Source organism: Gastrolobium bilobum, unplaced genomic scaffold (genome assembly GCF_033153095.1).
Source record: "Gastrolobium bilobum isolate Gb01-03AN ecotype WA unplaced genomic scaffold, APGP_CSIRO_Gbil_v1 utg24368, whole genome shotgun sequence".
Classification (NCBI taxonomy): Eukaryota; Viridiplantae; Streptophyta; class Magnoliopsida; order Fabales; family Fabaceae; genus Gastrolobium; species Gastrolobium bilobum.
The window spans coordinates 1-101,486 of NW_026895904.1; the positions used below are offsets into that span (position 1 = coordinate 1).

Genomic DNA, 101,486 nt, shown 5'->3' on the forward strand with positions numbered 1-101,486 from the left:
CTAAAGATATAGTAGATGCATCATCTGGAGGAGCTCTCTTGGACAAGACTTACACTGAAGCATATGAGATCCTAGAGAAGATGGCATACAACAATTACCAATGGCCAACAGAGAGGTCAATTGCACAGAATGAAGCTGTAGGATTGCTGGAGCTCGATGTTATATTTCATTAGCAGCACATATATCCTCTCTGAATAAGTCAATAGAGACTCTCAATCTTACTGCTGATGCTATAGCACAACAAGCACATTCAATTTATAATGCTGTAACATGTGTTTTCTGTAATGGCCCACATGTTTATGATGATTGTCCCCAAAACCCTCAATCTCTCTGTTTTGTAGGAAATTATAACATGAATAATCCATATTCAAACACCTACAACCCAGATTGGTGGAATCATCCAAATTGCTCCTATTTTGAAGGGCAACAGCAAGGGTCAGTGTATGCTACAGCACTGCAAGATCACAGACCACCATTCCAGCAGCAGCAACAGCAACAGCATTACCAACAGCCTGGACAGCAAGCTGACAACTCTGATGCGCTGGAGAGTATGCTGAAGGACTTTATGGCAAGAAGTGATGCTCTTATCCAAGATCAAACTGCATTAATCAAGAACTTGGAGACTCAAATGGGTCAGTTGGTGGAAGCTGTGAGAGATATATCTTATGAATCACTGCCCAACAACATTGAAGATCCAAGAAGCATTGGATATGAGCAAATCAAAACTGTAGCATTAAAGAATGAGAAGGCAGTAGATAGACCAGAGGCCATAGAGAACTACCACAATCTGAAGGAGGAAGCTGAAATTCGGAAGGAAGGAGGCAAGGTTGTTGTGGAAGATGAATTAAAAGAACAACATGTTGCACCTGAAGTTGCTATCACAGAACAGAATGCTACAGCAAAGCAACAGCACTGTCAGCAAGTCAACAGGACAAATAGACCACCATCTCCCTTCCCTCAAAGACTTCAGAAGCAACAAGATGATGTGCCATAGAATAGCACCTTATGTGATATTGAGGCTAATGCGAATTTGATGCCCATGAATCTACTATAAAAGATGGGAATAAATAGCATAAGGTCTACAAAGATGACTTTGCAAGTGCCTAGTCAAGTCATGAAAATATCAGTTGATGTTGTTGAAAATGTGATGATAGGCAACTCTGCACCCCAATAGATTTTGCGGTCCTTGACATGAAGAAGGACCCAATTATTTCTCAATATCTTGAAGAGTCATGCCTTGATACCCCAAAGGTTGTGGAAGATATGTGGAAGAATGAGATGATTCTTGAAATAGATGGAGACCAAGATAAGGACAATCCCAAGGTCAAGATGAAGGAGGAGGCTACATGCGAGAAAATTTTGACCAAGGATTCAAAGTTGTTCTTCTTCCTGTTTCAAGCCACCTTGATTATCAATCAAAGTCAGGCTGAAGACTATAAAACAAGCGCTTTTGGGAGGCAGCCCAAATCAATTAGGAAGTTTCTATACTTTTCTTTAGTTTTATTGCATTTAAATTTCTGAATTTCAATTTTTAGATTAGGATAAATGAGCAAACAGATTCTACACTCATTATTTTTGTTGATGTAGCTGCAATTTATGGGCAATTAAGGTTCCACTGCTGCAGCATTGCTACAACACTGCTACGTCATCGCCGCGGCAGACGGAATAAGGTGCTGAGGGGAAGAAAGTCAAGTTTAATTCCTGAATGAAATACTGAAAGCACTCAACAAAAAGCTGAGTTTGGAGTCCCCCAAAGCATTTTTGCAAGAACCCTGTTCAAGAAATTGAGTTTGGAGTCCCAACAACAAAAGGACTCACCATTCTAAAAATTCAATGATAAACCAAGTTGTCTTGTTCCTTTCTTGTCTATATCTTTTTGTACCTACTGGAGAATGTTAGTAAGGAATCTGTATGCTACGTAGGTTTAAATTTTTGTTTTATTTTAGTTTGTTTCTATTTCAAAAAAAAGAAGTTAGGCAAAACATAAAAGGAAAATAAGGGACTTAAGAAGCAAACTCAGTATTGATGCTGAGTTAAGAATGCTAAAGGACTTAGCATAGCATTGATGAAGTATTGTTGTATCACTGTCTATTATGTTATGATATGTATTGTTACAGGATTGCTACAGCACTGGGTAAGCATGAAAGTCAGTGGTTTAAAGCCAAAGTCTAAATGAAAACCCAAGTCAGACTTGAAAAGCAGAACCAACTCAGGGTGAAAGGCCAATGGATGAACCATTCAAGCACAAGGATCAATTCAAGGGAAGAGAAATTAAGGAATGAATAGCGGAAGAGGGTTTAGGGTTCAACAATTTGTTAAGTTTGAATCCCATCACATGAAACAGATTTGAGGGCTATAAGGGTGAAAGAAGCCAAGTTACAAAGTGTCAATGCACAAAGAATTCTTCCACAAGAAAATAGAGTCAAACAAAAAAGAAAAGAGGGGAAAACCTAAAAAATAGACTAAGTGCAAAAGCACTAGAAAAAAAAAGGAAGGCAAAGCTAAAAATGCAAGGTGGACACTCGTTCCTTCAAATCTTGTGCACACGGATGTGGATTCAATCCTGACAGAGCATGAATCAAGCAACTAGACCTGATGGTTTTTAGTTTAAAGTTCCAAGATGGATCAACCTGAGAAGCAAGCTCCTAACACACACACACACTGAATCATCCAAAAGCTATGAATCCCTGGGAAGATGAAGCCAACAAGGAATACTGAAGTTGAAGTAAGGATGATGGCTGAAGATCAACAATCAACTGCACAATGTTATAGCAATGCTGCTGTAATATGGAAAATCTCAACAAAAGTCTTTGATACAGGAGTTACTGAGTTAATGAATGTTAAGTCTGAGGAGTGTTTTGTTGCTCGAGGACGAGCAACGTTTTGAATTTGGAGTGTGATAACTCTCCAAAAGAGAGTTATATTTTGGCTTAATTGTGATGTTTTGGTGCTATGATTACATATAATTCTCTTGATTTTATATGATTAATGCATGAATTCTATGATTTCATGATTTAATTGAGAATTATGTTAATTATGTGTATTTGGATATAAATTGACGTATTGGAAACATTTAAATGCATTTGTTATTTTACTGCAGGTCAATGTTGTAGCATTGGAAAGCAGTGCAGATGAGGTCAGCAATGCATCATCACCAGCAAGCTATGGATCCAAGCCCAATTAGTTAGAAGAAGTTTATGAACGTATAATCAAAGTCCTGAGCTGGCTACGCGCTTTAAAACATTCAAAGGATCACCATTAAAGCTTAATTAAATCAGTGATTACATTTCCAAATTCAGACCTGAAACACGAAATGGAAAGAATCTGATGAGATATGCAGTAGCATTATGCGCTGTCCCTGATCAGCGCTGCAGCAAATAAGGAAAGAATCTCCAATCAGCGCTATAGCAAAACACAGTTATACCTTCAATCAGCGCTGCAGCAAATAAGGAAAGAATCTCCAATAAGCGCTGTAGCAAAACACAGTTGTATCTTCAATCAGCGCTGTAGCAAATAAGGAAAGAATCTTCAATCAAGCGCTGCAGCAATAAGGAAAGAATGCTCTGTCAGCATTACAGCAAAACAGAGTGTCATCCTTATCCACTCACACGACAGATTTGAATGAAGATTTACATGTACCTGAAGAGTTGTTGGAGGCCCAGAATATCAAGTATATAAAGGAACGAACCCTACACACAGAAAAGGAGGCTAGGAACGCTACACATGCTTTAGACATTCAATCAGATCCTAGAGAAAGAAAGTGGGGGAAACACTTAGAGAGAATTTGAGGGTTCGTTGAGAGAGATCCAAGGAATCAAAGGTTGAGGCTAGGGTTTGGTAAAGAGATCATCAAATCCGGTGGATCCCTGCACTATTCCGGCGGCTGAAGCAAGGTTGATGGTGGTGGAGCCTACGGTAGCTGCGGGAGCACTGCCACAGCAACGTCCCTGTTTTCTTTACTTTAGTTTAATGGAATCTTATTCTTTCTTTGTTGTTTCTTCCCACCCAAGTATGGGCTAAATTGTTATGATTGGGTGATAGAGTACCCTTATTGTGATGTAATCAGTTTGCCTAAACTTTGCTATATGATTGTCCTTTTAGTTGTTTAATAAAGTGTTTACTTTGTCTTTATTCTTGTTGACTTATCGAGAGAGAGCTGCAAGATAATTAGGGTTTGGGCTATAGAGATATAGGTGAACTCAGACAGTTATTAAGCATTATAGTTTAACTAATTTAATTAGTTAATTGTGGGTAGAGAGATCATTCACACCACAAAATCAAATGGAACTTGCACTTAATGATTCATAACTATGTTGGCCATAGAGATGTGGGACTTAGTATACATGTAGAGTTGGTGAGAGCCCTTGCATGCATTAGTGTTCTGGTTACTGAATGGATAATTGTTGTAGCATGGTTACTACATTCTGGTGAAGTTGCAATAATGGGGAAATTGATCCCAATCTATCTTTAATACTTGGGAAACCTATTTTATTACTGCATTCTTTTAGTTAATTATTAGTTTTATTATTTAATTAGTCATTAACCTCTTCCAAATTATCTTTGTTACCTTGATTGCTTCACATTGATCACAACTTTATAGTTTTCTTCGTGGGAACGATATATGGACTCACACATCCACTTTATTACTTGTTGACACGTGCACTTGCGTAATGTGTGATTGATAAAGGGGTACACAATTGCACAATACTGGTACACACTTGGAATCTTGATTTCTTGAGCTTCAACTTAACTTGATGCCTTCCTTTGGTTCCAAATGCCATAATATGTGTCAAAACCCTTGTAAATCAGTATTACGACAACATGTTAGCAAGATATTCAATTACTGTAACTTTACGGCATAAAACCCTAATTTCCATACAATTCATAACATATATCAATCATAATTAAGCCTAAAAACATGGTAAACCAAGGGTCTATCACACACTCCCTGGGAAAAATTCTCAGGAGGTCACCCATCCCTGAATTGCTCCAAGTCAAGCACGCTTAACTGTGGAGTTCTTCCGATCTGGGCTACCGAAAAGTAAATGCATCTTGTTAGTATAGGTAGTACCAATTAATTCTTATAAGCTATCCTCAGTTGTGCTGTCCTATACCAACACAATCTCTGGAATCCCTCTCTTTCTGGTGTTATTCGATTCATTCATGTACCCCTCCCGCTGATAGTACGCTAGCTCTTCCACTAACCATACATTCAATTGTACATTAGCTCTTCCACTAACCATACAATTGTCAGCACTCGGGATGTTACAATGACCAATGTAATAATGGTATGTATAGGATAATTGTGATATCCCAATTTCACCAAATATGAATCTTACTTGTAAAGAGAATTAATGTCAATTAACGATTACATTATTCACTTAGTAATTATTTATTTATACATTGCCATTTATTGGTAGGTAATCTAATTTTCTGTCCATGAACTAATTGCTTAATTAGATTATTATTATTTTTGTTAAGAGAGAAATTTTACCCACTCATTTTATTCTTCCCATCCTCATTTTTGTGCATCTCTTACTACACTCATAAGTCTTTCTATTTGTACTCTTCGCCTGAGACCCTCCTTTCCCCCCTCACTATTATCTCCAACTCAAATCCTTTTCCCTTTGCATGCAACCGCACCAAGTAATAGCACTTTCCTTAAGTCCCTTGGTCAAGCACTTCCTCTCTATGATCGAAGTCCTCCAAACCATCATCATCACCAAATTGTTTCAGGCAATGTAGTCAAAATTGAGTTTCTACGTAGAAACGGAAGGAGATGGTAGAAACGTAAAACGTAAAAATGAGATGAAACGTAAAGTTTTACTACTTAAGATCAAGATACAAAATTATATATATATATATATATATATATATATATATATATATATATATGCATGTTAAAAAAATCACATAACTCACAACTCAAAATTTAATAAATAACTACATATGTAAAAGATATAAGTCACATAACTATATAAGACATAAGTTCAAAAACATTAAAAGAGAAAATTGAATTTTAAAAAAATGGAAAATAGGTTTTTTTTTTAAAAATTGATTTAAGTAAAAACGGTAAAAAAACATAAAAACTTGCGTTTATACCGTTTTTACGTTTTTACCCGTTTCTACTTATGTTTTAACACGTTTTTATATTGCTTTTCTACCGTTTCTACGTTTTTACATTTTTAGACTAGTTTTTGACATCAATGGTTTTAGGTATTAGTTGACTAAAGCGTTAGGAGAACCACACTGAAGCCAATATAGATCAAAAGGTCTTGCATGTGTGAATTAGACATTTCATGAAGCCAGAGACTCATCATAAACTGACATTATAAGGAGTCTTTTATTAGTGTAAGCCTTAAGAATCTATTTTCCACTCTTTATATTTCCTATCTTCCTACCTTAATCAGAATCTTCTTAGGTTGTTATATTCTCTTTTATGAGGGATAGGGATAGATTGCATGTCATTTTTATTGGGCATAGATAAATAGCCATGCATGATAATCTAACGCTTTGTTTCATGTTTACTGTTACCATGTAGCGATCCTAGTTTAGCTTGGGACTATTCTGGTATGTTGATTTAACACCGCCTAGAAGATGTTCGATCTAAGTATCATGAGAAGATTGAAAAGAGTGTGGAAACCGAATCTAATTGTCTAATAGCTTTGAGAGGTGTTCTGTATTCGTGTTAAGTCATAAGCTTGAAGATGGTTGGCCTAAATAATGGGAGAGTAGGTACTTTTTTCCGGCTTTAGAAGAGAACACTACAATTGATCTTGTAATCATGAAAGACTGGGAACGATTAAGAGTATAAGAAGAATTGGAAGCCGATTAGATTATCCCCTTTATCTCTTTGTCTTGTGTCTGGAGCATCTAGCTCATCGTTTTACTTTGTTCGTGGAAAAGAAGAATTGGAAGCCGATTATTGTTAAAAAGGGGGCTCCCCCAGTCTCATTTATTTTTTGCAGATGATTTGCTGCTTTTTGCTGAGGCCAGTATGTGATGGATTTATTTTGTGCATCCTCAGGCCAGCGGGTTAATCATGATAAGACTAGTGTCTTCTTTTCTCGGAATGTTTGCCTTACCAAAGCTACAGATTTGAGCAGTCAGTTGGGTTATTATTTGACTACCGATCTTGGTAGATATATTGGAATCCCTCTTCATCATAAGAGGGTTGGGAGGGCAACTTTCTCTTACATTTTGGACCGTTTTCACACTCGTTTAAATTCTTGGAGTCACACTTCCATATCTCTTACAGGTAGAGTCACTCTCTCTAAAGCGATTCTCCAAGCTATTCATACCTATCCAATGCTTTGTGTTCTGCCCCGTTACGTGTAACAACCTGTTGTACACCGGTATTGTTAACATTGATTATGATATTAAGCGCAGTTACAATCACAGCAATTCAGTTATAAAAAAGCGAGTAAACTTTTTCCTTTTTATTACACGACCATTTAAGACAATAATAAAGCGTAATAAATAAAAGTTGTGTAACATCCCGCATAATTAGGAAGTTAATTAAATTTCAATTAGGAATATGAATGCATGTCTTGAATTCGAATTCCATATATAATTAGGGTAGGATTAATTTAATTACAACATACTAGAATCATTGTTACTACTTAGTAGATTTCATGAACTGGTTATTGGTTTCTGTAAGAATCTAGGAAGTAGAACAGCTTTGAACGCATAATTATGGGCCTTATTGGTTGGTCTAGAGGTAGCTTGGAGTAAAGATTTCAGAAATATGTGGATAGAAGGAGATTCTCAAATGGCTCAACAGCTGGAATGTTACTATTTCTCATATCCATCGTGAAGGGAATGCAGTGGCCGATTGGCTAGCCGCTTATGCTAGTAACTTCTCTTGGAATGTTCAGCTATTAGATCTTCCTTCTCAAGAGTGCATGCATCGGTTACAGAGTGACTTCATGGGAACTCACTGGCCTAGGCTTTGTGCTTAGTTTATTTTGTTTCTTTTTGTCTTTGTTTTTTTTTCATTTGGTGTCCAAAAAAAATAAAATTGAAATATAAGACACTAGAATAAATATTATGGCTAAGAATTGAAAGTGTCACATGCATGTGTTCTAGGTGCAAGTGGCGACATCAAGGAAATTACAAAGGGGAAGTAAATTGGTAACTGAATTTCCAGCACCCAATGTAACTGAAATATTAGTTGCATTCGAAAGATAAGGTCTTTACCTAGCATGTATTAAAATATTTCAATTTTTAGAGTCACCTATGATTAACCGTTCACCAATTAAGTTTGTAGGAATTTTAGTGATTTCACTCACGTTTTTGGTCATAGAAAGCCTACTTTAAAAATTCATAAGTTGCTCCACAGACCTCCGATTTGAGTGATTCCAAATCTTCCTGAAAGCTTTGTTCTCTAGTTACTGCCTATTAATTTTCAAACCAATCGGAGCACACACGAGTTCTTACGACAAACAAGAGTACATGGCCCTGTCTATTGTTGTTTTCTAACAACATAAATGAGAGAGAGTTATAACTAGGACTCTAGGTACTCAAATGATACTTTTCTCACATGTTAGGCTGCATATTATTTTATAATACTAAACGGACCTTTAGGGACTATATTAAATGGCAATAATGCCAGAAAGGTGAGATTTGCATATGTTTAAGGTTTCCGATTGTAAGCGATCTGCACTATATATTTTATATTTGAACTGTAGATGCTTTTTATTCTCTAATTAAAGACTCAAATACGATTAATAGTAAAACTCTTTGATGCATACAAGGGTTGTTACAATAATCTATGCAGTGATTTTCTAGGAAATATCAATTAGGTATGTATGACTTGTATAAATATTTTGAGATGCGATGATGTGAGTATTAAGAAATGTATGAATATGCATAAGTGAAGTACCTAGAATTCACATGTTTAACTTAATGAGTAGGTAATGAAAGAATTAGGAATGATTGTATGAAATGTATAAAATAAGTAATGGAGTGCTAAGAATGGCCAAATATGACAAGTGTGCATGTAATTTGATAATATAAATATCAAGACTTGTATGTTTTAAAAGGGAGGCATTAAGCTTAAGGACGTCTTATCGTAAGATAAGGTTCATGAAATATATAAATAATCATATATGGAAATTGAAAATAAGATAATTGGAAGAACAAGTAATATAGAGCGCAACTAACTTATTGTGCAAGTAATTATTATAAATTCTTCTTCTGATGATCGATTCAACCTTAGGAAAAAGTTTATTCACGTTTTTACATGCAAGTAATTATTCACGTTTATTCATGTTGGGCAAGTTGAAAGAAAATGGCCTTGAAGGTCGTAGGCATGTGAGGATGAAAACAAAATTTTCAAAGCGGAATTACACATACCATATCAAGAAACATGCTTTAGGACATGGATGTTACCTTGTTTTCTTTCCAAAACTTGAAGATGATCAAGGTGAGGCTTGAAGATACAAGCCCTCTAATGTTGATCCACACCACCCTTTGTCAAGACGGAAGAACTCTTCTTCAAGGCCACCAACGAACACCAAGGGAGGCAAGCTAGGCGTTCCTAATGGAGAGGTAGGAGGCAAGGTTTCAAGGTGTTTAGTTGAGTGAATTTTCAGCAAGAAAAACACAAAAGTGGCGCATGGAATTACCTTAGAAAGTGCTAGGTAATTTTCAAAACTCTCTTAAGAAAAATCTCACAAATGGATGACCAAAGGAGATGAGAGAATGAGTGAATAAAAATCTGATTTCTTCACTCAAAAATAAGCCCTATGTAGCGCACACTAGGAGAGGAATGAGTGGAGTTGTTGCAAATCAAATCTTGCCAACAACCTCCTATCATATCCTCATGATATCAAGTGCATATCTCAACAAAAATCTGACTTAACAACCATTATATGGCCAGCCATATGGTGCGCCCCATTCAGCCTCAAAACAGTCCAGATATGTTGAGCAGTTGCATTCAAACTTGAACCAACTCACTCACTTATTCTCTCAACAAACCAAATCTGATTGGAGCTCATTTGGTTGATCCTATGACCATCACAAGACCCCAAAATCAGCGCCCCAAATCAGCCTTGGATGATGCTCAAAGATCTCCTCTTGATACTTGGGATTTGTTCTAACAAGATCTTACCTTATCCTTTTGTTATGAAACAACTTTTCATAGCCAATTCAAATTCAAATTCAAACGTTCAAACATTCAAATTCTAAATTTAAATTCTAAATTCAATATTCAAATTTCAAAATTCAAAATTCAAATTTCAAAATTCAAATTCAAAATTCAAAATTCAAAATTCAAAATTCAAAATTCGAATTTCAAATTTCAAATTCAAAATCGAAATTTCAAAATTCAAATTTCAAATTCAAAATTCAAAATTTAAATATTTGATAATTAATTTAATGCTAACAACCATTATTAGGCCCAATACCTTTAATGCTATATTATCATGACAATAAGGTGTTAGTGTGTGACCCATTAGGCCCAACATACTGACATAAATGGGCTTGGGCCCAACAAGCCCACAATACATCTAATGACAACACAGAGCACTAGCAATGCTTTGTTGCCCTAGAGCTAGTTAGGTTAATGACATAATCATCCTATTACACATATTTGGTTGCCGTATGTATTTCCTTTCGTCTCGGTTACCTTCCTCATTAAACCTAGGGTAAGGAAACGTATCAACCCTTGCAGTTTAGGGTAAGCTTTATTCGAAATAGGGAATCTTCAATTTACTGACTCTAACGGCAGATCATCTCATGACCTCTTTTACTATGCATATAATCCCGAGTCCTTGTAAATGTCATCTCGATTTCTGCGGTTTACAGATAACCTAATCTCTCACAGAGATTTGACGAATTCCTTCAGCTTATCACCCTAGCCTTGTGCTCTTTCAGGACAAGCCCAACAGTGTACCTATGAGTCTCCATATTTCAGGCAGACCAGGTATACAGTCAAAGCGTGCCTTCTAGAATACAGTCTAAGTAATAACTTCTGGTCTAAGGAAAGACATACCCAAATATAAAGAGACTACTCTAATGATACTCTCCGTGAGATTTCCTCATAAAGTCTCTTTGTGGGTCTGTTCAGTACGAGTTATACCCTTATAGGTCCACCCACGACTTTAGCTAAGATATCTCCATATCTGTAGCAGATGAGGTCTTTACCTTGTATCCAAATACAAGTAGATAAGTCGTGCTAGTCTTACCCGAGATCACTAATCCCCATTCTCAGTGTCTCTAGACTAGGAACATAGAATTAGGAATAAACGTGCGGTATCCTTGAATCCTCATAATCGTGATCTCATCACAGATACTCAAGAAATACCTGTTCTATTCCAAGGGGTTTATCCAGTTTATTCATAATATATTAACAATAATATCGAGACAAAATATGAAACAGGATAAATAGTGCTTATTATTTATTTGCGACAATATAAAAAGGTCCACATATGTCCTAATCTAATCAAAAGATTGTCTCTAGGACATCCATATACTAACACAAGTAATATTGATTTGATTAATTAGCTGCGCTTAGTACCATTCTGATGTTAACAAATCGGGTCGACACGAGGTATTACAGAAACATATTCTAATATGTCTGTGTAATAGGTTCTATTTCACTTTATATGTGCTTCCCTTACAACAAGGGACTAAATAATAACTTAAAAAAATAAAATAAAACGACAATTTATCAAATAAGAGGGAGAAAATGGGCTTTTTGACCTTTTTGCCGCTCATTAAATTAAAAATTTATTACTTTGCCCTCATCAAAAAATTATACATCAATTTGTCTCTGTTTCACCAAAATCCCATTTAACCGATTACAATATCTATGTAATCTATTAATTGATGTAATTAATTACACCAGTATACGATAATTGATTATATCAGTGAACAGAGCCTTATAATTTTGTTTCAACAATTTTTTTTGGATTAAACGAGTTTTTAAAGTCATATACTCATAATATTGGACTTGAGGAGGGATTTGGTGGTATCATAAGACTTAATGTGGCACTAAACTTGCTGAAAAATTTCAAAAAGTCATAACTTTGGCTTTGGATGCCCAAATCAAGTATTTTTTTTATTCCACATTTTTTTGAGACGAACTCAAAATTATTTTTCAAAAAATGTTTCTTTGTGTCCCATTTAGTATATTTTATCTTTGAGATGATATTATTTAATTTTTATTCTTATTTTTACTTTCCAATATTAAAAAAATTATTTTAGCGTGTGGATTTTAAAAAATTAAGTGGAATAAAAAAATTAGCAGCAAAAAATTATGACCTTTTAGAATAAATTTAAATGATGTAATCAATTAACACTCAAACAGAAAGAAACAGATTGATGATAAGTTTTAGGGCATGTTTGGTGTGACGTTTAAGGCTTGATAGTATAAGCTTATACTATACGTTATGACATTTTCAGTTGTTTGGTGTGACCATCGTATAGTATAAGCTTATACAGCAGAATTTTTTAATGTATCAAAATGATGTATAACTTAATCCGGCCTAAGGGGGAGGGATAAGGCTGATAAAAAATTAGTTTTTAACATCGTTGACCAGTGCAATTCTCAAAAATTAATATATTATTAATATTAAAATAAAAATTAATATATTGATTTAAAATATTGAATATTTTTATTTTTATAAAAATTAATTTATGTTTTGAACACACTAATCAATAAATTTTTATAAAAATTAACATCATATGACATTTTTTGAAGAATTATATAAATTCTTTATTAAAAGATATTTTTATTAAAAATATTTATTTTTATACTATATAGTATTATACAGTGCATCACCAAAAACTAGATAATATTATCTTATATTAGGGGTGACAATTTGGGTTGACCCGCCCCGCCCCGCTACCAATCCGCCAAAAACGGGGCGGGCGCAGGTTGACCCGCCAAAAAATATGGGTTGAAAAAATGAACCCACCCCGTTTTATGGTGGGTTGGCTGGTCAACCCACCAATCCGCCAATTAAAAAAAATTAATTAAAATTCAAAAATAAATTATATATTATGAATTTTTCTAATATTATTTTATTTTATTTCACACTTCTCTTTATTTTTTTAGTCTCAATCTTAAATGTATATTAATATTTGTCAAACATTCTTTAGGAATTTATATATAGATAACATTTGTCATAAATAAAATTGTTATTCTTTATTTTTTTCTAGGAAGTACTAAGATAAAAAAATTTTTGAATATCACAAAAATTTAAGGACTAATGAAATACTACCTAATTGTTAAAAAAAAAAAAATTATAACCTGGCGGGTCAACCCGCTCCGCGGCGAGTTGAACCTGTTTTGACCCATTTCTAGGCGGGGCGGGTTGAAGTGAGTTGGTGGGTTGAAAATCTCAACCCAACTTACCCTGTTTTGGCGGGTTGACTCGCAAGGTTCAACCCATATTGTCACCCCTATCTTCTATAATATATTATTTTATATAATACCAGTAGTATTAAAATTCAATGAGCTGAATCATGAATCAGCTTCTATGCTATGCAACCAAACATTCACTTAGTAAAAGATCGAACTTTTAAATAGCATAAAAATGGGGCACATGGGTTAAAAAAGCCGAGAAAATGAGCCACAGCTCCTTCCCAAAGCACAGAAGCTGCATTTGGGAGTGAAGTAAACCAATGGCGACGGTAGCGGAATCATTGGAATCTGAGGTACCCCCGGCACCTGGCAACAACTCCACAATCAGCAATCCTCAAACCCTAGATGAAACAACGCCGTTTATTGATTACGTTGTTGGGCAAGCCCTGCTCTACCAGAAAGCCTTCGACGATGCCGTCGAATCTGCAATTGACGCTTCAAAATCCCGTTTTTCTCAAATTCGTTCGATTTCTTCCGCTCATTTCCATCACACCTTGGTAAAGTCTCGTTTTCTTTTTCTGTCTGTTTCACGAGAAATTTTTCAAAAAAGTAAATAACTAGGAAAGAGAATACAATGAACGAACCATTTAGACATTTGATTTGCCATGATCTAATTCAATTACATCACGCATTCTGTTGGTTTGTTCTATTATTTCTTCAAGAAGTGTTAAACACTTTCTTCCAATAATTGAAACGGGTTGAAGCTTTTTTGTCCGTTTTGACGGGGCGTCCTATGTGCATTGTCAAGCTAACTAATGAAACTGTTATCCTTTTTTATTTCTGTTGAGTGTAGCATTCTTTGGATGATCTTAAGTCTCAGTACAATTCTTACGAGGATCATTTGTTTGGAAAGATCAAAGGTTTGTATTTTGTGGTTTATTTTCTGGAGACAGGATCCTCGTTTTCCAATTTATTAAGTTTCTAATGTTTAGATTTTTATGTATAATTTTCCATTGCAGAGGGTGTACTTGTTGCAGCTTCACATCCTGTGATTGCATGTGGGGCCACTGCTGCCTTGGGGCTTTTGGTATTTAAAAGTAAGATTATATGCTTATTTTTTTAAAATGGAATATGATTTGTTTTAATGTTTAAAACTTTAAGTGTTGCATTTGGTATATCATTCTTCGAGTGGAATGTATTGTTGTATACACATAGTTATCAATAGCATCGCTATTGTGGTGTAGCGTAGCGGCCCCCTCCTGCAATTGTGAAACTTCTACTCTACCATTTTGTATAGCCACCACAATAGCGTTCAAATAGTGGGAAATAGCGGGCTATAGTGTTACTCCTTCGAGGGTAGGATAAAAACCCCTCTCTGCTCCAGTGTTTGCATTGTCCTTGCATAAATTTTAGGGCCAAAATCCAAGTTTCACCGCCTTTAATCTTATATGTTACCGTTACAACCATTTTCTCACAAAACCCTATTGAGCTATCTCGCATTTGGTAACTCACTGCACACTCTCTCTGTCTCTCGCCTACTCTCTCTTTTGTCTGTTTTGGAAATTCCACCATCGTAGAAGGTTTTCCGGGCATTGCTCCATCTTGGTTCCGCAATAACACCTCGGTTTACACTTTGTTCCACTGTTACAACCACTGCCTTTGTTCAGTTACATTGTTACCCTATTTCGGCCACGGCCTCTATTCAGTACTTCAATTTGCACTTTCTCACTCTGTTCTGTTCAATTTGCAATTTTGCTGTTATTAACGTTTGATTATTAATTATGTCTTCATTTATATGTGTAGTATAATTTAGTGTAACATTTATATAGACTTCATTGTAGTGGCTATACCTCTACATGCTATCCAAGATTGGTAACTATGTGTAAAAGATATTATATATGTATTTTGTTACTGAATCTCATTTTCATTGAATGGCCATAGTTGAGTTTATGCAGATCGTTGATTTTACGTAGTGGCCTATCCGTAAATCTTCGTTTCTTTGTTGAATGCAGTAAACTGCTGATAGTATATATGTAACATATTTTACTGCTACTTATGTTATCAGAGGCAATGTTATTGATCTTGTTCTATATGTTCAATTCATTATTAATTAACAGATTCTTCACATTTGGTTAACTTGTAGGGCCTCGTCGGATCTTGTACTACAACACTTTGCGTTTTTTTGTTAGTGAAGAGGTGAGTAATAACCTAATTATATCTGTCGACTTAAAAATATGTATCATGAACTAAGTTAATTTAATCATGAACTGTATATGTATCAGAAAAGAATATGTTCAAGATATCTCATTTTATACTTTGTTAGAAGCAATGTCTCATATGAATAAATGCTGGTTAGTATAAGTTCAAAATTTGTTGTGTGAGCTCGTGTTATGGAGGCAGCCATAAAATGTCACACAATCCGGAAAACAAGAAGGAAAGAGGATAGAGATAATAGAATGAACATAATTTGATTGCACTTTTCATAATTGGAGACCATGCAGCTTTTTTTCCTTTTTATGCAGAAATAGTAGAGAACTAAGAACTTTGATTTGCTAATGCACAACCTTACAAAATATACTATGAATATTAATCTCTTGATTGAACTGAATATGGTGCAAACATCCTATGAGTTCTTACTTGTAATACAGATGAATCTTATAAATTTCTGCCTTTCATTATATGGAGACCATACAGATTTTTTCCTTTTTATGTGAGACCTTAAAATTTTGATTTGCAAATGTACAACCTAGCATAATATTACTATAAATATTAATCTCTTGATGAAAGTAATATGGTTCATTCATCTTATGTCTTGGGACTTGTAATATGGATGAATGTTATTGAACTATTGGGTACACCATTAGTTCAATAAGTATTTATGCTTGATACTGATATACTTTCAGAGCCCCCGTTCTAGGAGACTCTGCGTTTGTAAATTTTAGCTTGTCTTCATCATAGCCTTGTAGCGGCCACCTTCATTACAGCCGACCACTTCTTATTTTGCACCTTCATTGTGCTTGAGATAGTGCCTTCATCTCCCTTGTGCTGCTGGCCACCACTGCTATATCTCTATCCAGTGAATCCACCAGTCGATCTGCAGTTCCCTTGGTTGTCCATTCCCTAAACACCACTCATTACACATTAGATTCATGCACCACTATTGCCACCACTGTCATTCCCAAACAGCTTGTCGTGACCCTTTCTCTCTAGATTGGCCCTTGGTTAGTTCATTTAGACCTAGAGCGCAAATCTTGGTTATGCTAATTGTCTACTAGAGACCCTAGATCCAGGCCCATTTCTTCCCATTATTGACCTAACTCGGCCTAATACGTTCTCTCTTTCCTCCACCCTTTGTTCTAGCATCATCATCATCTAAGCAAGGTCGTTGGGGAAGTGCAACCTGATTTCAGTCCGGATCATGCCCAATAAGAATGCCGCCTGCATCATTCCCTCATTTGCTTGTCTAAGGGGAACAGATAACACTTTGAATTGCTCTCTGTATTCCGTCATGGTTCCAGTTTGCCTTAAGCTCATCAAGGCTTCAAATGGATTTCTAAAAGACGAAATGTGGAACCTCTGAAGAATCATCGTTCGAAAGACTTCCAATCAATTTTTGGATTTCTGGGCTCCCACCACTGGAACCAATTGAAAGCCTTGCCTTCCAGACATATAGCCGCTGTCTCAAATTCCTCCTCTGCAGGGATTCTATTCCTCCTGAAATATCGCTCTGCCCGGATATGAAATATGGTACTTCAACTCTCCTCATTCTTTCTTCTTCTCGTTCATTCAACATTGTACATGTGACTCTGTCCCTTTTGTCATCCCCATGGTAGCTAAAATCTAGATTTAAAACGTAAAATCGGGATTTTAACGATTTTTTTTTTTGCCAAATCGATTTGGATTACACGTAAAATCGTTTTTCAACTAAAATCGCTAAAATCGTCTTCTTAAAACGTAAAATCGTAAAATCTCTACGTTTTTAAAACACTGACCGATTTTAAAGCAGCAAATTGTTTGTTTCTGAAATCTCAATCTGTCCTTTTTTTCCTCCCTAAAGTTAGCTAATTTGTTCGACAGCAAACAGAGCCTTCTTCAAAACTCAGTTTCGCTCCATATCTGGTTGAAACCACAACCTCATCTTCAACGATTTCAAGCTGTCATTGGTTTGCCAGTGATTCAAGCTGCCATTTTCATCGTAACTAAGCTGATTTTCCCGAGCTGCCATTTTCGCTACCACTAAGCTGATTTTCTCTCACCGAAACTGTTCGTCAGAGCTAGTTTCTTCGAAGCCCCAACCCGATTTGGCGCTATTCACCCAGATTTGCATTTCTGTTCGCCGATTAGTCACACATCGTTTTTCTAATAATTTTTGGTTGAAATCTGTTTTTGTAGAGTGTGGAAATATGGGACCCTATCAGTAGTTTAAATTATATTATTGTATTCAATCCACCGACTCCAATCCTATCACCACTAACTCTGTTTTGTTAACGCTATTTAGCACACGAGGGACGTAGCTTTCTAGCAGTCAAAATGGGTTCCACATGGTATTGTAACCATGGAAAGCTATTTCTTCATATTTGATTTGGTGCAGTTGACATTGTTTTTAATTTTTTTTTTTTAATTTTCCTTACATTTCCACTTTTATGCACCATGCCTATAATTTTTATTTGTTATGCAAAATAAGTAAGTATAATATCTTGGTGTTTTGTTGGATTGAACCTTCTAGTGTTCAGTATGTTACATATTAACATTAGTTGGTGGATATAAATTTTGATTGCTCAAAATTTTATGAATGAGTTTCTAACGTTCTGCTTTCCTTTGAGACAAATGTAGTGATCAAGCTTTTTTTAAAATAATTTTCAATGTTTCTTAATATATATATATATATATATATATATATATATATAAAATTTTTAAGTGTAGGTAAAATCTACGTTTTGTATTACGATTTTACGTTTTACGATTTTTCATTCCCCTTCCGATTTTAGGTAAAATCCCGATTTTAACTACCTTGGTCATCCCCATGCTGTCCATTGTGGTTACCCGTGCTTGATCCTGAATCTCTTTGGCCCACTTGGCCAATGAATTCCAAAATCATCTCTCGCAGTTGACATACAAATTCTTCTACACCCCCTAATCTGTTCTCTAGACATTCTGTACGCAACTCAACACTTTCTAATTTGTTTTCCAATACTCGTCTAGACCATAAGCTCCTAGGAAACTAGAAAGCTTTGATACCAAATTGATGGCACTAATTTTTTAATTCGAAAAAAAAAAAAAAAAAACTAAAGACAATCAAAATCCAACAAGAATGGTACTTCACATCTGGTGTATATTTCCAGAGACAATATTACCAATCAATACAAGGTTCTTAACATAAAATACTCAACGAAATTAAGACACAAATGACAGAACTAGCACGTAAACCTCACTCCCTGAGTCTCCTTACACCCATTTGTTGAGAATCCCCATTCCTAACGTCTATTCTCAATATTCACAGAATGCATGCCTTTTTCCCTCAACTTCCACACGTTATATCCACTCCCCTCTTCACGTATTCCAAAACACCTTCTCTCTTTATAGCTTGCTAAGTCTCATCTTTTCTAACAACTCCCCTCCTTCTCACAGAATTGCCTTACTGATGTTAGTAGCTTTATTCCCTTGTTGGGCCTTCCTTTTACCTTGGCAGACTTTCCTAAAAGGTTCCAAGGGCCAATCATCAACCCACCTCTAGTGCTCATACTATAACCATAGCTGATGGATCTCATATGTTAGTTGTGAGTTCTGGTAAGATTCAACTCTAAACCTTCTTATGCCTGAAAAATTTGCTTTATATGCACAAACTCCACCAATTTTATTTCCACTCATAGAATTTTTCGAGACATTCTTTTCTACGTAATGTCATTTAGGATCTCACCACACTGAGGACAATTGGAGTTGCTAAGGAACAAGGCGGGTTGTACTATCTCCTCTATTGGAATACTAAAGGTGGTACCAATAAGCGGTTGTTGATGTGTGGTCATAAGTGCACTAATGAATCTTTTACCATTATGATTTGGTTGCAAAAAAAGCATCTGTAACATCTTCCTTTTGATATTCTTAGAACTATGTTGTTGTCTTATATTTTTGTGTGCGTTTCTGGAGTTGTTTTAGTGTGACGTTTCATGTTTGAGTTTGCAAAATACAACCATGTATGTTTTTTGCCAAACTTAATAAAAAAGGTTGAATCATTTGGTCTTGTGATGCCTGGCCGCTTGTAGGATCAATGATTGTTCCCACAAACTAACATTAGACTTCTCAGCGGGCTTTGTCCTCACCCACACACTTCTTGAGAAACTTTTCAGGAGGTCATCCATCTCAACATTGCTCCAAGTCAAGCATGCTTAACTATGGAGTTCTTAAGTTATGAGCTACCGAAAAGTAGATTCATCTTGTTAGTATAGGTAGTACTATTAATTCCTTTAAGTTATCCTCAACTGCACAATCTTATACGTGCACAGTCTCTGAATCCCTCTCGTTCGGGTGTTGATTCGATTCTTTCATGTACCCCTCCCACTAGAAGCCTACCAAGAGCATTTTTCATTGTGACAACCCCTCCTACCTTAGCGAGATGGACTCCAGACAATGGGCATTATCTGGACTGGTGGTACAACCCGACTCACGTGCCGAAGGAATATCTACCCTTTGCCTTCGTCAGCGCTCAGGATATTACATACCCACCAGCTTCTGCCTGATTCGTCCTCGAACCACACCGTATTAGGAGAAAGGCTTTGCTCTGATGCTACTTGTAATGCCTGACCGCTTGTAGGATCAATGACTGAACCTACAAACCAACACTAGACTTCTCAGCGTGCTTTGTCCTCACTCACCTACTTCCTGAGAAACTTCCCTAGAGGTCAATTATCCCATAATTGCTCTGTCAGTTTTTAAATCCTTGTTTTTACTTTCTATTTTTAATCACACAAACCCCTCTTTTACTTCTTGTTTTTAATTGGTCGATTAAGATCCTTGCAAATATCTTGAGATACGATTCAGGTTTCCCACTTTATTACAAATATTTATTTTTACAAACCTGATTAATTTGAGTGAGTTCGACAGCTCACGTCACATAACCACTCAATTTTTCGTTCTGAATCCATTTTCAGGATTGGTTTTCCCATTTGAGACCTTCTATACAGCTCAACTTGAGGGGGAGTGTTGTTATCCAGCACTATTAAAGTCAACATAATCAACCTAGTTGTCTGCCACTTTCTCATGCACTTCTCTAGGAAGCTATATTCAGCCTAGCTGTCAGATTTTGCATTTATTATTGTGTTAGTTGTTAGTTGGCAGATTAGCTGTTATAGACTTATAGTATTTAAGACTCTTCTTGTATAAATATTCTGGTGTAGAACTAAATATGTGCAATGAAAAATACAGCCTTTTTGTGTGTGCTATCTCTCTCTTTTTCTTAAGTTCTTATTTTAAGATTTCTTCAGTATAGGTAGTACCTATTAATTCCTTTAAGCTATCCTCAACTGTACAATCTCATATCTGCACAGCCTCTGGATCCCTCTTGTTCGGGTATTGATTCGTTTCATTCATGTACCCCTCCTGTTGGAAGCCTTCCAGGAGCCTTTTTTACTGTCACAACCCCTCCCACCTTAGCAGGCTGGACTCCTGGGCTTTATTTGAATTGGTGGTATAGCTTGGTCCACGTGCCAAAGGAATATCTACCCCATGCCCTCGTCAGCGCTCGGGATGTTACAAGTCTCATCACTATGATGTTTAAGGACTTGCAAAAATGACTTATGTCTGTGATGCTAAATGACTTGTATCATATATTGATGGTTATACTCGGGTAACGTGATTTTTTTTTTAATTTTTAATTTTTTTAAATACAAGTCTTACTTGCCATAACTTTTAATCCAATTCCCTCACATAGTTTAGATAGATTTTTGGGAAAATTTCAAAGATTGTGTTATGATAATGGTATTGAATTCGTCAACCAACGACTCACAATTTGTTAACGACAAAGGGCTTATTCATGAGTTCACATGTGTTGACAATCCTTAGTAGAATGGTGTCGTATAATGAATTTTTGATCTCTTTGAAGTCAATATAGGGTTATAGACATTTGTTCCCAACTTTTGGTGAAGTTGTTTTAACTTCTTGTATCCTTGGCAATGTAAGTCCGATGCCACATCAAATGATTTTGTTTTTTCCATCTGTTCCTATGATGTAGAGCCTTCTATATTGAGTTTTTGTGTGTGTTGCCTTTGTTCATGTTCATAAATAGCACTGCATCAAACTATCCTCCAATTGTTCAATTCGTGATTGACTATGCCCTTGATAAGAAGTGATACAATGCTATCATTCATTGAAGTTACCTTTCATGAAGATAAGTCCTTGTCTCATCCTCAAGAGGGGAGCATTCTTGAAGTTGTCTCCTAAGTCCTTTTAGTACAAGTCTCATTTTCCTTTGCTTGAGTCAGTCCTTGAATTAGCTCCAGGATCTATTTCTACTTGGCATAATGCAAAGTAACTAGCAACTTTACCTAGTACCTCACTGGAACATCTATAGTCAATCAATTAAAGGCTCGGTATACCAAAATTGGTGTATTAGAGGAGAAGAAATCCCAAACTAATCCAATAACAACTGCTTTTTGAACCTACAGTAAGTATTGAAGATACTAGTCCCTCAGTCTGTGAGCCTAATACTCTAAATGGTCCTTTGAGTGATTGTGACACAACCCCCTCCAGTAATAGTAATATTACTGTTAGAATATTAGATATGATATGATTAGATTTGATTAGATATGATTGGATTCTGTCTTATCCGTAAATAGTCTGACTGTATTCTGACTGTATTAGGATTAGGTTTGGATTAGGTTTGGGCCTTACACTTAAGCCCATTAGGGTCTCTATATATTGTAACTCCTTGACACAGATCAATACACAACATATTATTCTTCTATTATTTTATATTCAAGTTGGTATCAGAGCTCTTTCGTTCTGGGAACCCTCGCTTCCGCTTAGAAACCTTGTTTTTTGCTTTAAAACCTAAGCCCACTGCTTAGGAGTCCTCTTTCTTGCCGTGCGTCCTTCCGGCAAGCCTTCTAGGGCTGTAAACAGCCTCTGAGTGATTTTTCCAAACGTGTCAGCACCTCCGACGGCCACCAGAACCACCGCCCGCCGTCAGAATCACTGTTCAGGCAACCGGAGACTTTTTCCGGCGACTTTTCCGACCAAACTTCACGCGATCAGGACCCTCTCTTCCCGGCGACCAGGTCTGTGGTGGTCCGGTCAGCAACGCATTTCCCACGCGCCGTCACACGCCACCTGTCTTCTTTGCGCTTGGGCTTCACGCGCCACCTTCTGCCGGCGCGTGAGCACTATTCCGGCGGCTTTTTCCGGCCGGTCTTGGACAGAGAAGCTCGCCTTCTCCTCCTCTTTCTGGATCTGTGATTGTTTCTCTGTGGGTCTGACCTTAGACGCGTGGTTCTTCTTGATTGGATATCGTTTGCCTTCGTTTACGGCTTTTATATTTTATCTTTAAATGGCAGCAGCATCTCCTGATCTCTCGGAGGTTAACTCTCCTTCTATTGTTGCAAATATAGCTCAGTCAGACAATGCATCATTTGGTTCAGGTTCAGACTATGCTGCACTCCAAACCCCTCTCAGGAAGGCTTCTCCTCATTCTCAGCCTTATACTGGTAATCCTGTTGCTTGTGTTTCTCATTCTACATCACTTGGCACTTGGATATTTGACTCCGGTGCTACCGATCATCTCTGTGGTAATAAGGAACTCTTTACATCTCTTACTTATTCTGATCATTTACCGTCTTTTACCCTTGCGGATGGAACCAAAGCCCCAGTTCGTGGGATTGGACAAGCTCGTCCGACCTCTACCTTGGCCCTGACATCTGTCTATTACATTCCTGGCATCCCTTATAACTTAATTTCTATTAGTAAGTTGATGCACTCCCTCACTTGCACCATTACTTTCTCTAACCATTCTGTTTCTGTGCAGGATCCGGGTACGGGGAAAATGATTGGAGTGGGTCGTGAGTCACGAGGGCTTTATTATCTGGATGTGCCTCGTCCTTCAGTAGCATGCTCTCTCACAGAATCTCCACAACTTATCCACAGTCGCCTTGGTCATCCAAGTCTTTCAAAGTTGCAGAAAATGGTTCCTCTTTTGTCCGGTCTTCAGTCTTTAGATTGTGTGTCATGTCAACAAGGGAAGCATACACGCTCCTCTTTTGCCAGTCGAGTCAATAAACGAGCTGATGCCCCTTTCTCTCTTGTTCATTCAGATATTTGGGGTCCAAGTCGTACCTTGTCTGTCTTAGGTTTTCGGTATTTCGTTACCTTTATTGATGATTTTTCCCGTTGCACTTGGACCTATTTAATGAAAAATCGTTCCGAGCTATTTTCCATTTATAAAAAGTTTTCTACTGAGATCCATACTCAATTTGGTGTTTCTATTCGTATTCTACGTAGTGATAATGCTAAGGAATATGTTTCTATTGATTTTTCTAATTTCTTGGCCACACAAGGTACTTTACATCAAACTACTTGTCCTCACACTCCACAACAAAATGGGGTGGCTGAACGTAAAAACAGACATCTCATTGAAACTGCCCGTACCCTTCTTATTCATATGCAGGTTCCCCTTCACTTCTGGGCAGATGCTGTACTCATCTCTTGTTTTCTCATCAATCGCATGCCTTCATCTGTGCTCCACAATGACATTCCTCATAATCTATTGCTTCCAGATGTTCCTCTTTATCCTCTAACTCCCCATGTCTTTGGTTGTACTTGTTTTGTTCATGATCTCACTCCTGGTAAGGATAAGTTAACATCCAAAGCCTTTCAGTGTATCTTTCTTGGTTATTCTCGTCTTCAAAAGGGTTATCGTTGTTATTCTCCCGACCTTAAGCGTTACTTAGTTTCCGCTGATGTCACTTTTCTTGATCAACAACCCTTTAATTCTATCCCATCTCAGATGTCACAGGTTGATCATGTCCTTCCTGTCCCTTTTCTTGACTTGTCTTTGCCAGCTGCAGGTGCTTCTATTCCAGATGAGCAACCTATTGCTTCTATACCTGAGGACCGTCCACTTCTCACCTATCAGCGTCGCAAAACTGTGCCTCCTGTCGACTCGACTCTTGCTGACTCATCGCCCACTGCTGTTGCTTCTTCCCCTCCGGATCCTTCATCAGAGACTCTTCCCATTGCTCAAAGAAAAGGTACACGTACTACTCGTAACCCTTATCCTCTTTATACCTTTTTGAGTTATGACCGTCTTTCTTCACCTCATTTCACCTTTGTTTCTAGTCTTTCTTCTATTTCTATTCCTAAGACCACAGGTGAAGCACTTTCCCATCCAGGGTGGCGTCAAGCAATGCTTGATGAGATGACTGCACTTCATTCCAATGGCACTTGGGACCTTGTTTCTGCTCCTCCAGAGAAGTCTATAGTTGGTTGTCGCTGGGTTTTTACTGTGAAAGTTGGACCTGATGGCCATATTGATCGTCTCAAGGCACGTTTAGTTGCCAAGGGTTTTACTCAAATCTTTGGCCTTGATTATAGCGATACATTTTCTCCGGTCGCTAAGATGGCGTCAGTCCGCCTCTTTCTTGCCCTTGCTGCTGTTCGTCACTGGCCACTCCTTCAACTTGACATCAAAAATGCCTTTCTTCATGGTGATTTACAAGAAGAAGTTTACATGGAGCAACCACCTGGTTTTGTTGCTCAGGGGGAGTCTGGAAAGGTGTGTCGTCTTCGGAAATCCTTATATGGTCTCAAGCAGTCTCCTCGAGCATGGTTCAGTCGTTTCAGTTCTGCTGTTCAGGCGTTTGGCTTAATCCGCAGTAAAGTTGACCATTCTGTGTTTTATAGGATTACATCTCCTGATAAGTGTATCTATTTGTTAGTCTATGTTGACGACATCATTCTCACCGGAAGTGATCAAGACGGAATTCGTCAGTTAAAACAGCATTTGTTTAGTACATTTCAAACAAAGGACCTTGGGAAGCTGCGTTACTTCTTGGGAATTGAGGTGGCGCAATCAAGACAGGGCATTTCTATCTGTCAAAGGAAATATGCCTTGGATATCCTAGAAGAAACTGGTATGTTGGGGAGTAAACCAGTTGATACACCTATGGATCCTAATGTCAAGTTATTACCCGGACAGGGGGAGCCGTTATCTGATCCTGGACGTTATCGGAGGCTAATTGGGAAGCTCAATTATCTTACTGTGACTAGGCCAGATATTTCTTTCGCTGTCAGTACGGCCAGTCAGTTCCTTGATTCCCCTTGTGATTCACATTGGGATGCTGCTGTGAGGATCCTCCGATACATCAAAGGAGCACCAGGAAAAGGTTTGTTGTATTCGGATCAGGGAAATACAGAAATTTGTGGTTACTCAGATGCCGATTGGGCAGGATCACCCTCGGACAGACGCTCTACTTCTGGTTATTGTGTCTTCTTTGGAGGAAACTTAATCTCATGGAAAAGCAAGAAACAACCTGTTGTTTCCCGTTCTAGTGCAGAAGCTGAGTATCGTGCAATGGCAAATACTACCTGTGAGTTGATCTGGTTAAAACAGTTGATTCAGGAGCTTCATCTTTGTGAACAGAAACAACCCATGACACTCATCTGTGATAATCAAGCTGCACTACATATATCCTCTAATCCTGTTTTTCATGAGAGGACCAAACATATAGAGATTGATTGTCACTTCATTCGGGAAAAGATTCAGTCAGGAGAAATCAAGACAGCTTTTGTCAACTCATCTAATCAACTAGCAGATGTTTTCACCAAAGCTCTTAGAGGTCCTCGGGTTGAATACATTTGTAACAAGCTTGGTGCTCATAATATATACGCACCAGCTTGAGGGGGAGTGTTAGAATATTAGATATGATATGATTAGATTTGATTAGATATGATTGGATTCTGTCTTATCCGTAAATAGTCTGACTGTATTCTGACTGTATTAGGATTAGGTTTGGATTAGGTTTGGGCCTTACACTTAAGCCCATTAGGGTCTCTATATATTGTAACTCCTTGACACAGATCAATACACAACATATTATTCTTCTATTATTTTATATTCAAGTATTACAAAAAAATAACAATGAATTCTCTAGTATCCTTGACATAGATGTATCCTACTCCAAACGAGATACTTTTATCTCTCAAAGTATGTCATTGATCTCCTCAAGGAAAATAGAAAACTTGGATGCGTGGCTACTGATGTGTCTATTGAGCAAAATCACAAAATGGGAAATGAAGAAGAAAGTCCCAAGGTTGATAAAGGAATGTATCGGAGGTTAGCTGGAGATTGATATATTTAGCTCATATCAGACTAGATTTAGCATATGTAGTTAGTGTTGTTAGTTAGTTCATGTACGACTTGAGGGAGAGATACTAGCATGTTGTGGACAAAAAGGTGAGGATTGTTATTCCAAAAAGGTGGAAACTTGTCCTTATGTTTATATCCACGCTAATAGTGCATGATCCCTTACTCACCAAAGATCATCCTCTGATTATTGTATATTCCTTCTTGGAATTTGGTAACATGGTGGAGTAATAAACTAAATGTGGTAGGTCAATGAAGTGTAGAGGGATAATTTCAATCTATGGTTCAAGGGGTATGTGAATTGGTTTGTGTGTAAGTCATACTAGATGACCTAAAAGTGAAATATAAAAGACATTAATAGAAAGCCTATGAATGTTTATTCTGGAATGCACCTGAGAGGAATAAATGTTACTGCTGACTCAGCCAAAGAATAGCATTGGAGGGAATATTCTAGGAAGGAATGTGGAGGGCAATTCAGTTAGTAGAGAGAGACAATAGGCTAGCTGAGGAAGTTAGTTAAGGGATATGAGGGAGAAAAAGGTGTGTAGAGGCAGGAATGGATTTGGACTTGGGATTGGGAGAGCTCAACACCTCTCTAATGTTGTGTAGTTTACCATACTGTAGTAGTCTTCCTTCAATATATAGAAAATCCAGATTCCAATCTGGGCCAAACTTCCTCGAGTCTTCTTTATTTTTCCATTAATTGATCTAGTTCTGTCAGACCTATAAAGTTATTTTGTGATATTAAATATGCCATTTCCATACTACTTTATATATCTCTTTAAGAGTTCCATTAGCTTATATGGTGACACTAACAGATTTTCCACCGAGAATATTCAAGCCCACATGAACAGGTTGCAATGTTAGATATCCACTTACCAGTTTGAGGGGAAAGTGTTGGAAATATAAGTGGTATAATTGTGTAATTATTGTAGGTTTATTTCTCTCTTTATCAGATAAATTACGTTATAAGAACCTTGGAAGAACCTCACCCTAAAGCTAGCTTGTAATCTTGGAGAACCTAAAGTCCATATAAACACCACGCCAGAACGTTATGTTTCCAATGTGGGACATTGTTACAAACCAAATCTAATACTCCAATATTAAAGGAAACAAAAAGCAATTGGAAATCTTATTTAAATGAAAAGCGACTTGGAAACAATCCAGAGAGTTAAAATGGGTATGAAAGATTACAAAGTACTGAATTAACAACAAAAATAATGAACAAGATGAAGATAGAGTCAAAAGAGTTAGAGAGCTTCTGATCTCTCCTAGAAGCCTAAGTCCCAAATTCCTAAGATGCCTCTCCTTTTCCTTGCTTTCCTCGTTTCAATCTGTTGCTCTAACCGTTTTTCTATAACAAACTTCCCCTCTATCACTAATGAGTCAGCAACTGACTCAACATAAGGGAAGTTAAGGGATTTTAATTCCCTGAAACTCTACCTATGATACACTTTTAGGTTATAAGAGGTGTTGTATCAGACTCCAAGTCCCATATTTTGCAATTCGATCTTAAAATCCCACAACGCTCTGCAGCCCAGCACCCTCGCAGCCTGGCTTTGCGCTAGTTTTTTACTAGCCCTGGGCGTGCACTGCAATGGCAGTGTAACCATTCGCGCCACTCAATTGCAATTGAAAGACATGGTGAAAGGTTTTGATACCCGAGGTAGTCAGAGTTGAGATCTTACCTAAGATCGAAAAGGGGTGGCAAGATCATAAATCACGGCATCGACACGAATCGTAAAGATCTTACCTTCTTAATTTTAACTATAAAAAATAATTTAATTAAAGTTAATTCTCCTCTATTTTTTTTAATATTTTCAATTGGTTTAATGTCTTTCTAAAGCTTCTCAAGTTTGTATAAGGCCCAGGTTTTATAGATTCTATTTGTATCTTCAGTTTCAAAGTCCACGGCCTAATATTGAAGTGGGTTCTTCTAAATTATTTTGGGCCATTGACTTTGAAACTGAAGATACAAAAAGAATTTATAAAACCAGATCATAAATCACGGCATCGACACGAATCGTAAAGATCTTACCTTCTTAATTTTAATTATAAAAAATAATTTAATTAAAGTTAATTCTCCTCTATTTTTTTTTTTAATATTTTCAATTGGTTTAATGTCTTTCTAAAGCTTCTCAAGTTTGTATAAGGCCCAGGTTTTATAGATTCTATTTGTATCTTCAGTTTCAAAGTCCACGGCCTAGGTTTTATAAATTCTTTCTGTATCTTCAGTTTCAAAGTCAATGGCCCAAAATGATATAGAAGAACCCACTTCAATATTAGGCTTGCCCATTTGCTGCCCCTGAACATCAAATAGCCCTAAGTCACTTTTGCTAAACAGTTTCAATGCTGCCATTTCATCTTCAATGCCACTTCATCTTCTCTGGCCCATAGTTTCTGCATCATTTGAAGTTTCTGCTATGTTTTCTCGCTTTTGACTTATACATGTGGGTGAATTTTTTCAATACTTTATCTTTTTCATTCACATAACCCATTTTTTGTGGACTTTTTTCCGCATCGTTAATGCTTGATCCCACCATTTCAGCGATCTTCCCCGATGATCCCAAGCGATCCCGCTTTCTTCGATCTAGCAACTGTTTTGGATTGATCACGGATGAGAAGATTGCAAAATCTGATGATCCTTCGATTTGGAACGCGATTTTGACCATGTTGATAACAATTGATACGGACTTTGGGAAAACCTCGTCCCAAAAGCTAGCTTGTAAGGTAGGAGAGTCCAAAATTCATATAAAACCCCACACTATAGTATTATGCTTTCGATATGGGACTCCAAGTCCCATACCTTTCAACTAGATTGTAACATTATGATAGGACAATTTATTGGAAATATATGTGACAAATTATAGGTTTGATTGTTTCTCTAGAATCAACTTCCTATTTGGAAAGTAACTCCTTACATTAGTCTATGTTCTGTAAACCTTTGTACATGAATAATCAAGTAATAATATTCAGAATACTTCATATTTCAACTTGTACATTAATGCACCTGTCATTGTGTGATGTTCTTACTCATTAGTCTGTACACAAAATGTTAAAGCATACAATGCTAAATCACTAGACATGTGTACTAAACTGGACATCACTAGGCAATTACTAAATCTATGCTTGGATATTAAATTGGTCTTTGCATGTCTTTCTTTCATTATGTAGCTGCTGTTGAAGTTTACGCCGTCTTGTTTATTTTCACATATGTTTGAAGTGCATGCGAAGATGCATAATAATTACCTGGAGCTTTGGCATTTGTTTTTGGATGCAGTCTTTGATTTCCAGAGCCAGCGGTGAAGTGAAAGAGTTGCGGAAATCTATTGATCTTCTAAAGGTTGAAGGTGAAAAGTTGGAGGTGAAAATATATATAATCTTCTATTGAAGTAGTTTTTTATTTTATTTTATTTTTTGTCATATTTAATTTTCAGTTATTTCATGCATTAAGAGTTTCTATGGTATAGGTGAAAAACAATAGAATAAAATGTTTAGCACTTGAGATTTTTGGAGAAGAAAGAATGGTTAAAAGATATCAACAATACTAAAACACCATTAGCTAAGGGCTGGTGGGAAAGCAAAAGAAAAACCTTGTTTACAGACTAGTCGGATAATCCTGATTCAAAACCTGCATCCAGTTTGCCAAATCGGGTCAGGTCATGTTGGGCTTAAATTTTGTTGGCTCAGCCCACACATCTTGTAGAGTCCCATCTTGAAAGTTGGCTGATACATTATATTAGGTTTTGGTAGAAGAAACATGGAATTTCTAAAGCATAAGAAATATCATCTAGCAAATCAAAAAGATATTTTATTGTAAAATGGGGACTATCTTGAGATGGGATGCATTATATAGATCATCGATCAATAGGTAAACCAGCCTAGTAATAGCAATCACTCGAAAAGAATTATCAGGTCTAGTAACAGCATGGTAGTTGTAACACACCAGCCTAAAAATAATAGCCCAAGCATATCAGTTTATTCATCTACTGTTCATTTTTTACATCTTTTATATTTTTAGTTTGTTAGTGTTCTGTTGTAATCACCTAGACTATATATAAGTAAGGTGTTGTGGAAAAAAAGATATCAAGAAGAAAATTACCAACTCTCTCTCTTTCCAATTTCTCTCTGGATTCTTCTTTCTACCTTCCCTCTCTATTATCTTACCTTTCTCTTCTATTTTCCTCTCTCTTTCCATAACTTCTGAGAACGTGTTGTTACAATGGTGCTTTCATTCCCGAATTCGCCCTCCCTCCGTGCTCGTTCTATGCATATTTCATACGCTCAACATCACTTTCCACAAACGATTTTGGATCTCCAACCTCACATCCAAACCAGCCAAGCTCCCATCAACCTAGATGTTAACGACATAAAAGCCATTCTCCTAGCTTCACTTGTTCGCCATATGGCTGACTTCACATCTAAGTTGAATTGCATGACTATCCAGCTTCGTGAGTTTCACGAGCAACAAAGTCAACAACGTCTGCAGTGGCACTTGTTGGACAAGACGACTACAATTGTTGAAACAAAAATGGCATCAGAATCTAATTGGAATTGGAATCCGAATTAGAATTCGAATTGAAATTAGATTCTGACTTCCAGATCTCAGATGTCGCAAACCACCCTCATCTCTTGCAGGTTCCTTTAACCCCTGTGTACGGTGCTGTTGCTCCAAGCATTGAGATTTTCGATGTTAATCGCCAATCATGGTCACCGTTTCTGGTTTCGTTTGATCTACCACTACGACCTCTACACTTATTTTCATCGAATTTCGTCGGTGCGTGGACCCCTCCTCATCTGTTTGGAGGAGTCTCAGCATCTTTCACACTAACGTCCGGGTTTGGAGGTTTCTCTAGTAGCTCAAATTCAGTTGTGGTCCCCTATACACCGATTGCTAAACCACCCTTGCCTAAGCTGCCAGATTCAACTTGTGCAATGGCTACACCACCATTCTCCACCAACTAGACCGTTGTGCGTTTGTACGCATATTTGAGGAAACCAAGCCTTGCTCCTCTGTCATTTACCTTCTATGTTATGTTTTCTGCTTGTGGTGCAATTCGCGACCCTAATTTGGGTGCCCAGGTTCATGTCCAACCATTAGTTAGTGATTTTTCTTCTGAGTTGTTGCATTATGCGTGCAAGGTGTTCGAGGGAATAACCACTACTCCAAGCTTCAATGTTGTTTCTTCTTTAACCAATAGTGGGTGTGGTTTCTCAAAGTCAGAGAAATTTGTGCATTCTAGAGCTACCATGCCCTCAAGTGAAGACATTGATGGTGAAGAAGGGGCAACTCTTCTAGTAGCAAAACAACACAAGCAATCTTTGAAACACCATTTAGATAGCATAGATGTTGAGCCAAAAAAATCTGTGGTTGATTTTATAGTGAGGGACTTGACAAGAATTCAGAACCTTCATGGAAGGATCATAACAAAGACGAACCAAAAAACCATTTCAAGGCTGAAGAAAGCGCAGGAGCAATCAAAGAAGCCCTATAAACCAGTGGTTGCCCCACCAGAAAATTTTGCCGGCTATTATTCAAGTCAACTTGTGGAAACCTTAAAGTCAGGTGTCAGTCTTGGCTTCGATGAGTACTTCAAGGATGTGTTTGTTAACACCTAAACATTTTTCTCTGATACTTGTTACTGGTAGTGATCTTAACTGGATTCAACGTGTTCCTTTTGATGCTTGTTTTGATCAAAATGGACCATATTATGATCCTAAAGAATCTAGTTTGTAAAGAACATTTTCAACTCAAAACCTTAAGGTGTTGGATGGGGGTCTTTTTAATGATTTATATTATTATCTAACATACACCCTCAAGTAAGAGCCCTTTGGGCTTGAAACGCGGATATTGCATAGGCCCAATTTTTCTTTTTTGGTTTTACCTTATGCTTATTTAATTCCACAAGCGCGGCCCGGGGGGGGGGGGGGAGGATCGAACTTGTGACTTTATGGTCAAGGAAGCTCTGATACCATATAAAGAACCATTTCAACCTAAAACCTTAAGGTGTTGGATGAAAGTCTTTTTAATGATTAATATTATTCTCTAACATAGTTCTTTCAAGAATATAAGTTCTCATGCTCCTCGGTGTCAATTGGTTTCATCCCCAGATCCTCCTTGTCCTTGCAAGAGTGAGAATCAAAGTTATCCATACTTCTATTGTATGGTGATAATTCCAATACAACTGGGGATTTTGCTGTTGAAACTTTCACAGTTAATCTTACAACACCTACTTGGAAGCCTGAGTGGAGACTTGTTGAGAATGTTATGTTTGGTTATGGTCTTTGGAATAGAGGTCTATTTCATGGGCTGCTGGATTGTTTGGCGGAGGGAGAGGGCCATTGTCATTTGCTTCTCAGCTTCAATCTCTTTATGATCATTCTTTTTCCTGTTGTCTTATGGATAGGAATAGTGATTCAAGTGTTAGGAGCAAGTTGATATTTGGTCAATACTAGGAGCTTCTCAGCCATCCCAATTTGAATTTTACTTCTTTTGTTGGTGGGAAAGAGAACCCTGTTGATACATTTTACTATGTCCAAATAAAATCTATAATGGTTGGAGATGAGGTTCTGATGCTTGGAATTGTAGCTACTAATGTTGTTTATCCATGGCAAGCAACTACATTTGGGCTGTCATGTATCTTCATATTTGATCCCGGTATAGTCATATGTCAACCTTGAGAACGAGGTTGTTTTGAAGGGTGGTGGAATGTAACACACCAGCCAAAAATAATAGCCCAAGCATATCAATTTATTAATCTAATGTTCATTTGTTACATCTTTTATATTTTTAGTTTGTTAGTATTCTGTTGTAACCACCTAGACTATATATATAAGTAAGGTGTCGTGGAAAAAAGATATCAAGAAGAAAATTACCAACTCTCTCTCTTTCCAATTTCTCTCTGGATTCTTCTTTCTACCTTCCCTCTTTATTATCTTACTTTTCTCTTCTATTTTCCTCTCTTTTCTCATAACTTCTGAGAACATGTTGTTATAGTAGTTTACTTTCCCAACTAGGCTTCAATATTGTTGGGATCTAGGGTCAGTTTGGATGGATTTTTTTAAAAAAAAAAAAAAAAAAGACTTTTTATGTCTATTTCATGTTTGGATGGGCTTTTAAAAAAAGACTTTCTAAAAGTTAAAGCTATTTTATGTTTGGATGAAATACCTAAAAAGTACTTTCAAATAAAAAATTTGTTTGGATGTTAAAATTAATAGGCACTTTTTATATATAAAATTACTAAAAGGATATGGTGGGAGTGGTTGGAGTGAGGTTGGGGTAAAATTGGATTTTAAAAAAAATATTTAATGTTTGACTTATGCTCTTTTTAGAAGCAAGACATCCCGACTTAAAAAAACTAAACATCATTTTAATCTTTTTTTTTTTTTAACTTTTTGTTTTTCTAAAAAAATGCTATCCAAATGCATAAAATTACTTGAAAGGACTTTTTTTTTAATAAAAAAAACAGCTTTTCTAGAAAAAAAAGCCTATCCTAATGCCAACCTAGATATGGCTCTACTTGATCTAATAATAATTTGATATTTGGATCCATAGGATTGTTAGGATTGTTAACAAGTTTATATTTCAACATATTGGACTCCTCCATATATCCATAGCATACTTCCATTGTGAAATAGCAATACCACTTTTGGACCGAGCTACCTCTATACCGACGACGTATTTGAGTTTATCCAAGTCCTTAGTTTGAAAGTGATTAAATAGGTGGTCCTTCATTTGATATATTTTCTCATGCTCATTACCTCTAATCACTATAGATCCACATAAATTACCATATAAACACATTGGCTAGATGAAGCATATTCATAAAAGATTAGGTAATTAGCTATACTCTATGTCATACCATAGGCCTCATGAACTGTGCTTAACTTTTCAAATCAAGCTTGTGGATTCTATTTTAACCCACAAAGTGATTGTAGTAATTTGCAAACCAGTCCTGACTACCAAGAGCACAAACTAGTATATTCCTTCTTGAAGATAACCATGTAGAAAGTCATTTTAATGTCTAACTGATATGAAAGCTAATGACCAATCGTTACCATAGTTAAAAACAATCAAATTGAAGCAGTTTTAGCCACGGGAGAAAAAACATCATAATTATCAAGACCACAAGTCTAAATATATCCCTTAGCAAGATGTGTGTAACAGCCCGTTACGTACCGGTAATGTTATCATTGCATATGGTATTAAGCGCAGTTACAATCATAGTAATTGAGTTAATTAAATTACGGGTAAACTTTTTCTTATATTACATCCTTATCTTTAAACATTAAACATTTCCGTAATCAATTAAAAACAACACCGTAATTGTAAATGCAAAACTCACAGAAGCATAAAACTTATTTATTATAATCCCTCCAAGCAATACCATTAACTTTAGGTTATAAAATGACTCATTTTCGAAATTTGCACAGTAGGAATCGATTCCCAACAGCAAGGAATCGATTCCCAGCAGCTACAGTAACAGATAGTAGCTATATTTTGGCTCCCCTGTTTTTAGGAATCGATTCCCAGCCTTCGCAGTGGCTGATTTCTACGTCCTCTGTTTCAGGGAATCGATTCCCACACTGAAGGGAATCAATTCCCTACTGTGAAATCACATTTTTGATAGCTTTTTGACTTCAAGAGGGATCCATTATTTCACTCCTAACACTTTAATACTTAATATAACACATGTACCATTACTAATGTATGCTCTAGGCCCTTCCATCATGCATAATCTAATATCAATATATCATTTACATCATTCACCATTTGTTTTGCCATTTACACATCATATGGCTTATTTACAACATTAAATCTCTAAGTGCCTCAAAACATAATGTGTGGCCATGGACAAGTCCTATGCTCACCAAAATGTCAAAGAAAACAATAGGCATAAATATACATCAACTTCATAGACTTAGAATCTAGTCATGAACACCACAAAAGCATAAAAATCTCAACATGCAATATGTTCATGATTTAAGTCCAAAATGCTAAATGTAATGTTATGTGCATCAAATATACTCCTCCAAAATGCCATGCTCTCCATATGCACATCATGCTCAAATCCTCCACTAAGCGGGTCTCTTGCCCGATGGTCCTCCATGCTCACTATAACCTGAAATGATGTCCCCAAACGCGGGGTGAGATATACAAATATATCTCAGTAAACCTAGGGTACTAGAGGATCACTCCACCCCATGGTTCACTCAATGTGCATACAATGATCATCATATAAAATGCATAATATACAAAATCACATCACACTGGGCTCACATGCAAGAACATCCATACAAGGATTCCGTTCAAGGACTCCATCATATAACTCCCGGGAAGCTTCCTGGTGCCTCTCCCATGGATGAGACGACCCTATGGCAAAACCCAACTGGAATTCCTCATGAGCCCTATCCAACGGAAGTCCCACGTTTGGATCATCCTGGTGTCGCTCCCAGAGTCGGCCCCACGGCAAAACCCGATCGGAATCCCCCTAAGGGATATCTCCGGCGGAAGTCCAATCCACACACTTCTACTGGCCAGAGATCACAGATATGTCACACAACATGCTCCAAGCATGTCACACAATCAAGCAATAATGCATGAACATACAATTCATACAACGTCAAAGAGCACAAAATCCAAACTACGACCTTCCACTAGGTGTGGCGGAACACACAAGGGATAAAACCTAAGTACCAAGAGTTTACCTCAACTCCGCAAATATTGCTCTTCCACGTAAGCTCCAAGCTTAATCCGTTTCTATTGCGTCTGTGAGAGGCAACCTAAATGATCAAACAACAATGGCCATAAACCAATTGCAAACAATCAATCAACTTCACAAGAATTATTACCAATTACAACCGCTTAGGCCTAATGGCCCCATCTCATCTAATTCAACTACCTTAACTCTTTTAGTCATCAAACTAACTCACCAATCCACTATTCTATGCATCAAAGCATCAACCATTAATCGTACAACATTTTTCACCTCATTTTTTTCCGTAAATTCCCTTATAGGTCGAATTACACATGGACTCATGCTCCAAGGTTTTTAATCCAATTCAACACTTACACATCTCATACAAACCTATTATTAACTCATACCAATGCTCCACAACTCAATTATTCAATCCTATCATCGTACCAATTCACAAAGTATTGAAATCTCATCACAAAATTTCCTAAGTTACAATTTCCAAATCACAATAATTTTTATTGCATCAATCATCATCATTTATCATTCTAAGCATTTAATTGTAAAAGAGAGATACCATTTAATGCTCCTAACTACCATAACTCAACACACATAACCAAAAACCCTCATCCTTTTTATAATCTCTATTAAAACTCAAAGAGAGTGTGAAAACTTACCACCAATAGCTTCCTAGGATCCAAGGGGATAGTCTCCAACTAATGAATCAACACAAAAGGTCCCAAAATTTCCCAAAAATCCTTCAAAATTCGTGGCTGACTTTGGGGTATATCTCATCACACAATGATCCTCACAAGGTGCACTCTACATGAAAGTCACTCACAATCTCAAAGGGAACAACTTTGTAGTTTGGAGTTTCTCTCAAAAATGGCTAGAAAAAAGAGTTGGAAATCAAAAGCTTCAATGCCCTTAACAATGGAGAACGCTCACAGGAGGAAGAAGAGAGGAGGAGAGAGAAAAGTGAGTTAAGTCACTTTAGTAGGTCCCACACATCACTTAACTCGCTTAAATCACCCAATTTAACCCATAAATTCATAACCTACATATTTTTCTCGTTCACGTTATATTTTTACTCCATAGAAATGCTGATCATATTTTCACGCTTATCGGTACAATTATACAGCAGTATTTTACAATGGTAAAATCACTATTCATCAAATTTTCCGAAACTTGCTAATCCACTCGATTTTTCGTTTTAAATCCATTTCCGGCATTATTTTTACCATGAGACCTTCTACTCATTTTTCTTGTCTTGGGTTACGTGTTTAGTAAATTATCATTTTGCCCTTTTTACGTATTTTGGCCCTACTTTCAGGATCTTCACTAATGCTACCCCTTTAATCCACAGTTTCACATATAATTATACATTTAGAAATACGAGGTGTTATAATGTGCTTTAAGGCGATCGGTTTTACCATCCAGGCTAATCTGATCTGCATACACCTATCGATAGTCGACAATAATTTTGCTTGGAGGAAGAGGAACCAGCTCCTACATGCCACATTGCCACTCTACTCTTGGGCAAGCATCTTATCAATCATGGCTTGTCTCTATCTTCGACGAGAAAGCATCTCACTAGTGTGGATCTAGGAATCTGGACAAAAGACAAGGAAGACAAAAAAACACTATATGATGGTACCTGGGGATTGGTAGTGGATTGAGTACCTTTCTGAAGAGCAATAGGAAGGTCATCAATAGACTCAGTAGACTCTGGTAGGTTCGTAGTAGGGGAAGCTATTGGAGTAGAACATGATTCACTACGATCCTCTTCTTCCTTAGTCCCATGAGTAACTGTGATAGAACTGCGTTAGTAATTAAGAAATCAAAGGAACAAAGGGATCTTGGATTTCTTTCTGGATTTTCTGTATTTTACTGAACTGAATTGCAATAAAACACCAAATGAAATGACATTACAAAGGAAAGACAGATTACAACCTAGCTCTCGCAAATTACATAAAAGATAAAGAAGAAAAGAAGATAGATTCAACACAATTAGAGAGGTGTTGATCTTTCCCAACCAAAAGTCCCAATTTGCAGACGTGCCTCTCTATCCCCTTCTTTCTCCATTTAACAAAAACCTCCTCAACTAACTCCTTCCACATCAACCTCTACTCTTTCTCCTCTAACAAACTTGGATGAGTCAGCAACCTCATGACCCTATGATCCTCTAAAACACTTCCTAGCATAAACCTTGATAGGAAGTGTATCAATACGCCCCCCTTCTCCTCCAAAAAAATAATTCACTTTGTCTCCAAGGTAGAGTCCACTAGCAAAGGTCCCTCCCCCAGGATCCCACTGCTTGAGTTGTTGGGATCCACATATGCGACGAACATGATAATTTACCCTGGGATCCCATTACTGTTGAGCTTCCCACCTAGCAGATTGTCTTAACTTGTGATTTAATTCAACTGCTTTATCTTTCCAATCAAACTAATACAATTATAAAACAACGACGACATCTACTTCTCCCTTCACATGGCCAAGAAGCAAAACATGTTTCCTAATCCCCAATAAATTTCCTCAATATACTCTGTTGGCTTTCTGACATGTTTCCCAACTGAAGCCTCATTATGAATCTTTGAAATATGACATGCCAAATTGACCGTCCTATTGACCAAGGTGGACCGTGATTACGAAAAATACCCAAAATTAACAAACAAACCATTGAATAAAGTTCTTTAGTCACGTGGACAATTCTCCACTTTTCATCCCAATAGCTATTAGGTAACACAATGGAATTTTTGGAGAATCAAATTCAGATAGAAGGGTCACAAATTTGGTAAACATCGATTTACTTTGGCTACGAGACCCTTTAGCTTCATAAGCATGCCTTAGCAATACAATGGTCTATACCTCTGGATTAAACTTCTCAAAGCTATTGACCATGGCAGCCAATTTCATCCTCCTTGAAGTCTGGAAATTTTCTAAAATTAAAGCTATAAGAATGACCATTCTCTTGGCATAAAAGGCCATCGAACTCCTCAAGTGGCTGTTTTTCATTAACTACCATGCGCTTCCTTCCCTTTGGGTTTTCAAACTCCTCATCAACTGCGTTGTTATCTGTAACAACAATAATCGTGTGCTTCTCTTCAATCTCCATCTTCTCATGTTCATCTATAATTTCTAGCTTCTCCAACATCGAATGTTTTTGCGTATCAGATTTTGGCTCCTAAAAGTCTGATTTCATATCTTCATCTTCCAAGCATATCTCTAGTTGGTATCATTATAGAAATGCCCTAAAAAATGTCCCCCAATTCACATTTGGATCGATTCAATTCCAACATTTGTACCAACTAAACGCATGTCTTTTAAGCCCCTTCATCGCCTCTATCATCTCATCTTCAAGAATTTTTTCTGCCTAGAAATATTTTTCCAGATAGATTAGCCATCCCAAAGCTTCTTCATCTTCTCCATAGAACTTTGGGACTTCTCTTCTAGGGCTTAGGCGATCCTTCATTTGTTGCAGAGCTTGGTCCAGGCGCAACAATTTTTTTTAAGATCATCTTTTAGATTCTCCCTTCTTAGCATGACCATGGTTCATAGAGCTTTCAGATCGGAAGCTCTGATACCAATTGATAGAATTGGATTAGTAATTAAGAAATCACACAAAGGAACTGTGCCGGATGGCCCAAACACTGGTACAACCCAGCTGGCCAGGCCCAATCCTCAGCCCCAACCCTGACGTGGAGTCTCGCGCCCTCCAACCTTGCAGCATGTCCAAGGGACACACCAAAATGCCCCACCCCGGGACGCTAACCACCAAAGGCGCCAGCCACAGGCACCATAAAGGGAAAACTACCCTCTGCCCAGTGCTGACATCGCCAGACGCAGAAGGCGCAGCGCTGCCCAAAAGGCAGCGCCAAACACGCCCAACACTGCTATCATGGGAGTACATCCAATTGAATCTGAAATATATTGTATATTCAAGTGTGTATAACTGTACAAGGAGGCTCTCTATTTATAGAGACTAAAAGACCTAATGGGCCAAGCCCACAATCTAGACTATTCTAATAATAATAAATTAATATTATTTCTAACACTCCTCCTCAAGCTGGTGCGTATATATCAAAAGCTCCCAGCTTGTTACAAATATGATCTATTCGGGGACCTCTAAGAGCTTTAGTGAATACATCCGCAAGTTGATCATTGGAATTGACAAATGCTGTCTCGATCTCCCCTGACTGGATCTTTTCTCTAACAAAATGACAGTCAATTTCTATATGCTTGGTCCTTTCATGAAAGACTGGGTTGGAGGATATATGCAAAGCGGCTTGGTTGTCACAAATGAGCTTCATAGGCCTTTGTTCACAGAGATGGAGTTCCTTAAGCAATTGTCTCAGCCAGATGAGCTCACTGGTTGCATTTGCCATTGCCCGATATTCTGCCTCCGCACTGGATCTGGCGACCACAGTTTGCTTCTTACTCTTCCAAGAGATCAAATTTCCTCCGAAGAGAACACAATACCTTTAGGTGGATCGTCTATCTGAAGGAGAACCTGCCCAGTCAGCATCTGAATAACTAGAGATCTCTGAACTCCCTTTATTTGTATATAATAAACCTCTTACTGGCGCTTTTTTAATATATCGGAGAATTCTAATAACTGCATCCCAATGCGAGTCACAGGGAGAATCAAGAAATTGACTTGCAACACTCACTGCGAAGGAGATATCTGGCCTTGTCACAGTAAGATAATTCAATTTTCCAACTAGTCGGCGGTAGCGACTAGGATCTGGCAGTGGCTCCCCCTGTCCTGGTAATAACTTAACATTGGGGTCCATAGGTGTATCAATGGGTTTACAGCCTAACATGCCAGTCTCATCTAGGATATCCAGTGCATACTTCCTCTGTCAGATGGAAATGCCCCGCCTAGACTGTGCAACTTCGATCCCCAAGAAATATCGATGTCTGCCAAGATCTTTGGTCTGAAATTGATTGAATAAATGCTCTTTCAACTGCTCAATCCCGGTCTGATCACTGCCTGTAATGATAATGTCATCAACATAGACCAGGAGATAAACGCACTGGCCAGAAGAGCTATGCCGGTAAAAGACAGAATGATCGGCTTTGCTTCTGATTAAGCCAAAGGATTCAACAACTAAACTAAAGCGGCTAAACCAGGCCCGAGGAGATTGCTTCAGGCCATATAAAAGCGAGCTTTAAGGCGATCAACAGTGCCATCAGGACCAACTTTAACTGTGAACACCCATCGACAACCAACAACAGACTTCCCGGGAGGAGCACGAACAAGATCCCAAGTGCCATTGGAGTGAAGTGCCTGCATTTCATCAAGCATCGCCTGGCGCCACCCTGGATGAGATAGTGCTTCACCTGTGGTTTTAGGGATGGAAACATAAGAGAGACTAGAAACAAAAGTAAAATGTTGTGAAGAAAGTCTGTCATAACTCAAGAAAGAATAAAGGGGATGAGGATTTCGCATGGCTATACCTTTTCAACTACCTCACCAAGCTGGTTTCCCTTTCCACGGCTACGCCTTGCAGCCCCATAACATAGCCGTTCCACAACCTCTGGCATCTTGTCCGAATCCCAATCAACAACCTTATGGCGCTCAACAAGCTTTCCACCAAGCCCCAGCCCTCTCATACTCCGTGGAAGCCCCGCAAATACCTCGACCACAACAAGATCAACATATCGGAATAACGCTTGCCTGCTCAAACGTCAGGGCGTAACAAGCCTTTGACCGACAGCTTGCGACTAACTCCCATACCCCTCGGTTTCAAGGGTCCCTCTAACATCGCCACATATGTTGGCAATACGGATCCTTTCGAGTGGATCCAAAAATTCGAAGCAGCAATGACACTTCACGGTGAAACGGATCTACTCATGTGCAGAACTTTCCCAACACTGTTGGGAGGGAGAGCTCTGACTTGGTACACCACCCTACCAACAGGCAGCATCGCATCCTGGGACGATTTAGCAAGCAAGTTCCAGTCCCATTTTGCGACTAGTCGCCCCGTGCCAAAATCCGTGCACGCCCTTGAGAAGGTCCGACAGCTTTCTGGCGAGTCCCTCAGGTCCTTCCTAGACTGTTTTGATAAAGAGGCCTTACAAGTGCAAGGCCTAGATCCAAAGGTACAGGTACACATACTCTTGTCAGGCTGTCGACAAGGAGAATTTGCTTACGAACTCGCACGACACGAGATTACTGACTTGGAAGAAGTCAAGAAAAAAGCGCAAGAATTTATGAGAATTGAAGAATACAAAGGGAGTCGAGCTGGTGACTTCCACGATCAAGAAAAGGCGGTCAACAAGGGAAAGAACCACACTGATGAAAGTAGGAAAGGATACCAAGCATCCACTCGCTCCACCCGTCCCTCGGGGCGAGACACATCAGAACGACGGTCGCACAGTGTCTTACAAACCGACTACAAAGAAGATCCCAAAAATAGCAATCGGTCCCAACAGCCAAGCAAGGAGGCCACAACATACTGCAAATTTCATCGCAGTAATGGCCACAGCACGGAGGAATGCAGGCGCCTCAAGGATGAGATTGAGGAACTCACCAAAGGCGGTACGCAGAAGCGCGGAGCATATAGCGCCCGCTCTTCCAGATCGGGGGGGCGATACCGTGACCGAAGCAAGTCGCCAGAGAGAAGGAGAACCAATCAATCCAGCACTCGGTCCCGCCAAGGACGAGACAACAGAGAAGACTCACCTCAAAGAACCAGAACACAAGCGAGGCCAAGCCGCGGAGGAAGGCGCGTGGAAGAAGAGGACTCCGCTGCCATCAAACATGGAGTAATTAACATGATCTCTGGTGGTTTGAGCGGCGGGGGCGAAACATCCAACGCCAGAAAGAAGCATTTAAAACAATGCCTGGCGGTTGCAGGAAAGGTGATCAGCAAAGGAAAAGGCGACTCCGGTCCAGCCAGACGCAACATAGTTTGGGATAGCAACGAGTTGGGCGACGTCCTCCCAGGACATGATGACCCGCTTGTCATCCAAGCAATAATCGCCAATTATGGCGTTAACCGTGTATTTGTTGATCACGCAGCTCTGCCGACATTTTATTCTTACCCTGTTTCAAAGCGCTGGGATTCACGATTAATGATTTAACTCTTGTCGCAGGTGAACTTTCAGGTTTTAATGCTACCACCACCAAGCCTTTGGGAGTAATAAACTTGCGTCTCTCCCTTGGAACACCGCCAACATCACGGTCTGCAGACATCCAATTCCTAGTACTGGACACACCATCCGCTTACAACGCCATCCTAGGCAGAAGAATGTTCGCCGCCTTTGTGGCGAGCGTCTCGCATGCCCACCTGGCAATGAAGTTCATAGCCAGAGACAATAACATCGTCACCGTGCGAGGAGATCAAATTGTCGCCCGAAGTTGTTACAACATTTATTTAAGGCCGACGACAAAGGTTACCTTCAAGGGAGAAGGGACACTCCAGCAGAAGGTGGCCTCCCCAGGTGAAGGAAGTCCTAGCGTGAGGGGGAAAGAACACAGCCAATGCTTCCTAGTAGATTTTGACGCTAGGGATGACCCTAGAGTGGAGCACGCCAGGCCCACGCCAGATGGAGCATTGGAACATGTGGTGCTGGGTGAGACAGATCATCAGACAACAATCGGGGCAACCATCGACCCAGAGGTCAAAGTCAAGCTGATCCAGCTGTTAAAAGAAAATAAAGATTTATTCGCCTGGAAACCATCTGATATGCCAGGTATTGACCCGACCGAACGTATGCTGCCACCGTTTGTCGGTGGATCCTAAAGCAAAACCAGTTTCACAAAAAAAAAGAAAGTTTGGTCTCGATCGCCAGAAGGTCATCGATGAAGAGATCAAGAGACTCCATGACGCCGGGTTCATCAGGGAAATCAAGTACACAACTTGGTTATCCAATCCGGTGTTAGTAAAGAAACCCAATGGTGCGTGGAGAATGTGCGTTGACTACACTGATCTCAACAAGGTCTGCCCCAAGGACGCCTATCCTTTCCCGAGCATTGACCAGCTGGTCGACAACGCCTCAGGTTTCCAAATGTTGTCCTTCATGGACGCATTCGGGATATAACCAAATCCCGTTACTGGAGGAAGAAAAAAACGGCGTTCATCACCCAGAACGCCAACTATTGTTATACGATGATGCCTTTTGGATTAAAAAATGCGGGCGCCACGTATCAAAGGATGTGAATGAAGTGTTCAAAGATCTGATCGGCAACTGCATAGAAGTTTACATTGATGACATGATCGCTAAATCCAAAACGCCAGACCAGCACTTAGCAGACCTCCAAGGTGTCTTCGAGAGACTGAGAAAGTTTAACATGCCCCTCAACCCCAACAAGTGGGCTTTTGGGGTTCCCGCGGGAAAGTTCCTAGGCTTCATGCTTAGTAGCGAGGCATAGAAGTGAACCCAGACAAGTGCAAGGTAGTAATCGAAATGCGAAGCCCACAAACAATCAAAGAAGTCCAACAACTGACCGGAAGGTTAGTAGCTCTCACTCGTTTTCTGGCAAACTCAGCACACAAATCCCTCCCCCTTTTTAGTTTGCTAAAAAAGGGGACCACCTTTCGGTGGTCAGAAGAATGTGAGAACGCCTTTCAGGAATTCAAAAGGGCTCTCTCATGCCCGCCAGTACTTGCCAAACCAGATCACGGAGAGATGTTGTATTTGTACCTCGCCGTAGGAACAGAGGCAGTCAGCGCAGCTCTCGTCAAAGAATCACATGAAGGACAATAGCATGTCTATTTTATTAGCAAAGTTTTACAAGGCGCTGAGCTTCGGTACCAACAGGTTGAAAATGTGGCATTAACACTCATATTTGCTGCAAGACGGTTAAGGCCATATTTCCAGTGTCATCCAATCACTGTCAGAACTAATCAGCCAATCCGCCAAATTTTGCATAAGCCAGATCTAGCTGGAAGAATGATGTCCTGGGCGATAGAACTGTCGGAGTACCAGATCGCCTACGAACCAAGAACTGCCATTAAGGCACAAGCTTTGACAGACTTCATCGCTGAAATGACGCAAAGCCCTCCCCTTGAGAATCATGCAATAGAAACACCTTCATCTGGAATCTGGAAATTATATGTTGACGACTCTTCAAACGCCAAAGGATCGGGCGCTGGGATGATAGTTGAAAACCCAGACGGCGTAGCGCTCGAACACTCTTTGTCTTTTGACTTCAACGCCACAAATAACCAAGCAGAATACGAAGCCATGATAGCCGGTCTGCTCCAAGCAAAAGAAATGGGCGCCAGACGTCTCAAAGTCTTGACTGACACCCAGCTGGTAACCTTTCAAATCTCAGGCGATTACCAAACCAAAGGACCGCTAATGTGCAGGTACCTAGAAAAGGTCAAAGAATTAATTGGAAGTTTTGAAGCCGTTGAAGTGGAGCATATAAGACGAGCTGAAAATACCCGGGCAGATATCCTCGCCAAATTGGCGAGCACCAAAAGCCCAGGAAACAACCGATCAGTAATCCAGCATAACATCCAATTCTCTCTTAGCAAATGTGCATTTTTTTTCATTTGCAACAAATTGATGCTGCCTCCGAACATCCAGCACCACCTGCAGATGTTCCCCATGCTGCTCCTCACTGTGACTATAGATTAGGATGTCGTCGAAAAAGACCAAGACGAACTTCCTCAAGAAGGGTTTGAAAACTGTGTTCATCAGAGACTGAAAGGTAGAGGTGCATTCCGCAACCCAAAAGGCATCACGAGATATTCGTAATGTCCTTCGTGAGTGCGAAAAGCAGTCTTTTCAATGTCATCTACTCTCATACGGATCTGGTTCTAACCAGATTTCAAGTCTAACTTGGAGAAAATTCCAGCCCCCTTCAGCTGATCCAAAAGTTCATCGATCGCCGGAAGAGGAAATTTGTCGGGAATAGTGACCTTGTTCAAAGCCCTGTAGTCGACACAAAAACTATTAGATAAGTAGTGGTTTACTTTCTGCTATTGTACACATGCATGTATCTGATCCTCATCTCCCTTTCTGTTTTAGCTTTCTGTTATACGGTTTGTTTGTTAGAACTGACTCACTTGCTGAGTCAGCATTCTCACACTCTATATATTAATAGAGTGTAGCATTTTGTAAAGTGTGCTCTTCATATTAAAGATTCAGATCCAAATACTCTCTCTCTCTCTCTCTCTCATCAATGGTGTCTCTCAAGAATTCTATTATGGTATTAGAGCTCTCATCTTGAGGGCCTGATCCATCATCGTTCTTCACTATGTCTTCCGCATCCAACTCTGAAGATAGTGCTACAGCTGGTAACAGTGCTCCAGCATCCTTGAAGTCGAACAGAGAAGCAACGTCAATGGAAAATCGTGCTCCTCTTCTCTTCAATCATCAAGTTACAGTGAAGCTTACAGATGACAATTATCTACTCTGGAATCAGATAGTTGAACCGATTATAACATCGCATCAACTTCATCGTCACCTTGTGAATCCAAAAATTCCTATTCAATATGAGTCTGAAGAAGATCGTTTGAATGAGATTCAGAATCCAGCGTATATTCAATGGCTCACACAAGACTCTATGCTTTTATCTTGGCTCTTGTCCACTATCTCTGAATCTGTTTTGAACGAGATACTAGGAGTACAGTATGCTCACGAAGCTTGGGATAAGATCCACAAGCTTTTTCATGGAGTCATGAAGTCCAGATCTCGTCATTTACGTTCAGAACTCAGATCTATAAAGAAAGGAACTAGAACTGCCAAAGAGTACTTGTCTCGCATCAAAAGCCTCTGTGATTCTCTCAAAGCCATAGGAAATCCAGTTACAAACGAAGATAGAACTGATTACATACTGGAAGGACTTCCAGTTGAATACAACGCGTTTGTGACTATTGTTCATGGAAAAGAAAATCCCTATTCGATTGAAGATCTAGCCATTGAGTTAATGACGCATGAACAGATGTTGTTAAAGCAGAATGAGTCTCTTCTTGATTCAGTCACTATGAATGTTGCTCAAAAACAGAGTAACACGTCTGGTTCTACTCCTCTGTTTGCCCCTGTTTTTGCAACTCAGGAACAGAGCACTGGTCAGACCTCTGTACAGAGGGAAGGTGATGATTCTCTTCGTTCTAATGTTTCATATAGAGGACGAGGACGCTATAATAGCAGAGCTAACAGAGGTAGAGGGCGTGGAAGCAGACAAAACGTGTATTGTCAGTTGTGTCACAAGTATGGTCATGACGTGAAGAGTTGCTGGCATCGTTTTGATGAAGACTTTGTGCCCACTCTTCCTTCTCCAGAAACTCCATCAAATGGACCATACTTTGCTCAGAGACAGCCTCTACAGACTCAACAAAGGTCGTATCAGTATGTTAGGCCTTCTCCTCAGGTTATGATTGCTGCACAACCTGGTTTGCTTCCAACTCCGTCTTCTGCTCCAGCTCTTGAGTGGTTCCCAGATTCAGGTGCCTCTCATCATGTGACTTCGAGTCCTCTGAACTTACTACAGAGCCAACAATTGAGTGGTTCAGATCAGGTCATCATTGGTAATGGGCAAGGTTTGGCTATTCAAGCTGTTGGTTCCACAAAATTTATTTCACCTTATGATTCTCACAGATGCTTACATCTCAAAAATCTATTACTTGTTCCCTCTATCATGAAAAATCTTATGAGTGTTAGTCAATTTGCTAAAGATAACCCTGTCTATTTTGAGTTTCATCCAAGTGTTTGCTTTGTAAAATCGCAGGACACTCATGACATTCTTCTTCGTGGAGTACTTGGCAATGATGGTCTTTATCGTTTTTCAGACATTTCCCTTGCTTTGAGTCAAGCTCATTCTCTCAAGTCTTCTTCCAGTCCTTCAACTGAAAGCTTTAACCACTGTACTTTTGTTGAAAGTGATAATAAAGTTGTTGATCAGCCTTGTAGTGTTAGTCAAGCAAGTCCTTCAATTGTTAATACAGATAATTTTCCTCACTGTAATTTTGTTGAGAGTGAGAATCGAGCTGTTGATCAGCCTTACACTGTTAGTCAAACTTGTGTACCTTCAAATTCTACATACTCCCTATGGCACTGTCGTTTGGGGCACCCCAATCATGTAACCTTGACAAAAGTGCTTAACTCTTGTAATATTTCAATTTCTAATAAAAATGTTAGTGATTTTTGCTCTTCATGCTGTATTGGAAAAACACACAGGCTTCCTTCCTCCTCATCACAAACTGTGTATGACACCTTTTGCTCTTGTCTATAGTGACTTATGGGGACCAGCTCCTTTTAAATCTACCTTGGGATACACTTACTATATTTCTTTTGTAGATGCTCACACCAGATACACTTGGATTTATCTGTTAAAACAAAAATCTGATGCTCTTTCCATTTTCAAACAGTTTCATTCCTTGATAACAACTCAGTTTCAACTTCCCATTAAAGCCTTACAAACTGATTGGGGTGGGGAATTTAGACCTTTCGCTGATTATCTCAAACACCATGGCATCATTCACAGACTTGCTTGCCCTCACACCCATCATCAAAATGGTGTTGTAGAGCGCAAACATCGTCATATTGTTGAACTAGGTTTAACCTTGTTGTCTCATGCCTCCCTACCATTATCCTTGGGGGATTATGCCTTTCTTTCAGCTGTGTTTGTTATCAATAGGCTTCCAACAGCATCCTTAAATTTTGCTGTTCCTTATACCAAGCTGTATCATCATAATCCAGATTATCAGTTTCTTAAAGTGTTTGGATGTGCTTGTTTTCCATTTCTTAGACCTTATAATCGTCATAAACTTGAGTTTCGTTCACAAGAGTGTGTATTCCTGGGTTATTCCACAAGTCATAAAGGATATGTTTGTTTAAATAAAGATGGCCGAACCTATATTTCAAAGGATGTTCTTTTCAATGAATATAGGTTTCCTTATGCTCTTTGGACTAACACTACAGCTGATCCTTCCCCTACTATTCCAGTTTCTGCTCAAATACCTTTAATGTCTCCATTGATGTCAGAGTCTTTTTCTTCACCAGTTTCTTCTTCCCAGCAATCTCCCCAGCCATCTTCTAAGTCCAGTTCACCTATTTCTTCTTCTCCCTGTACAGCTTCTGTATCATCATTGCCATCCTCTGTTCCTGCGTCACATAGTAGTGTTCCTGCAACTCCAATGCAGTCCTCTAATTCCTCTTCTACAGCATCTAACCCACTGTCATTATCTCCTACTTCTGAGTCTTCTCCCTCCTCAGGTTCTGAGTATTTTCCCTCTTCTTCTCTAAGGGAATCCTCTCCTCCTCATTCTATTATGACTAGATCCAAATCTCTAGCCAGATCTACTGCTCTTATTGCTTATACAGAACCTTCTACTGTGAAGCAAGCTTTAGCCAGTCCACATTGGGTTGATGCCATGAAGGCTGAATACAATGCACTTATGAATAACAATACATGGACTCTTGTTTCTTTGCCCTCTAACAGGAAGTCAAATTGTTGCAAGTGGGTCTTTAAAGTTAAAGAAAATCCTGATGGCACAGTGAACAAGTATAAGGCAAGGTTAGTGGCAAAGGGGTTTCATCAACAAGAAGGTTTTGACTACAATGAAACCTTCTCACCAGTTGTCAAACCTGTTACCATTCGGATCATGCTTACTCTTGCACTTACTCACTCTTGGTCACTTAGGCAACTTGATATCAATAATGCCTTCCTCAATGGTGATTTGCTAGAGGATGTGTACATAAGTCAGCCCCCTGGTTTTGAGAATTCAGATAAGAACCTTGTGTGCAAGCTCAACAAGGCTTTGTATGGGCTTAAGCAGGCCCCTAGAGCATGGTTTGATAAATTGAAAGGTGTTTTGATGCTGTTTGGCTTCAAGTCCAGCTGCTGTGACCCTTCCTTATTCATCTCCAAGACTTCATCTCGCTGCACTTATATCCTTGTGTATGTGGATGACATAATAGTCACTGGTACTGATGCTGCCTACATTCAATTTTTGATTACTCAGCTTCATTCTCAATTTGCTCTCAAAGACCTTGGCACCTTGGATTTCTTTCTTGGAATTGAAGTAAAGCCTCATGGTTCTGGTGGTTTGATTCTGTCACAAGGCAAATACATTCGAGATTTACTTACTCGAGCTGCCATGTTTGATGCAAAAGGCATCTCCTCTCCCATGCCCACTAGCTGTAAGCTCACCCGTTTTGGCTCTAATTATTTCTCTGATCCTCATCTCTACAGGTCGGTTGTGGGTGCACTTCAATATGCCACCATAACCCGTCCAGAAATCAGCTATGCAGTCAATAAGGTCTGCCAATTCATGGGGCAGCCACTAGATGATCATTGGAAAATAGTTAAAAGAATTCTCAGATATTTAAAAGGAACTGTTACATATGGTCTTGTGCTTCAAAGGGCTGTTCCTCAACATCCTCTCTCTATTACAGCATTTTGTGATGCTGACTGGGCTAGTGACCCTGATGATAGGAGGTCTACATCTGGTGCTGCTCTCTTCTTGGGTCCTAACCTCATTTCTTGGTGGTCCAAGAAACAAACCTGCTCAACAACTGAAGCTGAGTATCGAAGTTTAGCTCTTACTTGTGCTGAAATTTTGTGGGTTCAATCCCTCCTTCGTGAGTTACAGGTTCCCTATGTTACTCCACGCATTTTCTGTGATAACTTGAGCACTGTTGCCCTCTCTCATAATCCTGTTTTACATGCTCGAACTAAGCATATGGAATTGGATATCTTCTTTGTTCGAGAACGTGTGCTTGCTCATGAGCTTGTTGTCTCGCACATTCCAGCTTCAGATCAACTGGCAGATACTCTGACTAAGGCTCTTTCCCCTGGACGTTTTGCTGAGTTAAGAACCAAACTCAGGGTTCTTGATTCCCTGCCTCAAGATCCCTGAGTTTGCGGGGGTGTATTAGATAAGTAGTGGTTTACTTTCTGCTATTGTACACATGCATGTATCTGATCCTCATCTCCCTTTCTGTTTTAGCTTTCTGTTATACGGTTTGTTTGTTAGAACTGACTCACTTGCTGAGTCAGCATTCTCACACTCTATATATTAATAGAGTGTAGCATTTTGTAAAGTGTGCTCTTCATAATAAAGATTCAGATCCAAATACTCTCTCTCTCTCTCTCATCAATGGTGTCTCTCAAGAATTCTATTAAACGCCAACTCCCATCTTTTTTTTTTGACCAGTATCAAAGGGCTAGAGTAAGGACTGCAACTGGGTCTAATCATACCCGCTCCCAACATATCCTGCACAAACTTCTTGATCTCCTCTTTCTGGTAGTAAGGATATCGGTATGGCCGTATATTTGGGATGGTGGCATCAGGTTTTAACAGTATCTTGTGATCACAGTCTAGCGGCGGTGGCAACCCCTTTGGCGGTTGGAAGACATCTCTGTATTGCTGAAGTAGCTCTGCGACCAATGGAACCTCCTCTTGAGAGTCAAGTAACTCCATCGCACAATACCCCAACTCCACATAATACCCTTCTGCCCCCTTTTTCCAGGAACGTGACATCCCTTTATAAGAAATATTGCTGCACGAAAGACTCGGATCTCCTTGGAGGGTGACTACCTTCCCTTCCCATGGAATTCTGAGAATCCGTTCTCTAAAATTTGCCTGAATATTCCCCAATTCTTCCAACCACGAATAGCCAAGAACCAAATCAACATCATTCAGATGAACACATAATAGTCTTGGGTGACTGACAAACCTGGTAGCACCAGCTTAACCTCCCTGCATACCCCCTTTCCTTGTAGCTGAGTACCATCGCCATCTCCTACTCTGAAAGATTTGGAACCGCCGAATGGAAGCCCCAACCGATCCACGGTGTTGTCTCCGATGAAGTTGTTAGAGGCACCCGTGTCGATGAGAACCACCACTTCCTGGTCGTTCACCTTACCCCATAGCTTCAAAGAGCGATTGTAAGTCAACCCCACCACGCTCTGTACATTGAGTTGGAGCACCTCCTCTGGTACCCCGTCTCCGTCACACCTCCTCACGTCCTCTTCTGAAGGCTCAACCTCGTCTTCATTCAATAGCAGGACCCATAGATGAGGGTTAGGGCACACATGCCCTGGACCAAAGGGTCCATCGCATCGAAAACACAAATTCCGCCTCCGATGATCTGCTACCTCTTCCGGCGACAAACGACGAAAGCGGTTCGCGCTGCTCCCCTCCGTACCGGCGACCGCCGCCCCTCCTGTTTGGGTGGTTCCCCCTGTGTCTGACGTTCCTCCCCCATTTCGATTAGGGTTCGATGGACTGTGACTGGCTACGGATGCTTGTGACATGGAGTTAGTGGCAGTATTATTTTGGGCTGAAGTAGTTGGCCCATACGTCCCTCCCTTGGATCCATTGGCCCCTCCTTTGTTAAACAGCGCAGCCCTTCCCCAATTATTAGTATGACTATTGGGCCCTTGACCTCCACGACCCATCCCCACATAGTTTCTCCCCAACACTGCATCACGATCCTCAACCCGTTGAGCCATGACCATCATCCCTCCCAAATCATCTGGTGAATGTAAGCGGATCTCAGCTCTAATCTCCGGTTTCAATCCGGTTAGAAATGCCGCTTGCATCATCTCTTCGTCAACTTGTCTTAATGGGGCGGACAAGACTTCAAACTGTTTGCGAAACTCCGCCACCGTGCCGGATTGTTTCAATTCCATTAGTGCTTCATACGGATTACCAGATGGTGAAATATGGAAACGTTGCAGCACCGTCATCCAGTCCGTCAGTGGGTGCCTTGGTTCCCACCATTGGAACCAACTAAGAGCTTCCTTCTCCAAACAAATGGAAGCCGTCTCTACTTGCTCTTCAGGTGGAATCCGATTAACGCGAAAATAGCGCTCCGCACGAAAAATCCAGCCGTACGGGTCCTCCCCAGAGAAATAGGGAACCTCAACCCTACGCATTCGCTCCTCGTTCCGTCCAATCGGTTCTCTCCCATAGTTGCCATAAGGACCCCCTGTTTCTAGTCCTCCGCTTCCTCTCCCCATTTCTCTTCCTCCGTTATCCACCCGATTTAAGAATTCGGTGAACGCCTCCCTCATCAGACGCACCTCGTTTCTAACCTCTCCCAAATGTTCCTCTACTCTTCCCGTTCTTTGTTCAACTTCTTCTACTCGATTCTCCATCGTCATCCTTACCATTCAGCTCTCCCAACGATCGTAAGAGCTTTGATACCAATTTGTTGGGACCAGTGTATCAACAGAGATCAATTACAATTAAAATGGTAGATATCAATATCAGATTTAACAACAGAATCAACTTATAGAATTGGAATTAACGGTGAGGACAATGCCACTCAAACCAGTAAAACAGAATCAACAATTACAATGACTACTACACCTTATATGAGTAAATTAACCCCTTCACTCAGCTATCCGATTGAAGGACTATCCCTTATTCATTATGCAGCCACTGAGACCTCATGCTCAGTGCCACTGCTCCTACTACCACTCTCCATATTCTCGATACCTTTTTCCTTCCTTCCTAACTAACTTATATCACCCCAAATCCCCTCTTTCCATCACCACATTTTCCTCTCCATGTGCAGCCTTCCACGTGTCCAAAGTATTAACCAACTTCCAGCTGTCATAAGCTTTCCTCCTCAAACCTTACAGTCTACCTTGCGTCTAGGAACTCTGTCAATCCTCTTGAGAGCAGCTGCTGGCCCATCCTCATTCTGTCTCTCAACATAAGACACCATAATGTCCCTCAAAGGTCTATCAGGTCCACCATTTGCTTCCGAAGGCCCATTAACAACAAGCCCATTTTGATAAGGTTCAGAAAGAGATCCATCAGAGAACAGTTCAAAACGATTCTTCTTTAAGAAAACAAAGGTGCAACGAGAGTAATCAATCATCAATTGTCACAAAATATATGAATCCTAAACAAGATTTGCCAAAATGATTGTGAATAAGGTCAAGGGAATATGTCATGGTACATGCCACTGGGTAACTGGGCACAACAAGATGGTAAAGTCTGCGTAACTCATTACAAACTCCAATTGTCCTTCTCGTACCCGTATCTTGCACAAAAATAGATTTTTAGTTAAAGATAACAAAACAATTAAGAGAACGAATGAGTTGACTAATTGATATTAAATTAAAGGACCAGCCAGGGACATAAAGAATCAAGATTAAAGGTAAAGAAGAACACAATTATGCTTGTCAAATGCTGCGAACAACTATCTTGGAACCATCCGTAAGGGTAACTGCAGTTAATTGGCCAAATATGTAAGAGATGTGAGAAGATCCTTATTACCATAGAGATGAGTAGAAGGACCAGGGCAAATTATCCACGATCCAAGAGATGGTTGAGAGGTGCAAGCATAGGATTACTAGTTCATGACGAGGCATTAAGGTGTAGAAGGTCTTCATAATCTGCACTCGGAATAGTCACAGTCATGGTGGTCAAAATCACATTCCAGATCTTAGGATCGTACAATTTGGCAATTGTCTTATTCAATCCAAAATGGTTGCTAGATCGGAAGATAGTGGGATAGCTTAGGATTGCCAGGGAAGATCACTGAAACAGTGAGATCACATGTACAATCCGGAAAAAAAACCCACCCAAAATGGGTTATGTGAATGAAAAAGATGAAGTATTGAAAAAATCCATCCACATGTATAAGTCGAGGGAGAAAACATAACAGAAACTTCGAATAATGCAAAAGTTATATGGCTGAAGAAAATGAAGTGGCAGCGTTTAAACTGCTTAGCAAAAGTGACTTAGGGTTATTTGATGTTATGGGGCAGCAAATGGGCAAGCCCAATTTCGAATTGGGTTCTCTTAAAATTATTTTGGGACATGGACTTTGAAACTGAAGATACAAATAGAATTTATAAAACTTGTGTCGTGGACTTTGATATTGAAGATACAAATAGAATTTATAAAACATGGGCCTCATAGATGCCTGAGAAGCTTTAGAACGACATTAACCAAGTTGAAAATATAAAAATGAAAAAATTAGAGGAGAAATTACTTCAATTAAAATTAAGAAGGTAAGATCTTTACGATCCGTGTTGATCCCACGATTTATGATCTTGCCACCCTTTCCGATCTTAGGTAAGATCTCGATTTTGACTACCTTGGTCACAATAAGAGCTGAGGATGCTAGCTCCTTGTGAGTAAGATCAACAGTGGTAGGCTTGCGATATTTTTCCCTAACATATTCCTCCAAAAATCCCAATTTATGACAAAAGAACATCGAGGTTTGTTACCAACACGACTACGGTTACTAGGGTTGCGTGGCTGTGATAGCTTGTCGCTAAGACGCTCGACTAGGAATTAGGGTTTTCTTGCAACATAAGCTCTAGTAGCAACTTGAAATTGAGGAATTGTGTGTCAAGTACGACCCACAAGAGGTTATATTTATAATAATAAGGTATATTGATTTGGAACCTATTTAAATGATGTGGAACTAACTAACACAACTATGTACTTCCTAATAGGTCGCAAGAGCGGCATGATAGAGAGGATGAGTGGGACTTTAGAACGAAAGGTTTCCGAACTAAATTGGTTTTGAAAAGGGGGTACAAGTGGTGGGAGTGTCACGATCCTATGATTCCAACTGCTTTAACCATAACGAATTCCAAAGTGCGAACGGGTGAGACTGAAAAAATGGTAAGATTGCGCGAACTCACATGGAAGATCACGATTTTTATTACCTTGGTAAGGTTGAGCTTAGTTCTTAAGATATATAGGAAGTATCGAACTCAAAATTGAAATAATGACCATGTTGTTGAGCCTTGTAGAAATTTAGGTGAACAACTTTTCAATTTCTCTTCTTGAAATCAATACGGTGAAAGTGGGTAATAAGGCCTGTGTGGTGAATAAGCTATCATGTGGCATGCATTATCTTAATAAAAATTAGGTAATTTTATATTTTTTATGTAGTTTTATTAGTTTTACTAAATAGTAGATTTCACATGAAATTGCTTTTTTGGTGATTATGGATTGTAAATTTTAATTGTATTCATCAACGTTAATATTATTTTTAATTATTTTTAATTTTATTGTAATTGATATTTTATTTAGTTTGATGTAGTTGAAATAGATGTCTAGGACTCACTAGTAACCCATTGACATGATATATCAGCTGAATCAATGACCAATCCAAGTTTTATAACTATGCTTTGAAGCAAATTTTGATACATGTAAAGATTATTTTAGAGTTTGGCTTTTCTCTAACTTGTTTTCCCATTGGATTGACCTATTACAACTTTGAGATAACCCATGCAGTTTGATTGCTATTCTAGTATTCATGGTATTTTGTTCTACTATTGTTTTCAGAAGAGTGCATTACATGCAGAAGAGCAATTCTTACATGGAAGGACAAAACTTAGGTTTGCAACTTACAGATGTAGCGCTGTAACATTGATTTTGTATTTATGCACTGATATCAGTTATTTATCAATATTTATAATTTTATTATAGACAAGCAGGAAAGCAGATCCGAAGTGTGATTCAGTCAGCATATAAAATTGAAAAACGGGCAGGAGGTATACAAAATATATATTATTTTTAATAAGAAAAAGATGTTGCCAGCCAATGAAATAAGCTGGTGATGGTACCTCATGTTTTGGTGATTTGGCTTGTTTTTGGTACGTTAGGCTTGAAAGATATCCTTGGAGAACTCCCTAAAAGAGAAGCATCTCATTTCCGGTCACAGGTAATTATTCTGTTGGCACGAATCCATCTCTCATTGCATATGTTGAGCTGAAAGTTTTTAAGAGGTAACCAATGAAATGGCATCGTGAAAAATGTAAATTTCATTTTTGTTTAGTAGTCATGACATGGAATAGGGGGTAGCTGTAATAAATATTAATTTAATACATATTTAATAGATCCAGCCTAGGCTTTAGCCCAATCAGGGGACTGAGTCGTAGCTATTCAGCTTGAATGTGTGAAGAATAAAATTGTGAATAGCAATGATTGTTTACATGGAATGAATGAGTAAGTCTAGTAAGAACATATTAATTTGTTTGGGAACAAATTGAGAGAGGAATTAAAATATAAGAAAATAAATTAAATTAGAATGATATAATATAACTTTCCACTTGTTTGGAAGGATGTGGTTTTCCATTGTTTGGGAACAATGAAAATTGAAAGAAAATAATTTGTAGTAAAATTACAAATCCAATAGCCTAGATGGACTTCATTACTTTGAGAGACTTGAAAGGTGAAAACAGAAAAATATTATTGATTCTCAAGTGAACATATACAAAGGGGTACAATATATATTGGGAGACTGATCTAATAAGTTTAAGAAGTAATAGAGCCAAATCGTAAAAATAAAGAAACACTCATTTGGCTAATAAAAGAAAAAAATAATTACAAATATTTTTCATATATAAACACTCCCCCTCAAGTTGAGGAATAGATATTTATTATTCTCAGCTTGCTAGTAGGTTCTTGAAATCTGTTGGTAAGAAGTTCCTTGCTCAAGATATCAGCTAATTGATGACCGAAAGGAATATATGAAGTAGTGATCAATTTTTATTTTCTCTTTAATAAAGTGGCAACAATCTCAATATGTTTTGTTCTGTCTTGATGGATATGATTGTGTGCTATAAAAATAATTGACTTAATATCATAAAGTAACTTCATAGGTCCTTCACATCTCATTTTTAGATCAACTAGAATGATTTTCAGTCATAATAATTCACAATTATCTTGGGTCTTGGCTTTATGTTGTCATTGCACTCAACTTAGCAACCACATTTTGCTTTTTACTCCTTCATTTTACTAAGTTTCCACAAAGAAACTTACAATAGCTTGAGGTAGACCGTCGATCAGTCACGGACCCAACATAATTGCATTGGAATAAACATCTAATGATAGGTTTGCCCACTTCAGATTAATAATCCTTTGGCTGATTTAAGGGAGAATATTGTTCATTGTATGCGGGTGTTTTTCCCTAGGGTTTAACGTGAACTAACCAACAAGTTAACCACATAAGCTAGACCAGCTCTAGTATAAGCCAAATATATTAATCTTCCCACCAGTCGTTGATATTATCCTCTATCAATCGGAGGACTCTTTTCTTTGCTTCCGAGTTTGTGATTAATGTCAATTGGTTTATTGGAAGGTTTACATTGTTTTCCTCCTTCCATAAGGAGACCAAGGACATTCTTTTGCTTTCAGATAATGATCTTGATAGCGTAACATTGCTGTAGCAAAAAGGGGAATAAAAACTACATCAACTACTAGATTATTGTTCTACAGGGAAAGTTATAAGAATTTAAGGTTCAAGAAGTAGATTCAATTGTACAAAGAATGAAAAATTGGAACAATTCATCAAACAACTTTTGAAACATTAAATGTTGTAAGGTAAAATGCAATGAATATAAATTATTTTTGGTTATCGAGAATAGAAGAAAGAAATAATGTAGTTAAGCTGAACACACAAAACACTGTAAAAGAAGTAAAATGATGGTGAGAAACTAGTTGGAGATTACTTTACCTAGGTCGATGCTATAACATCTCTAAGCTCTAACACTACACAACAACAATGATCTATTACTCCAGTTTTAATGCTATAAACTCATATTCCTTTGAAACTTAATGTGATTGTGTCACCAACAACGGGCCACGTAGCACATATGCACAACTGTATGTAAGAAAGAAAGGGAACAAAAGTAGAGGATCCCAAACCATAACTAACTTTGATGAGTTAGCAAAAGAGGTGGAAGGCAATTTTGTTGAAGGGGGCACGCATGATGCAAGGCAAGGGGTGGTTATTAGGCGAGAGTGAGAGAAGGAGGAGGGCATTGGAGAATCTGAGTATTTAGGACTTGGAAAATTGGGAGGGAACCAGAGCCTCTCCTAAAAGCTCTGGGTTGTAGCTTGCTTACTGTTACGTTTCAATTTCAGCATTTATTTTAATCATCAGTAGTTGTTGATTTGTAAACTCGGAGAAAACGATTGAAATACTTGTTCAAAGTTAATACAGAGGTAATTTTTATCTGTTCTTTGTCTTGTGTTTTTTTATCTGTTACAATTGGTATCAGAGCTCTGATCTGGGAGCTCTGTGGATGGTGCTGACGCGCGGTATGAAAGCTCGATATGAAGAACTGATTGGGAGAGTAAGGAGGACGGAGGAAAATCAGGTGGGGATTCTTAGGAGGATGGATGAAGTGTTGCCAAATTACCGAAATGAAAACACTGATGAAGATGGACGAAGAAGAAACAAAGGGACAAATGGCGGGGGTTCGCAGGGATTTGATGGTGAAATGGATGGAAATTCGAGACGAAATCGACGAGGGGAAACATATAGGCGTAGATTGGATCTACCCATCTTTGATGGGGGAGATGCGTATGGTTGGCTGAACAAAGTGGAGCGTTATTTCCTAATCAACGGGGTACGGGACGAAGAGAAAGTAGCGGCTGTATTGGTGGTCTTAGAAGGCGAGGCACTAAACTGGTTCCAGTAATGGGAGATCAACACTGGTAATCCCACTTGGGAATACTTTCGGACTGAGCTCCTCTGTCGCTTCCAACCGGAAGTGGTGGATAACCCTCTACGATCTCTGCTCACTCTAAGGAAAATTGGACCAGTAACGGAGTTCCGAAAAGAATTCAAAAGGGTAGTTAGCCCCCTGCGCTACGAGGATGAGAAATTACTGAGAGGAGTGTGGCTTAACGGATTGTGACAACGTGCGAGAAGAGCTGCTGATGCACCCTACGATCCGATTGAGTGAGATGATGAAGATGTCGAAGAAAATCGAACGGCGTAATCAGGCATGGGTGATGGAGGGGATGAAGAAAACGGTAGTTAGGTTGGGCTTAAGTTCAGCTGCTTCGAACTGGGCCCATAATCATCGTTCCATTAATACGAACGCAATGGGAAATAGAATGAACCAAATGGGTTCGGGCCTGACTAATAACTCCAAGCCCAATACGGGGGATGGGGCCAAAATACCCAGTAGTGGATAAAGTAACACTAATTTCCCAACTTCGCAGAACACAAATAAAAACACGAACGTGGAGAGCCAAGCGAGTGTGGTTGGAGGCGGTGACAACAGTTGGTTGCCCCAAGCAGAGCTGCAAGAACGTTCGGGACTGGGCCTATGCTTCAAGTGCAACGAGAAGTGGGATCCCAAACATCATTGTCAAGTCAGACAACTCAGGTTGATTATCGTCGATGACGAAGAGAAACCTGAAGAGAAGCAGGCCGCAGATCCAGTAAACGCAGAAGAGGAAGCTGACGATGGCTCAGAGGACTAGGGAAAGTCAGGGCGAACTTCAAGGAGATGAAGTTGAAGTATGATTAGGAAGGGAGGGAGTTCATCATTTCTGGAGATGCTTCCCTGTCCAGAACGATGGTCTCCTATAAAACAATAGTGAAAGTATTGCAACAATAAGTTGAAGGGTTTTTAGTGGAGCTGAGGAAAACACATCAGTCAGGTCAGATTCAGGGGTGGAAGGAGTTGGAGATGTTGCTAGAAGAATTTGAGGACCTCTTTCAAGCGCCAATGGGACTACCACCAGAAAGGAGTTGTGACCATGCTATTACGCTCAAACCAGGTAGCGAAATTCAAATAATCGACCATACAGGTACCCCTTCTACCAAAAGACTGAAATAGAGAAATTAGTAGGGGAGTTGCTAAGTCAGGGTATGATTAGGCGTAGCATTAGTCCTTATGCCAGTCCAGTGATTCTAGTAAAAAAAAAGATGGGAGTTGGAGGGTGTGTGTAGACTATCGGGCACTAAACAAATACACTGTTCCTAACAAGTTTCCCTTGTCGCTGATTTATGAACTATTGGCAGAATTGGGTGGGTTTGTAGTATTTTCCAAAATAGATTTGAAATCTGGGTACCACTAGATTCGAATGAAAAAAGATGAGCCCAAAACGGCCTTCAAAACCCATGAAGGCCATTATGAGTATTTGGTGTTGCCATTTGGTCTCGTCAATGCTCCAACAACCTTCCAAGCATTGATGAATGATGTGTTGCGCCCATTTTTGAGGAAATTTGTGCTAGTTTTTCTTGATGATGTGTTGATTTACAGCAAAGATAAACAAGAGCATGTGGAGCAGTTACGAAAAGTTTTTGAGGTAATGAGACAAAACCAATTGGTGCTGAATAGGAAGAAATGTGAATTTGGCCAGACTCAAATAGAATATTTAGGTCACATTATTTCTGGAAATGGAGTGATGGCAGATCCTTCCAAGGTTCAAGCTATGCTGAATTGGCCTTCCCCAACCCGACTTAAGGAGCTTAGGGGATTTTTGGGTCTCACGGGATATTATTGGAAATTCGTAAAGGATTATGGTAAGATTGCCAAACCACTAACGAAATTGCTTAAGAAAGACAAATTTAAATGGGGGGAGGAAGCACAGGTGGCATTTAATCATCTTAAGAGATTAATGGCTGAAGTTCCAGTTCTGGCATTACCTGATTTCTCAAAGGAATTTACAGTGTGCATGGATGCGTCCGGAAAAGGAATAGGGGCTGTTCTAATGCAAGGTGACAGACCAGTGGCATTCATCAGTCAAGGGTTCTCTCAAAGAGCTATGGGTAAGTCAGTCTATGAGAAGGAACTTATGGCAATAGTATTTGCTATACAAAAGTGGCCGCAATACCTGATGGGAAGACACTTTCTAGTCAAAACTGATAAAAAAAGTTTGAAGTTTTAGTCATAACAGTCAATGTTATCTAAGGAACAACAGAAATGGACTTCCAAATTATTGGAGTTTGATTTTGACATCGAGTACCAACCTGGACTTCCAAATTATTGGGGTTTGATTTTGTCATCGTGTACCAACCTGGAAGGGGAAATACTTCATAGGAGGGAGGTAGAGTTCAAGGAAGGTGACATGGTTTATCTGAAAATCCAACCTTACAGACTCAAGTCTTTGGCTCGCAAAATCAATGAAAAACTCAGTCCAAGGTACTATGGGCCCTATAAAGTCATAGCACGTATTGGTGGGTCAACTTGATGAGTGGGATTGCAAACTGTACCAGAGGACATCCTGCAATTCCGACAGAATGTTAGGGGACAACTTGAGGTCTTGGTCAAATGGAAATCTCTTCCCTCTTTCGAAAATTCATGGGAAGAATTTTTCCATCTCAATGAACAGTTTCCGGATTTCCACCTTGAAGACAAGGTGGTCAAATTGGGGGGAGTATTGTCACCAACAACGGGCCACGTAGCAAATATGGACAGGTGTATGCAAGAAAGAAAGGGAACAAAAGTAGAGGATCCCAAACCATAACTAACTTTGATGAGTCAGCAAAAAAGGTGGAAGGAAATTCTGTTGAAAGGGGCACGCATGATGCAAGGCAAGGGGCGGTTATTAGCATAGTAGTTAATTGCGCCGCAAGCCGCGCCGTATGGGCGTTGCGGTGCCTCTCCGCAAGAAACCACGCCGCGCCGCACTTGAACGCAATAGCGGCCATTGCGATCGCATTTGCGGCCAAATTGCTGTCATAAAGCAAAATGTCAATTTTGTCCTAAATTTAAATGTGTAATAGAAAAATTTAAGGGTTTTTTAGTCTATCCGCGTCTCTCTTTGTCACTTATGCTATCTCTGTCTTTAAAAATGTTTTTTTTTTGTCATTATTTCTGTCATATATCTATTCAGCAACCGCAGCCCACTATAGCGTTTTTCGGAGTTAGCTACGACATGCCGCAATCTGCATTTGATAACTATGGTTATTAGGCGAGAGTGAGAGAAGGAGGGGGCATTGGAGAATCTGAGTACTTGGGAAATTGGGAGGGAACCAGAGCCTCTCCTAAAAGCTCTGGGTTGTAGCTTGCTTACTGTTACTTTTCAATTTCAGCATTTATTTTAATCATCAGTAGTTGTTGATTTGTGTACACTGGGAAAACGATTGAAATACTTGATCAAAGTTAATACAGAGGTCATTTTTATCTGTTCTTTGTCTTGTGTTTGTTTTTCTGTTATAGATTGCTAAGAATTCTACCTTACACATTCTTGTGTAAGATCTAATTCCAGAAATCCTTTGTTCAATGCTCAAAAACCTTAAAGTGAGTGTGTGCTGCAACTCATTCTTGATATTATTGAAGGATAAATATAAAAATAAGAATTATCCACATACTGTCCAGATCCAGAAGATATGTTTTCCAACAAACTATTCTTAAAATAAAGATATACAATATCAATTGTAAGTATCAAGCATTAAACTCAGAAATGGACAAATTTCTCATTGCTATATCAATTGAAAAACGGAGATTTATAAGTTTGGGAACTTTTCTTCTCCAACTATAAAAGTGCTTAATTCATGCTATGAAACATGTCAAAGTTCAAAACAACAAAATCAGAATTGAAAAATATTGCATAAGATGGTGATCCTAATTACAAGAACTAAAGAAAGATGTTCACAAATATGAAAAGAAAATGGAACATAAAAGAAAAAGAAGAAATTAAGAGAATTCTGGAAAATGGGTTTTATGATGTACTTTCTCTCTTTAGGGCATCTTTCCCTTTGGGATTTCCTCTATTTATAGATCTGAAATCAGCACTCACTTTTTTGCTTTTCTTTCTTTCTTAATCCAAAGGAAGAAAACACTTCTTTTTCATCTTAATCCAATGGGTTTCCTTGCAACAACTCAAATCAGCCTTAAACAAGGGAGGAGAGATTTTTCTAGTTTTGTTGAGTGTGTGTAGTGTCTATCTTTTAGTCAAGAGTGTAATCCCGTGACTTTGGTTGTATTTCAGTGACATTCTAGTAGGATCTCTATGTTAAATTCCTGTTCTAACTCGCCATTGAGGAAGACATTCTTAACATCAAATTGGTTCAAGTCCTAATCAATGTGAGTAGAAAGAAACAATAGGACTCTCACGGTGTTTATTTTGGCAATGGATGCAAATATCAATGCCATAAGTCTTAGTGTATCCCTTGGCTTCTAGTAAAGTCTTATACTTGTCAAGAGTATCGTGAAAATTATATTTCAGAGCATAAACCCATCTGCTCCCCATTGCTTTCTTTACGCTTGGCCTATAAAAAACTTCCCATATTTTATTTTTCTCCAAGGCATTCTGATAAGACTGGATTAGATTTTACGGTAAAATAAAGGAAAAACAAAGGAATTTGGCCCAAAAGAAGATTTGGGTTTTCTGATTATATTGAAAAAGAAAGACAAATTACAGAGTCCAAATATGAAAGGCAATGAAATTACAAAGAAGAAAAGAAAATGATAGTTTAACACATTAGAGAGGAGTTGATTCTCTCCCAATCTGGTTTCCCAACCCAAGTCCCATTTTCCAATTCCCCCTATGCTCAAGCCACTCTACTCTTTTTATTCCCTCTAACAGACTTGCCACCTCAGTATCCTTTAACAAACTAAACCTTCTGGAATATTCCCTCTAACAACATTTTCCTTCTCTAATAATCCCCTACAACCTTTCCTAGCATACATCTTCACCAACATCCTATCAATACTCCTCCCCAAAACACTCACCTTGCCCTCAAGGTGAGGTTTAACCCCCAAGAACCATCCACCGGGGTCACATTGCTTGAATTGTAGAGATCCACATATGCTCAAAGTAAGATGTTGTCCACCAGGATCCCATATTTGTCCATCTTGAATGGCCTGGCCTTCCATGATATACAACTTAGTTTGGGCCAATTCTGCCATGAGTTCCCATTTCCTCTCATGCTTCGTTACCGTTTATTGCTGCCAATGCTTCACACGGTTGTAGCATACCAACTTTTCGGTCCGGGTTGAATTCGGCGGTTCTGGTTATGGTGGCGGTTGGATCACCTCCTCCGACGGTTGGATCACCTCTGGTACCCCCTGATTCTCATCTCCCCCACCTTCTTCTTCATCGACTAACAGCAAGTTCAGCGGGGCAACCTTACAACGATGATTAGAGTTCCATTGCTCTTCGCATTTGAAACATGACCCCTTGTTCATTTGATCTTGAAGCTCAGCTTGCGTTAATCTCCTTCCTTCTGATTTTGGATTCGAATTCTCTGCACGCTCGTTCAATGGCGTGTTCACTGAAGGGTTGTTTATGTTCCCCCGCGTGTGACTCACCATACACGTGTCAATCGCTGGCTGTAATGGGTTGTTTCTTGAGTCACCAGCGGAGTTATTCCACTTAAATGGGCTCATGTGACTTGCACTTGCAGATAAGAATGAACTTTGATTGGGCTGCAAAGAACGACCCAATCCATCCCACCCACCATTGGGCCCAGTCCCAAATCCAACACTGACCCACTATGCGTTCTTCTTCTCCAACTTCATTGTCTTTCTTACCTCGCGCTCTTCCTCGTCTCGCCCAACGCTGACCCAAGCCTCATTCTGCCTCCAACCAGAATCCAAGGGTTCTTGCCTTCCCCTCCATGAACATGCATGTCGTCGACTCCTCTCGCGACAATCCTGAATAAGCTGCTCGATCTCTGTTAGTCTCTCTATTATGTTCTGCGGAATTGTTCATCAGCATTCACCTCATATCTCTGGTATCGTTCCTCCAAAGCTTCAAATCGAGCTTCCATGGCGCGCAACAACCGTTTCAAAGCACCCTAAATCGCAGTGCTCTGATACCAATTGATAAGACTAGATCACATTTTACAGTAAAATAAAGGAAAAATGGAGGATTTGGCCCATAAGAAGATCTGGATTTTATGAATATATTGAAAAAGAAAGACTAACTATAGAGTCCAAATGTGAAAGGCAATGAAATTACAAAGAAGAAAAGAAAATAATAGTTCAACACATTAGAGAGGTGTTGATTCTCTCCCAATCTGGTTTGCCAGCCGAGGTCCCATTTTCCAATTCCCTCCCTATGCTCAAGCCACTCTACCCCTTTTATTCCCTCTTAACAAACTTTCCACCTCAGCATCCTCTAACAAACTATACCTTCTGGAATATTCCCTCTAACAACATTTTTCTTCTCCAATAATCCCTTACAACCTTTCCTAGCATACATCTTCAATAATGGGCCGGATCCCATTTTCCTTGAAGAAGGTGCTTGCTTAGGTTGTGCAGCAGGTGTTGCTTGTGGAGTAGGATGTGCCTTTTGAGCTTCAGCTCGAGATTGAAATTGCTGTTGTACCTGCGGATCAGCATAGATGGAAACAGGAGCAAAGGTGAGACTGTGAGGAAAAATAGGCATAACAGGAAAATTAACAAAAGTGTTTTTAAAGAAATCATTCATCAATATGTCCCTTTCAGCCATATAGGTGTAAAACCTCACTTGATCAGTTAAGATCCCAAAAAATTGCTCATAATATTTTTTTAAAAACAAATCAGTGTTTTCATGATCTTCCCTCAACTCCTTCATCATTGTATACATCCATGTAAGGTCATTGTGCAGGCACCCCGGATGAGCATAGTTTAATTTGGGGCTGGCCATACAATCCTCTTCATCAAAAGGTGATGAAGGAGGTGTAGATTCAGAAAATTTAGTAGAAGGGCCTTCACCTGAGGCTCTCTTTTTGTCTCTTTTTTTACTGCTCACAGGTTCTTCTTTAAGAGCAGATTTACCTTTCTTGGACAAGTTAGGGGTGGATTGAGGTGCATCATGCAAAACCTCTTTAACAGATTCCTTTCCAGGAATTGTTATAATCCCTTTTTTGAGTTTAGTGATACAAATGAGGTTTATCATCTCTTTGATACTGAAAAATTTATCCGAAGGGTTGTCAACCACACCCTTGGATTTACACAAACCAGAAATGAAACTAGGGAACCACAACTTCCCTTTTTTGTATGAGGCACAATTGCCAATTCTTTTTTGGATGAGAAGGGCAGCATCTACTCTCTTTCTAGTCAGTAGACACCACAACAAAATTGCCCTATCTTTTGTAACTAAATGTACATGGGTGGTGGGTAGAAGTCTTGCTCTTATGACGTGATACCATACTTGAGCTTTTTCCACCAAATATTTCTTATGGATGGTGTTGGTATCTTTGTTGACTTCCCATTGTGTCCCTGGGACAGCAATGGTGAGCAAGACCTCTTGCAAAAAGGTAGGGTCAGATTGCTTTTTTAGAACATGATATTCATCTTTGGGCTTTGATGGGAGAGAATAAAATTCTCTCACTGCTTTTGGCCCATATGATATCTTGACCCCCCTACAAACCAATTCAGTTTGCTTTTTGCTAGTAACCTCAGCATAAAATTCCTGAATAACAGTGACATTGGCCACTTGCTGAGGGTGCAAATAAAATTTTTCCCGGTGTTGGGATTTCACCACGTGATATACATAGGGGGGATAAGAGTTGTGACCCTCAAATCCCTTGTCAGGAATTGGTTCCCTATTTTTCATGATCTCTTCAAACCTCTTAAGAATGTGTTCAGAGGTGAAGGAGGTGATTGAATGACTCTCAGGGTCATTTGTGGAGTGTTTGATACCGGGTTCAGATGATCCCCCACTCCTCAAATTTTTTCTAACCATAATTGCTGACAAAACTCTAAAATTAAAACAAAAATTAACAAAGAGCAAAGACTAAATAGAAATTAAAAGAAAAGGAGTAGATAACACCAGTAGTGCAGTCTTAAAAACCCCCAAACTTAGGCCTGAATAGTTGCAGAAAAAACACCTGACAAAACATTACAAAAAAAAAAAAAAAAAAAATTTGTTAGAAACAAAAATAATAAACTGAAATATTAACCGTGAATAAAATTAACAGTGTTCTATTTTTTTTTTTTCGTGTGGGCAATATCCCAGCAGCCACACCTTTTTTTATTTTTTAACCAAAACAGCAACAAAAATATATACAAAAACAAAATTGTAACCAAGCTTAATTTTTAAAGTCTCAAGCTAGACTTTTGTTTGTGTTTAATTGGTGAGAGGGTCAGTAAGAGATATAGAAATCTGAGCTTTCTCAATTCCCTCCCCCAAATAATGTTTTAGTCTCTGACCATTAACAGTGAATTTGGTGCCATCTTTGTCATTTGAAATATCTACTGTACCATGTAAATGAACTTTTGTTACCTTAAATGGACCAGACCATCTAGATTTCAACTTTCCAGGGAAAAATTTTAATCTAGAATTTAAAAGTAGGACCTGTTGTCCTACTGCAAACTTCCTATTTAAGATTTGCTTATCATGCCATCTCTTCATTTGTTCTTTATATAACTTGGCATTTTCATAGGCCTTTAATCTAAATTCATCCATTTCATTAAGTTGGAGAAGCCTATTTTCTCCTGAAGCAGTGGCATGAACATTCAGTTGTGTGGTAGCCCAATATGCCTTATACTCAAGCTCTAACGGTAGGTGGCAATTTTTACCAAAAATCAGCTTGTATGGAGAGCAACCTAAAGGTGTTCTATAAGCTGTCCTATAGGCCCACAAGGAATCATCTAATTTAAGGGACCAATCCTTCCTTGAAGGATTTATAACTTTTTCTAGAATCCTTTTAACTTCTCTATTTGTAACTTCTACTTGCCCTGGTTTGTGGGTAGTAGGCAGTAGCCACTTTATGCTTAACCCCATATTTAGCCAAAAGGGCGTCAAACTGCCTATTAACAAAATGTTTACCCCCATCACTAATTATGGCTCTAGGAGTCCCAAATCGTGTAAAAATATTCTTTTTCAAGAATTTAATCACCACCTTTGAATCATTGGAGGGTAAGGCAGCAGCTTCCACCCATTTGGAAACATAATCTGCAGCAACCAATATATATTGGTTCCCAAAGGAGGGTGGAAATGGGCCCATAAAATCTATGCCCCATACATCAAAGAGTTCAATTTCCAAAATTGGTTTCAAAGGCATTTCTTGCCTTCGAGACACATTACCAGTCCTTTGACACCTATCACACCTATGGACATATATATTGGCATCCTTGAACAAGGTAGGCCAATAAAAGCCAGATTGCAGCACCTTTGTTGCTGTCCTCATACCACCAAAATGACCACCATATGGTGAGTCATGACCCTGCTGTAAAATTGGCTCTTTTTCTTCCTCTAACACACATCTCCTAATGATCTGGTCAACACATTTTTTAAACATGTATGGCTCATCCCACAAATAAAACCTGCTCTCATTTACCAACTTTTTCCTTTGTTGGTAACTCAACTCCTTAGGAAGTACCCCACTAACTAAGTAGTTAGCTAAGTCAGCATACCATGGGGTTGTGTTAGTGGCAACTAAAAATAGTTGCTCATCAGGGAAGGTTTCTCTAATGACTTGCTCAACTTCCTTTTTATCTTGCTGCCCTTCATTAAGCCTAGACAAGGGATCAGCCACTTGATTTTCGGTTCTTTTCCTATCCTTAATCTCCATATCAAACTCTTGAAGGAGAAGAACCCATCTAATTAACCTAGGCTTTGAATCTTTCTTCTCCACCAAATATTTAATGGCTGAATGGTCAGTATACACAATGACCTTGGTGCCTACCAAATAGGATCTAAATTTGTCAAAGGCAAACACCACAGCCAACAGTTCCTTTTCAGTCACTGTGTAATTTAATTGGGCTCCATTTAAGGTTCGACTGACATAGTAAATAGAGTGAAAAACTCTATTTTTTCTTTGTCCTAACACAGCCCCTATTGTCTAATCACTTGCATCACACATTAACTCAAATGGCAGTGACCAGTCATGGGCTATTATTATGGGAGCAGAAATCAACTTTTGTTTCAGCTCCTCAAAGGCTTTATGACAAGCCTCATCAAAATGGAAAGGGGTGTTGATTTCAAGCAAATGACTAAGAGGCTTAGAAGTTTTTGAAAAATCTTTTATAAACCTCCTAAAAAAACCAGCATGTCCAAGGAAGGATCTAATTCCTTTTATGTTTACAGGTGGTGGCAGTTTTTCAGTCTGATCTATCTTGGCTTTATCAACCTCTAATCCAGCTTTAGAGATCCTATGTCCTAGCACAATGCCTTCCCTTACCATAAAGTGACACTTCTCCCAATTTAGGACCAAATTTGTCTCCTCACATCTCTCAAGCACTTTTCCCAAATTTTCTAAGCACTCTTCATAAGAGTCCCCAAAAACACTGAAGTCATCCATGAAGACTTCTACAAACTGCTCTATCATATCAGTAAAAATAGTCATCATGCACCTTTGAAAGGTGGCTGGTGCATTGCACAGCCCAAATGGCATTCTCCTAAAGGCAAAGATGTCATAGGGACAAGTAAAGGTGGTTTTTGGCTGGTCCTCAGGGGCTAGGGCTATTTGATTATAACCTGAATAACCATTCTAGAAAACAGTAATACTCTCTACCAGCCAATCTATCCAACATCTGGTCAATAAAAGGCAAGGGAAAATGGTCCTTCCTAGTGGCTTTGTTGAGTTTTCTGTAATCCATACAGATCCGGCAACCAGTGACAGTCCTAGTGGGTATTAATTCTTTTTTTTCATTTTCCACAACAGTGATCTCACCCTTTTTAGGGACACACTGTACTGGGCTGACCCAGTTACTGTCAGAAACGGGATATATGATCCCAGCATCCAGCCACTTAATAATTTCTTTTTTTACCACCTTCATAATTGGATTAAGTCTCCTTTGTTGCTCTCTAGAGCTGCTGGATGGGTCAGTAAAAAGGATTTTATGCATGCAATAGGAAGGGTTAATGCCTTTTATATCTGCCAAAGACCAACCTATAGCTCTCTTAAATTTTTTTAAATCAGCCAGCAACTGTTCCACCTCTAAAACAGTGAGCAAATTAGACACAATGACTGGCAAAGTGTCTTTTTCTCCTAAATAAGCATACCTAAGATGGTTAGGTAAAGGCTTAAGCTCTAACAAAGGAGGTTCTTCAATTGAGGGTCTTGGGATTTTTAACCCTCTCTTGGCTAATTCTAATGACTCAATTTTTATTTTTCGAAACTAATTCAGATCTAGAATTTAGCCATTTTACATCTTCATCTGACTCAGTGTGACTTAAATCTAGACCCCCACAACGAGAAATTTGTAAGGAGTCTAATGCAGACTCATGCAGAAGATTTTCTTTTACCACACAATCTATGATATCCATCCTAGCACACTCCTCTACGAGAAATTTGTAAGGAGTGTAATGCAGACTCATGCAAAAGATTTTCTTTTACCACACAATCTATGATATCCATCCTAGCACACTCCTCTACATCCCTCAGATATTTCATGGCTTTCAAAATATTAAACTTAACTTGCTCCCCATTCACATTCATTGCCAACACTCCCTCTTTTACATCTATTACAGCCCCACCAGTGGCTAAGAAAGCCCTCCCCAAAATAATTGGAACCTCTCGGTCTTCCTCATAGTCCAAGATTATAAAATCAGCTGGTAGAATAAATTTGTCTACCTTCACCAAGACATTCTCTACTTTCCCTTCAGGATAAACTAAGGACCTGTCAGCCAACTGTAAAGTGATAGTGGTAGGATTTGGCTCTCCTACTTTCAGCTTTTTGTACACACTCAGAGGCATTAAATTGATACTAGCACCTAAATCACACAATGCTTTGCCTATGTAATGGTCTCCTATGGTACATGGGATTGTAAAGCTTTCTGGATCTCCTAGTTTAGGAGGTATCTTGCTAAGCAAATATTGACTACTCTCTTGTGTAAGAGAAACAGTCTCAAACTCTTCTAGCCTCCTTTTCCTTGAAAAAATTTCTTTCATGAATTTCACATAAGTGAACATTTGTTCTAATGCATCCACAAATGGAATGTTGACATGCAACTGTTTTAGGAGGTCTAGAAATTTCCTAAACTGATTGTCTTGCTTCTGTTTTTGCAACCTTTGAGGAAAAGGTGGTGGGGGTCTGTGTGAGACAACTGGTGTCTCAACATTTGACTTGGGTGTTGGACCCTTTGGAATGGACTTTTCCATGGAAATAGTCCCTAAAGATGGGTCTGGTTGAGTTTGAATTTCTGGTTCGACCAGAATAGGTAGGGGATCACTAAACACAGCCTCTTGTTGGCTGTCATGGACTCTAGGTGACTGAACAAATTCAGAATTTAATTCTTTTCCTTGCTTCACTTTTTCCTCTTCTCTTTTTTTTAATGTGGAAGGTCTAACCACAGCTTCTGGCTGATTCACAGATCTGCCATTTCTGAGCTCTATCATAAGACATTGCTCATTATTTCTCCTAGGCTCTTCAGTGTTACTAGGTAGGGTACCAGGGGGTCTGCTATTCATAGTATTTGCTAGATGGCCTAGTTGGGATTCTATATTCCTCAAAGATGCAGGAATACTTTGCACAACAGCTTCCAAGCTATTTTGCTTAGTCTCATTCTTAACCAAATATTCTCATAACAAAGCTTCTAAGGAAGCAGTTGAAGAGGTAGGCATCTCACTAGATTGAGCAACAAGTTGCTGCCTTGGAGATTGTTGGTAGTTTTGAGAGGAAAAAGGTGGTTTGGCCTGAGCATTAGACGGGCCAGCTTGCTGCCCTTGCCCTTGGAAATACTGAGGCTGTTGATTCTGCCTCCAACCTTGATTAAAGTTATTGGAAAAGTTATTTTGGTTCCTATTTTGGTTTCCCACATAAAAGACAGATTCTGGGTTGGATGGGTAGCTACCAAACAAATGGGGTCCACCACAGAAAACACAAGTTTCACCTGAGTTCACTGCATTGACTTGAGGTTGGGGCACTGGAACTTGAGGTGTAGGTATTGGAACTTAAGGTTGAGACAACCTTGCCTCAATGGCTTGTCCTTGGGTTCTAACTAGAGTGGACAGTGCATCAAACTTGGCTGAAAAGGCTGTTACTGGATCTACCTCATGTAAGCCAGCCACTCTCCTAGACTGATTTCTCTCTTCAGGCCATTGGGCATAATTTTGAGTCATTTGTTCTTGATTAAAGGACATGGACATTAGTAGCAGAATTTGCTAAGGCTCTGTTTTGAATATTCAGGCTATTGTAAAGAGTCTGTAATACTGCCCAAGAGGGCAAACCATGGTTGGGGCATTGCTTAAGAAGAATTTTGAACCTCTCCCACACATCCACTAAGGTCTCACCATCCTTCTGCATGAAGTTGGTGATGTCACACCTAGTTTGCACTATCTTGTTGGATGGGAAAAATTTCATGATAAATTTTTCAGCAAGGGTGTGCCAATTGGTTATGGAGTTGGATGGAAGGGAGTTCAACCACTCTTTGGCTTTGTCAGCCAGTGAGTGAGGGAAGAGCTTCAACCTCAGCACATCATCTGAGATGTTAGGATTCCTAAAAGTGTTGGCCACTTCTATAAAATTCCTAAGGTGTTTGTGTGGGTCTTCCATCAACAACCCATGAAACTGCCCCATATTTTGGAGCATAGTGAACATGACAGGTTCTAACTTAAAGGGCACTCCATTAACAGGTTGGGCAATACTTGGGTCTAACTTATCCAAAACAGGTATGATGAAGTCCATCATGGACCTATCATTGTCATGTATGACTGGTGGGTTCTCTATCCTTGCAGGTCCTTCTTCATTCCCATTTCCATTTCCTACATCCTCCATCTCTTCAAAATCTGGAATTGGGATTTGCCTATTTGCTCTCTGGGTTCGTCTCCTAACTCTAAATGTCATTTCAGGTTCTGGATCAAAAGAATCTAAGAACAGGTGTGGAGTTGCACTCATGCACCCTTTTAACTAAAACAAGCAAACCTGACTAGCTAAAACAACTTAGATTACTATTCAGTTTTTTTTTTTTTAAAAAAAAAATATATTAACAGCAACCTGCCAAACAGAAAAGTCCCAAATTGCAGCAGCAACAGTATCCACAACCAAACAGATTTATAGAGCAGTAACAATATATCCAAACTAACAGAATGAAACTAATAATAAAAATAAAATATTGAAACTACAAAATTAAGAAACAAGGTAACAACTATTAAACAATAAACTAGAAAATGAAATGACAGGAGAATTATATAAAACATGTAAAAATCAGAATATGAACAGAACAAGAATCAAACTACCACTATATAAAAAAAAATAATGTAGCAACAGTGACTACGCAATAAAGAAGATAGAATTAAAAGTAATCTAAAAATAAAAACAGAAAAATAAACTAATTCAGAACAGCAATCATGCTGAATTCTACAAATGTACGCTTTTGATCCCCGGCAACGGCGCCAAAAACTTGTTGCCTTGCTAACAGTTATGCAAGTAGCGTGCAAGTATACGCGACAACAAATAATACAGGGTGTATTTGAGACCCTTTTATCGTTCCCACAAGGATCTTTAGCGTGTTTAACTTGACTAAACTTTGTAATTGCTAAAACTGAACCTATTCTAAAAAATGAGTAAAAATGAAAACCAAATAATCACAATACTAAGTTAAACTATTACTAACCAGTGACTTCTTTTCTTTTTGGATTTTTTAAAGATTGATTTCAGGCACTAAAGAGTGAAAAATCAAAGGAAAATAAATTGGGGTTCTGATGTAAAAAAGAAAATTTGATTGCAAGAGATTTTTATATAAAGAAATTAGTAAACAGAATTAGAAGTGAGATATTGAAAATCAAATGAAAATAATGCTGAAGTGTTGTAAACTCAGTTGTAAAAACAGGTTGAGTTTCAGTTCCCCTTCCCCAACAGCCTCTGAATGAGTGCTAATTACAAGTCCCTAAAAATTAATTCCCAAGTGATGGATTCTTTCTTATTGCTTTTAATCTCTTAAAAACATTTTTGTCCTAAACAAATATTTGCACATCTATGTGCTAAACGAAGCAAAGACCCTTATAGTCCAATCCAAAATTACATGGAGGCTATTCTCATCTCTGAGTAACATCCCTTGAGTGCTTTCACACTCAAGTCCATGTGCTTAACACAGTTCTGGACTTAGTCATCTCTCAATGGCTAATTCCTAAAATAATATTCTACCATCAGGCCTTAACAATAAAATATTTTAAATTCAAACAGTGTTAAACAAAAAGGAATCAACTTTTAACCAAAGCAATCAACACAAATTCATAGCTGAGGTTCGGGTACCTACACCCAACCTTGAATAGATTAGCTCCTATCCATAAGAATGGAGCTCAAAAACAGCAAATAAAATTGAAAATTACAGAATATTAAAGTGCTTAAAATTAAACTACAGCACTGGTCCGAACAACCGGATAACCACAGTGCTGTACTAACATGAGTATTCAGAGACAAACTTCATTACCAAATCCAAACAGAGAAATGAAAATTCTGCATAAAAGGGTAGAAAAAAATAAAAGGTAAAAATAGCAGATGAAAAACCCGAGCCCCCGGCACACTCACTATTCCTCCACTTTATACAACCTTCTTCCTTTGCATGTATGGATTTCTGCCTCACACCTCAGCAAACATCACGCACTTCTTGCGCGTAGCATATCAGTGGTCCCCAACCGCTCCCCACTTGCATCTGACAATCCAAATGAAATTTCGCTCCTCCAAACCGCACGATGACTAGTGCCTCCAAAAATTGCTTCAGCCTCCACTCACAAAAGCTTCCAGCTCACCCACTCAGTCAAGGGTTTTGTTTGGCTTTTTCTGTATAAAAAAGTAGTGGTTAGGGTTTGGTTAATCCCTCAATGGACCGTGGGTGAGGGTTAATCTTGATAAATAAACCGAATACAAGGAGCGGTCTGGCTTTACAAGTCGATTTGTGGCAAGGAAATTTGGATGGGTGGTGTGGATTTGTGGTTGAATGAGGGTAGGTCTTTGTCGCACGATGTGTGCTAGGGTTTTCTCTCAGCCCTTTTCTTTTCGTGTTTCTGATTCTGTCTCTTTCTTCCTTTCTTTGCTCTTTTTTCTTTCTTTTCTTCAAACGGGCTTTTGATTGGGTTCTCTTCATACAACAGGCCCATTTCATTTCTTCTTGCTTTTTTTTTCTACTCTTTCCTTCTGTCTTTCATTGCTTGGAAAGTGTTAACAAATGGGCCTGAGAAACAAAAATTGAAGCCCATTAGCATTTGAACCCATTATATTTCAGTTCAACATAAATTTGGGGTATTTTAACTACACAAATTATTCTTTTCTCTCCATTTGCACATTAAGCCACATGTTCTAAGTCTCATTTAAGAGACTTATCATAAGGCATTCCCTCCATTTGCTATTCTTGTCCCAAACCATGAAAAATGAGGTTCCCACGTCATTCTCTTTCCACTCAGTCAGTCCCTCCAAGATCAATCGCCCAATCCAAACATATCAATAATGTGATGTACAGAAATAAAATGAAATCCTTTCTTGTATTGTATGTTAAAATGATGAGCTGCATAATTTTAAATCAGAATTTCATGGAAATTATTTGTTCTATTAGTTTATTTCTGCTTCATATAATGGGTAATGTATTTCTTGAAAATGTTGTCTGATATAAGTATGATTGTGGTGTTAAACACATGATCTCTCACGGTTGTACTCACCAGTCTGGTTTAGGTTTATAATTAGGAGTAACTATGCTTGTAAATGCAAGAAATTTCCTTATTATTATTGCCTTACAACTTTTAACATCTTTTAGGTAATAGAGAAAAGATGCCAAGATTAACAGACTTTGCTTATTTTTATCATGATTTCTCACTTTTTATCACTTCTAATAAATGCAAGAAATTTCCTTATTGCCTTACAACTCTTAACATCTTTTAGGTAATAGAGAAAAGATGCCAAGATTAACATACTCTGCTTATTTCTGCATTCTCTGGTTGACAGGTTTCCAAACTTGCTTCTGAGGCAAAGCATGAAAAGAATTCTTTGACCAAGGAGATCTCTAAAATTAGCAATTATGGCATTTCGGTCTGAGAACCTTTGTTTCAGCATTTTCTAATTGAATATGTAACTTGAGTTTTCTGATCAGACCCATCATATCCGGTATTCTTTCCAGCTTTCTCGACAGGAATAATACAACCCTCCAATTTTTTTAAAATGTTTCCTTTGTGGTTTATGACTTTTGCAACAGGGTGATGCACCGTCCCCATTGTAGGAAGGGACTATTATAGGAAAAAACAATGTGAGAAGAAAAATACATTGAGGTTGTATACCTTAAACTTAAAAATGAATTTTTTTCTTTTGTTTTTCTTCTCCCAATATATAAAACTCAGTAGTAAGAATGACATTTTACTACAAAACATCTATCACTCAGTTAACGAATCTATTTGGAATTGAAGATTTTTAGGGTTTTAACAATTCTCTAGCTGATAAATTTACAAAGAATGGGGGGCATTTTGGAGTTGTAACATTTCTCTGAGTATATGACAAGTTCAAAATGGATGACTCATTTTTGCTTTGATGGGTTGGGAAAAATGATATCGAGTCATGGTTTTAACTATTCCAGAACTGTTAGTCTACCTTGAATGCTATAATGCTACTCGTTTCATTGCAATAAGTCAAGGACAAAGTGCCGTACTAGGAAGTGTTGGCGTAGTTATTGAACAAGTACTTGCAAGTAATGTATGTAGTTACGAAAGATGATGTTTTAATTTCTTGTGATCCATGAACTCTAAATTGTGTTTAGGTGACTACAAAGCTAACGATAATAGATTAAGGGGGTGAAGATAATGAGATCGTTTTGGGTTGTGGCCTATTGGCTCTATTGTTGCCTGGGAGAGTAAAGCGTTTCATTTTATATTTTAGAGCTGCTTCAGTTTGAAAAACCAGAATGTGCGGTGGGAAGAATAATTTTTATTGGAATCAAAATGTTTTAGCTTTTACTTTTATCAATTAATACAATGCGTACCTGTTTAACAATAATATTATTTTTAATGATCTTTATAATAATTGAATCTCAAAATTAATTTTCATTATTCCAACAAAATGAATTCTCCTAAAATTAATCTTAAATGTGCATTACTTTTTTAACATTTTTTTCTTTTCAATTCAATTCTTTTGACATCAACTGTTCTAAATTTAAACTAAAAAAGGTATGATATGAATAAATCTTTGGTGCTATTCTACATTAACTCATTTTATAACACATGAAAAAATAATTTCATGTCATCTTCTTACTTGTTAAAATTTGTAAATTATTATTTTGTTATTTTCATTTTTATTTGTGTTTTTCATCTTAGGTTTTGTCTCACTCTTGTCTCCTCTTTTCACCCTCTACTTGCTTCCCTTTTTTCTTTCAGTTCTCTCACACTATATGCTCGTCGTTGTTAGTTGATTACAAGTTTGATAGAATCTCATTTGTTGTTAATGCTTCCAAACTTCTATCAATCTACCCATTATTACCTTTTTTAGTTTCCTTTTTTGCCTAAATCCTATGCTTTATCTTTTCCTTCTACACGAGAAAGAAGGTGGCACTTTTGATGATTGAATTGACGTTCATCCTGATACTACATTTTCAATCTCCAATTCGAAAATTAATGATCAAGGGACAAGACCCTTTGAAGAAGGGGAAAAGCTCATTAGTCCCAACAACTGTAGTGACAACTATGCTTGTGGCTTTCGGCTGCACTAAGTATACTGTGTAACGTCCATGTGCACATAATATCAACACAACATAGTTTAACTATATTAGGATTGAGATTGACTACTACAGATTAAATTTTTCTTAAAAAGATATCAAACATCCAAATAAACACATATGTTGCATTAGTTACACTAGAATAATTTTGAATGCTTAAACATGCTATGAAATTAACAATAAAGAAACACATTTTAGAAGATTGATTCCTATAATTTCCTTACTATTAACAGCCTACTCTATTCAAAAGTATTTATTCGCACTCTAGCTTACATTGGGTGGCAGTAGACAAGGAAGGTGTTTCAGCTTATATAAGCTCTTCTCAATCCATCCAACATTAATTAGTTAGTTGTTGGAGGGATAACAATTCTAACGTGTAACCATTGGTCCATCATAAATAAACCAGGTATAATATATTATTTTCTCCATTTGCCTAAGCTGCCAAATATACTAATTTCTCATTATTTTCAGTTATCACCCTTGGAGGGAGTCCTTCCTTAGAACTGACTTCATTGCATCAGCACTAAGGGTTCCTTAATTAACCTAGAGAATTAGTTTATGGAAAGTGATCAGACCAAATACAGTATGGGCTAGCCAATATGTACTGGGCCAAATCACACACGGTTGGAATGATGAAGATGCTATGCTTCTTGGGCTGGAGGTTGTTGATGATGATATATGGACTCTGGTCCTTTGTTAGCGCGATCGTTGAGACTGGATGGGGGGTACCTACAATGACACTCCGATGCTTAAGTCAGTATCAGTTGTAGGTGTATGTATATTCTTACTGAATTAGATGATCATACCTGGGCATGTACCCTTTGTTTATATAGTGATTCTGACAAGTGTTCTGCTCCCTGGAAGAAAGTAATTGTAAATGACAATCGTACGCCTTCTGTTCGATGGTTTGAATTTGGTTCGTCTTCACGAAAACCTAATCGCGAAAACGCAAAATCTCTTTCTCAATAAATATCATCTCTTTTTCCAAAAGTTTCCTTTAAAATGACTAGTCCCATTTTGATTTCGAGTTACTCTGCTTCGAGTTCTGATTGTAGTTATAGGTCTGTTAATACAGTAAACCTCGAATCGTCCCCTTCAATTTCATCGCGCGATACTTCTTCTGTTATCGCGCGAGATCCTTGTGGTCAAAGGAGTCCAAGTCCCCTGCCCTTAAATGTGATATACCCAGTGGGGTACCCCTATAAGAAAAGAAATTTTGACAATTATAAATCTGCATTTGTTGTCTCTTCTTCGTCTGTCTCTACTGATTCCTCCTCTTTTAAATCAGATTTTGTTTCGCCTAAAATTAAAGAAATCATGGCAAGACGCGATGCCGGTGACAAGAAAAAGCAGAAGATGAATCCTGATACGAAGAAAAAAGCACTACAGATTAATCTTGAGGCGAAGAAGAAAGCGCTATAGATTGATCATGAAGAATCCCCGGCCAAGCGTAATCTTCGGAATGAAGAATCCCTGAGCTGGGTAGCGGATACTGTTTTAGATACCGCCTCCATATATAGCTCTCCAGAAGAATTGGCACAATTAAAGGTTTCCATCCACATCACCCTTGAAAAAGCTCATGATGACAAGTGGGAGATAGATGTTGTCTCTTTAAATGAACGCGTTTGTTCAATGCGCGCGGAGGGATTGTCTAGGCATTTCATAATGATGTATGCCCATTTTTTCTGTCATTTGGAGTACGTCCTCCATTTTCGTCCTGTGTTTGTAAGTTATTGGCACATATCAATCAACGTGGCGCCATCACAATTGACCCCGAATGCCTGGGGTTTTATAAGGGTATACGAGATGGTCTGCAAGGCCTACAACCTTTTTCAATCCCCCGAGTCATTTTTGTATATGTTTAGTGTGATGGGACTGCATTCGAGCTGGATCTCGTTTAGAAGTAAAGTTAAATTTTGCGAGTCCTATCAAAGGAAGGTTCACAAATGGTCCACAGATTTTTTCAAGATTTATCCTTCTAAAGATTCCATACCATTTTTCTTAAGGGAAGAAGATAACACCCCCATCTTTCCTCTATATTGGACTCAGCAGCCGTTAGAGGGTCAAAATTTGAGCTATAATTTTGACGATTTGAGTGATTTGGAACAGCAGACAATGATCACCCTAGGTAACATCGCGCGAGAGGCTTCTGATACGGGCTACTTAAGCACGTATACAATTTTGAATGAATATACTGACGACGATATCAGAGCTTTCCTAGGTAAAATTTTGCGTTTATTTATGGTATTAGTATCTGAAGAGATTATTTATATGTTGATTTGTATATATGTCTAACGTGGAATCTTCAATCCTTTGCAGATAGTTCAATGGCTGCTTTGTTGACCAGGTTGCAGAAGATTGCAGCAATGCGAATTGCTGGAGATGCCGACCCTTCTATTCCTAATGCGCCCCCCAGTGCTACTGCGGTTGGTACTGAATCGAGTGAGGGTGCTGTCACGCGAATAAAGTCGCCGGGTCCTCCTACTGGAGGTGCCCAGACTGCCTCCCCTTCAACGAAAGAGGTAGGGAACTCCCCGCGGGGACAAAAGAGGAAATCCGTCGAGGCTGACATGGGGTTCCCAGAATTAATCTATGTTGGGGAAGGCTGGGACTTTGATAAGGATATGTATGCCAAGGGAAAAGAGATAGGTCCCCGCATTGAAGAGCTTCCAATGGAGAAATGGTTGGCAACCACTGGGAAGCTAAGTGTGGCTAACCAGTTTATCATGTCTGTGCCTGGTACGTTATTTCCATATGTGTCTGGTATGTAGAAAACTTGATGTTAATCATTTTGATATAACATTTTCTATGTAGCAGGGTCTGTTGGCTATTTGAAGGAGCGCATTGTGGACCTAAAGGGGGAGATTTTTCTGCAGCGCACAGATTTTGAAGAAAAGCTAAAGAAGGCAGAAGATGAGATAACAAAGGTGAAGCAGGAGTTGAAAGAGGTAAAAACAGTAAATAAAGAGTTAAAGACGGAGAAGATTGACTTGAACAAGCGCGTCCTGGAACTGGAAGGAAACGCCGATTCGTGGAAAGAAAAAGAGGCCCAGTTAAATGATGAAGTCAAGAAATTTCAAGATTTGTTTGAGAAGGAGGTTGAAGGGACCTACACAGATATCCTGAAGCAAGTACGCCTCTTCAATCCTACTGCCAAACTGGATAGCGATCATTATCTCTACTTTATCAAGGATGGCCAACTGGTGACCTTGAATGACAAAGACGAAGAAGTTCTGGTAGATTTAGTCAGCGCAATGGATACGGAGACAACCGCGCCATCCGTTCAAGAGCCAATCCCTCAAGGGCCAGCTGCCGATGGTGAGGATCTCACAGGAGTGAATGAGGATCCTCAGGACATGTCTATCCAGACAATTTGAATTTTTATTTATTGATTTATGCATGATTTGGTTTGTAAGTGAGAATCTGATTTGTAAGGGGGTTGACCCACTTATTTTCAAACAATGGCTAACATGGGAGTTTTGTGACAATCTGATTGCCGATGTTGTGTAACCCGCGATGGCTTTATATTATGTTTGAAATATATGAATTGTCTTGTTTCTTCATAAGGATGCTTTATGACTACATACTATACATGTATTGTTTCTTAGAATGATTATGGATGGCAACCTTGAAGATATACCTTCCTTAAAAAAGTATCTAATTTAAAACAAAATTCTTTCAGCATACCTTACTGTCATAAGACGTTTTGGCAAAATCAGAGGAGGTTGCTTTAAAAGTTGATAACCTTTGAGGGTTATTACCCTCCTCGTCCTTCTTCTCTTCATTGTGCGTTGCACATTGGAGAAAGTTTAATTATCTTCCTTTCATAATTGGAGGAAGTTTGATTATCTTCCTTTCATAATTGGAGGAAGTTTCATTATATCCCTTTCATAATTGGAGGAAGTTTGATTATCTCCCTTTCATAATTGGAGGAAGTTTGATTATCTTTCTTTCATAATTAGAGGAAGTTTTATTAGCTCCCTTTCATAATTGAAGGAAGTTTTATTATTTTCCTTTCATAATTGGAGGAAGTTTTATTATCTTCCTTTCATAATTGGAGGAAGTTTGATTATCTTCCTTTCATGATTGGAGGAAGTTTGATTATCTTCCTTTCATGATTGGAGGAAGTTTTAGGAAGTTTGATTATGTTCCTTTCATAATTGGAGGAAGTTTCATTAGCTTCCTTTCGTTTGCTTCATTCCGCTATTGACTGGAGGAAGTTTTAACCGTTAAGGTTTTACCTTCCTTTCATTTTCTTCATCGCGCTTTATCTTGGAGGAAGTTTTAACCTTCCCATTTTTCTTGGAAGGAATTGTGTGCTATGCGCGATGAATATATTAATCATGTATTTGATGAACATGCGCAATAAATGCAATAATCATATAGAAATCAGCAATCTTTATTCGATGAACAAGAAATACAAATGTTAATATGAAGAGAAGACTTAACTATAAAATATTTTAAGTTTATCCGCATTCCATGTTAGTGGAATGGTAAGTCCAGATAACGTCTCAATGACGTGTGCACCTTTCTCAGTCTTGCTCTGGATGCGATATGGCCCTTCCTAATTCGCAACTAGTTTACCTTGTCGCGCGTTTTTATTTCCAATATCTGCTCTTCGTAGGACTAATTCTCCTACGTTGAAACTGCGTTTAATAACTTTTGAGTTATAGCGCGCTACTACCCTTTGTTTCAATGCTGCCTCCTTGACGTGTGCAATTTCGCGCATTTCATTAATTGCATCTAAATTATGCATAGCCTACGAATTGCCTTCTTCATTCGTGCACATCCTTCTCAAGTTGGTTCCCCAATTTCAACTGGAATCATGGCTTCGCTACCATAAACCATGAGAAACGAAGTTTCTCCCGTAGTTGAATGTGGGGTGGTTCAGTAGCCCCATAATACATAGTCCAACTACTCCGGCTATTCTCCTTTAGTTGCTTCTAATCTTCTCTCTAATCCTCGTTCTAAGACTCTATTTGCGGCTTCTGCCAAACCGTTTGTTTGTGGATGTTCAACAGATGTATATCTGTGTTTGATGTGCAGATCTTGAAGTATTTGATTGAATTTTTTGTCCACAAACTGTGTACCATTATCAGTTATAATGGTATTAGGAAAACTGAATCTGCATATGATTTTTCGATAGAAGAATCGTCGGATCTTGTTGGCTGATATTGTGGCCAAAGCCTCAGCCTCAATCCATTTGGTGAAATATTCAATTGCGACTATTAGCCATTTTACTCCTCCTTCCACGATTGGAAATGGTCCTAAGATATCCATACCCCATTGGTAGAATGGCCACGGGGATATGAGTGAAGATAACTCTTTAGGAGGAGCGTGGTGTAAATCTGCGTGCTCTTGACATTTGATACAATGCTGGACGTGTTGTTTAGAGTCTTCTTCCATAGTGGGCCAAAAATACCCTACTCAAAGCAGCTTTCTGGAAAGAGATTTGCCTCCCATGTGGTGATCACCAATTCCCTCGTGAACTTCAGTGATGACATACTGAGCTTGTTGGGGACTAAACACTTAAGCATTGGGGAGGAGAATCCTTTTTTATACAGCTGGTTACTGATGATAGTATAGAACGAAGCCTTGCGCGCTAGTTACCTCGTCGCGCGTGGTTGGGGAGGCGTTGTTCCCCCAGTTAGGTAGTTCCAAATTGGTGTCATGCAAGTTTCTTTATCGTTTGGTTGCATCTCATCATCATCGATCATGTGCCGCGCAATATGAGAGAAGCAGGCTTTGCGTTTAGTTACGGCCATTACGATGCTTGGATTAGGGATGCTTTGTTGGATGACTTATCTATTGTTTCCAGGTCCCTTTGTGCTGGCAAGTTTGGATAAAATATCTGCCAGGGAATTCTGTTCCCTGGGGATGTGTTCCATTTTAAAACTTTCAAAGTCAGCTAATAACAATCGTACTTTATCCAAATATTTTACCATTAGGGCCTCTTTTGCCTAGTAAGTTCCTTGCACTTGTGCCACCACTAGTTGCGAATCACTTTTGAGGATTATTCTTGTCGCTCCCAAGTCCTTTGCCATTACGAGTCCAGCGAGAACTGCATTATATTCAGCTTTATTATTGGAAGCTTTGAATTCAAAGTGGATAGAATGCTCCACTGTAACGCCTTGAGGGCTTTCAATGATAACTCTTGCCCCACTCCCTTTGATATTAGAAGAACCATCAACGATAACCCCTGCCTCTTTCATCTGTCTGAGTCTGTTTGAAGTGCGCCATTTCAACTAGGAAATCAGCCAATACCTGGGCTTTGATTGTCTGGTGCGGTTCGTAAATGATATCGTATTCTGATAATTCTATTGACCAGGAAATCATTCGTCCGGCCAGGTCAGGTTACCGTAAAACCTGTCTAAGAGGCTGATTAGTTCTAACCTCGATGGTGTGTCCCTAGAAGTAATGCCGCAAATGACGGGAAGTTAGTACGAGCGCGAAAACCACCTTTTCGATCTGTTGATAGCGCAATTCTGGGACCTTGAAGGGCTTTGCTAACAAAGTAAATTGGCTGTTGTCCCTGGGTGTCTTCGCGCAATAATACCGTGTTGATGGCCTCGTTACTAACCGAAAAGTATAAGACCAAGGTTTCATCCGGTTGAGGACTCACTAAGACTGGGAGTTTAGCCAGATGTTCTTTAATAGCAGTAAATCCTGCTTCGCATTCTGGAGTCCAGTTAAAATCTGTTTGTTTACGCAACAGTTTAAACATAGGTAATGACTTTTGTGCTGATGCTGGAAGGAATCGAGTTAGAGCTGTTATCCTTCCAGTTAACTGTTGCAACTCCTTAATATTTCGAGGGCTAGTTGTATTGAGGACGGCTTTGCATTTGTCAGGGTTAGCCTCTATGACTTTGTATGTTAGCATAAATCCTAAGAACTTTCCCGCAGGAACCCCAAACACGCATTTGGATGGGTTAAGCCGTAATCTATATTTGCGCAATTGTTGAGACACCTGCTCTAAATCTTGAGGGTGTTATGGGGTGGTCATTGTTTTGAAGATCATGTCATCAATGTATACTTCGAGCATCTGGCCAATCTGCTGGCTGAAGACTTTGTTTATCATCCGTTGGTATGTGGCACCGGCGTTTTTAAGGCCGAACGATATCATACTATAACAATAAGTAGCCTTTTCAGTAATAAAGGTTGTGGCTTCCTCGTCTTGTTTAAACATGGGTATTTGATTGTACCCTGAGTACGCATCCATAAAGGAAAGAATTCGATATCCTGCAAAATTATCTACTAATTTGTCAATGCTGGGAAGAGGATAAAAATCCTTTGGGCAATGCTTATTAAGGTCTGTGTAATCGGTACACATTCGCCACTTTCCATTGGCTTTTTTGACTAACACGACATTAGAAAGCCAGGTGGAATAAGTGATTTCTCTGATAACTCCTGCATCCAGCAGCTTTGTTACTTCGGTCTCAACCACCTGTTGCATCAAGGGTTTGGCTTTTGGATCAAGGGTCAGATGGTGGCATATTACATCAGGGTCTATTCCTGGCATATCAGCTGTTGTCCATGCAAAAAGGTCTTTATTTTTTAGTAATACTGCCACCAATTCTTTCTTTTCCATCTCTGGGAGGTGTCGTCCAATTTTGGTAACGTTTTCAGGTAGCGGACCCAGTTGGAGATCCTCTAATTCCCCATCTGGCAGGGGTCTTGTATCGCGTAGATCTTCTCGCATGTCCAAATCGGTCATATTGACCGATGCTTTTCCTTTGCCATCGCGCTGGACTGCAGTCTTGGCTCGCAAGCTAGTGTTGTAACAATTGCGCGCTGCTTTTTGGTCATATAACACCTCCCATTTTTAAAACATATATTAAATTACACGTGGATTAAAGGGTAAGATTAGTGAAAATCCTGAATTTAAGGCCAAAATACAAAGGAAGGGTAAAACGATAATTAGCCAAACACGTAACCCTAGGAAAGTAAAATAGAGTAGGAGGTATCAAACGATAAAAATAACCCTGGAAATGGATTCAGAACGAAAAATTGAGTGGTTAGGCAAGTTTATGAAAATTTGATGAATAATGTTTTTACCGGGTAAAAATTATGCGGTACAGTTGAACCGTAAAGCGTGCCAATTGAATTTTGAGCTCTAGGTTTGGATATAAGTTATAAATGGTACATAGGACTAGGAAATATAATTTCTGGTGAAAATTGATGGAAATTAGTGTGCTTGGGGAAGCGTGCCCACGGCGCGCAGAATAACTTATGAGTATATTTCAACCCTTTTTATGGCTTGATTCATGAATCTAAATTTTGAAAACCTAGAGCATGAGTATATAGTGATATGGGTATATAGTGAGTTGTTGAGTGTTTGTATGGGGATTGTGTAATTGAGTTGTTGAGTGTTTGTATGGGTATATAGTGATATTGTATGATGGTTGGGAATGTTGAATTGGATTGGATAACCATTGGTAGGAGGCCATGTACATTTCGGCCATAGTGAGGAAATTGGGGATTTGATGTTGTGAAATTATGTGGTTGATGTGTTGTAGTGTTAAATGGTATTTAGAGGTGTTGTGTAAGGAGTGGATGCATGGAAAATCTAAGGAAAAATATTTGGATTGTGTGGATTTTGAAATTGGACTAGAGTGGAATAAATGGAAAAATGGTGTTGTGGTGGTGTAGGATTGAAAGTGGAACCTAAAATGGTGTTGTGGTAGTCTTGGGATGCTAAAGAAAAATTAAAAAAAAATAAAGAAAAATATTTTGTAAAATAACACTATAATGGTCGAACCTTGCCTTGGTGGGGAGGATTTGTGATGTTTTGTGAATTTGGTGGATTCACCTTGTATTGATGATCTTTGTGTGATCATTGTAGGTTGCCTCCCGCAGAATTGAACCCTGAACCGTGAGCTTGGTGGGTTGCCTTTGGTCCCGGACCAAAGGGATTGTGGTAAGTGCTCTTGAACCTATGCATGTATACGTTATAAACTTGCATATTTATTGGTTGGTTGATATTGAGTTGGAAATGGCCTATGTGTAGGCATTTCTGGTGGAACTAAGTTTGTTGATACTGTGGTTGGGAGCGATCAAGCCAAGGAGATTATTAAGGTAATCCCTTGGTACTGGGATTTGATCTCCGTGTGTGCTCCACCATGCCCGTTGAGGGTAATGGTAGGAAATGTATGTAAATAATGTATGTAGTATAACATGTTCATGCATATTGTATGTATAGTGGTACATAGGTTGTACCGAGTCTCTAACCAGTAGACAGTTGCCTTCGGGCGTTACGGACTTCCACTAGATAGGTCTCCATGAAGGAGTTCCAGTTGACCTGGGGTCGTGGTGTGTCAGCCGGAGAGGAGCACACTAGGAAGTCTCGGGTGTATATGGATGGAGGGTACCTTGGTTGATGTTCTGGGAACACTCCTTGGTTTGAAACTCGTAGGCTATGTGCCGAGGCCAATAGGCCGGACGTTGCGTGGTATTGGCATCGACCATTCCAGCTTCGTCGTATTTTGATTCCCTATCATTCCCTACTTCACTAAATCCCTTGCTTTATCCTGTTTTAAATGTTATATTATGTTGTTGATATGCATCGAAGTGAGCCATTGGGCGGAGTATTCTCCAGAACCTCTGGGTTACTGAGATATATCATATATCTCACCCCGCTTCGGGGACTTTATTTCAGGTAGTGCCAGCGGTGTGGGAGTGGCGGGCAAGAGGCCCGTAGGATGAGCTCGTGGATTATGGTGGATTTTGCTTTTTGTGGCCATTGGGCCTAGGCTAGACTTAGAGCATGAACTCTGTATGTAGAGTTAGCCTTATGCATGGTATCGTCGTTGTTCATGCCATATTTTGTCTAAGTTTAGCTTATGTTTATCATGATTTATTTTGGTGGAACATTATGTATATTTGGAAAAATTGTGGTAATATTTGTAAGAGACTTGTAATTGCATTATGGAGACTTGATGTAATATGAAGCATGTATATGATGAAAGGGCAATAGGCCTATTCTAGGATGTGATTTATGTTTTATTTCAAGGAATATGCATGCAAAGGAATTAATGTGATTGAAATGATTTACGGTTTTATAATGAAATGATTGAGTTGTAAAGTAAGTCAAATGATATAAATTGTGAAGGGTTGTAAGAGCACCAAGGAATTACTGGTCCTTGAGTGCCACCCATGATTATTAGATACAAAATTGAGGTTAGATAACACACCTTCAAAGGTGGGATTTATTAGAAAAACAAAGGAAACTCTGGCGAAATTTCTAGAAATTGGCAGAATTTAGGTGAAATTTGGGAGAGCACATCTCCCTCCACAGAAGTCCAATGGGGACGTTCCATACTCCGTTTTAAAGCTTGCGATTTCCTCTACCTTGTGTTAAAATTTAAGAATTTTCTAGGTTGCACGCAGCCTTGTTGAATCCTGTGAACACGGACTGTCCAGAACGCACCTGTGCAGGGGCTGTTTCTGGCAATTTTTGGGGATTTCATTCCTACTTCCTTTCTTAGTCAAATTAGGTGAATAATATGTCAAATTGAATCTTGAGGTGTCTAGTTTTCTGTATAAAAATTTGGGAGAAATTGATAGAGTGGTTTGTCCGGAATAAATTTTAGAGCGAAGGCTGTTTTGGGTGCCGTTTGGGGTTGGCTGGAAGATTTGCTTGTCCAACTTCAAACGACGATAACCAGAGCAATCAAGAACTTTATGACTCATGTGATAGCTCGTTAGAAAGGTTATTAAGTCTAGAATAATATACTAAAAGATGAGAGGTTCGCGGCATGCGGTTTATCCGCAGAAATTAAAAGATCGAACCATGTTTGGATAGGTAGAAAATGTAAATGTGAGATTTAGGCTAAGTGGGTTTATGGGAACTCCTTAGTGACTTGAGAGAGGCAATATACGATATGTAAGTAGTTTGAATAATTATTCCGTAAAGAGTTTTCAGTTACGGTCACAACTTTTGTTTATTACGATTTATTATTGTTTTAAATGCTCGCGTAATAAAACAGGAAAAGTTTACTCGCATTTTTATAAATGAATTGATGTGATTGTAACTGCGCTTGTGACACCCTCCCCTGTACGCGTCCAAAGGAGTTGTCTGCTAAGCGAATTAGAGTCGAATTGTTAATGAGTAGAATTCTTGTTCAGTAAAAACGTATTATAAAAGCTTGCCTAGAAAACTGACTTTGAAAAAGTGAGAACCGCAAAAATATTTTTAAAAGGCTTTCGCTGCGCAACTCTGATTTTTCTGAAAACAGCCTGTCTTGCAAAAATCATGTAAATTCGAAATCAACAGCTTACAAAAATATTCCTTGATATATAGAAACTAGACATCTGGGGCTTCGCGTACATATAAATTATACGCGAATCGGAGGTGAATAGCCCCACGAAACAGAACTCGTAAAGTACTTGAAAATTCATTGTATTTCTCCAAAAACCTCCTAACTTGTAAATATCATTATAATTTGGGATTTCAGAATTTTATTGTAAAGTTTATATAATCTGAAAGTACACAACTGGGGATTTACATCCATATAAAATATACCTCAATCGGAGGACTGTAGCCCCAGAACGACAACTCGCAAAGTGCTCGCAAAAACAGTTCAAAAATCCGAATTTCAATACAATAACAATTCTTTTCGCAAACTAAACTACCGGAATCATAAACATCATGCTACACTTCTTTTCAAAACAGAATATACATCGTGCTACACTTCTTTTTAAAACAGAATATACATCATGCTACCTCAAGGTCAAATAATCAGAATACACTCAACAGAGACAGCGGGCAAACAACATGGATGTCAACAGATTAACTTAAACAGAATTGTCATGTAATCATGTCATCAAACACTTCTTCCAATGCTTCTAAGTCCTCCTGCAATTTATAAAAATTGCAACCCCAAAGGGGTGAGAAAAATCCCAGTAGTGTGGCAATAAAACCAATACAGCAACAGTATTAGACTAGGTACAAAACTCTAAAACAGTTGCATCAACATTTAATTTTTTGAACGGATGCTATCATATAATCATAGTGCGTATATAAGTTATAACGCCAAAGTACTAGTCATATTGCGTGCATAACGCCAAAACATTAATAAAGATGCGTATATAACGCCAAAGGGTACGTTCATAGCACCGTCGTGCACGTACTAACAAGCACAATGGAGATCCCATAGTGGCTCCTCAAGAGGGTTCCAACTGCGACCTATGCGGACTGAAGCCAAGTGTCCCATACCCTGGTACCGGAGGGATGCCTATATGATGCGTGCTCAGACGTATGCTTATTTTTTTTTATTTTTTTTTTGATAACAACGTATGCTTATTTTTATTATATACTTCAGCTTCCAGAATGGATGCATAATGATGTATGCTATGACATGCTTGACACACACACAAACCGAACAGATGAAACATGAGGTGCATATGCGTGACTAGATCATAATCATATATCATATATCTCTTGTATATTTAATACCAAGCTGCCGAATAACAAATACTTCCATAGGCAGAATTTTCCATCATGACAAGTCCAAGGCAGATTTCATATAACATATAACATATAACATAATACGAATCATAAGGCACATGTGAGCATTAGTTCAAAATTTCATACACTAGCTAATAGTCACAGTAGGTCTCACCACCAAACACATACCTGATATTTTAGCTTTCTAATCAAAAGAGCCTCAAGTCCGTCCAACATCCTTGAGTTTTATGAGCCTAATCAAAAGTACCAAACATAATGTCTTTACTTTATTTATTCACAAATCACATGGTTCTATTTAGAATTTATGCTCCTATGATCAAGTTCATTTTCTGACCTTTAAACATGCTATCTACACATTTCTCAACACATGCAACGCCTATCAACATTTTTGGGTTCAAGAAGCAGCCCAACAAAATCAAGAGAGCAATTTCCAAACTTATAACTCGGGTTTCTTAAGCATGAACAAGAGCTTCTAATCGACTGTCTTCAACAGTTTGCCACACATACAAAACTCACTTAATTTTTCTAGTTCAAGCAACAGTCCAACAAAAGTTAAATAGAGTTATTTCCATGCTCACAAGACATCGGTTTAGTCTCACCTACATCAAGTCCTATGGTTGTATAAAATGACAGCATTAAAGAAGGGAAATTGTCCAACATAGATTATGCTCCTATTATACATGTAGTGGCCGAACAATTAAGGAGTGATTAAGGATTTGACATGTGACTCATTATATGTGTAGGCACTCGATTATATGGGAGTCCACGGACAGAAACAGGGAGCAAACTAACACAATATAACTCTCTTAAATCACATGCAGCAACCGATTTGATCATTACTAGAGAAATGACAGAAAAATACATCTTTCTTGGATGCATGTACTGGCCGAACAAACAAGAACAAGGAAAGGTTTGATAGGCAACTTACTTCTACTTGCAAGACAACCCAGGTCCACGAATCGGCCAAGGAAAACAGTGGTCAGATGATGTACAAATTCTTTCACCTTTCCATTCTTCAAGATGACGGATTTGAGCTGCATGCAAGGGACGGTCTTCATCAAATCGAAGGGATGGAGGAGAGACCAGAAACTAGAGAAAATCCTCACCTTTCCATTCTTCAAGATGACGGATTTGAGCTGCATGCAAGGGACGGTCTTCATCAAATCGAAGGGATGGAGGAGAGACCAGAAACTAGAGAAAATCCTATACTGCTCGCTCAATGGAAAACGGCCGGACCATGAGATGAAGGAATGAAAGCTTGGATGGTCGTTGTTCTCTTATGTAGCTCACGGTTTGTGAGAGGTAGGGAGGAGGAATTTCGCATGCAAACTTTGGGTCCTTCTCTAGCTGGTCTACGGTCTTGAAAGAGAGGAAGAGAGATATTGTTTCATTCTGAATTGAGAGAGAGATATTCAGTCTTGTGTGGAGGATGATGTTGCGCATGGAGTGAAGGAGAATGGGATGTTAGACTGATTTGATTCAAAAGAATTGAAGAGAAAAGATCCTTTCTTCCTCTTTCTATTTTGCGCAGGGAGTAATTGGGTTTGGCCAAAATTCTGATTCAAGGTACACAAAGTTTAACAATAATCAGATTGCCTTTGGCCCTTATTGGGCGCTAGAGTGATGAGGGCTTCCAATGACCAATAGAATTTCATGCAAGGGAACTTCTCACTTCTTATTGGTTGCAAGAGGTGGTGAGCTAAGGTGTGTAGGGATTTGCATGTGGCCATTTATTGACCAATAAAATTTACATGCATGCAGATTTTTGGAGAGAGATAACTAAGGTTCACCTATCACATGAAATATATATACCTATTAATTATTAATTCATGAAAGCTCCACTTATCACATAAAATATATACCTATTAATTATTAATTCATGAAAGCTCCACTTATCACATAAAATATATACCTATTAATTATTAATTCATATTCCCACTAGGTAGTAATTAGAATTCCCACTTATATCATAATCAATTGTAATTCTACCCCTTTTTACTAATGTCATGAGTCTTTTAAAATATTCACACATGCTCGCTTATAATGACAACAAGATAATTTTCCTACTTAAATCAATTCCACTCTATACATAGATTTAATCCCAATTTCAAGCATGCTTCACATTCTTAATTATAATTAATATAAGTTCCTAATTATGCGGGATGTTACAGCGCTTAATATCATAATCAATATTAACAATACCGGTACGTAACGGTATAACTCCTCACAATTTTAAATCAAGTAATTAAAATATTAAGTGAGCAATCAAGTGATGGATTAGTGAAAATCCTAAAGATTAGGCCAAAATACAAAGAAAGGGCAAAACGGTAATTGGTCAACACGCAACCCTAGGAAGATAAAAATTGAGTAGAATGTCTCAGATGGTAAAAATAACCCTGGAAATGGGTTCAGAATGAAAAATTGAGTGGATAGGCAAGTTTCAGAAAAATAGTGAATAGTGTTTTTCGCGGGTAAAAATACTGCGGTACGATTGCACCGTAAAACGTGCCGATGGAGTTTTGAGCTCTAGGTTTCAAATATGAGTTATAAATGGTTTGTTGAGTTAGGAAATATGATTTTGATGAAATTTGATGGAATTGAGTCATTTTGGGAAAAATTGATAAATAGTGATTTTCCGGTGTAAAAATGCTGCGGTATAATTGTACCGATAAGCGCGAAAATTTTATCAGTATTTTTGGGAAACAAAAATATGAAATGAACAAGAAAAATACGTAGGTCATGAATTTGTGGTTGAAATTAGATAATTGATTAAAGATAAAACGCGTGTGGGACCCACTTGTGACTTAAGTGAGTCAAACTCACCTTTTCTTCACACTTTCTCTCTCCTCCCTCTCCTCCTCCCCGCGACAGCAGCCCCCCTTTCCCCCATTCTTTATGCAAATTTTTCTTTGGATCATAACTCACTCAAATCTCAACCAAATCCAACGATTTTTGTCTTGAAACTTGTTGGAAAACACCTCCTAAACACATTGGTACCACACTTGAACCTTGAAATCGCGTGTGTGAGGAGATCTTGGCCTATTACAGCCGCGGTTTTGAAGGGAGATTTGGTGTTCTTGGAGCTTTTAATTGCTCCAATGGTGGAGTATGCTTAGGAGGAGTCTTATACCTTCCGTTTGGGTGAGTGTTCTTGCATTTTAAACGGTTGATGGTGATGATTTGATTTTGTGACCTAGAGCTTTGATTGATGATATGTTGTGTTAGAGAGCTCAATTAGAAAATGTGTATTAGATGATAATGTCTTAGAATGATGTATTAAAGCTAGAATTGCAATGAAAATTTTAAGTGAAAAATGTCGAATTTTAACTTAGAAGAATTTTGGTGGTCATGACATGTGATTTTGGAAAAATGTGTTGTGAGGTTAATAATGAGTTGTTGTATGATTGAATGATGATATAATGTAATTGGTTGAGGTGTGGAGTTGTAAGAATTGATGGAAAACCTTGAATGTGAGAAATTGTGTAAATTAGTTATGTTGTGAAAATGGAGGAATTGATGTTGAAAAATAATTTGAATGATGTGTTGTGTGATTATATGATGACTAGATGGGTTGTGTGGTGGTTGGCAAGTGTTAGAATCAATGGAAAAATAATAAGTGGTTTAGTTGGCATAAAGAACCTAGAGTGAAATATTTCGCAATACGATGCGTAGATGTCGTAAAACGGCAAAACGACAGTTGAAATGGCCTTATGGAAACCCAAGGATGGGTACTAAAATGAGAAAGAAAATTTAGAAAAATAAATCCCCAATTAACACATGCTTGGCCGAACCTTCAAGGAGGAAGGGAGAAATTTTGCGGTTTTCGCGTTCTGATGTAATCCGACGCAAAAATGATGAACCGACACTTGAATTGGCCTATTGACAACCTAATGAGACGTAACAAAATGAGAAAGAAAATTTAGAAAAATAAATCTCGAATTTACACTTCATTGGCCGAACCATCAAGGGAGGATGGGGAGGATTTTTGTGATTTTGCATTTTTAAGCTATTTGACGCGTACTGATGGATGTACGTAATTGTATAGGTTGCCGTACGTTGACTTGAATCCCGAATCTTGATTCAGTGAGTTTCCATTGGTCTTGGACAAAGTGGATTGAGGTAAGTAATTGGTTCAATGCATGTGTAATTCTAAAGTAGCATGTATTATTTGAATTGTGAGTGATTAGGAATGTCCTCTGTGTAAGCATTCTGATGTGTACCAAGTTGAGGGATAAGCTGCTGCGGAGCTTGTGGAAACAATATTTCAGGTAACCTCTTGATACTGGGGCTTGTTCCCCTTTTCTGTTCCACCTTGCCAGTTGATGGCAACGGTAGGAAGTGTGTATCAATAGTATAGAACACATGAGCATGCATGCATTATTGCTATGGGTACTTATGTACCGAGTCTCTGGCCAGTAGACAGTTTTATTAGCCTTCGGGCAGTTTCGGACTTCCGCTGGATAGGTCTCCAGGAGGGAGTTCCAGTTGACTGCGTGTCATGGTGTGTGATCCGGGTAGGAGCACACTAGGAATGCCTTTGGCGTTTTGGATGGTTTGGGCATCATGGATGTGGTTTCTTTGAACGCACCATGGATGATACCCATAGGCTTATATATGCCCAGGGCGTACGTGGAATTGGGGTTACCATCCCGTATCGTCGTAGTTTGTTTCTTTATATTCCCCATTTCTCTAAATCCCTTGCTATATATCCCGTTTTCAAAGTGGTTGTTTTATTCTATTGATATGCATCGAAGTGAACCATTGGGTGGAGTTTTCTCCAGAACCTCTTGGTTACTGAGATATATTCGTATATCTCACCCCGTCTCGGGGCATTTATTTCAGGAGGTAGCAGTGGATCAGGAGCAGCGGGCAAGAGGCCCGTAGAGTGAGCATTGGAGTGCTTCATGTTTTGTTTTTTGTTGGCCGTGTGGCCTAGGCTAGACTTAGGGCATGAACATCTCATATGTATGTAGTATGAGCTTCATTAGCATATTTGTTCACGCCATTTTGCCTAAGTCTAGTAGTTATGTATTTGGTTATGTTGTCATTTGAATTTAAGTTGTAATATTGGAAGAATGTAAGTTTAAGTTTAAGTTTCAAGTTGTAAATTGTAAAGCAATATTGTAATCATATTTGATGCATGACTAATGATGATGGAAGGGCCTTAGGCCTATTTTAGGGTATGATTACATGTATGATGAAAATGTGCATGAAAAAGGTGTTAGTGATTGCAACTACTTAAGGATGATTAATATGAATTATATGCCTAATGACTATAAACTGGATTGGGTTGTAAGTGTCCCAAGGCGTTGTTGGTCCTTGTGTGTGCCACCCATTGGATTATTATTGTATTATCATGTGTTTATTAGGTACATTTGAGGTTTAAATGATCGTTTACAATTTTGGGATTATTGAAAAAACAAAGGAAACTCTGGCGAAATTTCTGTAGAATTGGCAGATTTTAAGAGAACTTCGGGAAGGCATGTCTCCCTCCATAGAGGTCCAATAGGGACGTGACATATTTCATTTTGAAGTTTGAGATGTCCTCTACCTTGTGACAAAATTTGAGAAAATTCTGGGTTGATCTTCAGCCTGAAAAAAATAGAGAAACTCGGACTGCTCATGTGCCCCTGCACCTGAGGCAGATTCTGGACCGGATTTGGGAAATTAATTCCCGCTTCTTTTCTCAGTCAAATTAAGCGTATGATATATCAAAATGAAGTTTGAGATGTCTAGTTTGTAGGATAAAAATTTGAGAGCAAATGGTTGAATGTATTGAGTGCAGTAATTCGAGTAATGTGAGTGGTTTGGAGCTGTTTTTGGGGTTGTTTGGCTAATTGTTTATCCAACTTCAAACGGCGATAACCGGAGCTAATGAGCTCTGAATTGAGCGTATGATAGCTTGTTGAAAAGGGAATTAAGTAAGACAAAGATATAATCTGAGAAGAGAGTTTGGTTGCGAGCGGTGTGGTCGCAGAAAAATTAAGAGTGAAACATGTCCGAATAGGTAAAAACGTAAAGTTTGGAAATTGGCTAAGTGGGTTTATGGGAACCCCTTAGTAACTTATAATAAGTAATGTAAGTTATAAAGATAGTTTAAATAAGTCTTCCGCAAGAGTTTACAGTTACGGTCACAGCTTTTAATTATTACGCCTTTTTATGTTTTAAATGCTCGCGTAATAATCGGAAAAAGTTTATTCGCATTTTTATAAATGAATTGATGTGATTGTAACTGCGCTTAATATCATAATTAATGTTAACAATACCGGTGTACAACGGGCTGTTACATTTTATGGTATCAGAGCAGTTTTGTTAGGGAACTCTGATAATGTATATTTATGTTGTGTGTTGCATAGTTGTATGTAGATTCTTATCGATTACTGCATATGTGATTCCTTAGTGTGGGTCTGATCAACCCATTCCTTTGTGTTACATGCGTAGTCATCGTAAGAAGCCTGCATGGCAACCGTGGAGCACCGAATGTAAGTCCTTAGCCTGATGTTGTGGATGCAGTGTTGACTGCTTCATGGACAAGAGATGGCAGTAAGTAAAACATGAATATTATAGGACTTAAGGGAAACAGACTTAAATGTTTTGTCTGACCTTGTAGATGAAATTTATAAAGCTGGATTGTATGTGAAAGTTGTAAACAAATCTATGATATGTACGGTATTGCATGGGTGAACCTTGTAGTACTATGAATAATAAAGATATATAATTGAGATGAGTCCATAGTATGGAAACAGTATTGGTGAAGCTTCCAAGTATGTGTGTAGTATAGTGTGTACAGTGGACTTGGTGAATAGACTTCATCAAGGTAAGAGATTTAGAACCTGTTGGATTATTGAAAATGGTGAACAGGTATGCTTAAGTATGAGTTGGAGTATTCTATGTCTGATTAGAAGTTATAAGTCCCTGATGAATGATGTACACTTAAACAAATTGAGATGGTTCATGCAGAGAAATAAATAGAATAATTGATGATTAATCCTATGGGATTTGACCACTTGAAATTATAATGCTGGTCAATTGTTAAATTGAGATATATTGAAATATGGGATTTAAATCCATAAGGAGGTAGTGTTGATTAAACATAGGCGAGATGAATTAATTATGTATTATATGTATAAGGAAGAAGTTGAGAGAATCGCCATGGATGGCATTGAACAAGGTTCATTGAGAGTATGATTGTCCGTAACGGAATAATGGTCTAGCTTGACCGATATGCCATGAAGGAAACAAATATGATTACAATATGTGTGCGTTAAGGTGTGGAATTCTCCTTGGAAATGGCTACTATGTAGAGATTCAGGTGTTATGAAGCATAAGAGGATTGAGCCATGATGGAGGTCTCTTGGAAATCTCAAAGAATGAAAATCGTAATTTAAAATGGCCTGATTACTTGTGGATGTTGTAATGCATTGTGAATAATACCTAATGGCCTGATGGCCAGTATACCTATTCTGATTAATAAACGGATGATAATCCAGTGATGGCCTAAGTGCCAGTATACATATATAGGTATGTACACCTTGTGATGGCCTGAGCGCCTAATTATCCGTGTTGAGGTAAATTATTAAATTTTTGTAAAAGGACAATGAGGCCGAAGGAAATCCCCGATAATGGGAAGTATCTGAAGAGATTGTATGATTAGAGAATGAGCTAATGTACAACCTGATGGGAAATCATGTGATTAGTGTATGAACTAAGTTACAATAAAGTGTAGAATTATGTGTTTAGCAAAAAAGCTAATGTGTAATGTCAAAACAAAAATGATAAGATTAGTTAATGAGTTGAGGTATAAGTGTTAGTGCAAGGATTGATATAACTTTCCAGTGCACGGATTGAGGTGAAATTAGTCCTCTGTGATAAGACGAATATGTTTAGAAGATCCCTGTGTGATGGGAAGTATATGTGAGATGTGTACAGAACTTTGAGAAAATTCTGGATTCACGGAATAGAGATTATGTTATGAACTACGCCAAGTGAATAGTCAAAGTAAAAGAGAAAACAATCTGTGAGAAGAATAAGCAAGGAAGAGATAATGGACTATGGATGTGAACAGTAACATGACAGAAGGAACTATTGAGAGTTAAGAAATGTGTACGAAATTATGAAGAGAATGTGAATTATTATAATAGTGACTTACATGTAAACTATCAGTGAGAAGAATGAAATGAGAGAGTAAAATGAATTGACTTATATATATAACAGGTGTATATTATACCACTATTACTGTGGTTATGGGGATAGTCCCATGTGAATATACCGAAGATATTTTGCTGTTATATACAGAGGTGATACAGACACCAAATGGACTGGGTCCATGTGTGATCTGGAGTGTACGGAGTACCAGTTTTGCCGTTATATACGGATATGTTATAAGTATGAACTCCTCTGCGTACTGGGTACACATTTGCTGTTGTATACAGATGTGATATAAATATGAACTCCTCTGTGCACTGGGTGCACGTTTTGAGACTTGATATTACCATCTCTGTGCGGCCTATGTGCCCGGAGTGTGTAGCCATCTCCGTGCGGATTATGTTCCCGGAGACTATTATTATGTTATATGAGTAATATGGGATGGGGAAGTATCCCGCAATGATGAGACTGCTATTATAGTTGAGTTGATCTACATAAGTGCACAAATAAGAAACGTTGGAATACTAATATAACACAGTCAGTAGGTGGTAGGTTATCATTACGGCATGGATTATATGGGTGGATTCTCTGATCGGTGGGTCATTACATCTGGGACCCTGAGGACAGCAAGAGCTCGAGCGGTTAAAACCTGTGAATGTGGTTACCCATTGTATTGAGAGAGTTCTTCCATGTGATTAACGCAAAATATGAGGTCAGATATTTGTAAATGGACAATAGTATGTCAGAATTGGATATAAGAGGTGAGGCATAGTGTGTAAAAATTTTTGAAGTGTGATAGTGAAGCACTATTGTGGGTGTAAAGTAAGTTCGATGAAATAATTTCGGCTCCAAGCGAGGTAATAAGTTTGTTGGGATTCTCGCCTTAAGATAAAAGAGATAATAGTATGATTTATTGTTGACAGATGGAGTAAGTGTCCTTCTAGGAAGACTGGCGATGATCAAGAGTTCAGGTTAAAACGGTGTATTACTAGCCCTTATAAAAGGTAAACTGTGATGGAATCAAGCACGAATGTGTAATAATAGTTGGGAACTGGAATTGCGATCGGTTGCCTAAAAGTTGATAGCTTGGTTGCACTGATAGAGTGGATTGAGGAGTGTTATATATAACCGCATATGCCACTTATGGTGGAAAGTGTGTGGAAAATGCACAATGTTGATGTTGTTTTGGTTAAGTATTAATGAGGTATGGCTGAGTGCTTCTGGTGGCTTTGAATATTCCGAGAGACTGATATACCAACCGATGGTAAATTGTATAAGTAATGGCAAGGATGGATTTAGTTTTATGTGAATTGATAATTAAGTTTCAAAGATTCCTATAGGATGAGACTTGCATGTGAGAGCATGGCATTTTAAGGGTCCATCAATTAGTAGTGAAATGGGTTTGGAAAATGATTCGTCCCAAGGCGTTTGGTGGAAGTTAGTAAAGCTGTGAGTTTATAGTATTTTAAAGTGGACATCCATGATAAAAATGTCGATAATGAAGAAGTGGGGGTATAAATGAATTAAAAATGATGTTGAATCTATAATATTGTTATAGAATGATGAGTAAAAATGGTTACTTGGTGAAAACCTTAGGCATAAGACCTTTGATACGAAAGTCATTGATGAGTGTTGTGTTTAGACTGTGAGAGGTCTAAGTATAGAGTTAAGCTGACTGAGTCGATAAAGTTGAGATGGTTAAGTTAATAAAGAGAGTAACAATGAATGTAAACTATGAATATGAGTTTGTTGATGGAAAAATTCAGGAGTGTGTTTGTGGTTAAAGGACCTTAAATGGTTAATCGAAAACATAAACTATGGTGAGGATTGGTAGTTTCGTATCACAAAGAGAAAGATATAGTTGTGAGTACCTAAGAAGAGGTGAAGACACGTGACAAGGAAAAATAAAGTATATAAGTATAGAATTTAATGTGAGTCGTAATTGTAGGACACGACAAAGTGCCTTTGAAACTAGAAAGTATGTGCTTGGGTGAAAGCCAAGAAAACAACGAAATGATAAGAGTAGTAACAACAATGGAAAGAAATGGTTGTTGGAGTATTGTCAAAACGGTGAGGACAGCAAAAAAAGAAAAAAGAAAAGGTTAAGTACTAAAGAACGTGTGAGTCGAAAATACTCCAGGAATAACTAGTGAATGTGCATGAAAATGATTAGATGCTTTTGAGGACGACCATGGGTCAGAAATATGGATAAAGATGAGAATGAGGTAAATTGATACCGACAAATCCGTAATATTGTTATATTATTACCTGCAAATCAGCGAAAGGGTAACAGTAAACCATGGAGAATTTAAAGGAT

At 38.6% G+C, this 101,486-nt stretch overlaps 1 protein-coding gene, 1 long non-coding RNA gene, 1 other non-coding gene and 1 pseudogene across 3 annotated transcripts; 3 read left to right on the plus strand and 1 right to left on the minus strand.

Annotated features, from left to right (window-relative positions):
- The first annotated feature begins 13,545 nt into the window (after positions 1–13,545).
- LOC133296763 (RGS1-HXK1-interacting protein 1) lies at positions 13,546–77,208 on the plus strand. The gene is made up of 9 exons (XM_061495818.1): positions 13,546–13,869; positions 14,166–14,232; positions 14,332–14,409; positions 15,456–15,508; positions 29,941–30,024; positions 56,590–56,642; positions 56,734–56,798; positions 56,910–56,968; positions 76,806–77,208. The coding sequence occupies exons 1-9, from the start codon at positions 13,633–13,635 to the stop codon at positions 76,893–76,895; spliced, it is 786 nt and encodes a 261-aa protein (XP_061351802.1). The 5' UTR covers positions 13,546–13,632; the 3' UTR covers positions 76,896–77,208.
- LOC133296760 (probable aspartic protease At2g35615) lies at positions 31,695–33,341 on the plus strand (annotated as a pseudogene).
- LOC133296764 (small nucleolar RNA R71) lies at positions 73,096–73,201 on the plus strand. The gene has a single exon (XR_009749546.1). It is a non-coding gene; the product is annotated as a small nucleolar RNA R71 (small nucleolar RNA).
- Positions 77,209–90,104: 12,896 nt separating the features above from the next.
- LOC133296762 (uncharacterized) lies at positions 90,105–92,585 on the minus strand. The gene is made up of 4 exons (XR_009749545.1): positions 92,131–92,585; positions 91,953–92,058; positions 91,193–91,257; positions 90,105–90,412 (listed from the first exon to the last, which is right to left on the minus strand). It is a non-coding gene; the product is annotated as an uncharacterized LOC133296762 (long non-coding RNA).
- Positions 92,586–101,486: the final 8,901 nt, after the last annotated feature.

What these genes read in the sequence shown, in the direction of transcription:
- LOC133296763 (XM_061495818.1), top strand. Translation starts at nt 13,633, where the DNA reads ATGGCGACGGTAGCGGAATCATTGGAATCTGAGGTACCCCCGGCACCT. An exon ending in CTCATTTCCATCACACCTTG is followed by an intron (nt 13,870 to 14,165) that starts GTAAAGTCTCGT and finishes TGTTGAGTGTAG; the next exon opens with CATTCTTTGGATGATCTTAA. An exon ending in TTTGTTTGGAAAGATCAAAG is followed by an intron (nt 14,233 to 14,331) that starts GTTTGTATTTTG and finishes TTTCCATTGCAG; the next exon opens with AGGGTGTACTTGTTGCAGCT.